Below are 144,179 nucleotides of genomic sequence, written 5' to 3' on the forward strand. Positions count from 1 at the left end.
ATGACTGATATGATTAAATTGATGAAGGGACAAACATCGTTGGGTGTTTGTGTCAGTTTCCATCATTGATCCTGTCAATGAGTTCTGAATTCGAACTTTACAAGTTAGATGGGTAGGTCGTGTACCATGTAGATCATTCCATGTCAAATCAACAAGATCCTCAACCTCACATTTTTCGGATTCATTTGAAATTTGACACTGAAAGGGCCACCTGAGGTAGGAACCTATGCAAAGTTGCAGATCCACAAATTTTACATTTCTGAAATTACAGGTTAGAATTGTATTGGATCAAAAACTCAATATGCTGACCAAGGCAGAATTTATTTTATTATAAAACATGAAACTAAACTAATTTCATTTTTTCATTTGTATTTGGTACATAGTCTGAAGACCTTGCTAGAAGGTTGAAACTTAACGTTTAGTTTTATGATTTATAATAAAATAAAATTCTGCCTTGGTCAGCATACTGAGTTTTTCATTATCATGGAAACAAGGCTTAATGGTGTTATAATTGTATTGGACGTTCAGTAACTGGCAGGAAAATTGACGGAATAAAATACCAGGTTATACAAAGGACACAGCATATCAGAAGAAATTTGCAGGGAATTCAACATCTTTAGTTGATAGCGCAAGAACAACATCCACATCATGATTACTGCAAGGAATTAGTACTGGTCATATTTTAATTTTGGCAATATCTAGTTTTTTAGAAATACTTTTAAATTTATTTTGTATTCCGTGCAGGAATTATAGGTGTATGATATGTATCAGATGAATACTACATGCATCACATAGCGATCATGATATCATTATATCATTTCTATAAATGAATTATCATACAGATATGTATAAAAATAATAGCAGTTAATAAAAACCCTTTCTAAAAATCAAGAAATATTGCACTGTTACCTACATGTTACACACACCAATTGACAAACAAAAACACAATATGTTCAATCATTTTATTGCTATTATATATATTATTCATTCATATTAAATGTCAACATAATTAGCAAAATTGTTGCAGCAAACATCATTTATCAGAATGAGAAGTTTGTATAAGTACAGAAAGCATTATTGGCCAGAAGGCACTGTACATTTGATACAAAGCAAACAGTTAATTGTGGATTAATTCACATAATTATAATCATGTACAAATACTACTACTTATCTTATTTTGTAATATCACAGACAAATTATTTCTATGCCTATTCATTTAATACCCATACCCTAAATATAAGTACCTAAATTAAAAATAAATAAAAAAAGAAAGTGGCACATCACATAACAATCACATGAGCGACAGCACCCTGGTCAGTAAAAATCAAGCTATGATTAACAGCTCATATGTTAGTACAATATACACCATTCTACATATTTACATTATTACATAGTAAAATAACCATGTTCATCAAAATCAGAAATATGTTAAATTCTTACCAATTTCCTGGCCAATTCTGAGATACTAAGATGTTAGTGAACTGCATACTACAAATTAAAATCTGATTGAGCATCATCAAATCATGGAAAGAAGTTACTTTAGATTAATTTGAACATGCTCTTGCATTTCTTTTATTTCAATTCCATTTAAAATCTGTAATATGGATGTAACATCAAAAATCATAGAAAAAAATTAGTAATGGTATACTTGAAATGAAGTACATACAATTAAATATAAAACCAGAAGCAAACTAGAGAAAATGAAAAACCAATTGATGCTGAAGAAAGAAAGATGTCCAAACTCCTCTTTCCGCAACTAATGGCATGAAAAGACCACACAACTCGGTAACAAAAGAAATCTGTACAAGAAATGAATGTTCCTAATCAAAGCTCAAAAACCTAAAAACTATCCCAAAAAATGTAGGAATAAAAATTACTTTATATTAGGGATGGCAATACTGCGATAAAGTACCCACACACAATTGTAAAAAGTTTCTTGAACATGAATAGTTTGTTACTCTCCATAATTAATGTATGTAACCAGATCACTGGGATGGGTTTGGCTTTGAAAAAGAATTACGGGGTATGAATTACATGTTTATAAACACAGAAGTAATAATAAAATGGCAGAATTTTGTACTGAATTACAAGCAATTAGATACATAGGTTCAGTATAATTATTGGTAACTTTAGGTATTTAAATGTATGCCTGACTTTATAGGACTAAAGGCACAAAATGACCACAGCAGAGCAAAAATTCAGTTAAATACCTTGAAAATGATAATAAAAATGCAATATACCCATAATACTGTAAAAATAAGACAAAAATGCAAATTAAAAGGTATTTTGGTTCTAATTGAAGGAAAACCGACTATGTTCAGCACAATTTCCAACCACCAGCCATCCTCCCCCCCCCCCCCCCCCAACAAAAAAATACTGACTTCATATTTTGTATTTTTATACCACATTTCTGCCACTTTCGGCTAATTGCGACAATGAGGAGGAGTGATGATTAGTTGAAATTGATGAAGGTACACTCACAAAGAACACCGACACCCAAGCTGGAATTTGAACCCAGGAACGTGGATGGCATAATCAAAAGTCAACCACTTACCACATTCAGTTAACAAAAATTTTTCATCAACTTACAAGCCCTGGTCATAGTTATGTCTGATAATGCTATGAACTTTGGTAGTATACTTTACTCTGCCTCATGTCATGGATAAACTGTCTTTCATGTCGCTTACAACTACAAGGTTAATATATTATTTTTTTGCTTATCAATTGGAATTTTAAGATGCAAGTTTTGATAATAATTAAGACCTTTCTAATGTGAATGCTTATCTAGCATGACAAGCTGAGGGGATACAAAATACAAAAATATGTATAATAATAACAACAGGTGTTAAACTGCTTGCAATTCCCATTTGATTATTTTCATTGGACCAATAGCATTTCCAATATTAAAAATCATTGCATAAATATATTTAAGAATATTCTACAGCAAAATTTTGCCACATTGGTACAGTAGAGTTGCAATGTAATATATTTCAAGATGCTGATTTGTCCAAAGATAGGGTCAACTCGACACTATTGCAGTTTCTTCAACTTTTCTTCATAAATTGCATTTGTTTGTACTAACACACCTACCTTTGAGGTACAGCATATTAATAAAGTAACAAAACAAAATCTTTTAAATCAATAATGCATTCACGTTTTCTAAAATTCACTGTTGAAACTAAATACATACTATTAGTGACTGCATTGTAAAACTGAATTACATGATTTGTGATACATTTTCTTCGGTACATTTAGATATACTTGTGATACATACACTTCTACCTTTTTCTTGCATGTACATGTTGTATCATCATGAAAGAGACTTTACTAATTACTTGAGGAAAAAAGGTTTTCCATAGGATATCTACTTGCAAAATGCTGTCACAGTGCACGGAATTAAATGTAACTGATGTGTAGAAGGCAATATTTCTGGTTACATCACAGGCAGGAAAATTGGGTCAAGTATTGAGCTGGAAAAATATAAAAAGTAGGTTTCAGCAATATTTCCAGATTCCAGCCCAACTTTTAATTTCAACTTTTCACTTCTAAATAAACAATTTTGACTTTTTAGACATGGAATTTGTTTCAATGGTTTTCTTCTTTCAATTTTTGTGCTTTGTGAATAGGCTAAAACCTTTTATAAATTCTCTCATAGTACTCCTAGACTGATTGATTGAGTTGGTGTTTTAAGTCCATCTTTATGCAAAGATAGGCTATCGGGACTGGACCTACAGTTTAAAGTGAGATCCGAACCACTATGTGCCTCCACCAGGTATCGAACCCAGGACCCTTTGATTACAAGGTGACAATGCTAGATAGTACTCCGATAATATCTGTGCTTTAAGAAAACTGATCCTTTGCTCTTTAGTAATTTTTTTTCTTGCACAAGTGGGTGTTCCCAAAAGAGTGCTTGTCATTTGTGGTAAGCTTATCATCATACAGTGGCATATCACGATCTCCCTATTCTTTGTAGTGTGTATCTTATGACTAGTTTCCAGAGTGAACACAAATTACAAAAATCAACGGTAACTTATCATGTACATCCACACTTCTAAGGCACTTGTACAAAATTCCTTACAAACTACGAATGTCTACAATACATCTCCCACTTCCAGACAATATTAGGGATTTAAATCATATTACATATAGTAGAAACAATTTCAATGCCATGTGGCATTTTAAGATTAAGTATATTCATTGTGGAATTTCATAATGAAATAATTCATCTTAAAGTGTTGCATGGTATTGAACCTCAAAGTATATCTACCAGGGTCTGCAGGAAAAAAATAACTTGTGGGAAATAAGTCAGGTAACAATTTTTGTTGCTTCACTGGGACCAATGGACAATATGGCATGTAAAATTTGGAATTCCACTTCATTTCCACAAATGTGCCAGAACATTCCTGACACAAACACCACATTGAATCTTAATGATTTGTTTTTCACTGGATAAGTTCCCACTTGCATCATCACAGCCAAGAACAAACATTTCTGTGCTGGTACAAACTTTAATACTCCCTCTGTCCCATAATTATTGTCCGGTACATCTTTGTTCGTTGTCTCATAATAATTGCCCGATATTCAAACTGTGACATTGGTGTATACAGAAGAACATGAAACAAGGGAATGAGTCATACAACTTTACTACTCAAGGATCAGTACAAATTGTGCTTTCCATCTGCCTCTTCGTCTGTCATTCCTGTACTACCATTTTGGCATACCGGACTATAATTATGGGACAGAGGGAGTACTAAGTTATTACACAATTAATTAATGAAATTAAGTTACTCTAAGAACTTTCACACATTCCTTCTTGTTCTTTAAGTCTTCTATCTTTGCTCATTTGCTTCATGTTAGGTGTCTAAAAATAGTGATTAACAGTCAAAACAGATACAAAAAAAATTCTTATTTACCAGAGTTTGCACAGGCAACACATTACAACTGTGTTCAGCAAATACGTGCGATTTGAACCAGCAAATGCACTTCATCATCAAATGTGTAGGCACTACACAAAGTTACACAGAAAAGAGACATAATATTGATATAGCATCACTATGCTTGCATTTTTTCCTTTGGGTCCTACATGTTCTATCAAGGTTTCGCAGTCTTTCTAAAATATGATGCACAGTATTTCATAAGTACATACTTCAGTAACAGATACATTGTTAAAAACATATAATACTGAACATCAATAGATTTTACAAAACAGTCAAACAAAATGCATCTGAACAATCCTTGTTCCATTTCATGTTCTGAAGTTATCAGATAAATCTGAACAAGTACAAGTGTTGGTTAATATATATAGCAAAAATATTAGTCAACAAATATGTACAATTCACAAGTAATGTTATTACTTAAGTATTAAATATTAATAGGCACATTGTATATGCACTTCTGGCAACTGAATAAAAGTACTTTATGCACAAAACTTATAAAAAACTATATTATTATTCAAGAAAAACATATCACAAATGTAAGGCATTACTGTTCAAATTCGAAAGTGACAATGCTTCAGGTGTCTGGTTTAGGACTTCTGAAAGAACTCTTCAATGTTTTGAGTATTGGTAGCCTCTCAATGTACAAAATATACATATATATATGTCAATACACAAAACATCATGACCTTCAAAAATTTAATATTATTTTACCCTACAGGACATTTTTCCCTGTGTCCCAGATGAATCACTTTTTAACTTCAAGAAATGCAATAAACTATCACAAATGTAATGCCCTTAATGATATGCTTAACAAATGCAATGTGTAAACTGTATGTGCTCTGTTATACAAGCTAACACAAATTAGATACTTGTTCACTTACTCAGGCCAAAATGGCTATGCAGCAATATAGGGACTAATGAATGAATTTGGTAGATTGTTGTATCAAATATTGACCAATTTCCTTTGAACCATTTTTCCTTCCATTTCCTTTTGGTATTCTAATCAAATCTGAAGCTCATGGTGTTGTTTCATAAATGCAATGAAAATACTGCATAGAAAAAAATATGTTTCTACACCTCACATCTCTATTAATGAAGGCAGTGGAGCTGCAAAATTAATCAAGTCACATGGACAAGAAATGCAATACAGAAACAGAACTTTTTCCACCCAACACTTTTTTTCCACTTCAACATAGTTTGAAGCTATGTGTAGTACGGTAAATGCATCAACAGTGAATCATGTGGAAACCAAAAGTAATTTTGTGTGCAACATGCAATTTCTTTGCTCAATCCACTTTGGCACTGAATGAAGTTAACAACCATCATACATCACATCACACGCATTTCTGCAATCACAATCATCAAATCTTATTAATAATTATTCTTAACTGCATTCTTCTGTAGGCCACCATCAGTGACAGCAAAGCTCGAAGGTAAGGCATAGATGATGGAATCTCCCTCCTTCCTAAAGACTGCCACGTGCACCTCCGGGGTCACCTCAACCTTCAATGTCCTATTCTTGTTACCCAGCATGCAGGAGAATTTGTTGTTCACGTTTACTGCCAACTCGCTGTTGAATATCCTGAACATAAGAAAGCATCAATTAACAATTTTAATGCAGGGTAACATTTTAAGATTGGGTGATCTCTATTTTCTGCAGACGAGTGGTTGTTGATTGACTAATTGATTGATTTGCTTCGTTTTACTTCGCTTTTTGTGCCACTTTTGGCTAACTCACAAACTCCAGTCCGGGATTCGAATCAGTGGTTGTTAAGGAAAGCAGTGATTATATTAAATTTGGCTTTATCTGAAGATGTTTGAGAACCAAGTATACTTATATTTTAATCAGAGCCAAGCTGATATTGATGTACTCGTACAGATACTTTCCAGAGTCTGTGTATTTCACCAGGCAGAAAGCTTCGTGTTAACAGAGGTGGGGGAAGGGGGGGGGGGACACAGGCTGATCGAAATACCCCCCACCCCCCACACACACACAAATAAATACTGAAAAGAAAATGGGAAACACGATGGAAATTACATTTTTTCCGGCTATGGGCTGCATCTTCGGTTGTAGTGATAGATAGATGCTGAAAATGGGAAGTAGGTGTTGACTGGGATTTTGGTTGAAGAGATACTCAGTGGTCTTATTCAGACCACGGAGTGTGGTTGTACTCATGGTTGATATGCAAGCCGTCTCCCAGCATTTTCGTATTGAGGTGTTAGTTAAAATGGGGTGAAAGCTGGATGATCACTGCCCAGAAGCAGTCATTGAAGGGGTACTACGACTGTCAGTGTGAATGGCAACAGGGAAATCCAGTTTTTAGATGGAGCAGTGGTGGTTGTTAATCATTCATAAGATTGGCCTGTGGATGTTTGATACCCAAAATTGAAAGATTTGTGTTAGCCCTTCTGACCCCTCTCTCCTTTCATCCACTATATATAAATATATATAAATTATGCAAGAGGATTAACAGGTGGAAAGGGGTGATATCCCCCACAAAATTCCTAACAAATAATACATTGTATTAAAGGTGAAAAATCTTGGGTAAAAAATTACACATTGTCCTATTTCAAAATACAAGAGGAATGATTTCAAAAACAAAGTTATGCATTACTAATTTTCACAGTGTGTTTGTCATTTAATATCAGTGTGAATTAACATTTGACATTAGCCCTTTACTACAATAGATTAATAATTAAGAATTAAGCATTAGGGACTTACTGCCTGTATCTATTGCACAGAACACCAACCAGCTCTCCAACCCTGTCCTGATTCTCACTTGTTTCCAAGGACACAATTAGGTCATTTCCCTTCTTCGAGTGGACCACAATCAGTTGATCCTTCCCTGGGCTGCAGCTCAATCCTGAAACCTGTAATTTAGAAACCATATATGATACATATTTACCCATAGAACTGCATTAAAGGAATGTTTATACAGGGTAATTATAAATGATTCATTGGGTTTTTCCAAAACTATTAATATAATATGTGTGTGCTAATCATGAAATGAAAGAACACATCTGAAAGTTTAATTTCTCACATTTGTAACTTTGGTGCCTGCCGACAGACGGCAGCATAAACCTAGTTTCCAAAATGGTGTCTATGCAGCAGAAAGCATTGTTGTTTTGGAATATGAGAAGTGTTTTTCCGTTGTTACCGTACAGCTTGCATTCTGGAGACAGTTTGCAACTGCACCAAAGCATTCTGTGATGGCATCAACAGTTTAAGGAAACTTGTTGCCTATGTAAAGGTAAAAGCACAGGACGTCCAAGCGTTTCTGATGAAACAGAGGAGAGTTAGGGCGAGTTTTGTGCATAGCCCACAGAAGTCAACATTTCCTATGGGGGCATGTGAAAGAGACAGTGTATGTGCCACCACTACCAACAACTTTGGTTGAGCTGCAGGATCGCATTACAGCTACATTTACGACCATTAGTAGGGATATGCTAGAGCACATGTGAGGCAAACTAGACTATCGCATAGATGTGTGTCGTGTGACAAAGGAAGCCACATTGAACATTTATGAAAGTATGTCTGAAACTTGGACAGTTTCAGTTTATTTTCATGTATCATTCTTTATTGTATGTGCTATATATTTTTTACTGCAGCCCTTTCAAACCTGATGAATCATTTATAATTACCCTGCATTGTAGGTAATTTCCAGGCATTTGATTTGATCAAAATTAATTTGTGGCTTCATTTTTACTAGTTGCATGACAATGGTGAATATTGAAATATTATTTGAGTTTACCTAAAAAATTGTTAACTATTGAATTTGTGTGCAAAATGAGTAGAAATTGTCCATTGATGTGTTATAAAGAAAAGAGACCTTTTTACTGCTCCTTTTTCTTTCAAATCTTCTTTTAACATAAAAGCCTGGATATATTTGGGTTTATAATTTTAACAAAAAAAATAAAATCCCGAGTATACTAGTTTCTTGTGATTCTCACTAGATATTGCTATAATCACTTTAGTTTTTCAAGAGTTATGAAGATTTTGATAGTGCATTTAGCGAGTCTGAAAGTGCTGAAGACAGTGTTGAGGACAATTCAGAAGAAGAAAGTAACTCCTCAGATTCATCTACTGGTGATATTGCAAGTGCCAGACAGTGGGGTAAAATTGATACTTCTGGACAACTTCACGTGCAGCACCTCATTTTCCTTTCACAAATAATCCTGCAATTCATTTGAAGCAATGAACTGAGGATGCCATGTACTATGTAAGTCAGTATATTGATTATGATTTTGTTGAGATATAAGTTGCTCGAAGAATCAAGATATATATATATATATGTGTGTGAGGAGTGTGAAGTAGCTTTGTGCATTGATCCATGTTTCAAGGCCTATCACACTGCCACTAACATATAAACAGAAGTGTTCATGTACAGTATTTGTGCTACTGTGCCTTTAAGTTAAATGTTGAATGATAATATGCCTTTCCTTTGTGAAATTGATACTTCTGGACAACTCCCACCTGTAGCTTCACATGCGAGATCAGAAAAAAAAAACTGTTTATTTTCGTCATCGAGATTTTAAAATCAGTACTTTTGTGAGGTCAGTATTTCATTGTTGAGTTCATAAAAAATTAAACTAATAGGTGCCATGATTATTGTACCTAAGTGCTTACTACATTTCAGCAATAAAAAAATTACATGAAAATTGAAACATATTTTTTGTAAAAATCTGTATGATAAGAGGTTACTAATAATAAATAAGGAACTAAAGCTTGTTCTTTAAATTCACTGTCATTACATCTTTACGTCTCCCTGCTTGAAAATATAAAATTATAATTTTAGTATGTTTTACACGCTACTCAACACATAGTGAAATCTCACCTCTGCGAAAGGAATGCCTTTCTTCATAGGCTTAAACTTCTTGTTATCCAGTTTGTAGACGTGGCTGTCTGTAACTAAGAGCACCCTGTCGGCATTCTTGTTGTATCTATTGGTCTTCCTGATGAAGGAAGAAAACAACACCTGAAAAAAATATATTCAGAAAATTACCTGCTTCTTATCTTTGAGCAAAGTACATTTCAAAATCAGTACACATCCTTATTATATTCATTGTCCCTTCTTCCCAAAAATGTTTCTTGTATGTATTGCTTGCCAGTCAGGAGGAGATCTGACCACCATGTGGGAGACACGAGTTTGCGATTCCCAGGGTGTGATCACAGATGGGAATTTTTCTGACAATGTCCCTGCACATATTTGAAATGAAATTTATTATGATGAAAGCCTTGATGCAGTATTGTTAATGCTTGCTGCGAGCGCACGTTTGTTGTGCTATTAGGAGCACATGAGTGGTGCAGGGCTCGTTTTGGGAGGCTAATTAAGAAATATCTATTTGTGCCAGAATTCAGCCTGGAAAAATAATTTTGTAGTATCTAATCTGTGCAGGATGCAACACTGTGCACTTTTGGCCATTGTTTGTTTGCTCTTCAAAACTATGCTTTTCTTGCTCTGTGCGTTACTAGTTTTAGCAATAAGTTTAAAGAAGAGGGGATTGACTCGTAATGGAATCAGCTTACTCTTCTGTGCATTGGTTGCTGAACCATGCTTGAGGTGAAAATAAAAAGGGGGAGAGAAAAACAAGTTCGGTGCATGGTTTCAAGAATTTAAAGCACCAAGATCCGCAAAATAGTTTTGCTGCTTGTTTCTTTCAAGCAAAATTGTTATATTCTACATACACACACACACATAATGCGTGAAACATTGAAAGTTTATGGCCGTTGTGTTGGATGTTTATAAAATTTTGTGAGTGATGCTTGTGATTGAGGTAGAGCGCATGAGGAGAAAAAAGGTTCCAGGAATGGAACGGGTTGGGATTGACATTTTTGAGTGGTCGAGAAGAAAGACAAATTTTGCAATTTGAAGGGACTGATGCATGTGTGTGGGTTCTTTACGACACATCGCAGATAGTTAGCAGACAATTTCCCGGTCATTTGATCCTAGATAGATGGGTGATGGTACGGATTCCCAAGAGGAAGGTACGTCATATAAAAGCTTTTGGGGATGGACTGCAGCTACGGTTCCGGAGGTAAGGAGTGTCGATCCATATTAATTGATCTGAATTCAAACTAAATAAGATAGTACCCAGTCTATCATCATGCTGAAATTATAGATGAGAACATTTGCTGAAGGCGGACAACATGTATTATTTACTTTTTCTACAATGCAAACCATTGAAATCAAGTGTATAACTGACCACTATGGTGATTTTCCTCCGCACGTAGCCATTAAGCATGATACGACATAATCATTGACTTGTATTGTTAAACAATACACCTATAGAATCTTATAGTTTGGTGTCTGCTAAAAATGGCAAATTATATTTCTTTAGATGGTCACGTCATGTCAGCATATTACGTGAAATTTGCACATAAACACCACATGCTGCATTTGTGTCACATTTATTTCTTCTAATGGTGTAAGAGGATATTTCTTCGTCAACACGTGAAGAAGTAGAGAATTTATTATTGAAATAAACTTATCTGAGCGTAAAATGCTTCATGATGGATGCGGTAAACGCAGTTTAAGAATCACTCACGTGAAATTTCGTATTTCCGCTGTACCATTAGTGAATGAAGACAGAGTGTCTTCGAAATTAATCAGAAATATCCATTAAAGTGTGCAATGCGGAAATACGAAATTTCACGTGAGTAAAATGCTTGTGAAATATAAGGTAGATGAAGAATATTGCATGTGAACATTGTTCGAATATTTTCTTTAAATTATACATTTGTTAAGCAGTAACAGACTGCTGAAGTTTAAGCCTTTTATGCTAATGAGTATATACACTGCACATGTGAGAATCTCTCTATGCCAATTTGTATCGTTAAATGACAACATTATGGTAAACTCATGTGCGCATAATAAGACCACTGGAGTTTGTCAGGTTGGCTTTCTTTAATTGTTTTACACTGGTGATATTATGAAATAAACCTTTCCTTTTACGACGTTGTTACCTTTCACAACATTTCACTCACAAATATATCAGTGTTGCATGAATTATCCCTTGCACTAATTATGCATTTCCCTTGCAGGTGGGAGGACTTTGCATGCAGGCTGGGTATTGGGGGTAAGGTTGTGAAAAGAATTAAGGGAGAATTTGTTCCTAGGAACCAAAAGTGGTACAACGTTGAAATGTTTCTAATTTGAGGTTCTTCATTAAGGAGTGTGTGGTACAGATCTCTTACCTTCCAGTATTGTATTTGAGGGTCATTTCAAAAATAAGAATCAATCGATCTTTCTGCTTGGACGCATTATTATATTTTGGTTATGGTACATCACTCTACAGAACTGACAAACTAGATGAAGGAACAACACACAAGGAAACAACTACATCTTACTCAGGTGGTGGAGACTCTTTGCACACGGTTTCGGGTCCTAATTAAAACTGTAGGTCCTGGTTAGCTTATCTGGGCATAAAGTGGACACAATAAAATTTTGGCCTTCTCAGCATTCAAAACCAAGTTCCTTGGCTTTGTAGCATACTATAAAAAAATGTTCCCATCAAGAGGACTGGTGAGAGAAAAAAATATCAAACCTTCAGGACAGTTTGAGTACGAGTGCATCTATATCATAGCACAAACAGAATATGAACTTTAAATTTCATATAAATGCAACGAGAAATGTTACATATTATATTTAAGTATAAGTGCTAAAATATTATATTTAAGTATAAGTGCAACTAGGATTGCATGAACATTCATTTCAAGTTGCAACATTAACAAAACAAGCATAATCTTACCTTTTGAAATTTGTCATTTTTCCTCAAGGAATTTACATTGTCTATGAACATTGAAGCCTGGCTATTTTCTTCATTCCTGGCCAAGTAGTTGCCTTCCCACTTTCTTGCTTGGCCCCAGTGTGGTCGCCTACCCTTCAACACGGCAGCTGCAGAGATCTAAAAAGTAGCAAAACCAACCATTAAATTTGCAAGTTTGGAAGAGCCAAGTGAAAATCTATACTTACAAAATAATTTACATGTGCACAACACTACATGTTTCAGAATCAGGGAACCTCTCTCTTCATATATACTCTATGTAAAGGGAAGGAAACAGTAAATACTTACCATACAAAATGGTACATTATATATTTTGCAGAATTTCCATTCTGTTTTAGAGGAACATCATCAACTGTCAATGATAAATCATGCTGTATGCAAAAATAACTATTGTCCTCCCTGCATTACATATGAAATTCACATGGAAGGTAGCAGATTGAAGCTGTTTATTAATGCAAGAGGGTGAAAAACAATAGGTAAAACTGGAATTTCAGTTTTTCTAAATTAATGAGCAATTTTACAGCAATGTCAAGTTAATCATGGGATTCGATGGACAAGATCTCTCTTCAATTAGCATAGATATGACTGGCTGCTAAAAGGGCAACTGGACAATTGTTTTGCACTAATGGTTGCTAGTTTGGTTTAAACAAAAATAAGCACAAGTGATTTGATTGTATACCTTTAGCCTGAGCTGCGGAAGTTCCTCCTTGGGAATTACCCTAAGTATCATCCACGCTCTCCATCGGTCATACATGTACTTCAATGCAGGCACATTTCTCTTCACTGTGTAAGGAGCGTCCGGCCACCGAAGGGACTTTCCATAATCTCTCAGAGAAGCTGCATTCCTGTAACAGAAAGAGCACAGGATATTTACCCTACACTGGAAAATTTCTGAAAAGAAAGAAAACACATCCTCAATGTCTACCTCATTAGAGGCAAATGTCACACAGGTATTGTAGAGGACTTGAATTTTGTCCCGTTTTTAACTGTTAAATACAATATTAGAAAGTATGAACAATGGCTATCCACTGTCTAAGGGGAATGGGGGGGGGGGGATGGATGAATTCTGCATGAACGTATGTTGAAAGCTTTTCCACAATGAAAAAAATGTGTTATACAGATGTATTACTGGTACAGGGTACCCCACTCATTTGGAAAAACAAATTCCCTGACTTTACAAGGTGAATGGCTTTCCAGACAACTCTAGAATGATTTAACAGTTTTATTGGACTGTACCAAGTAGGAAAAGGTTAAATATGCCTCCCCTCAATTAACTGAGCTTTCTTGATAATCTTATAGCACATAGATTTCCAATCAGTACTACTACTCCCTCAGCAGGGAGGCAAAGGACATATTCAATTACATTGTCCTCCATGCATGCTACTCCAAAGATCCAACCTTTTGTTAGCTTCCCAACCAATAGTCAATCACGTACTGAGATCTGCATAGAAATTTGCAAAGTATTTCCTAACTGCTACAAGAAGATGTGAATGACGTGTCAAACTTAATTGAAGTCACCCATTTGTAAAATTTATATAAGTACCTGAAGGTTGTCTGCAGTGTCTGGATGTACTTCCTGGTCTTGTACTTCCTGTAGTACTGCATTATGTGCAGAGCAGCTTTCATCTTCTTGTACCTCATTCTGCAAACAGTCCCTCGCCAAACTTTCTGCAGCAGTACTACTATTCCAGGTATTAATTCACTGCGGGCCTGAGAGAATAAAATTACATTAAAATCATTAGGAAATTATTCTGATAAAGCAAGAACAAAGTACATAATAGGATGTTTCCCAAATCCAAACTGCAGCAGTGGCCAAATGCACTCAACATCTATGTGATAGAACAATAGCATTTTGAACAAATGCTGATTTCAATGCAGATACTTGAAAATTGTACCAGCTCAAAGAAAGTTTACCATTGGAACCATCTATACCATATTAATCTAACAGTTTTTTCTTTAAAATATTTGTATTTTCATCTGAGATAGTCAGCGGTCAGCTGCTCCATTTATAAATGATTGATTTGGTTTATTTTACTTTGCTTTTCTGCTACTTTGGGCTAATCTTAGAGATGAGGATGAGTAAAAATACAATGAGACTGATGAAGGGAGACACACAAAGAATACCGATGCCCAGGCTGGGATTCAAACCTGGAACCCCTGGTGTTGTAGCATGCTGTGCTCTGCCATGGACTGCTGTATGTACCAGCACCATGTGACTGATTAGTAAATTTCACCAAAACACATACGAGATTCCAGTTCGGTCTTTTTCTTTATTCATATACAGTACATATGACAGTAAGCCATACTTGAATTACATAGCAATACGAGTATTGGATATTTGTCAAAAGCAACTTTTTATATTTAGCTGATATGAATTTTGAAGTGTGGACTTCTCAAGTGCAAGAACAATATTTCTAAAAAAATATAGACATGAAGTTAATTTAGGATGGAATGGCTAGAGCTTTCACAGTAAGAACTGTCGACACTAAGTATTTCACTGCAATTGTATACATCAATTTACCCAAGTTTTGCTTTAAAATGTTCAAAGAATTGGATCATAATATTAAAATTATTGTTTTTCATAATAATAATTCTGCAAAGTAAATGAATTTTTTGAATTTTTGCATAATTGCCAGGCTAATTAGTTTCTGCATAGCTGTGTGGTTAGCAGTCTCACCTTTGCTGCATGGCATTTTTTACATTCATCAATAAAAAACAAGCAGAAACCATTTGAAACTCAAGGAATTACCCAAACAGTGGATACCAAAGAATCCAAAACACTTTGTGGATAGTAATCAGCCATTATAGCCATTTTACATTTGTCAGCAAGTTTACTTTGTTAACATTGATGTTTGCAGTACCTGAAAGATAACTGGACTTTCTATATCTCATAATTTAGTGCAAAACTTTTGATATTTTTGAAAAACTCTTATGGATATAAACATATAACTTGCACACCTTAATTTCATTTAAAGTAAATGTCTAAATATGCACCTTCTTTCGGCACTGCAGTCCTCTTATAACTTACATTTATTAAGGAGGTCAATGAACCATCAGGTTCAAAGGCTAATTGGAAATTTATTGGTATTGGAAACGTTTCATATTGGTCTGTTTTTGAGAATAGAAGGGAATCAAAAGATAGAGACAGAGAGGCAGCGAGAGATACTTTACCTGTTCCAGAGCAAATATTGTCCTTGGTGAGCGAATGAAGATCTTTGTGTTCCCATACTTAACATCCTCTGAGAAGCCATGCTCTTCCAGCAATATGCGTGTCCCATCCTTGTCAGTTCCTCCATGAAAATTGGGCCACGTGTATTGTGAAATCATCTTATACCTGTTGGGTAATGTCAAATCTGAGAGAAAAATTTATTACTGGCACTGGGAGTGCTAGCTCCCTCAAAGAATGAATAAGAGCATTCCTTTCACTTGAAAACTGTTTTAGTAGTGGCACATTTGCTATTTCAACTACTATACAGGGTTATTCAAAAAGGGTGGTGCATAATGAATTGCCTTTAGTGAGATTGGTGAAAATAGTAACAGCCCATTCATTAAAGGCAATTAAGATATGCTTCAAGATCTTGTTTGTATATGTACAGTGGAACCTTGATTTCATGTTTCTCAGGGGACAAAGCTCAAAAAAACTTAAAATGCAGGAAAATGTAAAATCGAGGAAAATTTTGTTTTATTCTGTTGGGGGCATGAAGACTGAATGTATAATGCAGGACAATCTAAAACCAGGGAACATAAATTTGGGGTTCCACTGTATTAATAGGTAAGGCTAATTAAAACTATACTTTTTCTTTGTAGTGACTCATAAAAAGTTTAGTCACTACAATGAAAATGCAATTTAATTAGTAGGCTGCAGATTTTTGCCAATCTGCCTTTTTTATTCCTTTGTAGTAAAACATAGGCTTGAATGTTTAAAGTTGGTTTCATGGTGTTTGTAGTCCAAAACCTCATTTTTATAGTGCCTATTAATGTCTATTTTGAGGGTTAGTGCCTATTTTGCTTAATTGTGCCTATTCTGCAATTTTTGCTAACTTCGGCTTATTTTACAAGCCTTTGGCTTTCCCTACATTGAAGAAGGTAAACCTTTGTTTTCGTTGAACTGACTAAAATCTGGTATTCGTCAGATCTGAGGGTCTCTAGGGATGTCAGATCTTTGGAAATATCTAATGTTGCTTAACCAGGGCAAGCAAACTGGATGGCCTGTTTGTGACTCATACTTGGACAAAACGCAGCCAACCCACACTCTTCTTATTTCCACCTGAGAGTCAATCAGTACTCATTTGTTTTGTTGTGTGTGTGAAAGAAAGTAGGTAGTTATCTGTGAGATAACCATGTTCATGTGTTTAAAAATGCCAAAGCACAAGGCGGCCAGAAGTGTATCAATTAAAAAATGGATTGCTGCAGAAGCTTGTTTTAAGAGACGGAAAATTTGACTTTTGTTATTTAGCTTCGCTTTTCTCCACGTTTGGCTACGATGAGGATGAGTGATGATATGATGCAATTGATGAAGGGACACTCACAAAGAACATCCATGCCCAGGTCGGGATTCGAACCCGGAACCCCTGGCATCATAGCGCAATGTGCTAACCAGTCCACCACGTGGGCTGACCCCACACTTTCTTGATTACGGCCAAAGATGGGGGTGATGTGATCAGCACCACACCCCTGGCTGCCTTTACCACCCAGTTTCCTCCAGGTACCCACTTTATACGATGCTAGGTGGGCACCAGAGCTGCTTGAACAAGTGGAAAAAAAAATCCCAGTTCTCCCCTGCCAGGGATTGAACTCTGGTCTCTCGCATGGTAGTCAGAAATGCAATTATCATCATTTGTGTAATAAGAGAAGTAACTGAGTCACTTTCTGGGCATGTAACTTCCTAAATACTGAATCCAACACATGAGGAGTAAACATTAAAATTCAAAATTAGGCTCTGTATCAGAAAATGAACTACTGGACACATTTGAGGAAATTATGGAATACAGCCTATAATGGCCACATTAATCTGTGCCTGAGACCTGAGACTCATGTAATTTGCTTAACTGCATAATCCATTATTCATATTATACTTTGATAAATAAATAAATAAATAAAAAGTGTAAGGCTATGAAAAATAACAATAATAATAATAAACAGGAGTGTGCTTTAGTGGCTGAAGATTAATTTTCTCTACACTTCAAGACACACACATTTCAAGATAAAAATATGAAATGAAATCTGGCTGGTTCTGTGGATAACCTGATATGCTTATCCTACAAAGAGCCAATACTGTGTATTAGGGATGGGACGATATGAAATTTTGGCCGATACCGATAAAGTACCGATATAAAATTTACCGATACCGATAACCGATATTCTACCGATCCGATATAAAATTAGAAATGGTCCTGGAAGAACCTGAAAGGTTCATTGACCTCCTTAAAAATGTGTGTTTCAAAGTGACTGCAGTGCAAGAGAAATTGCATATTTAGACATTTACTTTTTAGAAAATTAGGGCATGGAGAATATCCATAAAAATTACAACAAAAATTGCAGAATTTTGCACAACTATCAGATATTTATCGATATATCGGATCGGTAAAATAATCGGTAATTTTACCGATAAACCGATATGCCTATATTGGCCGATACCGATAGAGTACCGATTAATCGGTCCCATCCCTACTGTGTATTAATATATTTACCTCTTCAGGAACCTGTCATATCTTTGTCTGTACACAAATCCAGCTCTCCTCACTCTCACATTTTCTATCAAACCCAGGTAATTCACTTGATGCCTTATCCTCTCCTCATCAAACGCTGCAGGGGACTTGTGGTCATTCGGTTTGATGCATCGCACGTAATATGGCTCCTTAGAAGTCAGGTTCTTCACCAAAGCTATCATGGAATTTTTGAACAAGGTGCCTGCAGTCAATGGCCTCTTTGTTGTCTGAGGAACAAAAGTAAATCACAGTGAACAAAAAAAGACAAGACAAATAGTGACTAATCAGGGTACAAGGCACTTCCAATTTCCTAAAAAGAATGTTTTTATTCTTGAACATTATTGAAATCAAGTTGGTTCATTGTGAAATTGAATTAACTATAAGAAATTGACCTCTTAGCACAATAATGATACACTGCAAATTAGACAAATATGAAAATGCTTTTAAGAGATATTATGGTAAAACAAAGATGACATTGGAGTGGTCTATAATAATATCAATGACAATGAAGAATAGATGCATTGGTCATACACAGTTATGGTAAAAATAAAAACAGAGGAAAGAAATGAAGTGGTCAAATTTGGAAACATGAATAATTATACATAAATATAATTTTGATTGCAAAATAAAGCAGTGTTTGGGAAGGAAGAATTTCAGGTTCCAACTCATTTTGCAAAACTGAATTCCCGACATTTCCAAGCCATTTTAAATAACTTTCCAAACCATTAGATAAAGATTTAACACACAAAGAAATAAGATTTGTGTCCAGAACTTCACAAGTCAACGCAAATGAATCAATTCATCATTTGACACTTAAGTATTGTGTGGTAGAGTTTAGTATTTCCATGTTGCAATGAATAAAAACAGCTCAATATAGAATTACATAACATTGCCACACAAACACTTGAAGTTAATTCAAAAGTGTTGAAAAAACTTGAAAAATGAAAATATTTTTAGATGAAATATCCCCAGGTCAAAAAAAAAAAAACTAGTTGGGAGAAATAAGTAAAACGTGTATTCAGTTTCTTCCTGGAAGGCAGAAGAAGAAAAAACATTTAATTTCCTGGACTTTTCCTGAATTTCCAGGCGAGTGAAATCCCTGAATTTGAAAGCTGCTTCATAACGAACACATTAGTGTGGAAAGTTCTACCAAAATGAAAGGAAAGATGGGAGTCTCATCCAATGTAGTCAGTGCAGCTGTGCCTTCACTTCAATATACCATATGACAAAAAGGATGGCACGAACCATGCAACAATGTGAAGTAAACCCTGTAGTATTAAGTTTCAGTGTGTTGTGGATGTTCAGTGAGATTTGTCATGCTTAAAGGTGTCAAGATTATGTACAGGGTGGTACAGCATACAGGGAACAAATAGTTATGCAGGTGTATATATGTGTGTAAAATGATTTATGTAGAGTATAGCTTACAAGGTACCACATTGCAATTGATGTTAACAATATTAATGGAGCAAAACTAAGACAAAACTAAAATGTATGACTCAGACCACAAGTTTTAACATAGAAGTGTTAACCTACCTTTGTTACATCCATTGCACCATCTGGCCACATGGTCTTTATAGTATCATTCTTGGAGTTATACAAAAGACGCTTGAAATCCTGAAACAATGTGTCCTTATTTTTGTCCAGAAATCCTACTACGTTGTACACTACATCACCTGCATAATGCCTAGAAAAAGACACACATACTTAGACTGTCGTTGCATGCAAATCTTGAAACAAATCTTCTACAAGTGGGTGCACATTAGAGGAATGGAAAAACACCACATTACCCATTTGACAAATGATTATAGCATTTGTTGGATTTTAATGCAATGTTTCAATATCAAATTTATTTAACAGCTGATCAAAATTTGAGTAGTCTCCCCAGGTGCTGAAAATTTGTCTAACAAAACCTCTATTATTACACTACAACTATTATTTACTGCAGTGTATTTCAGATCTAATTTTTGCTGTTTTACAAGCAAGGTATTTCTCTTGCAGAATTAATGTTTTACTGCAAAGTAATCTAGAGCAGATGCCCACAGGCCCACATTAGTAAAATTTGCTTTGAGGCTCTGTTTTTAATAAGTTAATGTGATGTAGCGAGCTACCAAATGGCCAAGTAGTTATTGCCCAAAAAAAAAATTTAAAAAAATAGTAGTTTGGACGGACTCCCCATTGCAGAACAAAAATGGTTCATCACAGAAAAGAAAGAATCAATTTCCAGATAATCAGAACTGACACAAGTTGTCAACCAGATTTCATCTAAGTGCTCCATCTTATCAGATTTTAAAATTACCATTATGTTGATTTATCTGCATTGAAATATATATTGACGATACTGTGGGAAATATAAATACAACTGAATGACACGGAGTTCATATTGTCAGATATTCAGCTACACGGTTGCTACGATTTTTTGATTATGAAATTCCCTGATATTTCCAGGTTTTCCAGTCCAAAAATGAAATTTTGCCAGACGTGTTTATCACCATGATTTTTGCTTTTGAACCATGTGTAACTAACTAACTAACTCTCTAGCCTTCTTAAACCCGAAGGTTCATGGCTGCAGCAACATAGGACTTCCATCTGTCCCTATCTTGAGCAAGATCTATATACTCTTTTCCATCCCTACAGATTTCCTTTAGGTCTATCTCAACATTGTCCCTCCATCTTCCTCTTGGCCTTCCTACAGGTCTCTTACCATCAGGTTTCCCAACAAGAATCCTGTAAACTCCTCTTTCCTCTCCCATTCATGCCACATGGCCTGCCCACCTAAGTCTTCTTGATTTAATCATTCTAATAATATCTTGACATGAATACAAATTATGTAGGTCTAAATTATGTAACCTTCTCCACTCACCTGTCTCCTCATCCCTTCTAGGTCCAAATATTTTCCTAAGGATCTTATTTTCAAGTACTCTCAATTTTGAACCATGTGTTGTTCCATTAAATATATGATGCGTTAATTATTATGAACATTCACTTTCAGAACATTTTTTTTAGCAAATTTCATTCTACACACACAAGAACAAATGAAAATGTGTAATTACGTAAATTTAAAATATAAAATTACAATTGGTATCAAATGTATTGGTTGATGTTACAATCATGTGCATCAAGCCTTCAGGCTTAGATAACAGAGGTACATTATTTCACCAAAACAGATCTTCACAATATAAAAACAAAAAAAAGTTCATAAACCATACACATTTTCTGGCAGATTTATAGTGTGGTAGAAAATGCTTACATTTACAAGTACACAGCATCTGGAGAAATTTTTGTTGCATGTAGGAACTCTATAGGAAATGTCAACAAGACTAAGATCTATAAAATGATAGACTATAACCTCACCTTTACCAACCTTTAAAATAATTATGAACATATTGTCAATGTACTTTAGTTATCAATCAGATATCTGGACTGCAACGTTTACTTTTGATATTCTTTCTAATATACAGTATTATAAAAGTGAAAATTTATTACGAAACTTTGAAGGAACCATAATTTTGCACACGACTCAATTATAAGAACAAAGGAAACAAGTCTCTAAACTGAATCTTTTGGGAGTAGAATCACAAGAACCGAATCCAGAAGTGGAAGTGAACCGCTTCTACATTTTGCAACTATTTCTCTTGCAGACTACAAAATGCACGTAAATTCCAGATGATCTGCAAATTCCCTGATTTTTCCCTGACAAGCCAAATTTCCTGACATTTCCCTGTTTTCCAGTCATGTAGCAACTCAGAGCTAAAAATGTTGAATTGGAAATTCACTATACCTAACAAGTTATCAAATATTCCACAAACTGAAAATATTCACTTTGAAAACATTTTAAGGGAATGCATATTTTCCATACTCTTTGACCCATTACTTCTCGCTACAGGGTTTAGCACAGGCAGAAACTAGTGCACCAAATGGTTTACAAGATTAACATTTAAACTTTAGGTACCATAACAGAAAATAAGACTGTTAGAATAAAATAAGTAACTTACCTGACTTTGAACTCAACTTTGTGCTTTAATTCTTTGTCAGTTGGGTTTATCTGTCTGCTTGTGAAGTGTTTATGTCCTGCTAACTTCTTGTCCATGGCTTCCAGTAGCAACTACATTCATCGCAAAGGAAGTAATATTAATAAAAAAACTACTACAGGCATATTCATTATTAAAACTACAAGAATAGTGATTGCCTAAGAACTACTTTATCTAAATTGTCAAATTGAATTACATTAACATGTTGGACTTAAAGTACAATAAAAGATAGGAAACAGTGATGCAGGATTCCCACTCATTTTGCAAAAACAAGTTCCAAACTTTTCTAGGTACTTTAAATTACTTTCCAGAATACTTTATAATGCTTTAACATAGTGTTATATCTTCAACTTTACATGTTAATCAAACAGATGAAATTGCTCACAACAAAAATGAAAGAGCACTTTTCACAAAACTTTGGAGGAAAAAAAAAACAGTTGGGTTATTCCACAGTTATGGACATAATATTTCCAAGTAGCTTCTGTATTCCTTAAATGAATCATATGAACCTTTGATTTTAGAGTTAGAACTGACATGTATTTTACATGGTTATATCTTTGAGACTTATGCTGTAATTATCATTTGATAATGAATTAGCCACTTTTTTCGCTGAGTGTAAAACTTCAAAACATGAGCGCCTCATAATGTAAGTGTTCATTAAATTTATATTTTATCAAACTCTTATGAGTTAATGATCCAAGTTGTGGATTCTTACCTCATCTGTGACCTTGCCTACATTCAGACAAGCTTCATCCATGATAGCCAAAATCCCCTTGTGTGATTCTTCCACCAAATCACAGATTATCTGATTGTTGAAGTAGTCAATATTCTGCCACTGTATACCTTCCCTCCTGTACTCTTCTTGCTCCTGCTTCAACACAAGCTCTATAAACAAAACAGAAATTCAGGCTTCTTGAAACATTTAACACAAAAATATAAGATTCCACTACACTGAGCACATATCGAGCAAAAATAACCAGTTTCCTCTGTCAAAAAGCACAAATGTTCATTATGCATTTTCATAAAATATCAAATATACATAAAAAATAATTAATCAGATAGCTACTCTAAGACCAAAATAAAATTCAATTATAATTCCAGGTTTTCATGGCACAATTGCCAAAAATTCAAGGTTGAAAATAATAACAATTCTCATAACAAAAGTTAATTTGAATTGGCATTTTACACTGATGGCTATTTGTATTTCATTACAAATTTTGCTCAAATTGAGTACTTTTAAACATTAAATATAATGTTAGAAATAGTTGAAGAAAAAATAGTATCATTGACAGTATATTTGATGTGTGTTAAAAGATGCAGCACTATTTTCCAATTTGTTTTGCTATATGTGGACGTTCACATAGCAAATTATTTCATACTATTAGATTCTATTTACCAAAAATATACAAAATAATTCCAGTTATGGGAATGTGTACATACACCAGGTGTCTCACATAAAACTACCCCTGTACGCATGATGTTGAACATGTTGCATCATGCAGACCTCGGTGTATCTTGCTTTCAGTCACTTTAAGGACTTACTGTAGACATGGACATGGCTAAAGCCCTGAAAATAATAACTCTAAGTAAAAGTAATTTGTTCCATGCCAATTTGGTATTTATTTACTGAATTTGTTGATATTCACTTGGGAATATTTTTATGTGAGGCACCCTGTACTATGTAGTTATATTTTATAAGCAGAGTTAGGATTTTTAGGGGAAAAATTCATTGGGAAAAAGGAAGGGAAAAGGTGCTAAAATAAGACCCAAAAAGGGGCAAAAAAAGGTGCTGATAATTATACTACTTATTAAAACTTTCCCTCCTATTTTATTAGTGTAAGCTATTCACTCGAAGCTGTGTACACATCACACACATAGGTTGTGTTACAGTTATTCACCAGAGTCTGGTATAAACACAAAGCTGTTGTACCTTACAACATTAAGCATTTCTAAATTTTTAAAAGTGAGTTTGTTTCTTCTCGGAGATAAAATATCTTTATATAAGCTGAAGCTTCTCTCTACATCCACAGAAACAAGTGGGGCAAACTTAGTATTCACTCGGAATGGCAACTCTGTGGAAGTGGCAAATTCCACAACATCTGGAGTCTTGTCAAGACTAGCCTCAAGTTTGTCTCTGGCAAAACAATCTAACTGCCCCCTCACAGTAGTAAAGATATTCCATTGTTTTTCCTTTTTGATGCCTTGTTCTTCTAAGCTTTTGATGGCTGTCGACAGGTACTTGTTGGAATGTACACAAAATAGTTCTTTTTGCAAATCATCTATCTTGTCTGGGAGGAGAAGTTGCTGTGCCTTGGAAATTGCACCTGCGTCGGTTGAAACCAGGGAAAGCACAAACTCCTTAATTTTTTCAAAATTTTCACACAGAAATGCAGCACACTCAATCCATGATCCCCAGCGAGTAATGATGGGAAAATGTGGCAAAGGCAGGCAGGTAGTTTCTCTGTAGGCAAGAATGCGACTCGGGGCCTTAAGGAGTATTTTCTTCAGATCAGATATGAACTCATATACAACGTTGTATTCGTTCCCAATAGATTCAGAAACCCTGTGAAGGGCATGAGCCAAACAGGTTACATGCTTTAACTTAGGGAACAACGGCTTCAATTGGTTAAATGCCGAAAGCATGTAGGGAGCCTGGTCGGTAAGTACAACAACAACTTTTTTCGAACTGAATTCCACCGGGCCACAGTTTTTGACAGAAATCCATAAATGACTGCATCACTGTACTGGCATTGGTTTTCTGCAACTCATACATGTTTAGTAACATGGGCTTAACTTCCTCACCTGTCAGAGGAAAAACCAAAATGTTCAAAACATATCATTGCATTGAGTCTGTCGTCTCATCCAGAATGACACCTATATTGCAATCTGACCTTTCACCTTTATTTTACGAACAGTTTCTTCATACACAGGTTCAATAAAGTTTTTCCTTAACGTACTCTCAGCGGGCACTGACAACCGTGTGTACTTTTCAAGGAACCCTTTCTAGGCCAGATGGTTCACCTTGTTGAGTGGAATCCCCGCCTGTGGAAAAGATGCACACAAGTCAACATTAAATTCCTTTAAATTTTGGTTCTTGGAAGAACACTGCTCAAATGCATTGCGTAAGAGAGGCTGCCGACATTTACTTCCTTGCAGATTCTTGTTCTTTTGATGCTTAGAGCTGGAAATATGTTGCTGGATGCGATCTCTCTGGTGTTTTTCATCTAATGTGATTCCCGTATCACAAACCGTGCATCGAATAACAGTTCCATCACTTTCTATGAACTCGTGCTTAAAGTCTTGAGCCAGACTGAGAAATCGGGATCTGGGCACTTTCGGCATGGTAAAGTACATGCACTAACAGGATCTAACAGAGTGAAAAAGCAGGTAAGGAACTTACATCCACAAACAATATTTGTCCACTGCGCACACATGAAACGTGAAACCCACCACTTCACAAACACATTGTTGCTTCACTGCTTCCAAGACCAAACTGCGTTTCCTTCTTCCTTCTATCTTAAAAAAAAGTAACGGCAATCTGGTGCATATCAGTAGCTGCCTTTCCATTGTTGATTTCAAATAGGCAACAATCAAGCACAGTTTAAATACATTCAATTTCAGTTAACAATGTGAAAACATCTTAAAAGATAAAAGTGTCGCGAAAAAAGAAAATAAAAATTCAATGATTTGCTGAGGAAATATATTTAACATCACCAGTAAAAGGACACAGAAAGGGGAGGAAAAGCAATTAAGAACACAAAAAAGGGGGAAAATAGATAAATGTCCCAGAAAAGGGAGGGAAGGGGAAAGGTTATCAAAAAAAGGGGAAAAAAGGTGCTGGAAAATTAGCTCCATTCTCACGTTGAGGCAACATTTCACACACTGAGTCCTTCCAGAGAGGTCTCACTTTCACTACGAAAAAAGGTGCGCACCTAAAAATCCTAACTCTGTTTATAAGCCTACTGAAATATGAAGATGATAATCTGAAGAAAATAAAATACATTAAAAAAGAGCTGGTTTTCTTGCAACTCAACTGCTTATGTTTAATTACACACCTATTTTTTTTTTAAATTTAGAAATGAGTGTCTTTTTGTATTACAAAGCTAAGTGAAGGCAGTGGAAGAAGAAAAATGCTGCCAACCAATGCATACGAATGCCCAGTTCCAACTCTACACTCAGCACTGAAAATAAAAATGTCTATATTTTATGCCCGACTGCGGGTCCACTGGACAAAAAGATAGCATTGTACGTGTAGCTGGATGATAGCAGATGATAGAAATAGGCACCTTACAAAAAGGTGCTTTCACCAGTGTTTCACCATTTCCAAGATGGTGGAATGAAAAAATGTCAGAAATGTGGCTGTAATTTCAGGGGTGTGTAAGTTAAGGATAGTTACCGAGTGGCTAAGTTACAATACAGAGAAAAGATGTTTTTTCAACATAATAGTACATATATGAATATACAGTACAGATACATTAAGGCTCGGCTGGACCTTTGGCATGCGAATGGGCGAATTTTTTTCAAATTTTCCTCTCCATTTGAAAAACCTCTTGGATAATTCAAAATATGAAAAATTACATACGCTTAGAATTCCTTCTAGAGCATTGACGTGAATTTAATAGACTTACGTAATCACGGAACTATTGATAATATCTAGACAACAGTGAAAGAAAACTGCACGAAAATTCACGTCAATGCTCTAGAAGGAATTCTAAGCGTATGTAATTTTTCATATTTTGAATTATCCAAGAGGTTTTTCAAATGGAGAGGAAAATTTGAAAAAAAATCGCCCATTTGAATGCCAAAGGTCCAGCCGAGAATTAAGGTATCATTTTAATCAACATTTTCATTACACCACTTAGAACACAAAACTCATTCAAGTTGGCAAAATATGACAAATGGTTTTATTTGAAAACTTACCAATAAAAAGTTGTTGAAGTTTTTCATTGCAATAATTGATGCAGAACTGTTCAAAGCTATTTCTGTCAAACACCTCAAATCCATAGATGTCAAGTACACCAATAACTGTGCTTTTGTATGTTCTTTGGTAGTTAGTTTCTTCAATATTTATTGCATCATTTACTTTCTTCACAATCCAAGAAAACATTCGGTCATAAACAGCCTGCAAAGAAGTGAAATATTCAAACATGTCAAAAATGTAATTTTTACTATAGGGCATTTCATAATGTTCTATAGTGTTACAATAATTTATTACAAGAGGAGTACTGAACTTACTGCAATGAAACCATCACCAGTCAAAACTCAAAACAGTTTTTCACTAAACAAACAAAATAACAAATTCAAAATACTTGACTGTCTGATGCCTTTTCTTGACCTTTTATTCCCTCTTTTTAACATTTATTTAATCATCCCCTACTTACGTACATAATTGGAAATTAAGATCTTCATGCATATAAGAATGTAATTATTCTTCTTCCTCCTCTTTCTCCCGCATCCACTCCTTCCATCTCTCCCGTCCTTTTGCCCTCCTCTTCATTTCTTTCATTCCATTGCCTTTATTTTGTCCTATTTCTTCTATTCCTTTTTTGAATGTCTTCCAGGGTCTAGCCTCTTGTTCTCCTTCCCTCTGTTCTAGCTTCCATTAATTGTTTTGCTTTTCTATCTTCATCCATTCTTACCACATGTCCGAACCATTTTAAATGTCATTGTGTCAGTTCTTCTTCTATTGGCTTCCGATTGAATTCTTCTGATTCTTTCATTTTGTACTCTATCTCTTCTTGTTTTACCAACTATTCTATGGAAGCATTTCATCTCTACTGTCGTTGTAATGTAATTCTTAAGAATTAAAGTGAACAAATCTTTATCACAACTGAATACAATTTTAGATTTCCAAATATTCATTTTTATCAAATCCCAGTACAGGCAGGCGCGTAAGCATCCATGTAAGCCGGGCTTACACTTTATTAGTTCTAGTAAAATGTATCTAATTATATGGCAAAATTCGTAAAAACTTCAAAGTTCAACTCGGCCCGATACCAGTCTTCAAGATCCTGTTTGTTAGATTGCAACACTTCAGCACCAGGGGGCACATGGGAACTCCCGCTTTCTGCTTGCGGAAAGTTGTAAGCCGTCTGAATGTTGTCTTACAAATTTCTGACCGCGAAGGAGCAGTGCTTACCGTATCTGGATGGAGAAGAGCAAGGAATATAGGAAGAGCGGGCTAAACCCTAGGTTTGTAAACCTACGGCCACAGGCTTACAGCAGCGTTGCAAACCTCATGTTTAGAAAAAGTGTTGTTCATGGACGTCCACAGTATTTCCTTCCACCAGGGAGGATTAAGCAAAGTATTTTTTTTTTTCAGGGATTGGGGTAAACTAGGTATATTTCCCTTCTCAAAATATCTACAACGCCCTTACAATAATTAACTGAAATGAAATTGTATATGTTGAAATGGTTGACATTCATTTTTCAGGGTGTATCCTTGCCTTGCCCCTTCTGGACATCCATGATGTTGTTTAAACTCCGAAATTTGCTACATACTACTAAATTGTTCTGTGATTTTCATATTATTAATATTAATTTATAACACAAACAAATATAAATTCGAATGGTTCAACCAACGTCATGAGTTCGACGTTATACGTGAAAAGTTTCAGAAAATTCAACTATAAGAAAAAGTGGTCCTCTTGCTTTATTTATATCCCCAACTTAGAAACGACTTTTTAAACTTGTGTGAGATTTAGCACCATTATGCTTGGGTTGGCTTCACTGAATACGCGCCAGTGAGACACAGGTCCTGCAAGAGGAGGGGTTCCAGCATTGTCGGGTATGAATGGTTGACTGCAAAGGAAATTTGAGCCGGTGGTGCTTCAAGGAGGTTTTTTTTCCAGGAACAGGGAATTCTGAAGCAAAAATCTAACAGGAAGGGGAAAAAGGAGAAACCTAAAAATGAGCGGGATACGGGAAAAATAGATACACATATGTGTGTTAAATTCTTGTTTCTGTTTTTAGCTTGTAGGAGCATAAACATCAGAAATATTAAGATCTCTGTTTTCCGTTTATGTATGAACTCAGCTGGTAATAATTGAGCAAAAAAGTGCAAAAATAAATAAAGAAAGAAATGTTAATGAAGGCTGAAGATTGAACCAATTTTACAAATCTCATGTCAAATGTGAACCAAATATTATTAATTAATAGTCCGTGATTCAAACACTCTTCGAACAGCGTTCGAAAAGCCTGTTTATGATCTTTTAGGTGCTAGATTTGCTTTTACAGTATCCTAAGAAAGCACTTACATGTCCTTTGATAGAAAGTTCTGGATATGTCCCTACAATTAGTGAGCATTTCTTTTATAATTAATATTGTATTTTTTTTTATCTATCTAAATATAGGGAATTTTAAGGCAAGAGAAGGAATTTATTTACCGTATTTACGCGTGTATAATGCGCGTGCGTGTATAATATGCACCCTCGTTTTTGATGGGGAAAAGCAACAAAAAAATATATTTCGTATATAATGCGCAGTACAATTCAGGTTCCAGAAATGGCTTTCTTAGCGTCGGACTAACATTTACGTATTTCATTTAAAATTAATCAGTAGATCATAAAAACGATCTTTTCCTTGCTTTCGTAGCTGATGCATTCACCACGCGACCTTGAACTTCCAGATGTTGGGGTTTTCATATGAGAGGCGGGAGCAAAGTTATCAACCACCCGTTCAAGGTCGCAGTGCGTGATGCTTACAACAGATGGATGACATCAAGGCAGCATGAACTCGCAACAAGCGGGAGGGTGAAACGTGCGTCGCTGCCGATTGTTTGTGAATGGGTTCGTGAGGCACGGAACTCCATCTCCCTTGAAATGATGATCAAAAGTTTTAAGGTAACGGGAATATCGAACAAGATGGATGGAAGTGAGGACATTTCAGACTACTTGTATTAGTAACTGGGAGTGAATGACGAAATTAAGTGTAAACGTTATTTATTTATTTACGTGAGTTAAGCCGCAATAGCGCAGTAAATATACAGTAATTATTTCTATTTGGTAAGTGTTGACGTAATTATTTTAACTTCATATTTGTTACAGTCAACACTCGATACAACGACCTTTCATAGTTCCCAGGAAAAAGGTAGTTATTTCGAAGGGGTTGTTATTGGAATTTGCACCAAAAACGATTATTAGGAGATAATCGGGCAGAATGAATGTTGGATTTAATACGGGTCTACTAGAGCATTGTCTGTTACAAGATGAACCGGTAAAATAAGATCTCTCGGAAGATCTCACCTTTCTAGGCACAAAAAAAAGGGGCTGTAAATTTAGTTTTTGTTCGGCTGTGTAAAATACGTCGTAAAAATGTCATTTTCCTTCCTTCGACCAACTTCTAATTCACCCCCTCCCCCATTCCAGGGAGCAGTCCTTCCTCTTCCTCGACTTGCATTGTAAGCCAGCCTGAAAAAGGAAACGGGCAACTTGCGATCTATTTGCACCCAATGCGTATTCTAAGACACATTGAACAGTGTCGCACTCGATAATCATTTTGGTTTGGAATTAGATTTCACTAAAGTGAAACTGTATATTTAGTCCCGATTAGCCCAAAAGCATAAAATGAACTCAAAACAAGCTTTATGAAACCTGCGCATTTTCAGATATCAAATGTGAGATCTTTATTTACTCTCACGTTAATCGACGGTAATCAGTGTCAGCTTATACATTGAGCATTTTTTAAATCGTTCGCAGCTTACACATTGAGGTTCTGAAGATAAAGGTGCAGAACATGAAGTTGTTTTAACTCTACTTTTTCTTTCTGAAGATCGAATTTCATTATCGTCAAATCAAAACAGCTTTGCGAGATACAAAACAATGACTTGCCTTCACGCTGGATGAGTCATTGCTGTTATCCACAACCGACAACTTCGCAGACGCTAGACACTGGCGCCAGTTGCAGCGTAAAAACAATGCGACCGGCTGGAAGTTCGAGCAACAGGTGGTCAGGGAAAATCCTCCGTATTTCAAAGATAACGCAACTGTCGAAGGCGGAACTTTTATCAGCTGTGTGAAGAAGAAAGAATAAACCCTTTCTTTACGTTTTACCTTGCAACAGACAATAATACGGGCAATATTTCAATACAATAGCATTAAAAAAAGAAGAAAATAGGACCTGAATTCTGCAATTATTACATTGCCGTGCAGACCAGTGGCGGAGAAAGCTGGGTAGGGAGGCATTTTTTTTATACTTGTCCTATGGTTTTTGTTCCTTTTCAAGAATGCATGCAGAACTGGTTGACCATTTTAGAAGTCAAAGGAAAGAAAGAGCGGTCCACTTCCACCCTTGCCTGTAATCAGCTTGTGTGTGCACACACGAGCAAGAAGACAATCGGTATTGCCCCCCCCCCCCCCCCTAAACGTTTGCTGAGAAGAAAAGAGGGAGAAGTCACTCTGCCAACGGAACACTTTTGGCAAATATTAGGACATCGGCACAGTCATGAAAATGTAGAAAGTGGTAAACGGGAGTTACGATGCAAGTAAGATCGAAGTGAACTTTTGCGGAAACCTGGATGAAAATGCATTAAGCGTGTTGACGATCTTTAGGTGGTCTATGTGGCTTTGATTATCTATAACAGTTTCACTTCTTTATGAAGTGTTACAGGGAACAAAGAATACGTTTTCAATGAAAGCGATTACCGGAAGTTGTACGCTACAAAGTCGATTTAAAATAACATCCAAGCATATTCGATCTCTTCTCATGTATAAAAGAGCAAACAAGCCTGGCATGTTGCGTAGCAGCCGTCGGCTGCGGGTAACATTGGTACGCTTGGGGGAGGGGAGGGCAGAGGTCAAGTGCTATTGGATATAACTGAAGCGTGGTCTGGTGTTTATTTTTAGATCAGACCCACTTGCGAGCGGTAGAGTGCTTCTGAAGGGAATGAGTGCAAAAAACGTATTTTTCGCCCGATCTCTGATCATGGCCATGTCTAAGGCGAAAACAATTTTTGTGGAAGTTATTTCTCCCGCGAAAAATACCGCTTGATACGTCTCCCGTGTGACGGTAGGCACGTGCTTGAATGCCGCCAGAACGGGTGCTGCTTTTCTCGATGTCGCAAAACTTTCCATTACTAAGTGACAACTCATGGAAAACGGCCATTTCGCATTTAAAAGTTATTTTTTAAAATTATTGTTGCTAAAGAAAGGCAATCTGTAGATATATACATGTTATACGCAGTGACATAGTGGAAAAAAAAAAAATGCGTGATTTCATTTTGGCTGTCCGAATTATTCCGTGCATAATACGCACCACAGTTTTGAAGGGCAAAAATTTTGGAAAAAAGTGCGCATTATACACGCGTAAATACGGTATATTCGAAAGGCATATTCCCCTCACAGTCCGAAAGATCACTGCTTTGAGCAGTGACCAATTTTGGATCTGGTTTCTTTTTGTTTCCCCGTTCTTGTTGTCGAGGTAATGCTTTTGCGAATTCCATCTATTGAAAGCGGACTGTCGGCCCTGTGCTGTGGTGTGATAGTGAAGTGCATTATGGAATAAAATGAGTGTGGGGTGGAGAACTTGTTAAAGACGATGTTATCCAGCAAGGATTTTGCTGCCAAGAAGAAACTTGTGGATGTAGGTAGGCCCACCCCTTCCTTCTCTAGCAGGCATAGTATCAGAAACGAAAAATAAAGTGCGCCAATTTTGTGATTTAGGATACGAAGCTGATACTTAGTTATGCGCTTCTAAAAAGTATTCAGCACTTTTCTGTTTCCTTCTGTTTTTGTTTCTTTATTATTATTCATTTTATCTAACTTTGCATATTTTTTATCGTTACGTTACTCATTGTGATAGGAATAAGACTGACTTAATTATCAGTTGAAATGTAGGAGATACACAGCCTAGCAAAGAAAACACCAATCCCAGGGATTTATCCAGAATTTTTAATTAGGTGAAACATTCCAGGGAAGTGTTCTGAAAAAATGGGGGGGGGTCAAAGTGTGTGGATAAATCACTAACCATGTCAGCCCAAAAATAAGCACAACGGGAAATAACCTTCATCATGATAGGCTTACACTGTTGGAAAGGTCACGCTCCGCCACCGAGTACAGGTATATAACAATGTAAATTCAGTATACTATAGAAAATAAATTCTTGACCACAAGCATAATTTCTTGACATTTTCTTCACTTTCTTGACCTACCTGTTGATTTCTTGCCTTTTTCTTGACATTCTTGACTGGTAGAAGCCCTGTAAAACCATCATGCTAGTTCCATGCCTGCCACTATGCAAAACTAGTTTAGTATATTCACAAAAATGACTGCTACATCTGTCAAAAAATTGTTTTGCATGTTGTTTCTTATGTCTAATGATTTTAAAGAAAACTAAAAAAACAACTCTACTTGTCATGGGTAACCCTTACACAGCATTTTCTGCTCTGCTATTTTTTTATAGTCTAAATCAACACTTCTTGTTTCTTAATTTAATGCACAGTTTAGTTTTGTTTTCTGTACAGCAGGCAAAATTTAAGTTGTTATGATTTTGAGTCCTGAATATCTTGCAAAAATTTCTTGTGCCTACTGATTTTTCATTTGATCACTTTTTTCCTGAAGCTATACCTTGTACAGCACTGTTGCTCTTTTGAATGATATTTCCCCAATTTTAAAGGTTGTAAAATGAACAGATCAATCAAATTATTATTGTTTTTTTTAATTAATTATGCAAGGTCATGACATTCTAAGTTCAAACCCCCCTATATGCCTTCATGGCATGGTGCAAAGCACAGGGGAGCACTTTACTTTTTTTTTAATTTTATTTTTTATCATGACATTAGGTCATAGGTTACGATGCAATTTTGCTTGTTAGCTATGCATGAAAATGCAGACATACCTTGGCAAAAGCATCTCTTCCATATTCAGCCTCACTGACTGTGTGTGTCTTCTCCATGACTTCCCCTCGTGCTGCAATAACCCTCTGGCACAAGGTCTTCTTAAGTTCTTCTTTGGTTACACCCAGAAGGGACGACACATTGTCCAGAATTCCCAAGTTGGTAATAACTGTCTGGTCATTGTCTGAATCAAAATTTACATTCCCCTGCGAAATAAAAACGAAAAAAATAACTGGAGACTTTCAGTATTGGAGGCCAGTTCTATAATTATAAGGACTCGTTAAATAACTGATGCATGATGCAAATGTAGTGTGTGGCCTCCTCAGTGGTGTAGTGCTAATGCTGTCACTTTTAATCAAGGGGTTCTAGGTTTGATCACCAATGAAGCCACAATGCACAGTGTTAAAAATATAGGTCCAGTCCCAATTGGCCTCCCTGAGCATGAAGTGAACTTAAAACAAATTCTGACAAAGTTGGTGTAAAAAGAGAGGTACATAATTTTGGTAATGTTACAAACTTTATCAAAGTGTATTTGTATGTTCTGCCACAAATGAAGTGCACTGAAATGTTGAAAATATATAAAAGTTCAGACACTCTGTGTGTGTGTTTTTTTTTATTGGGGGGGGATATTAAATTAATTGCAAAAAATGACTTACTAAGTGCAAGATAGCAGCAACAATTTTCCACAGTGTTTCCACTTCGTTGTTTGCAAATCCCAGGGTTCTAAATGCTGACATTGTGCTCTTGTAATCTGATCTATCACTGATTGTGTCCACTTTACTTGCTTTTCCTTGCTTCACATAATAGTATTCCTCCGCATCACGCTTCACATGAAGTTTATTTAATTCTCCTTCACCAGCACCAAACAGCAACTAGAAAGAAAAAAGTTTTCACTAATTAGTTATTGGATATAACCGACAAGACATTGAATGTTCAAATAACAACAATTACTTTCAATCATGATGTTGATGACTTTCATTCTTCAAGTCTATTCATTTTAATTGAACCATACAAACCAGCACTATTTATTAGGTAGGTAACCAACAGTTGGAGAAATGATTGAGAACCAGTTTCTTGGAATTGCAGATTTTTAAGCCATATATGATTGTATCCTCTGGAAAATAGTGATTCACAATCATGAGACCCATTCCACCCCTTTCTAACTAACACTCATAAATACGGAGAAACTAGTACTCACTTTATCCACGAAACTGTTTTTTTCTTCTTTGTTCTGAAATAGCCCTGAAACATGGCTACACAGAAGCACAACTTTCCACTTGGTGCAGTAAAGCGGAAATACAGGTCAGGCATCCTACTCAGCTACAATCAACCAAGCCACAATCAACCTTCAATGGCAAATATAAGTGGTTTGCCTTCCCCTACCATCCCACCACATCCAACCGCATATCCAAAGCCCTTCTCCCCTATGACATCAAAGTAGCGCACAAACCCAATGCCAAAATAGATGATAAACTAAACAAACACAAACGGTACTTCCTCTCCCTCCATTGATAACCCAGGTGTATATGATGCAGAGTCCGAGTGCAAGGTACATTACATCAGCAGGTCCATCAGATCTGTCAATGAAAGAATCCAACAACACCTAACAAATGCAAAAAAATCCCAACCCACTACTGGTCTTGCTAAACACATCAAATACAATAGCCATAAAATACAAAAGGTACAAGTCAAGCACACCACCCGCACACTCGTAGACACCAAAATCAAGGAAACACATGCCATAATGCACTTCCCACATGAGCTAAACATCGATAGCGGACAGGCACACCACATACGATTCCCCTACTACAACAGTAGTGCCGGGAAATAGCAGACGACACGGATGCAGACATGCAGTTAACAGTGCACCTAGTGGTGGCCGGAGAACTATGAACAACAGAAGCACGCCAAGCAACAGTACAAGTTCCAACGAGGATAGTGGCAGTGGCCACTGAAATTAATAGAACAAAAAAGAAAACAACAGTTTCATGGATACAGTGAGTACTAGATTCTCCGGATTTATCTACTACTGCATCTCTCTTCTCCTAATTATGAATAAACACTCATAGTTCTTTTAGCTCACCCCCTGTGTCTCTTCATTCATTTCTTCTGACACTATCAGCTTACAGAGGGACGCAAAATTTCTAAAACCATATTATTTTTTTTATGTTTACTGTGAGGTACCAGGTTAATATATATATAAAGCAAAGAAGGAGAAAGGAAACTCACCAGACAGTGGAAAAAATTCGAATTTTCGCAACACTATCGCTGCATCATCAGTGTTAGGAGAAAGATGGAACCGGAAGTGCGAGACCTGCAGAGTTGCCAGATCTTCATTGAAGAAGTAGTAGTGCATAAAACTGAAGAAAAAAAACCTTGTTCTGTCACCAGGCTCGTCGAAAACTATGAGTGGTGGGGCGAGGTGGGATGAGTGAAGATTGGGTGGGGCTGGGATCAGGTGGGGAAGTTACTGGGTGGCCTTGTTTAGGCCAGGTGGAGTGGTTGCACTCATGGCTGATATATAGGCCCTCTCCCATCTTTTGCGAACTGAGGTGTTGGCTGGTTGGGGTAAGAGATGGATGATCGCTACCAGGAAGCAGTCGTTGAAAGGGATATTGTGGTGGTTGGTATGGACGGCGACAGTGAAGTCCAGGTTGTGGGTGGAGAAGCGGTGGTTATTGATGCGAAGGTTGAGGGCAGTTGATGTTTCCTCCAGGTAAAAATCACCACAGATGTTGCAGCTGAGGATGTAGATCAGGTTTGAGGTGTGGCAGGTTCCTTTGGAGTAGAGGGTAATTTGCCAGTTGCCATGTGCACCTCGAGGGTGTGAGAGGTAATGAGAATGGGGCAGGTTTTGCACCTAGGGCAGTTGCATTTATGGGCAGGGGGATGTTGGTTTTGTGATGAAAGTGTGTTGTGGACCAGGATGTTTTGAAGGTTGGGGGGGGGGGGTCATTTGAAAACCAGTCTGGGCTTGTCGGGAAAGATGTTTCTGATTTCACAGGATCACTGTAGAGAATGGGGAGAAGAGAGTGTAGTGTGTGCTTCATTTTGTTGAGGTGGGGATGATATTGAGTGATGAGTGTAGGTGAGTTGGTGGTGACAGGTTTCTTGGTGATAGTGGTGTGTGAGGCAGCTCGCGATATTTGTTTGGTGACCAGGGTGGAGGGAGGTTATAATTCTGGCAGGAGGTGGGTGAAGTGTTAAGGTGCTGTCCCATGAGGGCCAGGGAAAATGGAATGGCTTATTTGATGTGGAACGGGTGGGAGCTGGAGAAGTGTAAGTATTGCATGTGGTTTGGTGGGTTTTATGTGGATAGAGGTTTTCAGATGTCCTTCCTCGATGTGCATGTCCACATCCAAGAAGGTGATCTGCTTGGGGGATGGGTCCAGGTGAACTTTACGGGACGGAAGTGATTAAGTTGGTCCAGAGCATGAAGACGTCGTCGATGAATCGCAGCCAGGGGAGGGGTTTGAGAGGTTAAGTATCCAGGAACTCTTGCTTAAGTTTACCCATGATAAGGTTTGCGTAGGATGGGGCTGGTACCCATGGCTGTACCTTGGACAAGGTAGGCTAGGTGGGTCAGGAAGTTGGTGCTGGGGTTGTGAGGTTTGGGTCTACTATTGAGGTAGAATTCTATGGCATGGCCTGAACAATACCACCCAGTAACTTCCCCACCTCATCCCACCAGCCCCACCCAATTTTCACCCACCCCACCACTCACAGTTTTTGACTAGCCTGGTGACAGAACAGTGTTCTTTCTGTTTTGCACACTACTTCGATGAAGACGTGGCAACTCTGAAGGTCTGTAACTTCCAGTTGTCTTTCTTTCTCCTAACACCGATGATGAAGCGATAGTGTGCGAAAATTTGAATGTTTTCCACTGTCTGGTGAGTGTTTCCTTTCTCCTTCTTTGCTTTTTATATATATATATATATATGTGTATGGTTAATGTATTTTGTATATGAAGTATAAATTAGTTATATGTAGCTACGCTGCACAGTTATTCTATGACCCAAATATGAGAAGTTGAGAAAATATTCATCAGGTTTCATTAGATTTCTTAAAAAGAAAATGACCAATTTGTTATTGTTGCATTCTAGGAAGATTTCTCTCTTGCTTGCTGTTGATTTCAAGCTCCTGTGTTGATTATGATTTTATATATAAAAAAAAACAAGGGTAATTTGCTAACTACCTTATGTAAATTGAATAGTGGTTAACTGCGCAAGAATGCCAGGATGACATCTACAAAAATATTGAAAAAGGATACAGCAGTCAAGGTATCAGATTTGTTCATTTGTGCCCTAAAATTATTAATGTTGGTATTAGAGTGATTTGTCCATGTCAAGGTTCATTTGTGTGCGAGAATGATTCTAATGTAATGGAGGATTCTTGATATTATTGCTGTGGTTGACTGAGCTGTCTGACACATATGGTGAGGCAGCAATCAGCAGGAAGAAGTGACAGTGCAAAAGTTTACCCTCAAGATCACAATGGCTTGGTGATCCCTGCTTTATATTTATAAAACAATAACATGCCAGAATTGTTGCATGATCAATTTACGGAAAATAAGATTAGTAAAATGCAGTAATTTAATATTATTGGACAATACTGATTAAAGTAATAATTAATCTGCTCTACACCAACTTAACAAAAGAGAAGAAAAAACTTTTACATGTATAAAGAGCATACCATGCTTAGAATCCATTACAGTATCAAAAGCAGACAATTACAACCAACCACAATAACCACAGGAGGCCCGAACTAACCTAATGACCAAGTGTGCATGAAGAGAAAATAGAGACTTTTTACAATTTTCATCTGCTTATAATATGTATTATTATTAAGGCCGTGATGATATCACTTTGAACAACTACCCACATCAGATTCCCACTGATACCAATAACGTTACTTGAAAATTGCAACAATTAAAACTCGTTCACAATGTGAACATTATTGTGTAAGTCAATAACATAATAACCCATGACACACAGTCGGCCTCACTCCCAAATGCCTCAGCAGAGGTGAGACATCATCCAACAGGTTATGGGGTGACGTGTGATCAGCACAATGAACCCTCAAGTCGTCGTAGGTTTTCATGACCGGGTGACACCACTCATTCGAAGCTCCCCAATTTCCTCACGATGTGATGTCCCATACACTGGTCAAAATCTCAGGAGAAAAATTATTGCACTTCTCTCCCCCATCTTTGGTTGATTTGATTTGCTTTATTTTACTTCGCCTTTTGTGCCACTTTTGGTTAATTTGCGATGAGTAATGATATGATGAAATTGACGAATAGACATCACAAACGTCCATGCCCAAGCCAGGATTCGAACGCGGGACCCCTGGCGTCACAGCACGATATCCATCTTTGGTTGACTCAAAGTATATATTGAATACTAGATCATTCAGTCCTCTGAGGGTGAATGCCACCACCAGTCTTATATCGAAAATCCTAGACTGAACAGTGGAAAGGTTACAGAGGGTGGATCTGGATGACCTAGTGTGAAGATAAACATCGTATGAGTTTTTGTATTCATTGCACAAACATAACTGTGTTTCTCTTTATGCTGTTATATTTAGCACTTTTCAAAAATGGGGTTGATTTTTATAACAGAAATTCAGACATATTCTGCAATATGGAACAGTGAAAGTGACCATCGCAGCAACAACAAACAGGAGGAGAATGCATAAGAAAAATAAATTACAACCTTTACATCTTACATTCATTTATGTTCCTTTTTCATCAGGAGAAAGAAAAAGCATATTTGCAACTTAACTCCAATTGGGGGTCATTGATCATGTTTCATCACGTGGCATGTTTGTTGATTGTGTGCGGAGTGTAAATTGCTCCACAAACGCAACCCACAGTATATACAGCATCCAACAAAAAATGCATATCTTACTATAGATTCTGAAGTATGTTCACATGATGCACCACAATGTTCCACAAACAATTCACTGAGTGGTGCCATTCAGTGGCCCCATGTGAAGGCACCTTTAACCCTTACAATAGGAGCTGTTTTCAGCAGGAAATATGAAATTCCACTCTGTCCCTAATGAAAATTTAATTCTCTTGGAAACTACAACTATAGCATTACAAGTCATACCTTGTTTTGTTCAGTATAGAGCAGGATATAAAGAAGCCACTAGAGAACAAATCTGAGCTATCAGTAAGAAAAGCCAGACGAACAAATTTGAAAGAATCTATTTCTTTATGAAATTTGAAATCTGGCCACGTTTGGATGGGAGTGTTGAAAACTGCATCATTGTATCATACTGGGTATGATTCAATATTGTATGATTGCATGCTCATTGTTTATACTTATTGAGAAGCAAAATAACTTCCAATGTAAAGCCAACATGCCTTGTAATCTAGAAAAGTAATGGGAAAAAGTAATTCGTAAGAAAAAATTGTATCTCCGAAACTACTGACAGTACAGTTGTAAGTCATACATCCTTTTGTAAAGTAAAGACAGGCTACACACACACACATGCTATTAGGGACACATGACTTTGCCAAAATAAAGTGGCGACAGTGTGTAGGCTGTGCCACCTGACTGCGAAAAGAAGCTGCATTCTTGGTGACTATTTTGATAATAACCAACATGGAACTTCTTACCCCCCTCCCCATTCTGTTCCATTATCACTTCCCTGCTTTGACAAGGAAACTTGCCACATACGTATACAAGCTGGAAAATATAATCTGTCGCTCCAAAACTCATGTTGGGCCATAGAATGGGAAAAAAAAGGTAAAACTTAAAATACTCTGCTTCATCAGTCAGTTGCCATTACAATGTCTGAACACAATATTTGTTTGGGTTTTTAAAAGTCCACTTTATGAACAGATAGTGTAATTGGGACTGGATGTACAATTTAAAATGGGATCTGAACAACACCAGGTACCGAACCTGAGACCTTTGATTCTGAACACAATGTGTTGACCAGTGTGTGTAACAATACAGTATCAACTTATCTTGAAGGAAGTGTGCTTCTGAAATTTTGACCACTTTGAGGATAGTCTGGGAATGAATGTTTATCACAAGCAATGTGTCCTATTGTGTTTAAAAAACAGGCCATGTTTGTGCAGTTGAAACGTGGTAATATCCAACCATGGTCACCATGTTCTTAGAATTCAGGAGTGTTCTACATCTAGATTTTCTAACAAGTCAAAATTTAACTCTTTCAAGCGAAATGTGAAGCCAGCAAAGAAAACGAGAGATTCAGTTTGTTCCATTGCGGGCAATGTTTGTTCTCATAATTCCACTTGAACAATGGCAGCTCAATGCAGGATGTTCTATGATATCTACTATACAGCAAAAACACAATCCAATATCCATTTGTTACCTGTTTGGACCAATAAAGAGGTTAGTTGGAGGTAAAAAATTCTGGGCCACTGACCGACAAAATTTGTTGGAAAACACAAATAACGGAGATATTTGATCCGAAAGTATGGCGCAGATATCTAAAAACCTGCCATTTCGAAGTATTTTCACCACTTTTTATTACTAAAAACTATTTGTATGCACATGCGAATAGCAAAAAAACACGTCGAAAGTAACTTTCAGTTCCAATCCTAAGCCAACGACATAAAATTATAGCTGGTGTTGTGGAATGTCATGTTCGGTGCTGTATTCACTTGCGCTAAACCTTCGGGCTGTTCTGCTCACAGTAAGGAAACACACTACAATTGAAAATGTTCATAAACAACAAATTCTTCATGAACCAAGCAAAACATTTCCCCTTCTCTTGGGAGTGTACCAAAAATTCCACAATAATGACATGCTGCCTGAAGGTGTGCAGAAATCCATTGTGTAATAGGCATAGAGACCAGAAGAAAGAACTGAATATACCAGAGTTTAAAATTATTCTGTACACATATCAAGTGTAAAATGTGGCCTACTTTAAAATATGCATCAACTACTACTTTGTGATATTTTCACATTGCACTGCAATGATCAGAAATAATACGAGAAAGAGAGTTCTAACTGGTGCAACATTCCCAATGTATACCCTATGCAAATGAACCAATAATACTTGTAAAATCATTCAAGTAGTACTCACCAACAACTGTTGCTAGTTTGAATTTCCTTAGGTCTTAACACCGGTACAGAAAAGGGAAATAAGAAAACACATAATGAATTCTAACACAATACAGCGCACACAGCTAACCCACACAATACAAAACAGGTCTGCAACCCTTGCTGATTAAATCATTACACAGTGTTTAAAAAAGCATGCAACACTTAACACCAGGTTTTCCACATTGTGAAGCCTCATCTATTGAGATTATTTAAAATCTTTTTGAATGAGCGTTCATCAAATGCATAAAATCCTACAAATTAATTACTGTACGGATATGGCTCAAGTATGTGATTTCACATATCACAATGACCATGTCAGGGGAGAAGGATCATGGAATTATCAGAGGGTCATAATTCTTAGTTTCATGACTGTCATGCGAGTCTGTAATTTGTGATCAATAGGCATCATGTACAGCACTTGATGGGTTTGAAAATAGTGATTTTATGAAGTGAAAAGTTATATTTTAGTGGCATATAACTTTGCCTAGCAGCCTAGAATCTTGTCTGCAGATGACACACACTACCATTTTGCTCCATCAAATTTGACATTACGGGAGGGGGGGGGATCACTCTAACACGAGCCATTATTAATTAATTTCTAGAATTTTCTATAAGAAATGAACTGGAAATTGTAAGTGTTCATGACCCTTCACAATGCAGAAATCCCAGTCAATATCTCTCTCAGTTATCATGTTGTAAGCAAAAGTTAGGATTGCACGAGTTTTGAAACGCACTGTATAAACATTTTGAAGAATTTCATAAATAATATACCTCATACACTTGAGAATAAAAATGTCACATTACATTATAAGTTACAGCTATATCAAAGTATTAAACCGAAACTACAACACCTTGAATACGTAGAGTGGACAACGGCATTGTTCTGAGCTTTCTGGCGGGTTCCACTCAAATATGATACCGCTAGAGGCACTGGTGTCTGTTTCGCTGCATGGTATTAGTCTGCTTATAATGGAAGTAAATGGGGTATCGCTGCAACATCTGATTCTTTTACATGAATCATTTCTATGAATGTGACAATTGCTATGATATTTGGTACAGTGGTCGCGAAGATATTAACGAACATTCTAGACAGTCAACAACGTTCTGTTATTGTTACTTTCATTAATAATATGGGAGATAATATACGCGTGGAATGCTCTAAGTAACTAAATTTTTGTGTATGAATTAGGTTCATTATTATTATTATTATCATCATTTCTTTTAAAGATATACACTCTGAAGCATTTGTATTTTTGATATTTACCGTCTCTTTTCTTCTGCTTTAAACTCATCGCGGCAATGATGATAATGATTGTATGAAATTACAAGGGGAAACCCACAAAACGTCCTTAACTAAGTGACAAGCGACATGGTGCCTTCAGTCTATTAGCAAACGTTTGCTGCTAATTGTGCAAACAACAGATCTAGGTGACACTATAAACAGCACGTTACAACAGATCTAGGCGATACGATAAGCCACACGTGTAGCTTTGTTGCTTGCGTGTCGCTCAAACTGGGCCATTTCCTCAATAGCTTGCAAGTGTGTTGCCGCAGTTTCTTGTCCGTGCATGCACGATGCAATGAGTGTCTTTCTCTAGGGAGATTATGCACCAAAGTGATACGTGACACTTATCACTTGAGGATTTCACCAACTGAATGCTGGCCTGTGTTGCCAGTCATGCTGCTACAATGTGAAATGTTGATCTTGATTGGCTTGTATCCAAGCAACATTTGTCGCATGTAACTTCAGTATGAAAGTTGCCTTGGACAGAAGGATCCGTGTTGCTTTGGTGTGAAATCCCTGTGTCGTTTGTCGTGTGTCGCTTTGGTCTAAAATCTCCTTGAGGAAACTGTGCAGTCAGAGCTTGTGTCCCTACGGTTTGTCACCTCGGTATGAAATATCTCTCAGGATACTATGTATTTATATTCTAATAACATAGAGAAATAAACTCTAGTACACAATCCAACACCTGACGTCCAGAATCACATTGCAGATGTTTCTTCTTGTGTCATGCATGCTATTTATTTATTAATTTGGTAACATTATCGTATGGGTAAAACGGATTCCTTCAAATTTCCTTCAAATTTACAGGAGAAAGTACTTACGGAAATCATTTTCTTGAGCGTTTTGGAAGTTCCTGAATGTAGATTTGATCCATTTTAATGTGAATGCGTTTTGTTTTCTGCGAAAATCTCTGTCCGACACGCTGTTTCTGCTCCCGCCATTTGCTTTTTGCATGAGAGTGCAATGTTCCGTTTGTTAAGACGATGCAACCCCGTAGCCAGTGTTTCAGCCTCGCCGTGTTTTCACTAGAACCACCTGTCGAGTTCGGAACAAGCAATTTTTCCCGAATGGGTGTCACTTGTCGCACAACATTGTAGCAACATTGTGTTCGGACGTCACAGGAGAGAGCTGTTTTTACAATTTTTCTTTGTATTTATGCTAATGGAACCTAACCTAACAGGCCTAACCTAACCACGTAGGCATTCCTCGTCTGACGTCAATATTGAAGGTTGCAAGATTGTTGTGCGTAAAGGAAGAGAATTAACGAATTACGAAAGAAAGATGGTTCCGACCCGAATGGGTGTCACTTATCGCACAACACTGTAGCAACATTGTGTTCTGACGTCACAGGAAAGATCTTTTTCATGTTAGGCAATACAAGCTAACGCGTCTCTTAGCGAAAATAATAATTTTTCTTTGTATCTATGCTAATGGAACCTAACCCAACAGGCCTAACCTAACCACGTAGGCATTCCTCGTCTGACGTCAATATTCAAGGTTGCAAGAAGGTTGTGCGTAAAGGAAGAGCATTAACAAATTTCGAAAGAAAGATGGTTCCGACCCGAAGTGTCACTTATCGCACAACACTCTAGCAACATTGTGTTCTGACGTCGCAGGAGAGACCTTTTTCATGTTAGGCAATAAAAAGGTAACGCGTCTCTTAGCGAAAATATTATTTTCTCTTTGTATTTATGCTAATGGAACCTAACCTAACAGGCCTAACCTAACCACGTAGGCATTCCTCGTCTGACGTCAATATTGAAGGTTGCAAGAGTGTTGTGCGTAAAGGAAGAGCATTAACGAATTGCGAAAGAAAGATGGTTCCGAATTGCTGTGTATGGACAATGAACGTGGTAAATCGCAAGGTTATTTTACAAGTTCTACACGTAAATGCGACGTATTAGCATAATTTCAAATAGGGGCATGAAAGTAGATATTTTCCGGTGAACGAGGTTGCACCACTGCATAAATCGACAAAACACTCTCAGAACGCCCCCTAAACCTGTATGCTATGACGGCCATAATGTGTTACAGATTCGTAACAGTAAGTACTCGTAAATAGAGAAAATAAACATTATCTTAGTTAGAAATGCATTATTTCGCCTTAAGAAATGTTCCGCAACACGTTAGCAATGTAAAGAAGTCCGAAATATATGATTCGTAGGTGTTTCACCCATACGATAATAGTACCATTAATTTTACTTTACTTCCCAAATTAATGCCATTTTGTGACTCCACAAATATAACTGTTTCCATCAATTTACATACCGTCTTTCAAGACAAACAAATCTACACAATATATTCCAAAAACTAACTAAGCCGCATTACTTTCATAAGAAAATTAGCAGCCGTACTGATCGCACTGACATCTATGTTGTCATCCGTCTCGGGAACCAGTTTCTTGGGTTGTTTTCCACACTACGTGTTCAAGGCGCTGTACCAAAACTAATAAACATGAACAAGCATGATGACCTTTCCTTCAGAAAGTTGATCTTGACTAACTGGCATCTTCCTCGTGCATTTGAAAATTCAGATTTAACTTTCTTCTTCCAGATAGTAGCTACATACCATGTTCTCTCACTGGCAATGTCTAAGACTACTGTGTTTCAAAGGCAACAGATCCCGTTGCGGTAGCACTGGCAGAAATGATTCCCCGCAGGTAAAACAGCGATAGTGAAAAATTAGGTGAGGCCAGGTTGGCTCGGTAGCTTAGTGGTTACAGCAATGGCACAGTATGCCAGAGACCCGGGTTCGAGTCCTGGTCGAGCCTGCATTTTTCGCTGAAAATTTCTACATAGTACATTCCTGTGTGTGCCTAATCTACAATAATTAACATCTCTATGCTGGGAGGAACCAGGCAATGTCAAAGTCTACTGTGTTTCAAAGGCAACAGATCCGGTTGTGGTAGCACTGGCAGAGACGATTCCATGCAGTTAAAACAGCGATAGCGAAAAATAGTGACTAGAGCAATGGCACGGTATGCCAGAGACCCGGGTTCGAGTCCTGGTTGAGCTTGATTTTCTTTCTGAAAATTTCTACCTAAAATAGTATATAACTTACATTTTAAGTACAGATATTTTACAAACATTTTCTGAATTGTTTCTAAGTTTTCCCAGCTGGCTTTAGTACAATTATGATTCCAAATAACACTGGCAAACCCTACAATTGGTATAATCACTGTTAACATACAGTGTGCACATCAAAGGTCAATTATTTGAGTTTCCACATTTACTTAATATAAAGCCAAGATTTATCTTGCTCTAAAAATAATACTGTTACAGTGATCACTAATTAATTTCTCATCATTTCTATGTCCTTAATTGAATGCACCCTAGTTATTTTCTTTCTCTCCATAGAATAGATAGATTGTTCTGATATTACATTTTCATAAAGAAGGTTGTAACAGAAGTTTTGTTTAAGGTGGTTGGCTTTCAGACAAACTAAAAGGTAATAGTCAATGTTACTTTCTAGCACATCATATTTATTGCTATTATTTATTTGAAAGTATTTTCTTAAACTGTCTGCAAAAAGTAAAGATTTTAAGTACTTTAAGCCATTGTTTTTTCCAATATAAATAGCAAATAACAATGGACCAAGAGTTGAGGCTTGTGGCACACCTCTTTAGTCCTATTCCAGATGTTACTATACCATATCAAACTCTAAATTTACAATCAGGAAGATAGCTCTGTTAAGACTGATGTGCTATGTTCCAATGGAAAATTTATGTACCAAAATTTGTAAATATTGTGAATTGCTTTGAATTGTTACAATTTCCAAGTATCAGTATTGGTTTCAGTGAGGAACAGTAAGAGTATTGGTACTACAAATAACACTATTTTCCTGGTCTTTTCCAGGTTCTTGGACAAATTTTCAAAATTCTATGACTTTTTCAATTCCCTGATTTTTCCAGGTTCTCCAGGTCAGTGGAAACCTCTACTTGTCTCTCACAATTATTTGCTATAGTACGTAAATAAGAACTGAACTTACCTGATAGAAAGAATGAAAGTTCCGTTCCCCTGGCTGCTGGTGTATCACCCTGGACTTTTCCAACAAGTAGTTGTTTATGTGGCCTCCAATTGGATCTCCTTTGAAATCGAAGTTTATGTCCATGTACTTTCCAAACCTTGAAGAATTGTCATTTCGATTGGTCTTGGCATTACCAAACGTTTCCAAAATTGCATTTGACTGCAGCAACACATTTTTCACCCTAAAAGAAAATTCAAAAGATCAAAAAACATCTAGTGAAGAGATTGCCACTCTCTCCAAGGTATGGGGCTACTTTCCACATTTCAAAATACATTTATGAGCTACCAAGAGTGGGCTGTATTTTTAAAAATGTCTTGGTTCACACAAAATGTTCAGATGGAATGACATCATTATTTGTTAATAGACAGATGGGGCAATAAAAAATCATCTTGTCGCAAGATCTTTTAACATTAGAAAATTTAAACCTTTGCATTTACTAATTTCCAATATATCATCTCATATTGATCACTGTACCTAATAGCCAGACAGGTCAATCAAATTAATATACAACTGATTCCACATCAAATCACCCAGACAAATTTCAAAATGCAACCCACAGATTCAGGTTTTCATGAAACTTGGTGTATTTGTTAATACTACCAAGGTATAAACACATGCAAAATTTTTCTTCTATACACCTCAAAGTTACCGAGAAACAGGAGGCTCAAGTTTCAGAATTTCGGACGGATCGGTAATTACCGAGGCAAATGACCTGCAGTGCTTAACAGAAAAAGTTATATCTCAGAGTCAAATCGACATATCACTTTGAAATTTTTTCTATTAGTTCATACATATGTGTGTATTCAATTTTAAAACTTGTCACCAAGATTCCTTTGCACTGAGAGCCAGAAAAATTATTGTATTGTAAATAATGTTGATTCTTTTGAGTCAACGTCTGATGTTACTAAAATTGCATTATCCCTAAAAGGTACTGTAGTTATCATGCAATTATTATTTTTTTCAAATTAAAGGTTAAAGTATGTTCTAGAAGACTACAAATTAAAATTAGTGGTTATCTCACTGCTTCTATTAATAAATATTCATGAAAATAAATTTTATGTACATTGTTATGGGTTATTCCATGCCAAATCATCACCAAAAAAAATAACTTTTCAACCCGACCATTTCAGATTTTCATGAAATTTGGTAGGATGGTAGAAGACATGAAGTAACTTACATATGTAAAATGTTAGGCCCCAATGATACACGGTATTCATACAGCAGGGTTGCCTACCTTATAACAAATGTAAAATTTAAGTGCTTGCCAGATCAAATAAAACAATTCATAACTTTGCTTCCAATTATGGTATAACTTTCATCTCGAGCTTGTTTTGAAGCTAAGGGAGCATAGTTTTCATAAAAAAACATCTTTATATGAAAATATTGGAATTTTCACTTCAAGGTCACTAATTTCCTCATTCCAACTATCAAGCTGTCTCTGTACTACTTCTTCCCTGTTTCTCCATATTACCAAGTCATCAGCAAACAACAGGGCTGATCTGTTCATCTGTTCCTCTCCTATGTTCTTCCCCACCTCTTCGTTAATTGCATCCATTGTAATTATGAAGAGCAGTGGGGAAAGAGCACTTCCCTGTTTTAGTCCATTACTTATATTGTATCACTCTATTCTTCCAACTGGTATCTTCACACATCTGATTGGCCTTGTGTGTACTCTGCACTCTACACACTATCTCGTCCTAGACTCCTCTCACTCTCTTAGAGCCTTCCAAATCTTTGTTCTGTCCATGCTATTGTATGCCTTTTCTATATCTAGGAATGCCATAATCAAATCATTTTCATATCTTAGTGCCTTTCCTGCATGTCTTATGGTGAATATCAGATCTACTGTTGATCTGCCTCTTCTAAATCCATACTGTTCCTCTCTCATGCTCAGCTCTGTCACTTCCCTTATTCTTTTCTCTAATATTATCTCATACACCTTTGCTTAGTGGCACATTAGTGTTATTCCTCTGTGGTTTTTACATTCCTTTCTATCACCTTTCTTGAATATGGGAACTGTTAGTCCCTTTGTCCATCTCTTGGCACTTCTCTCTCTTGCCACAATGTATAACCACTGCACACCAATCACTCCAGCTCCTAGTATCATTTCCACTGACACTTCATCTACTCCAGGTGCTTCCTCCACTTCATTCCTTGAGAGATTCATCTTCCCTTTCACTTCTTCATGTTCATTTTCAATCTCCTCACATCTCCTACTAGTAGTATGTGGCCACAGTCTAAGTTCTCACTGGGTATTACTTTAATGTTGTTCATTATCTTCTTTACTTCCTTGTTTAAAAATATATAATCCATTACAGGCTTTTGTTCATTATTACAACTGTATCTTGTAATTTTATGGCTGTCATATTTCCTCTTAAACCAGCTATTACCTACTAACAGTCCACTCTCTTACAAAAGTCCAGTAGCTTCCTTCCCTCTTCATTCCTCTGCTCAAAGTATTTCTGTAAGCATTGAATTGCAGCACCCACCAGCAGTTTTCGCTATTCAATGGACATCGTGTTGCTACGTTCCGAGAACAGCTTTACTCCGCTGAATAAAAATCTGTTTAAAATCGGTTTTGCAATGTGAATTGACAATGATAATGCATTTTAAAAACAGATGCAAAGAGCTTCAAAACAAGAGTAATATTATATTAATAGGACTACCCAATACCACGAAAAAGTTGTTTGGCAAAATTGAAAACAACAGTTTTTTTAGAAATTTTGAAAACTTGAAAATTAATAATTGTGTTTAAAACCTTTCTGCCTGCATCCTACTAAAATTTCATAACGATCGGACAACCCTTTTTTGATTTACAGAATTTCAAAGATAGCAATTGTTTGCAAAACTAAGAAGAAAAAAACTAGCCTTTTTTTGTTCTCACGATGATAAAAAATAGAAGGCATAGCATAGATTAACGCAGAATTGAATGAGCAATGAGCTATATTTTGATGTAACTCGTTTTTATGTAGGTCTACTGGTTTATTTTTAATTGAAGACCAAACTCTAGTATCTATAATCTTAATCCGATAGTAGATGGTAACATGGATAAGGTGTTAATTTGAGACTTCTGAGGGAGAATTTGGGAATTTGGAGATAAGTACAAAGTCAGGCCCACAAAAGAAATTATTTACACATTGAAAAAACAATAGACATCTGAAATAAAAATATAACTGACCATCTGATAAAATTTTGGCCTGATAGTTGTAACTGTGTCCGTAATTCACCTTGCATGGCTGATTTTCCACCCTGATGCCACTTATGTACAGATGTAAACAGAGAGCAGTTTGAAGCAATAAAATAACTGTAGTAAGTATTGTTGTTTACTTTCAACTACCATTATTTCATCATCAGTAATCAAATAGTGTCAGCACACCATGTGATCAAACATTTACCTTTCAGACTCACCTTACATAATTTACCAATAACCCTAACATTAACATGAATTACTTACCTTTCTATTTCTTGTTGTCCTCCAACATTTGTAACAGCAGCAATGTATTTCATGATGATTTTTGATGCTTCTGTCTTGCCACTGCCTGATTCACCACTGATCACAATGCATGTGTCCTTTCCCTGCTGTTTCATTATTTTGTAGGCAGAATCAGCTATGGCAAAAATGTGGGGAGGATTTTCAAATATCTCACGGCCTAGAAATGCAAAGATGAGAAAGATGTGAGCAGTGAAGGCAGTACAGCACATGAAACAAATAGCAATTAGAAATAGTGCATCACACATTGAGGAATCAAATAAGTACATGAAAATTTAATCAGTGCTGCTACTATAAGAACCAGTACTGTCCTAGCCAAAACAGTCTTGATAAGCCATAACCTACACCACATTTCACAAAGTAGCTAAAGTCCAGTTTAGGAATGTACAGTCACGGACACTTTAGGTTTGTGATAACCCCATTGACTTCCAATTAGATTATTACAGCAGAAGTGTCCATTACTGTACATTTCCAGATACTCAAGCTGTTGCCACATTGTGTGGATTCAGGAGTTAGGACAAGAAGAGTCAAAGTTTAAAACATTTGAAGGTAGGTTGGTCTAGAAAAAAAAAGTAAAAGACAGTGTAAAGTGCCTTGTCACTGCTTGCTACTCCAGTCCTACTCCTGAGATGGGAGTAGGAAGCAGTGAGAGGGCACTCTGCATTTTCTGTTACCTTTCCTATCCCAACTTACCTTCAGATGTTTTAAACTTTGACTGTTCTTGTCCTAACTCCTGAAAACTACATGATGTGGTGAACGCTTTAACATGAAAGTAACTACATGCCTGAACTAGACTTCTGCTACTTAGCAAAACATTTTTTTTAATATGTCCAACAAAACTTATTAGTACATCTTAATAATTATGCTCACTTTAAAAAAAATGGGGAGGGGAGAATCAGAAGGGCAGATAAATAAAAATTGAAGGAAACTACATACAAATCACACAAAATGAAAACTTCTATATTTCGCAGCCTGGTCATGTTGTTCACAGGAGAAGGAAAGATGGGGGTATGTTGACCAACAGTACCCCCTCAAGAATTACACTGAATTTACTTTAAATTGACAGATTTCGATGTTTTACGTATATTAAAACTGGTTAAATATAAAATTGGTTCCAGCATATAGAAACACAAATAACGGATATATTTGATCCCAAAGTATGGCCCACGTAAGTAAAATCCTGCCATCTCAGAGTACTTTCTCAGCTTTTGTTAGTAAAAACTGATTGTATGTACACTAAAATAGCGAAAGAACACCTCGGGAATTGCTACCAGCGCCAAACCTAATGATGTAGCTCCTATTGTGGAATGTTGTGTTCGGTGCTATACATTTTCACTTGCGCAAAGCGTTCAGGCTGTTCTCCTTCACAGTAAGGTAACATTCTAAAAAAATAACAGAAGAACTTTATACTTCACAATAACACATCTCTGCAAACTAAAAACAACTGAAACTGTTCATAACATAATCTTGATAAACCATACAAAATATTTCACTTTCTCCCAGGGTACGAAAGATTGCATCATATTGCAGTGCAGCCAGATAACTGAGAAGATAGCAACAGGCATTCAACAAAAGTGTACCCTCACCCCTTTTGTTTGGTACAGGTATAGGTTGGGATAGTTACTGAGCAGCTAGGTTACGTCTGGGGGCTTGTTAGCATGTATAACTGTTATGTAGGTTCTTTCCCAGGACTTCCAAAAGGATGTGCAAGTTGACAGGGGTATTTGATGGATTATGACTCCTCTGAAACAGTCATAAAAGATTGTGTTGTGGCTGTTGGTGAGGGTGGCAACAGTGCAATCAGAGTTTTGAGTGGATGAATGGTGATTATTGATTCTGAGGTTGGGGGGGGGGGGGGGGGGGTAAAAGTCACCATAGATCTGGCAGATGAAAATGTATATCACGTTCAAGGAGTAGCACAGAACTCCAGTCAGCTAATTGTGAAGTGATATCATCTTTTCCCCAGATGGTACAGCCAACGGCAAATTAAATAGGAGGAAAAAGATTTTCACGACGGGAAATAAGTTGGCAATGCTGCGAACAGAAAGACATTCTTGATAAGATGCTTGAGGAGCGTCGAGCAAACTTTCCTGAATAACAGAACTCCAGTATCGAAGGTCATGCTATACGTGGATTGGCAACTTTCAGGAGCATGCATGCTGTCTGTCTACACAGTTCTCCCCAAATGCCTGTGTGAAGATGAATCTTCTGCTAGCTTTTGATTTTTGAAATGTAGTTCTGATATTGTAGTCATTTTACAATTACTTTTATTTGTTCTTATTTTGCTTTGCTTTTATGTCACTTTTATAATTAATTGCAACTATGAACATTGATAATAATCAGATTAAATTGATGAAGGGACACTTAAAAAATAAATTGCCAGACCAGGACTCGAACACGGAATCTAAAGCAGATAGGTTGGGGAAGACCATCAATAACTCCCGGCCATGAACTGGCTTATAACGTTTGTAATTCCTCAGGAGTATTTTTTGTTCTGTTCATGCCTAATACCTGCCTTCGGACAATTAATTTATAAGTGACATTAATGCACACTTCATTCGGTAGGTACAAGCCACTTATTGTTGGAGAGGAGGGACACACCTCATTCATATACCAGATACAATCATGGCCTATACTTGAATTGATTGATTGAATTGCTTTATTTTACTTCGCTTCTTGTGCCACTTTTGGCTAATTTGCTAAGATGAGGGTGAATGAGAGATGATATGATGAAATTGGTGAATGGACACTCACAAACATTCATGCCCAGGCCAGGATTTGAACCCGGGACCCCTGGCGTTGTAGCGTGATGTGCTAACCACTCTGCCATGGTGGCCAGCACATGTGAAACACTACTTTCGAAGATCATTTGGATATGGCAATTTTGATATGCAAGTTGCATTGTCTCTACTTACATTCATTATGTCCAAATTTTATCCTAATAGATAATCTCGCAACAACGCAAAATGTTTTCATTTCAAATTCACAATGACCAGTGGCGGTGATTAGGGGGGCAAGGGGGAGCAGTTGCCCCCCCCCCCCCAACTTGTGACCACTTTCGCCTCCGCACTATGCTAAATCTTATCTACAAAGAAAAATATACTGTCTTTGCCCCCAAGTTTTGGCACCCACAACTCATTTCCATCCAAGGTTGGGGGGGGGGGGCAATGCCCCCTGCGGTTGCGCCACTGTTTACAATTTCACATAATCAGACTTGAAATATCGTATCACGCCACAGACATGAATCGAACCTAGGGCCCGGGCATCATAAATAAATAAGCTAATCATGTTATAAAAAGGGTCCCGCTGAAGCATTGAAAAAGAGCTTCGTAAAAGCTCATCACGACAGCGACCTTCAGTGAAGTTGGAAAAACTCCGCTGACATTGCATTAGAAAATTAAATCAGGAATAAGCATTGCCAAAGGATGCGATCGAGGCAACCGTCGTAACGGCTGATAGTTCGAATTTCATTTAAATAGGCCTCATGAGAAAATATCTTGCTTAGTTGTCTTAATTTTTCCATCAGATGGAGTAGTTACAAAAGAACTCAGTTTCTAGTTGTTTTCAGTTTACGTAGAATCCGGTTGTCGCGAGAGAGCTCCACAGGCATCATAAGTTTAGAAAAAGGAGCGAACGAAAGATTGGGAAGTTCAAGTTATCGTTTAGAATATCGGTCTATGAAAGTACAGAGTTTGTAGCCCAGAGTTGCTCCCTCGTCAGTTTTCTTACAGAGTAGTGCCACATCACAACGAGGACCAGCGGAGAAGAGATCGCCGCAGAAATTTGGGTAACAAACATTCTTTATGTCTTTCCTTCCCCTGCCTGTTCAGTCAAAGGAAGTGTTTTTAAATATATGTCCGTGTGTTCTATTTCACGGGGCTCGTCCCCTTGCAGTTTGAGTGTCGCCTTTGTTCTCCAGAGCTAACCCCCTTTCTCTTACAACGTTCCTCTCGCTTAGCAAGCGAGTGGCTAAAGGATGTCAGAGCCTATCTTCGATCCCCTAATACTTAGACTTTACACGATATAAACACAAATCACAGATGTTACGAGATGTACTGATGTACAAAAAATTGTTAATTGTCAAACTCAAATTTACCTAATCAACATCAAGATATCTTGCAATAATCTTTCATCTGTCAGATTGTTCTGGAAAGGACAGTAAGAAAGTAAACAGATTGAGAGAATTGTTTTATTGAAAAACTTGCTTCAGGGCATGTATAATTTGAATAGGATTTGGATTAATAAAAGTTGTAATTTTTCACGTCTACGGAGAAAAATTAAAGTAGAATTCATGCATAATTCCTGGCGCCAAAAATTCATGCATAATTCCCAGAATTCAAAGAATTCCCAGTGAGTAGCCACCCTGATCAAGCTCAGAAGCCGACACCGAAGGTAAATATTTGTTATTTCACACCATTGTTGTACCAGTCTCAGTTAATTTCGATAATAAAGAGTGATAGGTGGAGATGGGATGAAGACCAGGTTCTAAACCCAGCTTTGAAGTGTGTAACGCTAACCAATTTGCCACAGTTGTTTTACAGAATTGCCTTGGGGATTAAGATCGCCAACTTCCTGGTTCAGCTAGACACTCGAAAGAAGAAGAAAAAAGTAATGTGGTAACATTCACCTTTTCCCATACAATTCCAGGGTTACAATAATTAATTTTCTTTGTTTGTCAAGTCATAAACACAGTGCAAAGGAATTCAAAACTTCTTAAACATGTGAAAAAATAAAATTAAGAAAAACTTATCACAGCAAAAAAAAATATTATCTGTGACAGTGTCACATATCATACCTTTATATTGTGAAACCCAATCATTTCCGTATATATTGACTGTCCTGTATGGATTCACTGAAACACACACCTCCCCAATGTACGAGTATATCTTGCCACCAGTAAACCTGCAAGAAAATTAGCACATTGGACATTTTTCATTCTTCAAAACAAGGTACGTACATGTTTCTCTTGTGTATATGTTCTAAAAGCTCCAAACATTAATTCACACCCATTTGTCTTCATTCTCCTATAAACTTTGTGAGAATCATCCAGTGAACAGAAGTTGAACCTGTCACCACCATACAGTAATGGTTTCGATTGTTTCATTTTTTCAAATTGTCCTAGCAGAAATACTAATTATCGTAGAATTTTGGAAATAATTGTCACACAAAATTTGAATCTTACTTAAAGTAAGTTTGGATTTTTTAAGAAAGTATTTTATATTGAAAAAAAACTCAAAAATTACCTTGTTCAAGCATTTACACTTCCCATGGACAAGGTATTCTCTGTTGCCAGTATATATTGTAGACTAGTGAGAATGAATGTAGAAGTAAATCGGAACCTTAGTAGAATGCATTTAGGGACTTTATTTTAATGCTAAGAGAACGGGCAATCAATGTTGTTACATTGGATGAAAATAAAATAAAAAATCCCAAAGAAAAATGGTTTTGGTATAATTTTTATTAGTCGTGAATAAACTATAAGTGCAGCATATGTAACACCTAAATAAATTAAAACAAACTAGTCATAATTTTTTACAGAAATGTCACATAGAAGCAAATGCAATGTGAATGAAAACCATTTTAACCTTAGACTGCATAGGGGTAGGTCCAGATTGGTTTTCCCGTATAAATTGCAATTTCAAGTGTGAGGTGGTAAGAGAGATGATACTCTGTGTAATTTCAGTCAAGACCGATACTTGGTTGTGTGGCGTATCCTTGGTTCACTGCTCTTCTGTACTCTCGTAATTTCTACACATGAGGTTACTTTGACCCCTTTCCTCCCTCAACATGCATCTTTATTGGATTTTTTCTAGTTTTAATATTTCTTATGCAATTCTCTGTAAAAAAAAAAATGAATTTCATTCTCCATTACAATAAATGCCTTGCTATTTAGTAAACAGTTCTCATCAAACAAAAGAACAAATACAAAAACGATAAATTCGTGTGGGGTCCAAGAGGCTGTCCAAAGCGGCCCAAGTTCCTTTTGTTTCATTGTGGATACGAATGTAATTTTTACATGGTTCGATTTAGATTTACTTCTGTTAACACATACTGCAGAGTTTTAGCACTTACTTATGATTTTGTTCAATATATGCTTTTGTAGTTAGGTTAGGCAGGCCAGTTTTGGTTCTCTTAGAATTAAAATAAAGTCCCTAAGTGCATTCTACTACGGTTCAGATTTACATCTACATTCATTCCCACTAGTCTACGATACTTACAGTCGACTCAACAGAAAATACACATGTTGCCATTCGTCACCGGACACCCCTCAAAAAGTAATTGGGATCGTCTGTACATGTCATACAACCTATAAAAGGCCTTGCCGGTTGAGAATACACTCATAACAGCTACAGCTGTCAATATGGACAGACGACGCAAGCTGAGTGAGGCAGAATGAGGGATGATCATTGGAGTCCACAGGTTTGGGCATTCGACCCGTGATATTTCAGACAAATTTCAGATACCCCGGTCAACAGTAAGTGATGTTATCGTGAAGTGGAAGCAAGAGGGGGTCATGACATGCCGACCCAGACCCAGTAAACCGAAAATATTAGCAGATTGTGACCGTCAATGCTTGAAACGTGTGGTGAAGTCAAACCGGAAGGCATCGTTACAGAATGTGGCACAGGAGTTTTGATCGGCTTCCATTAGTGCTGCAAGTAATCGTACTGTCCGCTTGGAGATCGTCGCACTTGGTTTTCATGGTCGCGCAGCAGTTCACAGGCCGCATATCACAGCCCGCAATGCGACCCGTCGGTTACAGTGGTGCAAGGAACGCCGCCATTGGACTTTCGAACAATGGAAATCCATCCTATGGAGTGATGAATCACGCTTACAGATGTGGCGGTTCGATGGATGTGGCGTATGCCCGGTGAACACTGTTTACAGGACTGTATCGTACCCACAGTGAAATTCGGCAGAGGTGGCATCATGGTGTGGTCCTGCTTTTCGTGGTATGGTCTTGGTTCTGTTGTTTTAGTTCGAGGAAACATAAATGCCGATGTAATAAAAAGTTCTGGACAATTCTGCCCGACCGACATTGTGGGAACAATTCGGTATTGGCCCATACCTGTTTCAGCACGACAATGCTCCAGGTCATACGGCAGGCATTATCAACACGTGGTTCGAGGACATGGGTGTGCAAAACCTTGATTGGCCAGCCCAAAGTCCAGATATCAACCCCATTGAACACCTTTGGGACGAGTTGGAGCGCCCCTTGAGAGCCAGACCATGCTGCCCAATAAAACACCACTGAGCTATTTGCCGCATTGCAGGAGGAATGGGGCAAGATTCCCGTCGACACGTAACGCAAATTGGTGTAAAGTCTTCCTCGAAAGGTTGCCCTACACGATACTGAAGTGGTGCTGCGACCGGATTAACGTACTGGTATGTGGTGTCCGGTGACGAAGGGCAACTTAGTGTACATTGTGCATGGAAAGCACGGATGCTTGCGTAAGGTAATTTATAAGTTGTTTTTTCAACAAATAACTTTTTCGAAATACAGTATCCATTACTTTAAGGAAGGTTTAAATTTCGTGTGATATTTTACGATAATTAGTCTTCCTGTTAGGAGAATTTGAAAAAAAAAATCATAAAACAATCAGAACTGTTAACTCTAAAACATTTAAGATGGTCGATTTCACCAGGATTAAAAGAATAATAGGTTGTAATTCACACATCCTTCAGGTGCGTATGTCAAGATTCCATTCCAACTAAAATGAAACAAATTATTACCCTTGTCTTTCATTTTTGTATCACGTTTCTTTTGTTTTTTTTACAATTTAGAAGAAATTTATCAAATATAATGAAGTCATTCTTGTCTATTTTCATTGAAGACGTACATGTTGGATCATTTTTGTAGGTTCTCGCAGTTTGGAATTTCATACAGGGTGTCTACCAAAATTCTTGACTTTTTCATGACCTTTCTTTCCTTTTCTTGACCTTCTTTCCCTTTTTCTTAGCATGTATTTAATCGCCTCTTACTTAGGTAGCCTATAGTTGGAAATTAAGAAAATATATATTTTCATTCAATGGAAACGCCTACCACAAGGCTGGTTAACATGAAAACTGAAGCTGTACTTCAACAAGAGATTTAGACTTGCTTTAATTATTAATGCATGTAAAAAATAATGCTTCAGATTTCATCCTGGATGGAAAATGGCCACTTTACTTTAATATTTTTAAAAAACTTCACGCACATGAGAATTTAATTCTTAAGAAACAAAGCGAAAAATATCTCAACCGCAACACAACACAATTTTAGATTTCCAAATATTCTATTTTATCAAGTCCCAGTACAGGTATATAACAATGTAAATTCACTATAGTGTAAAAAAAATATCAAACATTCTTGACCACAAGCATTTTTCTTGACCTACCTGTTGATTTCTCGACTTTCTCTTGACATTCTTGACTGGCCCTGTCATATTATACATTTGAGATTTTGTTACATATACAAACACTATCTACACTGCTTAAATTTCTTCAAGTTTCTACTTTATCTTTAGCGCCATCCCTAAAGGCTTACTGTGTTTTGCCAACTAATAAATTTCTTGTTCATGCTTCTAATTGTATTCGTGTTTTGAATTGAGGGTAATTCAAATTCGCATGGCAGTTTTCAAAGCCACGCCCTCATCCACCTGTTGATAACATAAAATTCACAAACTAAAAAAAAGGTCTATCTAAATTCTGTCACAATAACAGCATGTCAGTAACTGTGAAATTCTTTATGTGGTTCTGCTTTCATTGAACATGCTTGTTTCTTCTTGTCAGTATTGACAGAGTAAAATAAACGGAATAATACACACCCAAAGGTAACAGATTTCGTGTCCTCATTCAAATACAACCCTCAAAAGTTTTACATCACAATGGAGCAAATTTTATTTTAAATTGGTATAATAAAAAAAACTGAAATGTACGTACCTTACTCGCAAGTTCCCTACAAAATTATCAAGGTTTACTTCATCCAAAAGTACAAAATCCCCAATTCCCACATCATCTTGCCCCGCCATTGTCCCCGTGAGTCATACCAGAAACAAAGTGAAGTGAGTCAGTCAGACAGCTTTCTGAAAGGGGTCTCTTTTATTGCACAACGCGTAACCAACTTCGTGTTCTGACGTCAGAACTGAAATACGTATGTTATTAGGTTAGGCGTGTTAGGTTTAGTTCCCTCAGCATAACAACACAGCAAAAGTATTATTGTTTCTAAAGGAACTAAACCTAAAAAGCCTAACCTAGCCATTTAGCGTAACAATGAAATATTTCTAAGATGACGTCAGAACGCAATGTTACTCTCGCGTTGTGCGATAAAGGAGACCCTCCCGAAAGATATTAAAAGATATTCTACGTAATGGCTATTATATACAGCACTTTAATCCAGCCAAGAGAGATGCAGCTTCTAGACGGTACTCGCAGTCTTGTGTGTTCAAAAGGGAATTCCTCCCCAAACTCAACCTGCCCACAACCTTGGGCGAAAGTCAATTCTAAGGGGACAATGGGGGAGGCGCAAACATTGCCAGACGGACAAAAGGATACTCAGAAATGATGGAATTAGTTTTCATATATTTCTTGCATTTTTCTTCCAGACGGCCAAGGGCAACTGCAGGGAGGGGCAATTGCTCCCCTCGATTTCAAGTTTTGTGCAAGTAAAAATACATTTCGTAAAATTTTCTCCAGTGACGCCGTCAGCCTAAAATACAGATTTCGGAGTCAAATTCTTGGGGGCCTAACTAATGTCAGCTAAAAGGTAATTACGTAATACTTTACTACGGTATCATTTTACCAGTGACCAGGCCCGTACCCAAGGGGGCCATGGCCTTATTTTAGTTTTATAACCAGGCACGTAGCCAGAAATTTCTTTGGGGGGGGGAGCTAAACACCATCTTTTAAAGTGGTATAGATAGAACCTCACAGTTGTATGTTTAAGGCCAATGGTAGCGATTGGGTTCCAAAACGGGAGGAGCTGCAAGGAAAGTTTACTTCCTCTTGGTAGACAAGGCTTAGCATAAGAGGCCATAGGCCATAGTATGGAGGCAAAAAATGGGAAGCAACTATCCCCTAAGTCATTGCCACTGTTTAAAGCTGCCATTTTAATGAGGACGTGAAATTGGAACTGCCTTTACCACTCAACTCCCCTGTTTTCATGCATTAAAATTGTGTGCCGGAACCATCTGAGTATGTGTGTTTGTCCATTTCTTCTCATCAGGCATCAAAACATCTATGGTGTCTTTGAGTGTTTTTACGAAGCTGTTCCACATGCACGGAAAGGACAATCCACTCGACAACACGAGATTTTCAAACTGTGGGCTGCGAAGTAAACGCAGACAGTTCTCTAATATTTCTCTGATTCGAGCCTGAACACCAATAATGTGTCTTGTCTTCCCATGTTTCCAGTTCTTATAAAAGCAGAATTGTTCATATTCAGACCTAAGCTGTCGCAAGTGTATCAAAATTGTTTGTCACAGCTTCCGCAGTCTTGTCATATATCGGCACGAAACAAAGGAAGTCTTCTCGAATACAGCTGGATCGCGAAACAATTAATGCACGCGAAAACCCTTCCGTTCCCAACACATGTAATGTTCGTCTCCCAATATGATCAAATGCGTAACTCATTTATCTCCAGTGACGTGCCCGAGGGAGAGTTGGTGGGGTCATAACCCAATTTGACACAAGTATTCCTTAAGAGGGCGGTGGAGTTGGCGAAGGTCGCCATGGAAAGCGCTTAAATTTAACATGGGCTTTTTTGCATTTTGTTGAATATAACGTTTTAGGACAAAAATTGGCCGGAAAACACGAAGTAGATGTGAACTTACTTTATGAAACTTTGAGTACATGACACATTTATGCAATTTCAGTTTGATAAATGTGCACAAATTGCATTGTTTTTTTTTAAATTTCCCATAAGAAAAATACGTAAATAAGCAAAGAATGGTTTTGCGATTTGCGGGTAGCACAAACGAAAATGGCCATTATGATGCATACTAACGTAATGCTCAATTCTTTTATGACCAATCTAGAATGGGCTTTTCTTTCAAAAGACACTTGCACAGCCAAAAATGATTGTTTAAAAAAGTCATGTATTATCAACGGCGAAAGATACGTCCGCCAACATGTTCTGAAATCGCAAGCGGTTCGCCACTTGGCCACTCGATGCCTCTGTTGCAAAATTACCCCAGGCTGACGGGGAGGGCTAGTTCGCGCGGGTGTTTGAATCCTCTGCACAGCTGGGTGCCGTCCCCTCGTCGACAAAGGTCTCTTAGCTGTCACTGCTTGAATTATTGCCCAGGCAAGAAACCAAGAAAGCAGGAAGACCATCCGTTTGCCGGATGTTAGGTGTAGAGAAGCAGAGCATATTTACCGTGAATTGGAATCAGCGACACTTTATATCGAACCCTACCGCCAAGGACGTATTTTGAAAGACTTAAATAATGAAAATAACTAAATAATATAATAACTACAATTAAATAATGAAAATATACTTATTTAATAGATGGTTACTTATTTCCGCAAAACTTATTGGAAGGCAAGGATTATATTGGGATCATACGCTTTGAACGATAGTACCAAAGAAGATTTATTAATACGTATAATAATATGCATAAAATATTACCAGGGATTTTACTTTTCGTCAATTGAATCTAATATCCTTTTTTGATATTCAATAATTATTCAACTCTTTATCTACTTCACATTGATTTCCTTGCCAGGACACTTCCTTTATTTATTTTTATTACAAATTTTACCGACCCTAACTACACGTAAGCTAGATAATGAATACATGATGTTATATCACTATCGATATACCGCCTTTTTGCCTATTCATATAATAAAAATATATTAATTAATTTGAATATGTCAATTAATACTACTTTAATTAATTTAATGTAACCGTACTTATTTTAACTTAACTTATACACACACATGCATACATAATTGATGACTCGCAAGGAAACTTCGTTAAATTCCCATGCTTGTTCCGCTCGCAAATCCCATCCTCTCCAAGTTATAATAATATTGTCGTTGCTTACATATACATGTGTGTGTGTATATATGTGTGTGTGTGTGTCATAGAACATCACTACTTCCAAGCATAAACTTGATGTGGCTCTTACAGAAACATCTGTTTTTGGAGTGGAACGATCACGAAAAGGTTTACACTGGCCTCCCCGATGGTTCAGTGGTAGCGTCGTCGCCTTGTAATCAAGGGGTCCCGGGTTCGATACCCGGTGAAGGCACACAGTGGTTTGGATTCAACTTTAAACTGTAGGTCCAGTCCCGATTATCCTTACTGTGCATAAAGTGGACTTAAAACACTAAATCAACCAACCAACGAAAAGGTTTACTGTTTCTTTGCAAATCTTCAATTAATGTAAAATTTAGTATAGAAACATAATTTTGGCTGACTTGCTAACTTGAGATTTAAAGACAAATTATTACTTCGAATTCTTTATTAACGATAACAAAAGTGATGTAAAATATTGGATAAAATTCTTGCCTTCGCTGAGAATCAAATTAGAGATTTACAGGTAAGGAAAGGGGAGGGAGAATTTCCTGGCTTCTTCCCCTTCAGTGCAAACGGTGCCTGCTACGTTCTACATTGCATTCAAAATTTCTTCTTAGTTTCAGATATATATATTTTGCATCTCCTATAGCATAATGGTAAAGGTGACCCTTGTAATTTGAAATGTCCAGAGTTTGGTATCCGGTGGACGCCTAATAGTTAGTTCAACCCCACTATAAATGTAGATCCAGTCCCGATTAGTCTATCTGTATATAAAGTAACAGAAACTCAAACTCAAGATACTCAAACGATTAGCATAGGGTTGGTGGCGGCTGGTGCAGTGAGAGAGCCCCTCTGCTCAATCAAAATTGGAAGACAAGAACTTTTCAGTCAGTAAAAAACATCGTGGTACGTACATTAAAATTTTGGTTTTAATTACATATTCGACGTCGATCTTGTTCACCAGATTACCAATTGTGATAACTTTTCTCTTCTTTAAAAACTACACACGGAAACAAGTTGAAAACGTGAATTGGACAAGGTTTCTTCTCTAGAACTGATTTTTAAAAGACCATGTCTTAGAGATGCGCTGAAGGGAATTCTATTCTTAAAACGCCAATCAGAATAAGGGATCAGCACTTTTTTATATTTTTCCCCCGAAGGCACGTATAGTGCTGATCTTGAAGATCATACTATAATTAGTTGGATTGAAATTTCACTTGGGAAGCAATCAATTAACATTGGGAAAAATCACAATGGGAGAGAGCAACTAATGTGATGCAGGAACTTGTTAAATGCAACTGGTCATATCATATGTTTCCACAGGGGATTCACATCACCACTGATAGTTTGTCCCCACCCTTGCCGGCACCCGTGGCGGAGTGGTTATCTCATTTCGCTACGACGCCAGTAGTCCCGAGTCGAATCCGGTCCGTGTCCTTTGTGAGCGTCTCTTCATCAATTTCATCGTATCATCATTATCCAAGAGTGGCAGAAAGGCGAAGTAAAATAAACAAAATCAATCAACCTTGGCCGATTAAAGCTGCAGTGAACTCCAACGATGAGAACTCTGTGCAAAGGGACTTAATTCAGATCATAACAAAGAAAACTACTTCATCAAAGTGTAAGTTCAATATTAAACTATTGTTTCCTGACATCTTTGTTACTACTGTACATTTTGTTACATTCTTTTGTTCGTCTTTCTCCTTTTCAGTTTTTCCATATGTTATTACGCATGTCCACGTTTCCTCTTTTTAAATTCCAGGTAGTTTCGCTCCTGCCCTTCTCTAATTACACAATGTAACAAAAAAATATTTTTTTCTGTTCCTGGGTAATAATTGTTATTTCCTAATTCCTTGTGTTCCAAAAGTATAGAAAATGGCTATTATTCCTCATAAACTTTGTTTTTGTAGCCAGGACAATGATGTTTTGAGATTTACCCTTTTCCAGTACACGTTTTGTCTCATAACGAATAAAGAAGATAAATAACGTGTCATATTGTGCGCTGTAGCAATAGACAGGTCTTGGCATTCTGCCAGCAACAATAGTGCAAATCATGCAGTTTGAAGCGGTTCATTGTCGTCCTAGCTGCCTAATTAGATACACGTTTACAATGGCATCAAGAGGCTGCAAGTATATGGCAGACGAATTTTGTTATGTCTGTGGCCATTTTATCAAGAAAAGAGGATATAATTACTCTGTGAAAGCATCTGCTAAAATGTGTGAAGCATACAGAGCATATTTCGGCATGTGTGTAGGGGAACAAGACAAAACCTGGGCACCTCATTTCACCTGCGAGAACTGCAAAAAAAACTCTGGAAGGTAAGACGGAAAATTAAAATGTAAAATTTTAATAATTTCAATTATATATTAAATATTTAGGGTTTTCTTGAAGAGGCCTAGAATTTTTTGTTTATTTCAAATGTATTTTGAAAAATTACTTTTACTAACACCTTACATGTTTAACATTTAATAAACTAATATATACTTTATTTTTACCCACATTAATGTTGAATTGTACATCCTGTTTTGTAAGTTGCTTGTGCACCTGATTGACAAAGTTAATAAAAGTATATAATTTTGTGCATATTAAATATATATCTACATATCTCATGTGAAATATGTTGTGAAAATACACATTAGTTTATTTTTGTCTTTTGTCTTTTGCAGGATGGTTCAGAGGAGAAAAGAGAGCCATGAAGTTCGCTATCCCAAGATTTTATTAGATGAAAGTGTGCAAATAACAGATCAGAGGAAGCGTCATCAAAGTTTTTCCAGCTTTTTCATAAGTCAAGATGGACTATGCTTCTGCCACAATGTCACCGGTCTGTTTGAAGCAATTGGAATTGACTTCAGTCCAAATGACAGTTCGTCCAGAAGTCTTAAAGCCGTGCTTCTTCATAATGTAAATACATACCCGTCTCTTCCACTAGCTCACTCAGTCCACTTCAAAGAGGATTACAACAGCATAAAGCGATTGCTAGATACGTTGAAATATGATGAGTTTGGATGGGAAGTCATCGGAGACTTCAAAATCATAGGATTTCTAATGGGTCTCCAAGGCGGTTTTACCAAGTTTCCTTATTATCTTTGCCTATGGGACAGCAGACACACCAAAGCGCACTACAACACGAGGTACTGGCCACAGAGGACCGAGTTCTCTGTGGGAAGAAACAACGTCAAGTGGGAGCCACTGGTAGACCCCCACAAGGTGCTAATGCCTCCACTCCATATTAAATTGGGCCTGATCAAACAATTTGTCAAAGCTTTAGATAAGGAGTCAGCAGCTTTCAAGTACCTTCAAGACTTCTTTCCTAAGCTGTCTGATGCAAAGATCAAAGCTGGTGTCTTCGTTGGCCCACAGATAAAGAAGCTTTTGGCATGCGAAGAATTTCCCAAGAAGCTCAGTGAGAATGAAAAAGCAGCTTGGGACAGCTTTGTCTTAGTGGTTAAGGGCTTTTTGGGCAATCATAAGTCCAAGAGCTATGTGGAACTGGTTGAGACTCTGGTGAAGAACTACGGCAAAATGGGCTGCAGGATGTCCCTGAAAGTTCATGTCCTTGATGCTCACCTTCATACATTTAAGGATAACATGGGAGCGTACTCGGAGGAGCAAGGCGAGCGTTTCCATCAAGATTTATTGGACTTCGAACGTCGCTACCAAGGCCAGTATAACGAGAACATGATGGGAGACTATATTTGGGGGCTGATTCGTGAAAGTAATGTACAGTATAATCGTAAATCCCGGAAAACTACTCATTTTTAAATCTTTTGCAATAATTTTGTTCACAAGTAGAGTGCAAATATATGTCACTTTTGATGTATATGTGTTTGTTTTTTTCTTTATGTAAATGAAAAACACGAATTTGTATATTTCCTCATTGAAAACAGGTAAAATTAAAAAATAACACTGTCCTGGTCACAAAAACAAAGTTTGAGAGGAATAAAAGGCATTTTCTATGGTTTCCAGTCAGAAGCCTTTAGGAAATAAAACTCACTACACAGGAACAAAAATCGTGTTACAGGGTGTTATTAAAGGGACTCTATTCGTTAATAGTTGAAATAATAATTGTTACTAATTTTTACCTTATTATTATTATTATATATCGATTTTGTATAAAAAAAACACCCCCTTCAAAAAAATTACTTTCTTTCAACTGATATTCTCTACCTCCTTCTTTACTCTCAATTGATAATTCCAACCTCAACAAGAAAATTCAACATAATTATAGTAGCCACTGTAATCAACCAAATTTATTCAATCAAAACTTCAGTGATGAAGGTTCTGTCTCGGGAGCCTGGCACTCTTCTCGCTCCATGCAAGAGTCAGCCATCATGCAGTGAAATGCGAATTGCTTTGCCAGTGGAGAAATTTTAGCCTCCGAAACCAGAATGAAAAGAAACAGGTGGGTATCCTTTTCCTGTAAACCTCACTGCGGGAGTCACGGAGGAGGGGAGGGGGTGGTGAAGGGAGGAAGGTTCTCTGGCCTCTGGTTTAGGACAGCGGAAAAGAATTCCTAGTCCCCTGATATGTCGCTAGGCGTCTCTGTATCGCATCGGGCCAGGAAACTACTTTCATGCCAACCTCCAGCCTATTCTTAAGAAAAGAACGCCAAATACAGGAAAAGATGGCAAAATAAGGACTGACCACCAAAAATAGTATGTGGAACCCCTCTCCCTTCCGAAAATCCTGGGCACCCCATTCATTATCTAGGACACAATTTTTAAAATCAACTCACCAGAAGTTTTTATCATTTCGTACTGGAGACTGAAGTAAGATGCGTTCTTCCTGCAGATTTGGATATATTTATGGATATATATTGGACACCTTGCACCTGTCAAATTATCTAAGGCGGTACAATCGGATTTAGGGGGTACAGTACCCCCTTAAAAAAATTGAGGGTACAATGTACCCCTGTACCCCCCGTTCCTGCGCCACTGGACAGACATACTCAGACAGAACTTTTACCTAGCACATCTTACCTTCACACTAGAGATGGCCAAAAATATCAGGATTCCGAAAAATTTAAAATCTCGATTCGGAAATTTTACTACCTACCCGGATTTCGGAAGCAATCCGAATTTCGGAGAGAGAGGTTTAACATTTTTTTTTCTATTTTTCAAGTAGAATTTATTGTCAAAGTCTCGACTTCCTTATTTTACGATCATTTACTCCGCAGAAAAAATCCGGATTTGGCCATTCCTACTTCACATGTCATTAATCATGATAGGGGCTTCCCCGATGGCGCAGTGGTAGCGTCGTCGCCTTGTAAGGAAAGGGTCCCGGGTTCGATACCCGGTGGAAGCGCATACTGGTTCGGATCCCACTTTAAACTGTATGTCCAGTCCCTATTAGCCTTTCTGCGCATAAAGTGGACTTAAAACAACAAATCAATCAATTAATCATTATAAATGTACGTATGGCGCCTTTCATCACTCTCTTCTTTGGTGTAATTCCTAGTAATTCGAATTTTAAATCAAGTTTGCAATATTATAGTAAAACATGTTAGCAACCTGAAATTTTGTATTTTCGATAGATATTCTTTCCCAATTTTCCGAACTTCTCATCGGACAATGTGTCGTTGGTGAACAATCTCAGAATTTTTAGTTTTCTTGAGATAGTGTGGACATGCGCTTACAGCACCGTGAGATATTATTATCACTCAGATTATAAATCACATAACATATCGCATGACCTTGGCGTTTACCGTGGAGAAATATGGCCCCCCTTCCCCTGGTTGAAAGATTTAACATGACGTTTGGTAAGTATTGCGATGATTATGTAGCTAAAAGTGTCAGCTTCGCCACTGGTTATTTTCGTTACTTTTTTATTCTACATCCTTTGTTGTTTTAAAGAAGAAAATTATGTTGTTGGTCCTCATCTGATTGACATTTTTATTTCAATTCATTGTCATCACATTGTGTAAAACAGGCCGAATGAAAATGCCAAAATGGTGATAAGCAATTCGCCTACTGTCTCTTTTGATGTTGGGTGTACGAGCCAGGACGACCTGTCCGATGATCTACTTTGTCAGATTGGTATAGTAGGGGTACAAAGACCAGAATTTTGTTCTCTCCCGCAGCATGAATTCATAAAGCATCTCCTGATAAAGGAAGTCATTGTTGAAAGACTCCATTTACATGAACACTGTATGCCAAGTCAACAGGGGTGCTCACAGGGGGGTTTCATGACGAGCCCGCGCCTGTGTCATGGGAATTTTTTTTGGGTGGACAAAATTTTATACCAATTCTATATATCTTCACACAAAAATGAGTGGATCGTATCGTTTGATTGATTTGTTATTGATTTTTAGTTTTGGTTCTTATGTATAGTTTTTATACCTACCTGTGGGTGATCGCGGCGATAGGGTTGAAATGAAACGCCACCTTATGCCTTTTGAATCGGTTTGGATGGAAGGGGGTATTCGCATTAATACAAGGTTAGTCGAGCAGGCAAACTGTGTAGAATAAAGGTTAACTAACAATGGCAGTGAGCCTAAAGTATCTAAAGTAAACATATATTGCTTAAATATATCTGTATTATACAGTAACGCACCCACAGGGGTGGCAGGGGGTCATTGGTCCCCCCCCCCCAACCTTCGAGTGAATTCTAGGGTAGCAAAGGGGGACAAACATTGTCGGCCAAGGGCAACTGCCGGGGAGCAGAGAGGAGCAATTACCCTTTCGATTTCAAATTTTATGCAAATAAAAATACATTTTGTAAATTTTTCTTGCTTGCTTCGCTCGCATTATCTGCTTTTCTCGTTTTCGTCAAGTTCAGAGCTGTAGCTAGGGGCGGTGGGAGTCGGCCAGGGGCGCCGAATGATCTAAATGAAAGAAAAGTTGTGAAGAAGAAAATGCCTTGGCGCACCGTGATATTATTTGCACTTTAATAGGAGCAAATAGAGGGCAAACATTAACGGCCTAAGGCACCTGCAAGCGGCACAGAGGAGCAATTACCCCTTCGTTTTAAATTTGATGCAAATAAAAATACATTATGTAAAATTTTCTTGCTTGCTTCGCTCGCATTGTCTGCTTTTCTCGTTTTCCTCAAGTTCAGAGCTTTAGCTAGGGGCGGCGGGAGTCGACCATGGGAGCGGAGTGATCTTAAAAATGTAAATGAGAGAATGCCATGGCGTCCAGTGAAATTATTTGCGACCTATTAAATCAATATTGTTTTCAATTGCAAAAATTGGATCTAAAAATTTTCTTGCTCGCTTCGCTCGTATTCTACTTCTTTTTGTAATGTAATGTATTTAAATAATATGTGTTGTATATTTGTATTGAATACATACACAATTTAGTGTTCGCTTGTTGAATATGTATTTTCTATTTTATGTCGCTACATGTTGCATGTGTAGTATGAAACATATGTTGTACATGAAAGTTACACATGTATCTTCAGAATGCATTTATCATTCATTTTCTGCCATTCGAAAATACAGTTCGTCTGCTTGGATTCAATTATTAGCTAATGTGAAATTGACGGCTTTGAAAAATGTTTCATAGAGTTTGTTCCAAACAAATACTTTAGCACAGACTTCTACCCCCTCTTTGCGTAATTTATCCTGGTCCAGACAAAATTCGTGGTTGCACCTCTGGTATTATATTTTTCCGCGAATTTAGTCTGACAAAAATAATTTGAGGAATTCATTCGGCATAAACGGGGGGTGGAATGTTCTACCTTTTTTGGGAGGAATGTTCTACCATTTTGGGGGGAGTGCTTCATGGGCCTTGGGGGGGATGGGCACCTCTGCAAGTCACTAATGTTTGAATGCAACAACCATGGACGTCCGGAATGGGAAGAAAGAGGGCCACGCCCCCCTGAAAAATGAAAATTTATAAAAAAAATACATATTTCACACATGTAATTTCATTTCAGCCACAATGATATATGTTAATTATTGCATGAATATGAAAACTTCAAATTGAAGCAATGTTTTTTGAGGATAGAACACTATTATGGGACAAAATTTGCCTTGTTTGCCCCCCTGGAAAAAAAATACCTAACTTGCCCCTCCCTGGAAAAAATCCTGCAGACGTCCATGGCAACAACATTGTTTACCATGAGCTCCAAGGTGGAATATCAAGAGAAGGTAATATATTCTCTTTGAAATCTTGTCTGTACGTTTCAGTTGGTGTTTTAAGTCCACTTTATGCACAGTAAAGCTAATCGGGACTGGACCTACAGTTTAAAGTGGGATCCGAACCACTGTGTCATGTGCCTCCACCGGATATCGAACCTGGAACCCCTTCATTACAAGGCGACGACGCGACCACTGCGCCATCCGGGAGGACCTGTCCGTACGTGTCAAAGGATTTAAGCGTGGTGTAACCGTCTCTCACTCTGGTGTTTTTTTTTTATCCTGTGTTGCATGTCAGTGGCGTAGTGCAGTTTTCTGTGGCCCTTGCATGTAAACTATTCCAGCCCTTAGTGAACAGCAATACCGAGAGAATGAAAACGTAACACGCATTAATGATGCCAGAAAGGTGGGTACTGGCTAGACATATGATAGTTCGCTATTCTTCCTCTCCCTCCTCTTCTCGCCGCTGCTACAACAAACAAGATACTAACTTTACACCAAAAATATGATCCAAGGCACGACAGTAGTTTTCATGTAGACAGGGCGCCTGCCTTACAAAACGACAGTAAATATTGTATTTTACAGTGGCGGACCAGGAAGTTACAGTTGGGCAGTGGGATAGGATACTCTCCATGTTATCACGCAGTGGCAGCGATTGGGTTCCAAAACCAGGGGGGAAGGTGCCAAAACTGGGGGGGGGGGCAAAGACAATATATTTCACGTTGTATATAAGGTTTAGCATAGTGCAGGGGAAAAGGTGGCGAAAAGTGGGGGCAACTGCCCCCCTAATCGCCGCCACTGTTATCACGTTTAAAGCCAATAAACCAACATTTTTCTTGTATTTTTAAACATGTAGTTTTAATATATGCAGGGACGTAGCTAGGTTGATCAGTTTGGGGGGGCCCAAAACTAAAGATTTTTTCTATCAAACCATTAAAAACTAACAAACTATTAATATACCATATAGGCCTACATTTATGTACAGTATGTGTGTGTGTGCTTTATATATATTATATATATACATAAAAAAATACGAATATAGACTCGCCATTATTTGGAAATCTAAATGCAGAATGAACTCATTAACTTAATGGCATCTAGACAGTCTTTAGAAATCCATGTATTTTCTCTTCTGTTAGATTTGAGACACCAAGAACAATGCCATTAGTCCTTACTCCTTAGATATGTAAATTTGATCGAAGGGAATTGAGAAGTAGAGAACACTGTGGCTTTTGTTTATAGCAGAATCGAATCCAGCGCCGTTTAGTGCAAGGCGACACCGTTAACCACTATTCTATGGGACATGCCCGAGTCTTTGTTGCGGCGTACTGTACACATTGGAGAATGATGACGATATATAAGAAATTTTATGCACACATCTAATTTCTTAAAAGTAATCTTCTTTGTACCTGGAAACCTGAATATATGATGGCAATAGAAATAACAAAATTCCCGCGTGCTAAAAATATTGCGCTCTCGTCTTTGGTACGACAGATTCAAGGTTCTATCCCTTTTAGGAACTCCAAAATTTCTGTGATGGCTCAACATCGTGAGAACAATTGGGAAGCTACTTAAAATCAATATGTAAGCATTCAATCTCATCGTCGCATTTAACCCAAGATGTAGAAAAGCGGCGTAAAATAACGAAATCAGGCACGTATCCAGAGGGGGGCTCAGGGGGCTCGAGCCCCCTCCGAAATTTTTCGATTTACACTAGATAAAATGAGGTTTTTGGCTTGTGTGTGTGAAATAAAATATTGTGATTATAATTTAAGGAGAAATATAATTATCGAGGAAAGGCAGAGAATGTTCTAGAACACTGAGTGATAACCCTGTTATTGATGATATTGTATGTAAACTTTTCTTGCTCTTTCGGTGTTGTCGCAACGAACTTGACCATTGTTTAAAGATTTGTCAGCATTTGGAAGTTGTACAACAAAGCACTGTTGAAAGTAGCGCCATGAGTCGGACGATTCATTGAATTACTACAAAAAAAAGTGCGGAACATTCCAGAATATAATATGGACATAAATACGCGGATTCAATTTCACCGTTGGTCTGTACAACAGAATAATTCAATAAGACTTCACAAGTAAGTGTGACGGTCGATTAGTGATCAGTCAGTGTCCATTGACAGTTTTATAAGATGTAGAGATTCGGGGGGAGGAGAGGGGGAAGAGGACTAGTGAAACATTTTCCTGGAAAGTGCTGAAGTCTACCACTAGTACAAGTTCGGGTCCAAAGCTGAAGACATTCCCGACAGTGTAGTGCTAGTTTCGGGTCATGAGCCGAAGAGATCGAAGGTCTCTAAAGTAAATATTTCAGCAGTAATGGGCATTGGAGCATCATTTTTTTAAAAAAAAAAAAAAAAAAAAGGAAAGAAGCTTCGCAGATCGACTGAAAATCTAAGGTTTGAGTGACGATTTATTAGTGACCGGACCAAGTTTCGTGTATTCAGTCCGAGAGTTTCGTGGGTTTAAAAAGGACTTTTAAGTCAACTGTTTTGGAAAAACACTCAACACGAAGATGGAAAATTTTATGAATGTCGAAAAGAGAAAGCAAGAAGATGTTGCATATATGGAAATTTTAGCGGAAAAAGCAAGCTCGACCAAGACTCCAAAATCAGGTCTCTGGCATATATCGTGCCATTCCTTGTTCTACCAAGTGAGCTACCGAGTCACCCTTGGCTTCGGTTGATCTTTTGCTGTCGCTGTAGAGCAATGGCACGGTATGCCTGGTGGGGTCAGCATTTTCCGCTAAAATTTCTGCATAGCACATCTCTTGTGTATGCCCAACCGTAAGATGTTGCCCGTTTAATTAACAAGCACAGAAAAAGGAGATAGAATAAAACTAAGGGGCATTCCCACCTGTTGACAAGATATTTTTCTTCTGTGGTCAACACGAGCTGCCGTTCAAGGTGACAATGAGATTGACCCAACAGGTTTCACACCGAAGCTACAAGCTATACGTGTCGCTTGAAGATTTCACAAATCGGACACAGGCTTGTACAGCTTGTCGTGCCGCAACGGTGTGAAAAGTTTCTGTTGATTGGATCACTCATTGAAAACAACGTGTGTGTCTGAATTCTTACGAAATCTTGAAGATCCAAGTCACAAGGATGGAAAATTAGGATTTTTGTTGAGGTTACTTTTCGAAGGCAGGCGACAACACCATAAAGGATCATATCAAAACCTGGGAGAACACATTCGAATGGGCCGGACCCTGTGGCTGAGTGGTTAGCACATCGTGCTGCGATGCCAAGGGTCCCGGGTTCGAATCCCGCTCGGGCATGGTTGTTTGTGAATGTCCATTCATCAATTTCATCGCTCATCCCCATCTTCGCAAGAGGCACAAACCGCGAAGTAAAATAAAATTAATCAAATCAAATCAAAACATTCGAATGGATTGTCCATTGCATAACAGCTTTGTGAAAACATACACATACTGAGATCGTTTCGGCAGAAACACAACGTTCGTACATTGCAACAGAGGAGTCGAGTGATAAAAAATGTCCTGATATCATGTTCTTAAAGAAAAGAAAAGAAGAAAAACACAGCAGCTTAAACAGTGGCAGATTTAGGAGACAGTTGCTCTCCATTTTTGGCCCCGCGCTATGGCTTTTTAATACTAATCTTTGTCTTCCAAGAGCAATTAAACTTTTCTTGCCCCCCTCCCCCCCCCCCATCGTTTTGGAACTGAATCGCCACCATCGACCTTAAACCTTGCGAGGTTCTATCTATACCCCTGTAAAAAATGATGTTTAGCCCCCCCCGAAAAGAATTTCTGGATACGTGCCTGAACGAAATAGAAATGATTGATTGACTTGGTTCATTTTTACTTCACTTCTCTGACACTTTTTGGCTAATCGTGAAGATGAGAATGAGTTAAGATTAAATTGATGAAAGGACCATCACAAAGAAGACGCATGCCCAGGCCGAGATTCAAACCCGGGACACACTGCTTCCTAGCGTAACCTGCTAACCACTCCACCACGGAGTTGACGGCGCAAATAGAAATGAAAATTAGAAAATGCCATCTTGAATTTGCAGGAACCGAGTTCATCACCAAGGGCAAAAGATTTTTCGCTCTCACTAGGATAGGTAAATAACAGAATATGCTTGATAAGTAATTTGACTCTCCATATTTCATGATATTATTATGTAAGTAACTATTATTCGTTACATAACTTCGGATTAATTCTATTTGTATGTGTAGTCAACTTTCCCGCCTAAGAAGCAGCCACAACGTCTGCATTTGCGGGTGGAGGCCAGAGTTGTTAAAGGTCCAGGAATTGTAAATAAATTCAATTCCCATCCAGGAGAGAAAATCAGCAAGCGTAAATGGGTTCTGGACCGTAAGGAACCTTTTCATCTGTAATTTTCAATTCGGTCTAGGAATATTTTTTCCAGATGAATTTAAATTCGGTCCAGGAACCTTATTTCCTGATGATTTTAAATACGGTCAACGAACATTTTTTTTCTGGATCAGTTTAAATAGGGTCCAAGTTCAGTATTGAAATGAAACAATTCGCAACTTCATACGAATTTCAATTGTGCGAGAGAAAAGGTTCCGGTCCTGTTACGGGACCCTGTAGAAACAAATTAGAATGTATGCGTTTCTTGATCTTTAACAATGCCAGGGTTGTTAGAGTTCCAGGAATTGTAAATAAATTCATTTCCCATCCGGGAGAGAAAATCAGCAAGTGTAAATGGGTTCTAGGCCTCAATTCGGTCCAGGAACCTTTTTTCCGTATGAATTTATATACTGTGCTGGAACTATTTTTCCGGTTGAATTTCAATACAGTCCGGGAATCTTGTTTGAACACTGTCCAGGAACCTTTTTTCACGGATCAATTTAAATTCGGTGCATGAATCTTTTTCCAGATCAATTTAAATGCGATCCAGTAACCTTTTTTTAATGAAACAATACACTACTTGGACCAAATTTATATTGTGCGAGAAAAAAGCTTCTGGACCTGCAACGGAACCCAATAAAACCCATTAGAACTTATTGATTCCTGGACCTTTGACAACACTGGTGGACGCTAAATGAAGAAAAATCAGAAAAAGTCATAAAAATATGCAGAATTTTGAAACGTAATATTTCTAGAGCATGCTCAATACTATAAAAAGTTGACTACTTACGTCGTTTCCTTCCATGAATAAAACGTGACTTATTCTTCATCACATGTGAGATCAAACATGTGGTTGATCAGTCGACCCTACTTCAATTTTTTCGAGAGGAAGACAAGCTGGCAGCTTCGCCGTCTCCCGTGGCGGAGTGGTTAGTACATCGTGCTACGATACCAGGTGTCCCGGGTTCGAATCCCGGACTGGGCATGGGTGTTTGTAGTGTCCATTGATAAATTTCATCATATCGTCATAAATCCCCATCTTCACAATTAGCCAAATGTGGCAGAAAAGCGACGTAAAATGAACCAAATCAATCGAAATTTCACTCGCAATGCATGAAAATGAGATCTCAAGCACTCCGTGATCCTGCCGGAATCTCGCGTTTACACAAGCTAACTATGAAACCACTTCTCTGATCAAGCTGTTCTTCGAACTAGCTGACAGTCATCAATTGTCGACCAATCAACACAGTAGGGCAAAGTGAAGCAGATGTTTCTTGAAAATGAGTGGAAAGTTACCAAGGAAGGATATATAAAGTCGGTATATTACAAAGGCTTATTATGGCCTTTCCCTTCATTGCAGGTTATGAGCACAAGGGTTGAGTGTGGGAACCTGAAGGAACCGCGACATCTTTGTCATTCATCTCCCGCCAGAAAAGGGGCAAACAGTAGAATTTTGTCTCTAGCAATTTCAAAAGCATATGTCCATGCTGAACCATAAAGTAATTAACCCAGAAAGTCCTAGCTACCTGCAGTGCGTTTCGGCGCGGCCGATAACCAGAGCCAGATGAAGAGAAGATTTTGTGGGAAGGGGTGACCTGGCACCTGGCTTAGGCCCCCTGGTGTGCATGAAGGGAAAGTGTGTTTTCAAAAGGTCCCCGACTTCCTAGAAAGGGACGGCCCATAAAAGCACTGCATTTCCTACCAATGCATCTGTTTGTGTTCAACCAAAGTGTATGTCACCGTAGGATCCGAGTTCTGTCGGTTGCGGGACTTCTTGAGTCTTTTGTCAACATGGTGCCAATCAGAGTTTCTTTCTGCCAAGCACCTATGAATCGGTTCTTCAGCTTGAGTGGCAAAATACATGTTGTACGGAGGAAAGTAGCACCGGAAAAATTACCTTCTTAAATACGATGAAACCTGTAAAACATCCACAGATATTTATTCGGGAAAATACCAAAATTCTCAAAATTCTTCGAACGGACTGTGTAAAACATTGCAATACTCCAAAACTAAACCTGCTCTGCAAGACAAGGAAAATGCCTCATTAAGCAAACAATGTGGCTTTGTTAAGTTGGTATGTTCAGTATGGCACTATATTTTAATTAATGCTGATGGAATAAATCAATAAAGTTTGTTAAATGACAACGACTCCTTACCACAAGAATATAATTATTCTTTACGGATATCCCCTATAACGGTTGGGGGTTCGACGTGCTGACCCCACGTCACCCCGTTACTGGTTAAAGATCTCCACACCTCTAGGTAGGATTGTGAGAGGGAGACTAGTAGTCGGGAGATAGGCCAAGGCCCTTTCAGGGCTGTCGAACAACGGGTTATTATTTATTTATAGATGCTTAAATATATGTGCAACCACACATGTCTTTCCAGTGACTTATTGCAAGGGTTGGTTATTGTACTTGACTCAATAAAATAAACTTACTGTGTGAGGCAGATTCATACGAACTAAAAATAACCAAAATAATAATAATAATTTATTTGAAAATGATGGCCGCGATGGCTCAGTCGGTAACGCGTCTGACTACCATGCTCAAGGTCCCGGGTTCGATCCCCCGCCGGTTCAAATCCGGGAACTTTTCTAACGTAGGAAGCGGCCCCGGCGCCCACCCAGCGTCGAATGACATGGGTACCTGGGGGAAACCCTGGGGGGGTAAAGGCGGTCAGGGGCGTGATGCTGATCACATCACCCTCACTCATGAACGGATCAAGAAAGTGTGGGGCGTTACCCCCACACCCCCTATACGCCTTCATGACGTGGTGCTAAGCACAGGGGAGCACTTTACCTTTTTTTAAAATGACGATAATGTATTTACTTGTTGAAATTTTCGATTCTTCGAAACGTCTGTTAAGGAGTTGAGTTGGTGTTTTAAGTCCACTTTATGCACAGTAAGGCTAATCAGGACTGGACATACATTTTAAAGTAAGATCCAGACCACTATGTGCCTCCACCCATGCATCGAACCCAGGACCCCTCGATTACAAAGAAACGACGCTATCACTGCGCCATCGGGGAGGCATCGTTTGTTAAGGATGATTCTCAAAATCGGTCTTCACGAAATCGAAAAAAATATGCGACTCATGAAATCGTACAGTTTGTGAAGATAATTACTTTTAACATGTTACGTGTTTTAGACTGTTTCCATAGTAGAATAGTTATTTGATGCGAGTAATACTACTTGCACTGAGATATGATAATATACATAGGCATCCTGTAACCATTACACTTATTTTATCGTGTATTGCGCTCTGATTCGGGACCACTTGTAACTGTTTGCGTATATGTGGTTTACCGCTGCCAAGCGGTCGTTCTTCAATCTGGTCACAAACTACTCAAGCTCGAAACATTATTTGGACGCAACGGTAACACCCAACGCCCAACCCTGCCTGTTGTTGACCTGCGACTGCGAGGGGTGGAAAGACCGCTCCCTCAAAATTCCGAGAAACATCGAAGTGCTAGGTTCCTACACTGACATCCACTATAGCTAGAACCAGGAAAACGAGAAAAAATGTATTGTTTGGGGTTCGTGCCACTCACATTGAAGAGCAGTGTTTCAAACTGAAAGAAAATTTACTGAAACACTATTTTGCAATATTTGTCATGAAAGTAAACTTTTCAGCAAGTGTAGAACAGTTTGCCGGGGCCACGTGAACGTTTCGGGGGGCCAGTGCCCCCCCTAACGACGTCCCTGAATATATGAGTAATTGCTCGTTATATATTATGCAAACAATCAAGCTTCTAAACCAGAATTTAAGTAAATTATTTAAAGAACTTAAAGACTGGTTTATGTACGCAACTGATCGTTCTCCATCGCACCCTTCTGACGACAGAGTTATCTCCCCGAATGGACACGGGGAGGGAGTCGAAGAGAAAGTGGGAGAGTGGTTATTTTTTAAAAAAAACTAGTCCTGTCGAGGGGGATGATGCGCGATGCTTTAAAGATTATCCATAATCAGTTGCTACCCCAAGCGCTGAGATCACAAGTCACTGAAACCTACGAAAACATTAGTGTAGTTAAAGTTATTTTCTTTATTGCTGTAGCTACTAGCTATGTTTTTCTACCGACAACAGGTACTATTACAATCTGATCTACAGAGGCGTCCGGTCATCGGGAGATGAGGCGATGACAAATCCAAATACTCCCTCTGTCCCATAATTATTGTCCGGTACACTTTTGTATGTTGTCTCATAATAATTGCCCGATATTCAAACTGTGACATTGGTGTATACAGAAGAAGAACATGAAACACGGGAATGAGTCATACAACTTTATTACTCAAGGATCAGTACAAATTGTGCTTTCCATCTGCCTCTTCGTCTGTCATTCCTGTACTACCATTTTGGCATACCGGACTATAATTGTGGGACAGAGGGAGTAATACAAATATTGCTTTTTGAATTTTTTAGAGATGAAGTAAAAAATAAGTCAGAATATTCGCATATTTGAGCGAAATTAGTCGAGTAACACCATGAAACAGCTACAAATACACAAGAGATTCGCTAAGTTTAGCGCATCCTGCGGTTCGGAAATGTTCTTGCTTTACAAAACACGAAGTACTTCATGTAGTTTTGTGTTTACTATGCTTACAAATGACAAGACTGTTCAAAATTTTTGTTCTCGAGGTGAGAGACATACTTATTCAGACAGATCCTTTTTCCTAACACATCTTACTTTCACACCAGGGATGACCAAAAATATCAGGATTTCGGAAAATTTAAAATCTCGATTCGGAAATTTTACTACCCGGATTTCAGAGCCAATCCGAATTTCGGAGAGAGAGAGGTTTAACAATTTTTCCATTTTTCAGGTATAATTTATTAAGAAAGTTTTGTCTTCCTTATTTTACAATCATATGGTACTCCATAGAAAAAAATGGATTTAGCCATCTCTACTTCACACGTCATGTACGAACACTGTTATCATCATTATCAATGTAGGATTCCCCCACGTTGAAAGATTAACCCTGACGTTTGGCAAGTCTTGCGATGACTACGTAAAAATGTCACGCCTCGCCACTGTCTACGTAGAAGAATTGTTGTCCACCAGCAAATGTGATTACCTGATTCATAAAGTTAAGATAGAATAATTCGTTTTGGCATACGTCTCCCTTGTTACCTGTCAGAATTATTGAGCCGAGCGCGTCCCCTCTGCCCCCCCCCCCAAACGACGCCCGTGATTCAGTGGAGACTCGTGACTTTTTCGGAGTGTAGGAAGAATTTATGGTAAACCGAGGAAGGTTTGAAAAATGCGTTCAATTACATTCACCCGCATCGCTTGTAATATCCTTTCCATTTAGAATGTTAGCTGCAAGCCTTATGCTAAAGTTAGGGCAAGGGGGCCCTTGCTCCTCACTTTGAACTATGAAATATTTAAATGTGAACCTATAAAAACCGACGAAAATATCATTAACGATATTTCAGATTTTTCAAGAATTTCGATTTTCTTCTCCTCCCTGTCGTCGAGTGGATTAACGATAACAAAAAGTGCTGCTTAAACTTCGAAATTATGCTAAATGTTTCTAAATTGTGCTAGGATTTATTATTTTTTTTCCGGATAATTGTAATTACGCATCTCCTTTTCTAGAGTTTTGAACTTGCGTTACTTATTCCTAACAGTGTGTGATAATATAAATTTCCCTCCAAAATTGTTTAAAATTGTGCAACAAACAACATGGGTTCAATGTAGAACTTGAAAATGTTTTACCTCCAAATTTCCACCGATTTCCTACCACAAAATCTCCTGACAAACTAAATCGGGCAGGATGAAGAAAATATAGAAGACGGATCATGGCATGTTTGTAAAAAAGCTTGCCGCTGGATCGGCATACTCCCTTTCGTTTGAAACATGTCCGCTGGTGAAGTAGAAATAAGATTTGGACATAATATTATTACTATTTCCTGAAAACATATTCCATTTAATTTGATTTTTCTCTCCCAGGGACTGGCGTTTGCAGATTTTACCATTATGTCAAAAGCAGGGTGCTAAGTGCCAACAAATATCAAACTGTGCTTGCTTTAGTACCATTTTGCTGGGATTGGCAACGCTGATTGAGGAACAACTTGCTGGTTCCTCATTCCTCGCAGATCTTCACAACCTCGACGTCCCTCCCTTTACTGCTTCTTCCACCCCTCGCCCATCTGTTTGTAGGATGACCGCCATGGTTCCTTAGCAAGTGGCAGAAAGCCTGTGGCCATCATCTTTCGGCTGCTGCTGGTGTGTGCGAAAGCAGTCAACTCTTGACAGTAGTTAATCTAGTCAATTGTACGTACATTGCGCTCATAATTTTATAACGTATTAAACTCCTAAAAAGTAGAGAACTTGAAATAAGTACAAATGAACTGTAGGAAGTTCCTCACTTCCTACATGAGTAATTGATCCCTGCCATGATGTCATATGTTAAAGGCTCTTAGGCTGGTCGATACGTTTTACAAATCAAGATAAGAGGAACAGATTAGATTATATTTAATTTTCATGTCATGGTGTGTGTGTGTATGTATTTTACGCTGCCTCATTATACAAAAAATGTGAGGATAAAAATGCAGAAGAAATAGGATTATGAAATTGAACAAGAATGTACTATTCTCATGGGTGTCCAAAAGAGGAGGGTGCCATGTATTCCCGGAAAATGAAAGTTAACCTAAAATTATATATTTCACATTTATATATATATATTTAACTTTATTTCAGTCACAGTAATTTATGTTAATTATTATAAGGATGTTGCAGGAAGATGATACCTTCAAACTGATTTTTTTTGAGGGGGCAACACTATTATGGGGAAAATATATGCTCTCCCCGGACAAAAATACCTCGCTTTCCCTCTGTGCGAAAACTCCTGCAGACAGTTATAAATTTTCTGAAGTTATTATAAAAATATACAATAGTTTTGAGTATAGCGTTTTAATATAAATACATTTTCGATTTGCTTACATGTATGCTAAGCAAAGACAACTTGCACTGAATTCTTTCTTTTTTACAGTACACACTTATCTAATCTCCAAAGTGATTGATAACATGAATAATCTACTTCATAAACAAGTGCATTCTTGCATGTCTGCTATAATCTCGAAATACAAGGACAGATAATTGCACTGCTTCTTGTTCAAATAATCAGTGCTCTACATCTGACATACGAGGTTTGTTCAAAAAGTATCCGACTTTTAGTAATAAAAAAAATTGTGTAATCAGATACCACAATCTTACATTAATCTCCTTCAAAGTAGTCCCCTTGGGCAGCCACACACTTCTCCCAACGGTTCTGCCACTCTTGGAAGCAGCACTGGAACGCCTCTTTTGGGATTGCGTGCAGATGGTCCATCGCATTTTGCATGATGTCTTCTCTGGACTGGAATCTGGTTCCTTTCAGGGGCATTTTCAGCTTGGGGAAAACCCAGAAATCCCATGGAGCCATGTCAGGACAGTAGGGAGCCTGATGAAGCACAGGTGTGCTGTGTTTGGCCAGGAAAGTCTGTATCAAATGTGAAGAATGGGCAGGTGCGTTATTGTGATGGAGGTGCCAATAGCCCATTGCCCACAGTCATTAGTCAAAATGGAATGAACGGATTTAATGCTGATGCCCACCTCGTCTCAAAGTTCTCTGATCGTAACTCAATGATCCTGTATCACCAGGGTCCTCACTTGGTCAATGACGATCTCATTTCTGGATGTTGAGGGCCTACCAGAACATGCTTCACTCTTCACTGACGTGTAGCCATCTTTGAAGCGGTTGTACCACTCCTTTATCTGTGTGGTGACCAGAGATGGCCATTTGACTTCGACCTCTGAGTTGAAGGTCGGCCTCAGACTTCACACGGCCTCAGCCTCCGATCTCTATCCTGGCATATGGCTTCAGCCTCTGAGTTCCAACTTGGCCTCCGATCTCCATCCCCGCGTACGGCCTCAGCCTCCGAGTTCCAACTTGACCTCCGGCCTCACATGGCCTCAGCCTTGCAAGGCTTCTGGAGGCTGAGGCTTAGGCTGGGCCTCATGCTGGACATCTCTGGTCTGAGCTGACAAGAAGTTGGCCAATTTCTTCTACAGTTCATGGGAATTCCTGTGTGTGTTAAGAGAAGGGGCTAATGATTACACAATATTAATAATCATGTTAGATTTAACATAGAATTTTACAAGGTATGGAACGTGTCTATATTTTAACTTTCTTCAGAACATAAGCACCTCAGTTGTAGTCTGCTGTGCCCATGTTTCCTAAAGGAGGTGGTGAACAGGAGCATACTTTCCTTTCCAGGAGGCACGCAACAACGACTGTACAATTTCTGGATGTGGTTTCTAGATAGTCCAGAAGTTACGGACTTTCTTTCCAGAATACAGTCGAAATAACATCTGACAAAAGTAAAGCAGAGAAAAGGAACAGACTACACCCTACGCCACAGATAGTCAAGCGAGATGCCAAATAAAGGAATGCAACCATCCCTCGAGGCCTAAAATCACCTCTGGCATGGCTCATATGAACAACTGAAGGTGGGCTTCCTTTCTGAAGGACAAAGACAGTTTCACAAAGTCCAAACTTCTTAAAAACTTCCGTAGTACAATCCATTGGAAGCAAGATGCAAATCGGATTCTGTTATCGTGTAGTGAGAGCTGTTTATTTGATTTGCTTTGCGAGACCCAACCTCTGGCCTCACATGGCCTCAGCCTCAGGGCTGCATTTTCGTGCAGCCTATGGGCCCGCACCACAAAATAAAAATAATAAAAAACTGTTTAAAAATGTTACTTTTACATAGACTAAAATAAAAAATGTCTTTGTTTTAATACTGTGGTGTGGGCCCTCTTATAATCATAAAAGACGTCGACACAGTTATTTTGTGTGGGCTAATTTGTCTGAACTCTAGAGTGGAGTGCTGTAAGCTTTTTTTACTTTTTGGAAGCACTTTATGTATATTTTACAGCTTCAACTAACAGATATAAAGTTCTAACCAATTGCCTGAAAAAAGCAAAAACTGACAAACCCATTCTCGTGCCAAAAAGGACAACAACAACACATTGGTCATGCTGAGCAGATGCTACAAAAGCCCTCTTGCGAGTCTATAAAGAAATAAAAAATGCACTTTTTGAAATTTGAGAGGACAAAGAATATTCAGGACAATCACGTGTTACTGTTCTAAGTTTGCATAACAAAATGTCCAAGATGAAAAAGGAGCTCTACATAGCATTTTGGGATGATATCTTGGGACAAGTAAACAAAGCTAGTGAAACTCTGCAGAACCCTAGATTGGACATGAACACAGCCGCCTCAGCACTGGCATCTCTAACAAGCTTCATAGGAACAAAACGGAATAGCTTTGAAGAATATGAGGTGAAAGCTGCTGAGTTGGCCGATTGCACTGAGTATGAGAGTGAAAGTGAAACACAGCGCAACCACAAAATAAAACGTCCGTTTGGCACCTCTTGACTGTGTCCAAGCACCAGAAGTTGAAAAAATCGAACCCAGAGTTTCCTTCCTGTTATAGATGAATCTTCATTGCGGCAGAGGCTTGAGGCATACAAACTAGTTGATACCCATTTTGGGTTTCTCAACAAGTTGGATACACTTACTAATGAAGAGATAATTGCAGCAGCTCAAAACTTAGTAGAAACATATAACAATGACTTAGACGACCAATTGGGAAATGAACTGATTCAGTTCAAGGCTTTTTACCATGAGTTTCAAAAAGATGATGAGGAAAAGTAAAAAGTCATTAGTCAGGAGAGGTGGATGTATAAACTCCTAGAAAAAGACGTCAAAGATTGTTTTCCTAATATCGAGGTCACTCTAATAATGTACCTCTCATTTATGGTCACACACAGCAGTGGAGAAAGGTCATTTTCAAAATTGAAGTTTATCAAAAACATGCTTCGAACCTCCATGTTAGAAGACAGGCTCAATGTTTTGGTTTTGCTCAGCGTTGAAAGTGATATTTTAAGACAACTAAGTTATGAAGATGTTATAAGTAGCTTCATTAGTATGAAGTGTAGGCAAACCAATTAGCCACTAAGATTATTTGACACTTTAATTTTAAGTCTGATTGTTTGGGTAAGTACTGTATTTGAATTAAATATAAATAAAATGTGCTTGTTTGTTACATTCCTCTTTTTTTAGCTTGCATTTGCCTAACATGTTTACTTAAAATTACAATATGTTATTTTTAAAATTAAAATATTATTTACAATTCAAATATTATTTTCCAAAAATTTCCCCCCGGCAGGGCCTGCACCACAGGTTCAGCCTAGGTGTCTACAGATCCTAAATACGGCCCTGCTCAGCCTCCGAACTCCATCTCGGCCTCCACCTCCGAATTTCATATCGGCCTCAGCCTCCGAATTTCATATCAGGCTCCAGCCTCCAAGCTGAAAGTCAGCCTCCGGCCTCAGCCTCAGAACTCCATCTTGGTCTCCGGCCTCAGCCTCCATGCTCAAGGTCGGCATCTGGCCTCACACGGCCTCAGCCTCCAAGCTCAAGGCCAGCCTCTGGCCTCACACAGCTTCAGCCTCCAAACTCCAACTCTGCCTCACAAGGCTCCTGGAGGCCGAGGCTGAGGCTGGGTCTCAGCCTCCGGAGGCTGGATATCTCTGGTGGTGACCATTGCTTCGTCCCCGAAGGCCTATCGAATCTAACAGATCGTTTCCACTTGGGATTCTCCAATCTTGACACACAATTTAATGATGTAGTGTTATTCAAGTTTTTCAGTCATTTTGTCAAAAACGAAATTCCAATGCCGCTCAGTTACACCTCCTCACTCATCATCGGTCTGCCAGCGACTGACTGCTTCTGCAGGCTGAAAAAAACAAAACAATGCATAGTAGGATCACCTACATACGTGCATCAAACCACGCCTCTCTAACTACATTTGTTTACGCCAAGAAAATTAAGGTCTGATACTTTTTGAACAAACCTCGTATATATAAAAATGGATGTACTGTTTGACCAGCGATCCGAGAGCTCCAGTTGGCAAAGTGCCAAGAAAAAGGGGAAGTTGGCGATAGGAAGGCAGGCGCGAGAATGCCGCTCGTGGTTGCACGTTGAACAGTGTTACAAATCTGCGAGGATGCTTATCCACCAGAACATAAGTAACGAAAACCGAGGGACATGCACAACCATGTCGTTTGCCAATTTTAGGTTCACTGTTGGTATTGAAGAGTTGAATCTCGATTAGTGTTATTGTGCTGTGCTATTTTTTTATATATAATATAAAGACCTTGGGAGTACAACGTCGCAGTGAATGAATGGATGTCTAAACACTGCAGGCAAAAGTGACAACATCGCTTTACAGAAAAACAGGTGGTGGGCATGGACATCCGCAGGATTTTTTCCAGGGAGGGGCAAGGAAGGTTTTTTTTCCAGGGGGGGCAAACAAGGCACATTTTCTCCAAAAATAGTGCTGTTCCCTAAAAATGCATTGCTTAAATTTGAATTTATGGTGATCATGCAATAATTAACACATATTATTGTGGCTAAAATGAAATTATATGTGCGAAATACATAATTTTTGGATGACTTTCATTTTTCAGGGGGAAAACCCCCCTTGCCCCCTTCTGGATGCCCATAGTGGTGGCTCGAAACCAGATAAGGGTCCAGTCGGCTTACTCTGGGGTTGGGTCAAAGATGCCGAACTGGTGCTACGTTCAAGACTTCAGCTTTTGCAGAGACGCCTCTCCACGGCCAGAGCACTTCCAATATCTTGTGACAATATTCTCCGGTTGGCAACATTGCTCTCTTTCCCCAAATAACACTCGCGCTGCTCGCGTTTCAGAGAAGCGGTTCCGCAAACTCCCCCAATTTACGACTGGACTCTTCTACTTTGGGCATGCGCAGAAAACTCGAGAGCTCTCGGATCGCTGGTCAAACACTATGTGTGTATGTTTGTTCTGGCACAACTCTCGAACACCTGGAGCAATTTCAACCAAACTTGGTACACATATAAATTGCAATCTGGAAAGAAATACTGGCACTCCTAGGGGTGGGGGTGGGAAGTGGGTGACATGTAAAAATAATCGAAAACGACCGATATTAGTGTGGAATCCATAGTTTTCGGAGTCGCTAAGATGAATAGTTCAATTTATTTATTCTTGCTCCAGGAGGTGAGACTAAAAATGTTGTTTATAATAAAGTTTTGAGTTCAACTAATATTATAGTGAATTTGTAACAGATTTTACTTTATAATTTGTATACTGTACTTATACTTTTAAATACCTGCAAAAAAAAGTTAGAATTCATTATTTTCCTGGCTAATAGAAGATTGGGATAAATAAATACCCGGGCAATGCCAGGTAATCAGCTAGTCTGACACATAGAAACAGTAGCTAAGCCAAAAAAAAAAATAGAAGGGAAGGGGGTCAAGGGAGGGCTAGTGTAACAGATGGAGCTAGTGGGAAACTCAGAAAAGTTTCATATTTATATGTTATTAAATTTTATTATATTGAATTACAGTATTAAAAAAATGCATATTGAGAAAACATTGTGTGGTCCCAACGTGCCCTTATCATTACTCAATTCCTGCACGAGTACAGAATCCATCCCATGCAATGGCCAGCTTATTCCACAATCTCAACTGTATAAAAAATGCATGAATACTTCTGAAAAGACTATCGTCAATCACCCCAACCCACCACCAAACCTCTGATAGCTCACCGAGGCCGTATTCCTCGGAATTCACTGTGGAGCACCTGGTGTGAAGCACACCACATCGTGTAGAGAGGTGCATACATGCTCGGGGAGGCCCATTGAATGGTTACTGAAGACCAGGCCCTTTGGACAACTGACACTCATTATACACCTCAATTGTTTTGGTTCGTTTTGCAACAGTGCTACTGTGTACTTTTTCCCACTTGTTTAACGACAACACTTCACCTATACTGTCAAATAATTATTGCGCTATCTACTTCATTTCCTTCTGTAAATATCACACACATTATGCAACATTTTTTTTAGCACTAAATAAATTGAACTCATTTTATAAATTGTTTTTACGGCACCCCTAACGAATCCTCACAGCCAGAAATGCTCTGAGACAAGACCCAGACCTGTCTTGGATTTTTAAGATCAGACTGAAAACAAGACTTCTGTAAAATCGAGATGAGATCAACACTTCTAAAATTCTTTGTTTCTTTCTATTTTGGTTGTTTTACATTGCATTCCCACTACTTGGCTTAATGACGACAATTAGGATTATTATTATTATTATTATTATTATCATCATCATCTCAGTAGCGTCACAAGCCATACATCATTTCTTTTGAATGATATTATTACAAATGAATGGTTTGCTGATGAAATGCATGATGGCACAAACGCAATTGTACATCCATGTCTTCAAAAGATTTCGAATCAGGGGCCTCTGGCTTTGTAGCACATTGCACTGATCACCTTGCGTATCATTTGCCTTCCGAATCTTGTTAAATGGTTGCACATGTATAAGCTTTTTAGTGTGGCTTTTATCAAAAATAGGTGAACACTCCAAAGGTCAAGGTACAGTGGAACTACAACTGTTTCCACTCAGTCTTCCCTCGACCAGCCCTGAAGATGACTCCGTGAAGGAGTCGAAAGCTTGGAAGAACAGTGTTTTTCATCGTGCTGTTTGTGTGTTATTTTAGTGTTTCAACAAATATGTTGCCGGCACGTGACGAAAGAAGTTTTCTGCTGTCATTGTACAGTTGTGCGTTGTGCATTGCACTGTACCATAAAGGGAGATCCAAGATGTTGAGGTTGTGTAGTGACCTACACATTCTCTTTCTTGGCCAGAGTGGAGATGGTATGAGTAGTACCAAACTCCAGCGACCTCTACCTTCAATAGCTGCTCCCAGGTACCCATTTTGTTCGCTCCAGATAAACTTACGCAGGGACATTGACAGAAAAATTCATACACGAGATAAACCACCCTGTGTGGAAGTCAGGTGTCCTTTTATATAGAACCTAAAATTTTGTGAGAGGTTTTACGAAAAATTGAAAAATATTGGTAATGGATAATATTAAAAGAAAATTGATGATAAACAGTGTAAAATAACACTGAAACACATATGCATAATATATTATAAGATCTTGCCTAACAAATAAATACAGAGGGTTGATCTGAACGACTTTGCAATGTCACTGCCATCTGTGGGATTAGCTGGCATTACGGGGCAGCTGTTATCAGTTGTGTATCGCAGCTTGAAGGTACCATAGTGTCGTGCACGTAGCTGTGCAAAAGACGAGCAGTTATTTGGAAGCGTATGTTGCCCTTTTCCATGGACATTTTTCTTATGACTGAATAGTAAAACACATGTCAGGAGAATAGTTTGACCGTCAGGAAAACCACTGTGAAAGAGAAAAGTTCCGGTACAATCAACAGGAGTCCGTTGGTAAACTTTCATCCCGTAAGAGGACACCAGTGAAAGTATCGAGTGTTGTGCTAGAAGAGTTTCGGTGAAAGGTATGACAGGAAAATTTGCCAACCCAACGTGAGATGGCTAGGAGGGTGCATATGGCTCCTTCCACTGTGAACATGACCATCCATAAATGTCTCGTGCTGAGGTGCATTCGTAAGGCCAACGTGCATCACCACCTTTCGTGCCACATTGGCGAACACAGGATGAAAAAAAAACAAAAACAACTCTATTGCTTTTACAAATATACAGAAGGTTGTTTCACGTTGATGGTAACGATTTTGATCACCAAGGAGCAGCACGTCAGCATAGCAGAGAGCAGCCAGAGCCAGTAGGACGAAAGTACTGTGTGTTGACTTGCAAAAATTATGGTTGGTGTGTGAGTGAGTGTTTATATGGCACCAAAAATTCCAATCTTTTTGGAGGGGGTACATCTGTGCCCTTTCCGACGTTGGTTATAGTTATAGCCAGATAATTAAACAGTGCCACATGAAAGCATTCCATGTGTCAAAGAAGGGCATCAATGCAGTGTTGAATCGCCATAGAGCTTGCACTGTACTTGTTGCTGGAACCAGTCAAAGTAGGCCTCGGACATATCGGAAGCCCAAGCGTTCCTCCGATGTTGTGCGGAAAGTGAGATCCTTGGTGCGATGTGAAAACCCTGCAACGCAAAGAGTGATTGCACAGGCAGTGCAATGTTTCCCTGCAACTGTAAATCGCATCATAGCCCAAGATTTACAACTTGTGCGGAAGCACAAGGCTCAAGTTCGTAAGTTGCGTGCCTCACATGTCCAAGAGAGGAAGACCAACAGTCGGAAGCTCTATGAACGACATCTGGCAGGGGACCGCTGGAAGTATATGGTGTCCCTGGATGAAGCATGGGTGTATCTGTCGGGATGTGGTAAAAAAAAAGGGCCATCTACTATCGTCCACGTGATGCAAGAGGTCGATCTGAGTGGGTACGTGAATGTGCTGAAAGTTTTCCACACGGGTTCATGGTTGTTGGTGGTTACTGCCATAACGGCAAACTTCCACTGCGCAGACTGGTAAAAAAGGCTAAAATAAATGCAGCCTATTACCAGACGAATACTTTGGAGCCACTTTACAGACATGATATTTTTTCTCTCTATGGCAGCGACACATCTCGTGTTGTCATCCACCAGGACAAGGCTTCTAGTCATACGGCAAAGTCCATGCAGGCATACATGGATCGGATGGCACGTGAAACGGGCATTCATGCAATCCCCTTTACAGACATCCCTGTGAAATCCCCCGATGCCACTTCCATGGATTTTTGTGGGTTTCCGTTGTTGAAACGAGCCTTGCGAAGCAGACGACCCCTCACAATTGAGGGTCTTTGGAAAGCTTGTCAGGAGGAATATGATCGTTTGGACCAATGTGTTCTTCAACGCAGTCTCCTCCAATGGAAACTCCGCTGCAGAGCGACAGGGGTATCACGTGAGCACCACCGCACGTGGCGTCATGGTTTTTCTTAGGGTCAGGTGGGTTTTAACTTGTTACCATGGAAATGAAACGACCTTCTGTATTGACAAACCAAGGTGTGCAGAATTTGCTAATTTAAGTCAAGTGTCCCCTATCATATTTGGTGAGATTTAAGTTCACTGCAGTACCAAATGAGTTTCACATAAAAGAGCTTCTTGGGAAATTAAGGTAAGGAACAATGAACAACCAAAAAATTCATCAGGTCTTCTTTTATTAAGGGTTGTGAAATTTAAGTACAAGAGCAATAAATAAATACTAAAAATCCATCTCTTGAATGTGATAACAATCACCAATACCTATACTTTTTGACACAATCATTTCCTAAGTCTACAACAATGGCTGCAAAACCAGTTACAACTGCTACTCCACTTGGACGTTTCAATTTTGAATTGTTGGAATCAATTGTTGACAACACACTATTTTGTGACATGTTTATAATCTGTATGTAATTCCTACACTTTTCAGATCGAGATGCTATGATGTGGTCATGCTTATCCATAATTATTCCTCCATATCTTCCTCGTCCTGAAATTAAGAGAACTTACTTGCAGATAAGACATTGCAAAACACACAAATCTGAAACTTCATGAAAATAAGTCATTTATGGTGTTAGCAAATTAGCAAACTGTTGCATTCATACAATGTGATACTGATATACAAATTACCATGCTTTGTACAACATTAGAAAAATGTTCATTTTCACTAAGACTGAAAGAGTGATAGCACCATGGAATGAAAGCAAGACAAACATAATTGAATATTGTAGGTTAAATTTCATCTTTTGCACATATTCTGTATAAAGAAATGAAGTGAGGCTAGTATACAGATTAATAAAAGTAATGAGTTGAAACATTTTATTTTATGAACAATAAATGACAAATGCATAATTTCTTTCATTTTCTTATTCTTAGAATGACAGAAGTTTTAGACAAGTTTTATGTAAGTCTATTTTATGGGTAATTCCGATTACGCCTATATTTAATTCTGAAATCCTAACCAAATATAAAAACTTGCAGCACCAATGAAAATTATACAGGGTGATTTTTTTAAAACTCATGGTTTTCTTTGTTGTGTAAAATTTGTAAATGAAGTATTATTTCCATGCGGTTTGTGGCAAATTAATAAGGAAGGATGGGAGATTTATTGGAGTATGTTTACCAGTTTATATGCATCCCGGGTAATATCGCCCAAGGCTCAACAAAACAGCAAATATTCACCAGTGTACCCTACAATAACATTGAAGTATTGGATTTTTGCTAAACTGAATTAATGAAAATGAAAATGAGTTATTTTTTTTTGTATTCACTCAAACATAAATAAAACATAAAAATTATGGCACAGACATAGGACATAACATCTCACCTTGAAAGAAGGTGCTGAAAGTGTCCACATCCTTCCTGTAAACAAAGTCGAACACGCCGTTCCATGTTAAGGGCTGTCTGACATAGTGTTTCTGCGCTAATGTTCGCAATTTCAGTGATAATGTTCTGCTTCAACATTTCCAGGGATGTAGGGTTCTTTGTGTACACACGTCCCTTTAGGAAGCCCCACAAAAAGAAGTCAAGTGAAGTTAAGTCTGGAGACCTCGGAGGCCACAATCCCTTTGAAATAACCCTATTCGCAAAGAAACTTTCAATCAGTGCCACTGTCATGCGATGTATGGCATGTAGCACCATCCTGTTGAAAATAACCCTGTGTGAGTTCAACTTTCAACAAATTCCATGAATATTGCCCTGTACCGCTCTGTGTTCACTGTTTCATTGAAGATAATTGGACCCACTATATGTGATGCTGAGACAGCGCACCATACCCCAACTTTCTGTGAGTGCAACGGAATTTCGATTACACTATGTGGATTTTCAGCTGCCCATATCCGTGTATTCTGAGAATTAACATACCCAGAGAGATGAAACCAGGCTTCATCAGTAAACCACGTTATTTTCGGAATATCAGGATTACGCACAATAAACATTAAAACCAATTACAGTAATCTACACGTTTAACTTTATCTGGATCTTTCAATTCTTGACTAACTAACTAACTAACTCTCTAGCCTTCTTAAACCCGAAGGTTCATGGCTGCAGCGACACAGGACTTCCATCTGTCCCTATCTTGAGCAAGATCTATATACTCTTTTCCATCCCTACCGATTTCCCTTAGGTCCATCTCGACGTTGTCCCTCCATCTTCGTCTTGGCCTTCCTACTGGTCTCTTACCATCAGGTTTCCCAACAAGAATCCTGTAAACTCCTCTTTCCTCTCCCATTCGTGCCACATGGCCTGCCCACCTGTCTTCTTGATTTAATTATTCTAATAATATCTGGACATGAATACAAATTATGTACTTCTAAATTACGTAACCTTCTCCACTCACCTGTCTCCTCATCCCTTTTAGGTCCAAAGATTTTCCTAAGGATCCTATTTTCAAATACTCTCAATTTAAGTTCCTCTTTCAATGTAAGGGACCAAGTTTCACACCCATATAATACTACAGGCAAAATTACGGTTTTGTATATTTTAACTTTTAGTTTCTTAGATATTAAACGAGAAGACAAAAGTTTATGAAGAGAGAAGTAACATGCATTTCCTGAATTAAGCCTACTTTTTATTTCCTCTTTAATATAATTTTCATTTGTTAATATTACTCCTAAGTATTTGAATTTGGAAACTGGTTCAAACGAGTTGTTATCAATAATTAGATTTTGACTATTACCTAACACTTGGTTTCGGCCAGTAAGCATATATTTAGTTTTCTCTTTGTTAACTTCCAAACCTATCTCTTTAGCAGTTTTGAAAAATATTTTAGCATTATTCTTAATTGTATTCACATCATCCCCCAGTAAGTCTACATCATCTGCATATGCTAACAACTGAGTCGCACCATTTAATTTTAGTCCTTCTTTAGTTTCGTTTACCTTCCTAAGAGCATATTCTAAGGCAAAATTAAAGAGCAATGGAGATAATGCATCTCCTTGTTTTAACCCATCATGAATTGTAAATTTGTCAGACATATTAATACCCACACGAATTTTACTTTCTGTTTCTGTTTCACACATATTTTTATCATAGTAACAAGCTTCTTAGGTATTCCAAACTCTACTAATATATTATATAATTTATCTCTTTTGACCGAATCATATGCTTTTTTGAAATCAATGAATAGCTGATGGACATTTTGATTATATTCCCACTTTTTTTCAAGTGTCTGTCTGATGTGAAAAATTTGATCTGTAGTTGACCTGTTGCGTTTAAATCCACATTGATAATCACCTATAATTTCATTAGCATATGGGGTTAGTCTTGTTAAAAGAATGTTAGATAATATTTTATATGTTGTTGAGAGTAGAGAAATTCCACGGTAATTATTGCAATTCTTGAACAGCTGTAATTTTGTATGCCCTTAGTTTCGCAGCTTTCGCTGCCTTTTGACATGTTGAATAGCTATAGCCGGTTTCTTGAGACAAACAACAGAGAGATTTCTTGGGCGACCTCAAGAGTCGAGCACTGACATCTTCCACAACACCTGCCCGTGGGGTACGATGCTTCCCTGTCTCACTCAGAAGCGATCCTGTTTCTTCCAATTTCTTCAGTAGCGACAATATTGTGTTCCTGTCTGAGGCAGAACGTGAGGCAAATTTGTTTCTAAATGCCCTTTGCATAGCAACAACAGAATTAGTTTTCCAAAAACTTTTCACGATAAACACACGTTCCTGCAAGGAGTACACCATTCTTACTGTGTGTCCTGATCACAATAACGCAACTTTTCAGCACAACAATTACGCAAAAGCACACAACTTTCCAGCACAACAATATAACAGCTCAGTTTCCTGGTTATTGTTGACAATGACAACGGTGCTATCTACAGGAGCAAACTTAAACCTCCGCACTGCATCCAAACCCCCAGACCATATAGATGCGAAAGGTACACTGGTAAATATTTGCTGTTTTTGTTGAGGCGTGGGCGATATTACCCGGGATGCATATAAACCGGTAAACATACTCAAATAAATCTCCCATCCTTCCTTATTAATTTGCCACAAACCGCATGGAAATAATACTTCATTTACAAATTTTACACAACAAAGAAAACCATGAGTTTTAAAAAAAATCACCCTGTACTTCTAGTATAAGGCATTCTGTACATAAATCTAGAAAAAGGCATCTGAAATTGTTCAAAATACTAAGTAATAAAAAGGTTTACAAAAAGTTTAGCTGGCTCAGTGGCCAGGTGCATAAAGTGGTCACCTTTCGATCTCAGCACCAAAGTTCCCAGTTTCTAGTCCCAGCCTGCGCATGGATGTTCTTTATGAGTGTTCCTTCAACAACTTCATCCAATTATATCTCATTCTCAAGAGGCAAAACAACACTAAATAACAGAAATACAAATAAAAACTTAGTCACTACTAGAAAAAAGGTAGTTTCAATTAATGCTACCACAAATGGGATTATATGAACAATCTGCAAACATTTAGGCAGCATCTTGTACTATTCCATGAATGTTTGTGAAAACTGCTCTTCAGGGTTACCACTCATTTTGGAAAAACAAATCCACTGACTTTTCCAGGTAACTTTGAAGAAATTTCCAGTTCATTCTGTGGTGTTTAACCCAGTTTCAAGTGCTAAACTGCACTTGTAATTCAAGAGAATATAGCTATTCAACAGTAGTGAAAGAAAAATAAACTACAAAAACAATTTTAAATCTGCACTTGTAATTCAAGAGAATATAGCTATTCAACAGTAGTGAAAGAAAAATAAACTACAAAAACAATTTTAAATAGAGTATTCTACCATTTAGAAAATAGTTTAAGAAAAAAAGTGGAATTTATTTTCAAAATTCCATGACTGTCACTCCATGAAAAGAAATTAATCAAGAATGTCCTCAATAGTGGAGAAGAAATGAAGTGCAGTTACTTGTACTGCGGCTCATCTCCTTTCTCCTCAGTTTTCAATTTGAATTTCAGACTTTGACCAGCTTCAACTGTAATATTGATTGTTTAATAGTGAACTATGTGGAAGATGAAGAGTTTGAACCCCTCATTTGGTAGGAACTAAAGCTGCTTCTTTACAATGTGAATACACCTGCTGTTAATCTCTATTTGCACAATTAGAGAGAGCATTATGTTAATACTTACTGCATGTCAACTTACCTTTTCCCTCAGAATATAATTCCTTTTGAAAAACCCCCTTGGATGAGAACACTTGGATTCTAGAGTCTGCTACTATTATTTCATCATTAGGTCCTATGGTAACAGATGAGATCAGATTGAACTGTCCTTTTGTTCCAATTTGAAAGAGCAGCTTCCCAACTGAATCAAAAACAAATATGCAACTAGTTCCATTATCTGCAACCAAAATATGATTCATACTGTCGATTGCAATATCTATTGGTTCTTGAAATGCAGTGTGAGAAAATTGGTGTATAGTGTCACCTTCAAGTGTCATCTCCGTAACTTTTTTTGTGCGCCAATTCACGACCAGCAACCCATTCTTAGAAACTGCTATACCTGTACAGCTTCTTCCACCTAACCCCTCATTCTCGATGTGCCTTAGGAACTCCAGATCGGTATTAAGTACTTTAATCCGAGAATTTCCTGTATCTACAACATATACGTGGTCTTCACTGTCTACAGCAACAGCTACTGGTTGCAAAAATTCATCTTTGCCTGAACCTCTCCCACCGTACACGACCAGTGGGTTATTATGCTCGGAAACATCAAAAAACAACGGACAATCCTTGATCACTCTCTCAAATACAGAAATCTTCAAAACGTACTTTCCTGGGGCACGAGGCCGAAACTTAATTTGGTACGATCCATCATCACCATCACAGATATCCGTTCTCAAAGTTTCACCTGATTCACTATGTACTTCGGCCACAACTGGATCACCACCCGTAGTTCTAGGATTGCCATGGTAATCAAATGTCGACAGACGTGCTGCAGTTTCCAGGTGAATCACAGCGTTATCCACATCTGCACTGCAAAGACTAGGAAATGTAGTGCTTGTTCGCACTCTGCCAAATTCTTCTATGGCTTGCTGAATACTAGATAAACTATTATTGTGATGAAAATCACAGGTCAAAAATGCATTTTCTCTGGGTTCACTCAACATTTGAACCATATCTAATTTCTCACTAAGGCTACTGATTTTTTGTGTTATATTCCTTACTTCCACTTGATATTGCAAGCCTTCGCATTCACCTTCAACCTAAAATATAAAAAATAGAACATTTTGAGTCATTTGCTAAAAAAAAAAGGAAATTATTTCAATTTTATAATAAACAAAAACTTTCAAGAAGCACAAACATCCTCACATTGCGGTCCCAAATCTGCTTACGTAATTGACATGTTTTTAGATGCTGATCCCATATCTTCTTTACTTATTGTACACAGTTATTATTATTATATTTTATGTATCCAGTGTATCTGTGTGCTGTCCTTCATTCTCCCTGCATAATATTATGCGACGCCATGTTCTGCGAGACATTTTTCGCAACATAGCAGGGGTTATTGTTCCAAATGCCGCTGTAACAGCTGTCCTCAACAAATCATTGAAATTATAATGTTGTTTCGACACAATTGATAGGTTGTGGTTCTGAAATATCCCCAGCGCTTATCTCAGCATATGCTATGTTGCGGAAAATGTCTCACAGAACATGGCATAGCATAATAATAATAGCACACAGAAAACTCTATACACTACTATCCGTGACAAAAATATTGAGCCCTCGGTTTACCTGCTTGTAAAATTGTACTCCGTGGGAGGAAAAGAGTCAAATATACCTCATTGGAAAGCGTCAAGTATCTACTTTTTAACAAGCATTATCTGAAAATTAATCTTAACTTTGTTTTCTTACTATAATAAAAAATTCACTGGAAAGTGTAGTTTACCTTCCAATTTTCACGAACGGGAAACTTAACACCACACAGTTCATAATCAACTGTACATATAATTTTGAGATTTTGTATATTTAAAGTTTGATTATATTTGCACCTCTGTAGAAAAAAAACCAAATGCATATTTTTACTAGATACTTCAAAAATTGGCATTTTAGGGAAACGTGCAAACTTGAAATGCATATTACAAATTCAATGAAATTGCAAAAAACTCTTGATATAACGCATTTGATCAAATTCCAGAAGTTTGGCATTTGTACCTCAAATATGGTTCCAGATATTAATTATTTTTTCGCACTCCTAATATGGTAAACGGGTGAACGACATATGACCGGGTGCGGCCAATCTCAGATTCCGAATTAAGTCGAGAGTTCCAGTTTTCTCTGTATACAATAATAACGCACCTGCAATTTCATAAGAAAGGAAAACAGAGCGAGGAGCATACATGCGATAGCAACGCATAAAAATTATATTTAAAAAGATATACATTTGAAGCCTTCATGCCAAATAACATTTTAAAATATATTTCGAGCAAAAACGCATGTAAATTGTGTTTATCTCGTAAAATTCACTTAATCATCATGTTGAGTATTGGTTTCAGCATTTAACGTGTTGCTATACATTCCACCTGAAAAATTGCTTTTATATTTTGGCCTGTTTCACAGCTGCAACTCTTGTAATAAGCAAGGAGTTGTGAGTTCATTAAGAGACAGAAGGACTAAAGCTAATAAATTTTCAATAAATATAATGAGTGAAACGTAAAAGTATAAAATGCTGTTCATAATGGATTCTGTTGAACTGGATAATTAAAATAAAAGTCGTGTATCTTTCCTCTCACCACATGTTGCAAAAACTCGCCCAATAAAATATTGGGTCGATGCAAATTTTTGTTGTTCCCTTTATCTTTACATACCTTTTTCACTTTGCTGACGTAACCCCCAAACTCTCCACCGTGCACTTGACACCTTGGTTTATGTCGTGAGATGTGCCCATTCGTTTCTCCTGGTCAGAATATCTATTGTCACTGACTCATTTCTTGTGCACGACTATGATATTACCATGTTGCCATTATCATGCACCAAAAAAAAAAAACTTCACAGAAGCGCCATCACTCAACTGTGCGTACGAACAAACATGTGAACTTGTGAGAGACCGACTGCCTGGATAGAATGCACGTCAGAATTATTATGGCTATGTGGGAGTTCAGGCAATAATTCATGGCAGAAATGTAAACACACAAGTGACAAAAGAAAATTTCGGCATCTCTACAATGCTTTCCTTTGCGCAACACATTGTTTCGGCTCATTTCCCATGTCAAAGCTGCTTGGACGCGGAGTTTAAAGAGCAACCAGCAACGCTTGACAACAATGCTCACTTGGTATGTGCATTCTTAGCAACGATGTGAATTGCATGGGAACCGGTTGCCAAGAAAAACAATTCTCTCTGTTGTTTTCAATTCGCACATTGTGCAAGAATGAGACATGGAAATTTGATTTTTATTCCATGGCCATCATTTTGATATGCATTTCATGACCATTGGACTACCATTTCCGAGATTGCAACATCATATTTAATCATTAATTGTGGCTGTTCCACAGCTGATAGTACCATTATATTTGGCTGAGATATTTCCACATAGACAAGCTTCAATCACAAAAAAAAAATCATATTTTTACGACGGTTTTACACGAAGCTACACACAATCGTATAAAAATACACGAAAAACTACACTTTTACAAACATTTTTGTCTGAATAGAAAACAGACAGAGTTAAAATACAATACCAATGAGGTATATTTGACATTTTTCCTCCCATGGACTACAATTTTACAAGCACACAAACCGAGGGCTCAATATTTTTGTCACGGATGGTACATACATAAGTATATGAATGGGTCACCCTGTAGAATTCTTAAATAGTAAAATTTGCAAACTGTCAAAGTCAAAGAGATACTAAGAAGGTAAATGATTGATTGATTTGCTTTACTTTACTTTGCTTTTTGTGTCACTTTTGGCTAAGATGGGAATGAGGGATGATATAATGAAATTGATGAATGGACACTCACAAACATCCATGCCCAGGCAAGGATTCGAAGCCAAGACTCCTGGTGTCGTAGCGTGATGCTCTAACCACTCTGCCACGGGGGCCGGCAAGAAGGTAAATGAGGTTAAGATACTGCTCTATATTTTGAATGCAAATTTTCCTCCCTTCTAGATCTAGCAAGACTGAGAATCAAATTTTATTTTTAAGCGCATCTTTAATCTTTTAATGGCACTTTAAACTTTAAAGTGGAATCCAAACTACTGCACTGCACACCCCCGCTCACAAACCTTCTCCAAATCAGAAATTAAAGGGAGAGAGTTTGGCACTTTTCTATTGGGGAGAATAAGAAACAAGTTTTATTTTTCATTTTGAAGTACATTACTTGAAATTTGTTATGTTCTGAACCTGGGCATAATGCCAGCCTCTGTGGCCAAGTGGCCAGTGTAAGGTGTTATGAAGTTACAAATCCCAAGCTCAATCCCTGGGCAAAGAATGTGTATCATTGTGTTTGTTCCATTAAAATCCACCATCAACCACTTGGGGGAATCACCTGATTAGAATTTTCACATTATAATTAAAAACCAGTATTCTCTGTCTGTCGCAATATAGCCGCTTCAGCTGATAATAGATTAGTATTTGTATAATTACTTCCTATGTAAACGCTCCACATGGATATCTTCCTTAAGAGCTACAAAATCACTGCAAAGAAGCAATATTTAAAAACACACCCACAATTATTGTTTCAGAAGTACTAGTTAGCTAATATTTTAAATATTGTTCAAGTGCATTGAGTGTGTAGCCCCTGAGAAAAATTCCTATGTTTGACCTTTATTTCATTCCTCATAGATCAGATGACCTTTTAAAGGAAGTTTTCATTCAACTGACGATTCAGTTATTACATATAATGTTTACTCTCTGTGCCTATGAATTTATTTTTAGATTAGAGTATGTAGGAATCATAAAAAAGGAAAACCAAAAAGCATTATGAAATTTCTGTACAATTCACTTTACTTGAAGACAGAGGAGATAGTCCATTAAGGTTTTAAAAATCTCATTATAACTTATATGTGATAACTAAGATCAGAGTGTTATGACCTAAAAATCACCAAAATTTGCAAAATAAAAATGCACTTATGGCTTGCATTTCCATATGTGTACGCATGTGAGTGGAATTGTGTAAAATTTGATTCATTTTTGTTCCACATTACTTTTATAAGTAATTTTTTACATTTGAAAATGTGTATAAATATTTTTTTTATACAAATCCCCAAATGTAACACATTTACTGTGCACTGTAAAAGTTCAGATGCCTGTTGTGAGCAGCATAATAAATAAATAACATAAATATGCCTTTAAAAAAAGCCCCTAACCACAATACAACTTTTTAATTAATAAATTGTGTTTTCTCATAGCATTCTCTATGGTGCGACTATTTATGTAAGAACGAAAAAGCAGAAGAGAAACAAGTATAAAAGCCCTATTTATTCTCTCATAATTTTCTTTATTTCACTTTATGAGCTCTGAGTTGCTATGATCTACAGAACATGAACAGCAGATATTACTATTACACTCGCTCATCTTGTTTATGAGCTGAAGTCTAAGAAGCTGCAAGTACTTAGAAGATTATCTACACTTTGTACGTTTTTTCATGCCTGAGCATCTTTATCTGTACCTTCACTGCCTCTGTTGCGGCCTCCATTTAGACAGAAATCTGTGACTTTGATCTCATCATGGAAATTTCCTTCGCATCTGCATCGAAGTACAACAGCTCCCAAGTTTTGGGAACAAAGGGGAGTTTCATTGCTTCGGCCGAAGGTGGAATGTACTGTAGGCACTGTGATTCAATATTGTGCATATTTTTGTGTGACATAAATATCTGTATCACCTAAAGCAGTATGGAGTGTGTACAGGATGATTTCAGTACCAGTCAATTAAAACTTCAAGAGATATTTTAAAAGATGTAGAAAAATGTAGTATTTGTGTGATATTTATTTTCATTTAATACTGTTAATTTTTTTAAAAATGGAATTGGTTTACAAAGCCTCCCCCTGATAACCCGTGAGCCCCCCCCCCTGGAGATCAATTCTAGCTATGGGCCTGATCTGGGTTGAAATTATCCAACTGACTTATAGTGGAACCATTACAACTTAGGACTGTACTTTGATTGACACACGAGGAGCAAACTTCATCCATTTCGGAAATAGCAAAGTGTAAAAAAAAGTTTTACATTCACTACAAAAATATGCTGAATATAAGTAAAAAATTATTAACATAGCACTCTTATCAAATTCAAAGTCACGAAAATGTAGTCCTAGTGGTAACAAAAATATATATATAAAAATAAAGTCCTTATGAACATGAAATAAATAAACACAGATAAAGTTATATACACAATTTAAAATATGGCAAAAAATTAAGGACCAATGGTAAGCAAAATACTATGAACTTACTTTTAACTTCTCACTAGCTATAAGAGCCAACTGTTCCTCTAGAATATGACGTTTTCCTAGACGAGTTTGTTGCACTTCACTGATCACAGCTTGGCGCCTCTCTTCTGCTAAAGCCATTAGTTCTTGGAAAGTTCTATTAACATGATCCAAGCATCGTTCTGTGGTAACATCAAGGCGGTGTAATTCTTTGGTAACAGCATCATGGGCCTGAGCTAACTAAAATATTAATAATTTTGATTAGTATAAAAAAGTAATATGTACCAACTAAAAGTGTCATAACCTGATAATATTTATTTAATATGTGTATGCTATCATACTTGAGTGTTACTAGTTGCATCATTTTCTAACAGTAAAATCAGAAGTAACGATTATTTTCCTGTAGTTTACAGTTATTACAAGCACAAGAAAACAGTTTTTCGTTGTGACGTTTCAGGAGACATTTATTTTCATTTTGACTAAAGATACAGTTATAACAACGGTTAGCAATTTTTTAAACAAAAATAATCAGTTATATAATGGATGTTGTCAATGTTACATTGTTTTTCACTGGTGTAGATATTATGAGTTCTAACTTTCCACTTCAAAAAATTTGGCTCTACATTGTTTAACTTGCATCTTCTCAAAAATCTGATTCTCTGAAGTGTTGTTTGAATCTTGATTTGATATTTCTGGAATGTACGTACCTCTCTCCCCCGTAATAGATGAATAATAGTTTTTCTTGTATGTACGGATTGCTTGCATTGTAAAATAATTCTACAATGCAAGCAATGTGTAAGCAATGTGTACATACATACAAGAAAAACTATTAGAAGTAATGATTGCCAAGAAAGACAATATTCCTTGTAGGGGTAGAGTGACTTGGGATGTAGTCAGTGAATTTGAACCAATAACATTTGCATATCTAAATTATTGGCAACTGATGAAGGTTTTGCGAAACTAAAGTTCGTTTGCTTCATGACTAGGGTAAGTTTTACACTTAGGCCCAGGCTCAAGGTACCACCAATCAGAGGCAACAAAATCACTCCACCGTAATGTGATTTGGGCATGCATGAGTGGAACTTAGTACAAAAAAGTAAACTTAAAAAAACAGAAAAGAAAAATATGTCAATTAAATACCTAAAATGAAGATGTTTTTCTCAAAATTAACAGCAGAAAATTCATCATCCAATGCTGATCAAGAGAGAAGGAACAAAAAGAGTAGAAACTGGCAGGGACACTAGCTAAGGAGGAAATGTTTGTTACAAGATGCACTGGAAGGAATGGTTAATGGGCAAAGAATCCACAGAAGAGGAAAAGAGATGATTGATAATATTATATTAAGTGGATCCTACACTGACATGATGAGTAAGGTGCAAGATCGCAAAGCCTGGAGGTTGCAGTGAAAAACAGTCTTCTAAAGGAAGAGAACTAAGAATGAATGATCATTTCAGTTGTTCTTTTTTTTAAATATGTTTTAAATCTACTTTGTGCACAGATAGGCAAATCAGGACAATGCCTCAGATCACACTTAGTGGCTTGGTATTCTAAAACTGTGTTTCCATGAATATTGTTTTAGCTTTCTAGCAATTGTTCAAGCAGCCTAATAAGGAACATAACTGCACTATATTTAATTTTTTATTATGTCAGTGCATTGTATTTTGAATGAAAAAACATAAATAAAATGGCAATTTGTTCAGTAAAAAATTACTTCATGTTCTCCATATACACAAAACACACACACTATGATGTCTACTCTATTCTTGTTCTCAACATGTACTGTTAGTGCAGTGTGTCATTTCCAGAACTTAAAATGTGTATGTTTGATGGTAGTTCACTGTGTACGAGAAGTCGTTGGACAGAACCCGTGGCATAGCGGCCGCCCCCACAACCCCTGAAATATTCTCTGCGCTCCTGAAATGTTATATAATTTGAGAAATTCAGCACACACTGTCAGTTATTTAAAAAAAAGATTTACGAAATAGACAAATTGGGTCAACAATGAAAAAATTTTAACTCAAAATTCACTGAGGTGAGCACCAAATAGAAACATCCGACATTTTTCTTGTCAGTGAACATAGAATACGTATGAACAGAGTTACTGTATTGTACGAGTCAAATGGCACCACAAATAACTCAGGACTGTATCATTACTTTCTTTATGTGGAAGGAGGTCTAAAAAAGGTAAAGTGCTCCCCTGTGCTTAGCACCACGCCATGAAGGTGTATAGGGGGTGTGGGGTAATGCCCCACACTTTCTTGATCCGGTCGTGAGTGGGGGTGATGCGATCAGCATCATGCACCTGACTGCCTTTACCCCCCAGGGTTTCCCTCAGGTACCCATGTTATTCGACGCTGGGTGGGCACCGGGGCTGCTTCCAACGTTAGAAAAGTTCCCGGATTTGAACCGAACGGGGATCGAACCCGGGACCTTTAGCATGGTAGTCAGGTGCATTACCAACTGAGCCACCGCAGCCCAGTTGCGGAGGTCGACAATCAAGCAAAAAATACGAAATATTATGCACCTCATATTTGGCTGCATGAAGAACTCCCCTCCTCTAGAAAGAATCCGCTGAAGTAAAAAAAAATATATATATTCCAAATTTTTCTTTCAGTTGTTTATCAGAGATTGAGACTATCCTGGTTTAGTTTCCAGAAACTACTACAAAAATGGAAAGGCAGAGGTATTTGTGGTAAAGTTATTTTTTTGTACAACTGGGGGGAAGGGGAGGTAGCTAACTGTTGTACGCCCGTTACCCTGATATGTATGGAATAGTATTTTCGATATTTTTTACTAAGGTGCTCCCAATGTTTTAGTTGAAGGGGGCCCCAGGAAACTGTGCTACGCCACTGGACAGAACGTAAAGAAAATTCATGAAAGAAGCCTGAATGCAGTTTTAATGCAGATATAATAGCTGCACCACTTACATTATACATGATTTTAACCTCATTAGTATAAACTGGGACGGTGAGATTAATTGGTTAAAAATTGTTTAAATATAAAAGAAATTATCACACAATAAACGCTACTCTACATTAAAGCAACATTCATACATTGTAAGGGTGAGAGATTAGCTGGTAATTACTCAGTATCAACTGACATAGTTTATCCATAAACTTACTGAAGGAGTCTGAACAGTATATAATTGAATTTAAAATCATGACAAGTATAATTCAAATACCCTGATTTTCTAGTTAATTTCTAACAGATCAACTGTCTTTTCAATGTCATTGCAGTCACCGAGTTACACATCATGAATTATAGAAGTGAATGACTCATTTGGGGTCTTAATGAAATAGAATTATATATTAGAATAGCTTTCAGGTACAGAGGCATAATTGTGACTTATTGAAAAATAAGTAAACATTTTTTTGAGGCTCAACCAGAGATTAGCCCCAGGTTGTTGACATTCCCTGCCAACCACTAAGTTAACAAGCCAATCTGTGGCTTCACTACAAATTTTACTATCATAGGTCTTTCTGTGTATATTATGTATAATGTCTAATTGTAGCCACAGATATAATGTTGTAGACTACCTGGAATCAGCATAGCATGCATGTACATGCACATACATGAGAGTGAGGGGATGAGATTTTCAAGTTTTCATGAATTATTTTTATTTTTATATCAGATAAGTATAATATCAGTCAGTTAACATTGTTGGTAAGTTTTATATTGCTACATTATCAGTGTTGACTTAATTTACTTAAAAGAAATAAAATTCTTACCTTGGATATGCATTCATTTGCTTTGTATAATAAAATTTCTGACATCCTTTTAATGGCTATAGAAAATGGTATAATAGTGTGTTCACTGTTTGTAGATGGACTACTGTGAACACCACCAGTACACAAAGTACAAAATACAGTATCACATGTTTCGCAAAACAGAAGTTCCTGAAAGTAAAAAAGAAAGAAAGAAAACCACGTTACATTATTTGTTATGCACTCAGCTTAAATTCAATACGTGTATGGCAGAACAACTCAGCCCATGGAATTGTTTCATGCACTACTACACATAAGTATGTATAGGATCAACATAATGATTTCCCTTTCACCCCCTTACATGCCTTGCTCAAGCATACACATTGAAAGAGGATTATATTCAACATTTTTACCCCAAAATGCCATTTATAAACTACTTCTCACCCCAAAATGTGTCCAGTTTTTGTGCTGAAATCTTGATCTTTTATTCACCATAAATGTGCAGCTTTATTGATTACCCTCAATACCAAGTAATAATAAATTGTTCATTAAGGAAAGAGTAAACAGTGACCTTTGCCTCTCCCCACTCTTTTTTTGTTGTTGTCTAGACTACATCTGAAAATAACAACAACTTAATCCCAAAAAAGTGCATTTTGAAATAAAATCGTTAATTTTCATGTCTGGGAAGAAAATTCACACAGAATTCCTAGTGTCAAAAATTCAAGCAAAAATCCTGGAATTCAAGGACTTCCTGGTTGATAGACAACCTGAATAAACATTTCACAAAAATGCAGGCACAAATCTGACTTGATAAACTATTTTAAAGTATAAATTGGAGATTACTTTTTTCACAATGAAGAGCTTTTATCAAGATATCAACCAGGTAAGCTTTGAAGATGAGAGACATATTAGCTCTAGAAAACTAGATAATTTCCAGAGCTCCCCTGGTTGATATCCCAATAAAAACTTTACATCATGAAGGAAAAAAAAAAGGAGGAGGAGGGGAAAAAATGTGTATTTAAGTACATTATAAATATACATACCTGATTTATGTGAATAGAACATTTTGGAATAACTTCTCTTCTTTGCCGAGACATAAGGTCCAATAATTGGTTTACAAGAAAAGAGGGAGGCAGGGCACTGACCCCTCCTCGAGGAATTGAAATCAATTCTCTGCATATGGGACACCTGAATGAGCTCGTGTCTCGTGTTTGCGAAGCAGCAATTCGAGTTAAGCAGTGCAGGCAGACTGTGTGAGAACATGGCAACAATTTTGGTGTATGCTCACTTCCATCATACATACCTGCCACGGGAACAAAAAAGAAATAAATTTCCAACAATGAACAGACACTATATGTAATACAACCATATCAACAGTTGATAAAATCTCTCACTGGCAGTAACCATAAGAATGGATGACAAATGTAACATGAAAACAATGTTCAGAATTTTCGATATAAAAGCACGTAAGTTCTCTTACAACTGTTAGTGTTATTGCAGTAAACAAAAATGCATAATGTATGTATTTTCTTATAACAGTGGTTACTTGATGAAAACATTACATAAAATACTGCTTTATTAGCATGATTATAACAAAAATAATAAATTACTTGCATATAAAGGGTGTCTCAGAAATATTTTCTTTTTGAATCCACCCTCTGGGGCAATTCGCACAATACGGAGAAATGAGATAGATTGCAAATGCTTGGCAACATTGTTAATATTTAGTTGCTATGGAGCACTTTACGGGGCAGCAACATGAATTTTGTGTCCAAGCGTTTTATAAAAATAATGATTTTTACGTTCTTGTGCGTCGTTTGTAACGGCATCATTATAACCTGGCAGGAATGAGAGACATCCCAAGTGCAAATTTAATTAAATATTGGGTGAGAAAGTTTGAAAACACTGGAAGCACTAAGACAAGTAAACCACCAGAATGTCCAAGGTCATCAAGATCAAACAGAAATGTTGACCATGTGTGCCAGTCTGTTAGTGAGGATCCTCGCCAATCGTTAAGACTGTGTGCAGCTTCTTTAAATTTGCATAAGTGGACAGTTCATCGCATTATTCGTGAGGATACGTATTTCCACCCATACAAAATTGTTATTACACAATATTACAGTTCTCACATCACCAATGAATCACTGAATGCTCTTCATCAGTTATTCCCAGAAAGGGTCATCAGTCGCAGAGGGGACATTAACTGGCCACTGAGAAGTCCCGATTTGACACGAGGATATTTTTTTCTTATGGAATTTACCTTAAGAGTAGATATACACCCCAATGCCACAAAATTGGAGAGAATTGAAGCAAAGAAATACAGATCAAATCAATGCTATTCCTCGTGCAATGCTTCGGCGAGCGATCAAAAACTTTAGCCCAAGAATAATTGAATGTGAAAACATGAACGGTCACCATTTGTCCAATACTCTTTTCCACAAATAAAAATTTAATGTTTAAGCTTTCTTTTGGTAATAAATTTATCTTTATACAAAAAATTTAAGTATTTATTTTAATAGTTTTAAAAACAAAAATATTTCCGAGACACCGCTTATTATTCACAAACTCTGTTCAATTCTATTGCTGATTGTAAATTGTTTGAGTTCATTTTTAAGTCCACTTTATGCACAGAAAAACTACTCTGTACTGGGCCTGCACTTTAAAGTGGAATTTAAACCACTATGTGTCGTCACCGGGTATCAAACACAGGACCCCTTAATTATATGGCAACAATGTTACTATTATGCTATCGGGGAGCACTGATTGTAAAGTATCCAATTGTACATTGTGTCTAGGCTAAAAAAATTTTAAAAAATAACAAAACACAAGATGCACTTGCTGTATATTCTTAATTTAATCTCAGTTAAGGTTTGTTTTGTCACACTTTTGACGTCATTGGTGTAACATTTCACCAGAAGTTGAATATTAATCAATTTTATAAACTTTGAAACTGCTGAGTTACATGTGTTCATTTTTGGATACTTTTAGCCCAGACACCCTGTATAATGATCTGCATATATACTATTTACATTAAAACTATCTCATCATAATATGACAAACCAAATCCACTTACATAAGCATGTTCCACATGTTAGAAAACTTTCATTGAAATCCTCGTAGTTAATAGAGACAGTTTCCACAAGGGTTGAGTTCATGCTAACCATCCTCTCACCAACACGAGTTCTGCAAGAAAGATAATAAATTTCAATATGAATTAACGCAAACACACACACAATACAGAGATCCTGAACAAGCACACAGAGTAGGTGGCAAGGTAAACATACCACTCAGCACCCACCAGCCCAAATGGAACAGTTGCTTCTTCACAGCCAGGCTGCATTATCATTGAAAATCAAAATATGGTGACAAACTGTAATTTAGCCAAAAAAAAGAGCACCGACAGAGAACAGGTGTTGGACAAAACAATTTTTATCTAACCCTGACTACATATAAAATAAAACCTTCTGGTATCAATTCCATCAGCAAATATTTAAACTTCACATTCAAGTTTATCTGCTTGTCGATATTTATTACCATAAAGTGAATTGCAGCTAATTCCAGGGAAATTCTTCACTGTACCACACAGAACTGCTTACATATTGACTTAAGTCTTGAAGCTTTCCTAGAGATGAATGATCAATAAATGCTCTTGGGATATCGACCTAGTGAGTTCTGGAAAGGTTTCAAAGCATTAGATTGTTTGATTTAGTTTATTTTACTTCGCGTTTTGTGCCTCTTGGCTAATTTGCGAAGATGGGGATGAGTGATGAAATTGATGAATGGACATTCACAAACAACCAAACCCGAGCGGGATTCGAACCAGGGACCCTTGGCATCGCAGCACGATGTGCTAACCACTCGGCCACAGGGACCGGCTCTAAGCAGAGCTAACCCCACTCTCATATTCAGGGTAACAGTTTGCCTGTTAACATGAACAGCAAAACAAAATGACAAAATATCCATCTACATGAAATGTACAGTACTTGCCAAACATGTCTCCTAAGCTTGCTCCTACATTAAAAAAAAAAAAATCCAAACTGTAACCTTCACTTCACCACTACCATGCTCACCTAACCAAAGTTGGAGACCCATACTCTTCACATCACAGTGATCCTGATGCCAATGGCATCTTCTCACACCAACAGAATGTAAAAAAGGAAAGTTAAAAATTGTACTTATGTATGTGAGTATAGTGCTCTTATTGTAGAACGACGTTTCAGAGATTGACTATCTCTTTCCTCAGGTTCGTATAAAAAAAAAACTAAGTACTTGGCATAGTACTGCGTCAAAAATGTAAAATGAGGATTGTGGTTAAGGGTTGGTTAGGGTACATTTAAAATATTAAGTTTTTGCTATTAGAAGTACGTAAAAACCAAGTCGTTCCCTAAAAAAACTTGTACAGTAGGCCTATTCACAGGTAAAAAAGTTAAAAATCTAAAAAACCTGCATAAATCACAATGCAACCTGCAGGTTTGGCCTTTCCTACCAACTGTGCTTATCTATCCACATGAAGGTCAATTCTCCACGAATGTTTACCCTCCCCTTAATTTTCTCGTTTCCCCTTATTACGTCACAAATCCAACGTGAATTCGCGTTCCTCTCTTGAAGCTTGCATAACTTCCGGAGTGACGTGGAAACCGATATTGGGTTCAATCTTCCAGGCTTTATCCCATTTTTTGAGGAAATTGATCCACCCTTCTTCCAAATTTCCTTCGTCCCTATTAAGATTGTTCTTCCCCCCCTACAAATACTCGCTGTTTCATACACGTTTCTTCCTAATTTCCTCCCCTCTTTTCTGATTATCTCTTTTTTTGCGATTCTATGCCCACTTTCCAAAATGTGTTCTGAGAGACCCGTTTTGGGTACTTTCTCCCTTATGTCCTTTTCATGCTCGCTCCATCTTTTACCCATATTTCGGCCCGTCTGTCCTATGTACTCCTTCCCGCATTGGCATTCTATTCGATAAACCCCCTTCTGTTTTTCCGGTATTTCCCTAGTTGTCTTTCCTTTCTTATAATCGGTGAAGTATTTTTCTACATTCTTTGGTGCTTTCATCCCGCAAACGATTCCAAAATCTCTCGTTATTTTTCCGATTTTTTCCGATACTGATTGATGGTAAGGGATGCCAACGTACTTTACCCTCCTATTTTCGATTTTTTCCCCTTCTTTTTGATCCCCTTCTTTCCTAATAATTTTCCGTGCTCTCTCCGCTATCTTATCCATTTCTCTATTTGTATATCCGTTTTTTAATCCTGTTTTTCTTATCCACCGAATTTCGTTGTCTCTTTCTTTTCCATTATTGCATAGTCTACCGGCCCTAATAAAAAAGTTAAGGAATACGTTTTTTTTTGTTATTTCGGGGTGTGCCGATTCCTTGTTAATATATAAGTTCCCCGATAGGGGTTTATGATGTACTCCTGTTCTAATCCTATTCCCTTCTTTCAAGATACTAAGATCCAGGAAATTGATTTTTCCATCGCTTAAGTTTTCCCTAGTGAAGTTTATTCTTTCGTCTTGTTTTTCTAATTCTTCAAAAACCTTGTTCAGTGCTACCCCCTTTCCTATAATCAAGATATCATCAACGTATCTCCCATAGCGATGGGATTTTTTATACGAACCTGAGGAAAGAGATAGTCAATCTCTGAAACGTCGTTCTACAATAAGAGCACTATACTCACATACGTAAGTACAATTTTTAACTTTCCTTTTTTATATTCTGGATTTGTGAGTAACACGCGACAAACCTATAAAATATAACCAACAGAATGGCTTTCAAGAGCATCCTTGGGTACCCTTGATCCTCAGTATTCATCCTCTGTATTCCCTCGAAAAAGTGAAATATTTTACATGGTTTGGAGAATGTTTACACTTGTTTTTAGCTTGAGAAAATGTGTTGAAGTAAAGTATGTGTGTTACCTAAGCCTTAAACAGAGCAGCCCAAAGGCTTCGCCCAAGTGAATATAGCACTCAACATAACATTACACAACACCAGCAGATGGGACATTGCCTACCGTTTCATAAATGTATTATAAAATAAAGTATATGAAATATGAAGTACTGAAAAATTTATGAAACCAAAATAGAAGTGAAATTATTGTTAGTAGTGTTACATTTATTGGTGTTTATAATTTTACCTCGTTAGTTTAGGACTATTAGGTTTGGTTCCGATAGCAATTTTCAATGTTTTTGTTAAGCTAGGAGTGCTAGGTTTGGGGATGTGAACTTTTGCACATGTTCTCTAGCTATTTGAGTGTGGTTACAACTGGGTTTTACTAATAAAAGTGGCAAAAGTACTCCAAGATGGCAGGCTTTTACTTACGTGGACCATACTTTGGGATCAAGGGTCCAAGTTCCATTTGTTTTTTGCGATTTTACCATGCTACGAATGCAATTTTTACATGGTTCGATTTACTTCCGTTAACACATACTGCGGAGTTTTAGCATTTACTTAAGATTTTGTTCAATATACGCTTTTGTGGTTAGGTAAGGCAGGTCAGGTTTGGTTCTCTCAGCAAAATGGAGTCTACTAAGGTTCCGATTTACTTATACATTAATTCACACTAGTACGATACTTAGTCAATTGTCAACGGAAAATACATTGTCCATGGGAAGCACGCACATGCTAGCGTAAGGTAATTTTTAAGAGGTATTTTTTTTTTTTTCAAAATCCAAACACTGCTCATTACTTTAAGGAAGGTTAAAATTTTGTGTGACAATGATTGCCAAAATTAGACTTCCTGGTAGCAGAATTTGAAAAAAATTATAAAACAATCAGAACCGATACCGGATCAAGTATCTACGTTATTTGTTCTTTCTGCATGCTGGAATCAATTTTATATTGCATAAAACACCGAAATCTGCAGATTTAAAAAAAATCAACATGATTCTTGAGAAGGGCACAGTGGGTCAACAGCTCCTACCCTGGTTTAGTATACACAACCCCCCCCCCCCCTGCCTTGAATTTCCAGAAAATCTCCCCTCCCACACATACACGGGGATTAACGGTTTTCAAGATTAAAAAATACAAATCTTGTTCAGTCCCATTTATAGAAGAGAGCATGTTCCTTTCAAGGGTGGTATCCATAGGACTATGTCAGAAAATGTAGTCAATACTAGAATTAAATGAATAATTAACAAAACAGGAAATAGTAAAGCAATGAACAGTGGGTCCATTTGGAAATCCACCACCCTCGATTTCGGTAGTGATTTTTTTTTACTAGCAAGATTGTGTGTTACATATTGTTAAGGAAAAAATTCTGTAGCACGGAAGGAAATATTTACGAGTGTAAAGCCGTTTAAAGTTGCGAGGTGGAAGTCTAGTCGCGGCCATGTCAGTTTCGTAGCAGCCACCTGCACCCGTACCGATGGACACATAACAGTCGGTTTTTCAGGCCTAAACCATAATTATTTTCCTGTAGTTCACGGTTATTACAAGCATAAGAAAACAGTTTTTCTTTGTGACGTTTCTTCGGTATAATTTAACAATACAGGGAATTTCTCCAATTTGTTTGAAACTTCGGTTACTTACTAATTTGGGTCTCCTAATCACGAATCTGCACTTAAAATTTGGCGCTCACATATAGAAATTCTTGGCGCTCACATATAGAAATTCCTGAATTATGGCTAGCCCCACGAACCATTGGCATGTGGTTAGGTTAGGCTAGGTTAGGAAACATAGTTAAATTTTAGGGTTGTAGTAATATCAGGAATATATATATTTCGTTCGTTAAGTATTCGAAACAGAAAATCTTGCGATAAACAATGAGCAATTGTGCATTGTCGGTTGCGATGACTGACCCTCTTATTTTGCAAGTTTGACACGTGAGCGCCAAATTTTAACTTCAGATTCGTGATTAGGAGCCCTAATTTAGTGAGTATGCCGAATTTCAAACAAAATGGAGAAATTCCCGGTATTGTAAAATCGCTCCGTTTCTTCTAAGAAAGCAATGCGTACATACAAGAAAAACTAAACCATAAATATTGCCCACCGATTCCGGGCTCCGCCCCTGGGGTAATTGAACTACCACTATCCGGCCTTTTTCTATAAAGTCCCTTTAAAGGCATGTTAGAACCTGCCCAACACTATATTTCATACAAGTAACATATCGCAAATTATCCCATTCCACAAGTCATCCATAAGAAGAAAAAGTGTAGACGTGTGCCTATGACATGAATCCATGATGGAAGCCCTGAAAAACCGTAATGTTACGTACGTAGGTAAGGAATTTTAATATTAAAAAATGTAAGTTTTGTAGCACGTACATCTCTAAAAATTTCTTTCCGCTCTAGTTAAAAACACCCTTTCTTAGAAGAAACTTCATTTTGGACGAAAAGATTTGAAATGTGGTACGAAATCGAGGGTGTAAGAATTCCGGATGGAGACTGAACAGTTCTCGATATAATACTCTTTCAAGCAGAGCTCATTTTCTGGGAAAAGCCTAGCTATCCAGCAAACTGTGTTTGTGTAAAAATGAGACAATAAGAGTATTTCAATCTTTCTAAAAAGAGGTAAACAGCCGAGGGGTTTTAGCACTTGAAAGAACATATCGGTTACCTATGTCTCTCACTGGTCAGCCATTGTATGCAAAGATCACTATAGGAGTAGCAGCATAACAAAGGCCAAATGTCCCTTTTTCTTCAAGCTCCACTATTAATAGCTTCAACTTAGTTTAACAATTTCTAGGCTCTTTGTTGAATGGTACTAATGAATTGAAGCGGCCCTTTCTCTTGTTATAAATACTGTTCTAAAAATATACATACTTCGATATTCACGCAAGTTCCTATTAAACAGGGAAATTTATTTCATATGCATGTATATTTACGAGGAAGACACACCTCCCATAATACACTATTTTAGTGAAAATTTCGCTCCCTTTTTGCATCTAATTTCACGATGACAGATCTTCTGTCAACCAGGTCGTTGACTTCGTATTCAGAACAATCACCCATGAATTTTCACTACATCTAGCGCTCTTTAAAAAATGGAGAATTCCCTTAAATATATTTAAGATAACCTGCAATTTATATTACCATGTATTTCTTTATGTATGAGTACTATATCGACAGGCACTGTTTACATTTTGATGTGCGACTTCGAGCAAAGACCTATGTAATTACTATGCAGTGCAGCAGTGATGATACATTTTAAAATACCTTACATTCTCCTGAAAAGTAGTTCAGAGCATATATTTGACATTAAACTCACTTTATACTCAGGCATGTAACCATTATAAAAGTATTTCACAAACACACCACTGCAAAGACTTCATATTGACGTGCATCGGCTTCTTTCACACCGACCCCCTACAAAGTATCTTATCTTTTAATACATACAACATGATTACAGCAAAACGTAGTGTTGCCAAATCTGGTCAGTTCACCAGCTGTTGTGCTACGTTCGCTCTATCAGTGTTGCCACTAATTTCCCCCACATGCACTCCCCCGTCCTTCTATTTATACACTCTGCATGTGCATGACGTAAGCGTGCTGAGCCAGTCCATTCCATATTATGCATGATTCCTTAGGAATGCTTCATGGTGCCAAAAGTGGCATATAAAATAGACTTTATAAAGGCCGAGAGGATGTTACAAGTCTTAAGAACAGATGAAGACGATAAAAATGCAAGTTCATGATTAGTGGGAATGAATGTACAGGTAATTTAGAACTTTTTTCTTTAGAAAGCATTTAGCTATATTATTTTAATACTAACAGAAACTAACCTAACTACGAGAGCATTTAGGTTTATTATTAGAAGAATGCTAAGGGACTTAATCTTAAAACATTTTTGTGAAAGTAATCGCTACAACTTCACAGTATGTGTTACAGACGTAATTGCATACATAGCATGATGAAATCACGATAAAACAAAGACCGAGTCTACTGCCACGCGCATCTTTTTTGAGATTCCAGCAGAAAAAGAACGTGGGCAGACACTGCCGAATTTTTTGGGTCCGGACGGGAAATTTTTTAAATCCCGAGTTTCAGGAAGGGAAAAATTCGCAATTTCCCGACAAAGTGAGAATTGCCGACTTTTTAAAATTACCATTCGGCACTTCCCGAAGTCGGGATCGGGACGGGACTTTTCGGGATCCCGCACACCCCTATAAATCACATACAATTAGAAAAGAAGCTGTTCTGAGGGCGACCCAAAGAGAGAATTTTAATCAGAACATTGGGTGGACGGATTACCAGTGCACGCAGATGTGTCTTTTAAAACACAGAGAGAGGGGGCACGTGGGTAATACAAGCAGAGAAAAATAGTGGAAGGGAAAAATAAGACGTACAGTGGGATCCATGAGTATTACCCTGCAAATTGTCCATGACTATTTTTATTAATTTTTTTCTTACATCCTATGTGTTTTTAAGCGATGAATTTTTATGTATGCTGGTGCAGAAGTTGTAAACAGCTTGTTTTGAGTTTTCTTTTAATTCTTGAAGCTCTTATTGGGTCAAATAAAGTGCACGAACATGGTGATGGACAATTTGCACGGTAATACTCATGGATCCCACTGTACAATAGCAGTGAGAAAAGGTGAAAAAATTCGGGAGACAAACTTTATATCTGTCAACCCTAATTTATCAGCACTTGACTCCTGCCCAGCCGGTCAAAATTTTCTGGCGCCGCGCATAAAAGTAGCCGACTGCGTAGATTTCCCTTCTTTTATGAAATGATTGCACTACTTTAGTTTTTCATTTTTGACCATAAAATATTTGGTACAGGTTGACAAAAAGTTGGTACATGAGATCAGTTCCGCAACAATCAGATGTAATCTGAATATTTTTTTGTACGTATGATACGAGAGCAGCGGCGGCGCCAGTATTAATCATGTAGGTGTGCTGAGGGAGCGTGGAATTAAACTTTCGGGGTGTGATGTTGAAAATAAAGAAAACATGCATTCTTTACCCATTACATCAAATACCAATGAACATTTAAGTGGCTTTTATGAAAATATGCCAATGAAACTGAAGACAACTAGTGACTTGTTTCAGTTTTGTTTGTTTTGGCCACTACAAGCGCATGTTTTGTAATTTTAAAAGAACAAAGCTTGTTTATGCAGGCCAATGACAATATACTGTTTAAAAAAAAGGAACTTTTAACAAAAATATAGTAAAGGTCGAAGAAAAGCAACAGCCTCTAATAATTGTAGAGACAATAGCCCCAATAGTGGAAAGCAAATGCGGGTTCACTTTCAGATTACGATCAATGTCTGTTGTCTACAATGACAGCGGTGTTACTCCAATGTGACGACAAAGTTTTAGTAAGTCATACATAACGTAACATGGCAGATGCGGACGAAAATTGAGGGGTGTTGAAAAACTCCTTCGCACCTTCTTCCCAGTGCCACCTATGCATGAGAGCAAGAAAAGTTTGGTCGAAAGCAGAAAGAAATACATACGACATTATGTGTTGTATATGATTTCATTGTTTGAGCTCCGAAGCATGTAATCTCAGGAAGCAGATGCAAATGATTAAATTCTTTCGGCGCCAGAAAGTGCTTGCGCATTAAACTGAAGCGCGAACTTGTCCAAACTATCAAAGGGTGCGTTCCGAAAGTCTTAACGAAACGAACGCATTCAACGAAAATAACTGGGCTCGTGAATCTGGTGAAACCAGTTATTTTACGGACTTATGGGACACACTAGGCGAAAGCGTAGGCGCAGCGTTTTGTTTAGAGAAAGTTTCCGCATGGCGTCAGCGGAAGGAATGTCCTTATGGCAAAAATAAACTCTATTATGGCCACTGTTACTCATTTTAATCACATCCTAAGAACGGTCAAGGCATACTTATCTTGTGCATGTTGCTTCATATCGCTATCTGTTAAAATTATAATACATTTTCCTAACTAGTGCAGTTTGAATCCATCAGCACGCGCTTTGTCTGCAAGGAGCAGACGATTTTCAAGGAACAAACCAGCATCCTGGCCCGTGCGTTTGGTGAATCTCGTTCTTGCACGAAACGCACGGAATGCGACTTTTGGGACAGCATAATGAAACTCACGAAACGCACGGAAGCACTTATGGAACGGTCAGTTACCATAACTCGTTTAACGCGTTAAACTCGTGCGACTTTCGAAACGGGCCCAAAATATCGCTCTCGTGCAACTGCTACGACAGATAAGGAGCCATCGAGCAATGTGGGCTTGTTTGGCCGAAACAAAGAACTGTTGTACGTACCCAACGGCGAAAGAAACAGTAGGCGAATTGAGGACTAAAAGTGGTAAACGTTGTAAGTGCCAAAAGTGAAAGTGTTGGGAAATCGCATCGTTCCGCACATCAGCCCGTAAGAACGTTCACACTAGTGACCTCTTTACACGCCCTTTGAACTACTTAGAGGGCTACCAGCCACTTTTTCACGTTTACCACATTATAAACATGGCACATTTCACAGTTTAACGTGGAAAACTGTGTTTGAATTATTGTGGCACTTACAGCGTTTACCAATTTTAGTCTTCAATTGTCCACTACCATTTTAATTCGGCCTGAATTACACGATATGATAACAACGAATTGAAATAATGACTTCAATAAGCAAAGAACAATGCCTGCTTCGAACCAACATAGTTTCTTTTCCTAAAACAACACAGGATGTACAACAAAAAAGTAATGAAAATAGCGGTGGACAATTTGCCTACCATTATTTTTGTCGTTGACTGTACAATACTACTGCAACAACACTGATCAAAAATGCCTTCCGATATCCGGATTCCCTCCGAAATCCGGAGTCCCTCCAAAATCCGGATTCCCTCTGATATCCGGATTCCCTCCGAAATCCGGATTCCCTCCATGTAGTAAAACCCTGTGAGCAGTTGAAATCAGAAAATTGTTTTTTGGGACACCGCATGACAGAACGCAGCGAAAGTTAAAAAAATAAAATAGTCCTCTATAACTAGAACCAGCAGTGGCGTAGCGTTATAGTACGCCCGTACGCCCGGCGTTCCCAGATTTAACATTTCAAAAATGAGTAAATGCTGTAAATATAAAGTAAAACGTGACTAATTTCATATATGTTTGACCTTCATGGCATTATAATAGCTATTTTTCGCGATCCGCTTGCAACGCTTCACTAACAACACTCGTTCTAGCATTTTTTTTTTGCAATGCCTTTACTGGCCGCACGCCGAGCAGGTTCGGCGTAAAGAACTCTATATTCCTTGCTGCCTTTCTTGAGGGAAAGCTTGGATCTCTACAGTACGGGCGTAAATGCTCTCTCATACGCCAGCGTACGGAGCAGAGGGCTACGCTACGTGATTGGTTCATGTGACCCTTCCTGGCTTCTGCAGACGACAGCGGTAGAATTCCTACCCGGTTCTTCGCGCTCATGCCACTCGTGCTATGTGATGTTACAATATGCAATATTGACTGACGTAACTTTACCAAACTCAAATATACCACTTCTTAATGGCCACTCCATTGTATAATTTATCGCACGAAGAGCGATGTGCATTAAAAACTAAAAGATCAACACAGTTTTTGTCAAATAAGTTGGTGAAGTCCTCGTGGTGAAAGTCCAGCCTGTGGCTGCTCTACCACTTAACCCGCAAAACTATTCTTTTTTTAAATTATTATTATTATTATATCGTTAGTATCTAACTGATTAATATTGTGTCAATGGAAGTGTTTAGCATTCATTTGAAAACTCTTTATATCGAATGATCTCTGGACAAAATTATTTTAAAATGTTTATCAACATTCTCAAGATGTAATAAACAGTGGTCTGAATTACTAATCGGCGCTGTTACGTCAGTTGAGTGTACGATAGTTGGATCATTGAGCCACCTCCGTGTCAGAGTGTTTTGCACAGCGACCCAAGACGACAGAGGCCCCTGATTCGAATCCCGGCGTCAGAACGGGTGTTCTTTGTGAGTGTCCCTTCTTCAATATCATCACACATATTCGTATTCGCGATTAACCAAAAGTGGTAGAAAAGCGAAGTAAAATAAACCAAATCAATCAGTAGTTGGATTTCCACAACAATGACGTCTACTGTTGTGCAGAGGAGCTTGTGATTCAGGTAGGTTTTTAATGACTTGCGTCAAGCAGAAAAGTATAAAAAAGATATACAACACCAGAGTTCAAAACATTTGTGGCATAGTGAGGCATCTAATTTTCTAGCTAAAACATGCATGGATGATGTTTTATTGAAAACCCAGCTGACTTCAGGCAAATGAACAATACCTGTGGCGATAATACCATAAGTAAATTATTAAGCAAGAAAGGGCCGACACTTCCTTTGGACTTGGCGTTCCCACCCGAAATGCCCATGCTACGCCACTGAGAACCAGAAAGAAAATCCGCCACAGTCAGCCTTGAATCCTGTGTCTTTGGGCCCAGGATAGATTAATATCGTGGAATTCCTACAACACACACACACACACACACACACACACACACACACACGTTTTTTTGTTTTGTTTTTTTAAAAAAAGTATTCGAGTTAGTGTTTGTAGTGATATTTTTATGTACTATTTTTATATTGGGTGTAATCATAACCGTGCCCACGGGAGGGGGAAGAGGGGGCAGTTGCCCCCGCTAATACTCTCACTTAGAAATGTAGTGTAGAGCAATATTATCAGCGTTATTAAACAATATTGTGCTCTTAATGAAAAATTTACTATTTTCAAGCATTTCCAAGCAACTAGTGAAGGAGGTGCATTATTTCCTATGTAATTGGGTTATCTAACTTCGTTCTCTAGCAATTTTTTTGTTATTAAGACTCCCACACACATTATTCGTTAGAATACGGTCAAGTTATAAACCGGCGCGGGAAGCGCATTTATGGCTATTGCCGCGTTTACCTACGAAGAAACTACCGTTGTCCCCCTGTTTGGGCAACAAGCGGCAACATTAGAATCTTTCCTTCCCGAAGCGGCCAGTAGGAAAATAGGATTTTGTGAAAATAACATTTCTTCGCTGTGAATAGGCGCTCTACACGTTTGATGAATACGTTGCCCAAACATGGAAATCAGCAGCGACGACTGGGTGCCAAAACTGGGGCGCAAGTACAGTTTACTTTTTCTAGTGCGGGCGTAAAAAGTGACATTTCTACTGCCACTGTTGGAAATGAATTGTGTGTGGTAGTCTTGAATCTGCTGTACGAAACAATATTCATTTGTAAATTTGTCTCTGAACCACAGAGAGGGCAAATAAGTGAGGGGCAGAGAAAATAGGTGAAGAGATGTTGGAATTATTCTAATAGTAATTTTCGGTGGGTCTGGACACACACTATATACGCCCCTGTTTCGTACCCATCAATACAATAAAACAATGAGCTGGAATGAGGTTTTTCTTTCCCCGACTGAACTTTCGTCGAGGCTTTGCCTCCCCCCTAATCAGATGGTCTGAGCACGCCTGTGTGTAATAATATTTAATAAGTTATAAGCATAATTTAAATGACACTGCATAAGAAAACTATTTTCTAGAAATCTGTTATAGTAGAATTATTAGTTTTAAATTCCTTGGAATAATATAAAAAAGCTACATAAACAAAACTGAAATGAACTGCATGATTATCTTAGTCTTTTAAGTGTTTTTTTTTTAAATGTTAATAATATAGTGTGTAAAATAAAACAAACTTCGTCCACCAAATTTGCAATGAGCATAACATAATAGATTATAAGAAATATATGAGGCCCAGGTTTGGAGGGGGCTTGGGAGGCTACAGTTCGAGTCTTCCATCTCGAAAGGGATCTACATGGGTGAAAATTGCTTTTTTAAAGTGCCACAAACTGTGAAGAAATGAGATATTTGGAATCGTCTGACATAACATAGCCTAAAAGCCAAAGTTTTGTCCAAAATCTTCCATTGGTGGGGGGGGGGGGGGTAAGTACAAATTTAGTGGGTGTAAGGTAAATTTCGAGCCAAAATGACCATAAATTATGCCTTTGTGAATTATATAAGGGGGTGTTGAGGAAATTTTGGGGAGTGTTAGGGGGTGTTGATGCTGTGTGCTAAAAGCTATAACTGAAATTGAAGAAGGGCATCCATATATATATAAACCCGGATCTGGGTTCATGTATTGGTACATGAAACATGAGCAACTATGAGGTGGAACTATTCAACCGCATGTAACTGAAGAAGGGTAACTAGATAAAGCTGAAAAAAATGAAAAAAAGAGAAACTAGCAGAAAGCTGCTAATCTCCTCAGAAGACGTATTCCATTATCATATCAAAAAATACTGAAAATGTAGGAAGTAAAAGTTTGTATAGAAAGTGAGGCAAAAGGCGACCTTCTATTCCCATGACAGTTACACTTCCTTGCTAGAACAACCTCACAGGGAACAAGCAGAATTAATGTTGCATGTGCAGTAGATAATTCTATTTCAAGGTCAAAGCGACAAAAATAAAATAAGCGAGAGCAGTCTCATGGAATAGGTATTATTGGAATGTTATTTGCGATGTGGTACTTACAGAATAGAACAGCAGTTCATTTAGAATATGAAAAAAATCCATAGAAACGGGTGCCGATTGACGGACGATAAAAATGAAAGGTAAATGTGAAAAATACCGCCCAATCTTCCAGCACGTAACACATCATGTTTCCGAGGGAAATCAATACCCAGCGCCTTGGCGACTGTCGCTTGTTTCACGGAATCCAGTGCAATGACATGGACGCAGCGCAAAAGCTCTAGCTTACAACTCATGCGCGCTATTAGCCCCCCCCCCCCCCCCCACTCCACCAGCGACACCAAAGGAACATCAGAACTTCTTTAAGTTTTTCAGTTGCACTTTCCCCATAACGGGATTAAATTTCAAAATGCCGTTTTGAAATCTTTCTAACTGAAAATTACCAAGCCTTTTTGAAACATTACCGTAATAATATTCTTTAATATATATTTTTTAAGTGTAATATGTTCAGTGGAGTAGTCGTAAAATAAATAGTACCGTGGCGCTTTACAAACTGCAACACAATGACATACCAGTAAGTAGTAAATACGTTAAGCTACGCAATATGGTGTCATAGTTCTTTATATAGCGTTTGTTATTTTTATTATTCATAACTAGTTACACATAGAGAAAACAAATAACCGTACGCTTTGTTCTTTCCATTAATAAATAAACCATGTTATTTTTCTTCTTGGCACATCGTATCTTGATTATTTTCTGCTCTGTGTTGACAAGCCGAAAGGAGTGCATTTCTATAGTTAGCTTCAAGATTCTCCAAATAAAACAATTATTATATTGTTCAGTGGTCCAAAACAATCCTAGCTTCTACGGTTCAACATGGAGACAATGATTTTAAAATAAATCATATCAATGATTGCTATGATTTATTTTACTTCGCTTTTATACCACTTTTGGCTAATCGTGAAGGGAGGATGAATGGTGATGACTGATGAGGATGAGCAGGGACTTATCCAGAATTTTCCATTTTGGGGGTGTAAGTCCAAATTTAGGCGGTGCAAGAGTAAATTTCGAGCCATAGTGACCATAGCTAAATTGGGCCGTTGTGAAAAAAAATTAGGGGGTGTTGATGAAATTTTTGGGGGAGTGTTGGTAAATCACTGGCGATAAGATGAGATGGATGAAAGGTATGGACGGCACAACACGAGACGAGCTCCACAGAGGATTACAGTAGGCTATAGCTTTAGTTGTTGATCGTAGTCTATGACAGTAGTAATATTACATTAATAGATTGAGGAAATTTATAACACCCATATTTGTTTTTGTTGGGTTCATTTCTTTCATATTGTTTTAGTTAAGCGGCTTATCCGCATATTGCGTGAAGGGCACAAATAGCCTATCTATGTGCTAACGTACCTATAATTTTAAAATCTATGTCCCTCTATGTCGAATCTGTATGGGAGCTTTCAGACCGAAGCAACAGGCGACAATGGACACGAAACTTTTAGACCGAAGCGGCGAGTGAACAGCGGCGGCGCCGGGATTAATCATGTAGGAGTGCGGAATGAAATTTATGGGGTGCGATGTTGAAAACAAAGAAATTATGAAACTTTCATGCATGCTTTAACCATTAAATAAAATACCAATCAACTTTTGGTCAAGGAAAATAGAGATAATAGGTAGAACCATCCGAAGATTGCCGATTTTTCACGAACGCGTGACGTCACTATAGAGGCACTGAGCCATACTGAGCCATACTGAGCTCGGCTGAAACAGACTGCCCGTAGCATTTATATGAGAGATTCAGAGAGCGAAGGAATTTTTTTACTTTGAGGAGAGGGAAAATATGAATTGTTATCCTCCGAGATGGTATTGAGGCATCCTTTTAATGATTAGTAACATAATTGAAAACGCGCTACTTTTAAAAGGGAGCAAAGTACACGTGCAAATGTATTTTGCGACATTTTTTTCTCAGTGAATTCATAATTTCTTGGAATTCATACGACCTTCATCCCAAGAACCTGTGCTTCTGGTTTTAGACGGTCACTACTCCCACGTAAGAAATATAGCAGTGATTGAAAAAGCGAAAGAACACAATGTTTCTAATCTGTTTACCGCCACACTCGACGCATAAAATGCAGCCTCTAGACGTAGGTTTCATGTTTCCCTTCAAAACGTTTTACGCGCAAGAAGTTGAAACATGGTTGTGTCAGAATCCAGGAAAACCACTAAAAATAATTAAAATTGCCAGAATATTGTCAGGTTCATACAATAGAGCTGCTACTATGGAAACATCCGTTAATGCATTTCGAAAGACTGGTTTATTCCCTTGTAATAGATACATTTTTCGTGATGAAGATTTTGCAATACACTCTATCAGCTCTATAAAAGAAAAGCGGAATGTGACAGGTCAGTCAGTTGAACTACCCAAAAGTGCCGTGGATTTCCAACCAAGCTACAGCAGGTTAGGCCAACTTGAACAGGAACAGGAGCGTGAAAGCCACCCCTGATGACGATGCCATTGTAATGCCAGAAGACATTGAGCCACTGCCCACACTAGACTGCCCATCTCTTACCAACTCCGGGAAATCTCGCGTAGTGAATCAACCAGTAGTTATAACAACACCACCATACAAAAAAAGACTTGCAGACAATTCGAAGAAATGTAAGAAGGAAGTGAAGAAGAACGTGTTTGGTAGGGATGTTACAGGCACTCACAGTAGGAAGCCTACTGAGGTCCAGAAAAAGCAGCAATCAGATTACTCGCGTTCTACTTCACATAAGAAGAGGAAGGTTGTATCAAAGAAGTGTGAAGAATCCAATTTTGGTGACAACAGGACAGCTACTAGGATAGCATATTAGGAACATTTTGTTTTGTATTTTTAGCATGGTAAAAATAGTCAGTTTCTTTCTTAGAATAGCCTAATCTTTTCAAACATGGTGTAAAAATAATTTAGTTTCACTTATAGTTGGGTAAGAAAATAATTTAGTTCAAAAATAATTTAGTTCAAAGATTCAAATGATTTTACCTAGGTATATAACCCAAACGGTCGGGGTCTCTTATTCGGTACCCCTTATAAAAATAGCTCAGTAGCACTTGTATTCATTTTTTTGTTTATAATTTATGATTGTTACTTTCTTTATATTCCAATACCTTGTATCATAAAATAGACTTCCTACAAAATATATTTAAAAAAAACATACATGGTTTATGCTTTAATTAACAAGTAAATCGATTTCTACCAAAAGGGTCTCATATTCGGGGTCTTTACCCTATACCTGGGAACGCGAGGCCCTTTCAGGCGCGAGGCCCCGGGCGGTCGCCCGCTTCGCCCACCCCTTGCTACGCCTCTGATGGTATGTATGTAATGCACACTGAAGGAACTGAATAACAGCAAAAACTTTGACATTTAGTTTCATAAGTACGTGTGTTATACAGAGGGTAATATTTTGCAGAAGGACCCAAAATTTGCTAACTTTGCCAAAGCACCCATGGAAGGTGATGAGGTGATTTGAGATTAGGCTTATTCCTGAAACTTTTAACTCGATCAGTAAATTCGGAGATAAATCATATTCGTACTCTTTACGGAAGTCAATCGCTACTCTATAAAGTTCCTCATCTGAAGCTGTAGAACTACAGTTCGGAACAACACATGTGAGAAAACAACTATTAATATTACATATATGTTTATAAATTGAGTAATGCCTTTGTCCAAACAATCATCAAATACTGCTGTTCTAAGATAAGTTTCGGAACTTACTATAGGTCTTGTCTACTCTTACGGCGGGCGCTCTACATGCTGGCAAAGGAAGTGGGGAGCGGGAATACGCATCAGACCAACCAGACAACAGTGGTGGCGCCGAGAGTTACGACGTGGCGGGAGGAAGCACTACGCGCACCTCGTTCTACAGGCTGCTGTGTTTTTTATCGTGCTGGATTCGTCACTTCCACGCTCCCCACTTCCCTTGCCAGTAATATAGTATCCTTGCCAGCATGTAGAGCGCCCGCCGTAAGACAGGACAAGAGCTATAATCTTTCATTCTGACGCAGTTCATCGAAATGACTTTTTAGGTGTCGAACTCTTTTATTTTCAAATTTTGGTTGAACTCTCTATGTTTTAGATAGCGACTTAGCCGACGAGAATGCTTTCTGAAAATTCTGGCCCCATTAGGATAATGGGGTAAAAGGAGGTACAGGGTAAGGAGAAAGAAAAGAGAAAAGTGCTTTTCGTTCAATACAAGATTAAATGGGTAAAAATGTCGAAGCATGTTATCGTGAAAATTTGCGTAAATGTTTACATGAGAAATATGAAAATAATGTTAGTGGCGAAGCGTGGCATTTTTACGTATTTACGTAGTCATCGCAAGACTTGCCAAACGCCAGGCCCAATCTTTCAACCGGGGGAGGGGGGGATAGTATCCCTACATCGATAATGATGATAACAGTGTTCGTACATGACGTGTGAAGTAGAGATGTCCAAATCCATTTTTTTTCTACGAGTATATGATCGTAAAATAAGGAAGACAAAACTTTCTTAATAAATTATACCCAAAAAAATGTAAAAATTGTTATACCTCTCTCTCCGATATCCAGGTAGTACAATTTCGGAATCGAGATTTTAAATTTTCCGGAAAATTTGTTAGGAAAAAGATTCTGTCTTCTGTCTGAGTAAGTATGTGTCACCACGAGAACAAAAATCTTGATAAGTCTTATCATATGTAAGCATAGTAAACACAAAACAACAGGAAGTACTTCGTGTTTTGTAAAGCAAGAATATTTTTTTCCGAAATCGATGTTTGAACCGCAGGATCCAAAAAAATTAAAAAGAGAAACAATACCATGAAGGAAATACAATGGATCCAGAACTGCTTTTTTTTTCAGTTCTTTCTAGCATTAACCGTGGGGAAATTCTTGCCTTTGCTTACTTATATTTTTTCTCTCTATGCACCATTACTTTCATGTATTTTGTTTAAGTTGCGTTGCGATGCTTTTCAATAAGTGTTTTTTTTTTTTTTAAATTTTTAATAACAAGAGAGTAGCATGCCTTATAGTGCTGAGCATTCTGAGAAGTTTCATCTTGATGACGTCACAGATACCCTGCCGTTTTTGTAAAGAAGGGGGCTGAAAAAGTTCTCTTATGACCAGACCTTCAAGAGCGGGGGAAACTAGCTGTCGAAGGACCTTGGATTCGCAGACCTGCGGGTCTTCCTCTCCGCACAACAGTTTTGCAACCTTGTGTTCTGAAGTCAGACGCGGAATGCCTACGAGGTTAGGTTAGGCCTGTTAGGTTCCATTAGCATAAACAGGTCCGTAGCCAGGCAGGGGCCAGGGGGCTGCCCCCCTGGCACCGCCTTCAACCCCCTGGATATTAGGCAAAATTATTTTCTGTAATTTGTTTGCAGTGAAGAGTAAAAATGTAGACAGCAGATATTATTTTGCTCACAACTTTCGTGAAGGATAAATTCACAGAACATGAACAACAGCTAGTACATTTGTTCATCTTATTTATAAGAAGAAGTACGTAGCGGCAAGTATTTTGAAGATTGTCTTCTCTAGACTCTAGAAGGTTCTTACACAGGGCAGCTTCTTTATCTGTACGTTCGCTGCCCCTGTTGCGACCTCCCGTTTAAACAGAAATCTGTGACTTTGATGTCATCATGTGCCCGACCCTGTGGCCGAGCGGTTAGCACATCGCGCTGCGACGCCAAGGGTCCCGGGTTCGAATCCCGGTCGGGCTTGGTTGTTTGTGAATGTCCATTCATCAATTTCATCCTTTCATCACTCATCCTCATCTTCGCAAATTAGCCAAGAGGCACAAAACGCGAAGTAAAATAAACTAAATCAATCAATCAATCAAGATGTCATCATGCAAAATCCTTCCGCATCTGCGTCAAAGGTCAACAGCTCCTATGTTTTGGAAACGAAGGAGAGTTTCATTGCTTCCGCCGGGGGTGGAATGTATTATAGGCACTATGATTGAATATTGTGCATTTTTCTTGTGTGATATAAATATCTGTATCATCAGATTTCCCCCACCAACAATCTTGGCCTCAAAAATCCCCCCCACCAAAAATTTACGGGGGCAGAGTTTTTTGTTACAACAATCAAAAAATCAGGAATTACTTTTAATTCCAAATATACTTTATAGTGTTGCCCACGAGACGAGGCTTTGGCCTGTCTCGTCTCGTGGAAATGCTGTGAAATGCTGTCTCGTCTCGAAAATATTCGTTTGTCTCGGGACACATGATCAATCTCGTCTCGTCTCGAATTTTTAAAAGCCTGTCCCGTCTCGTCCCGTGGGCAACACTAATACTTTACTAGGAATAGTATCGAAAACCCACACAAATTAGTGTGGTTGTGAGTGTTCAATGCTTCTCTCTCTCAAGAAGAGATCATTAACAAATCTATATCAATATGCACAATAAAAGTAAAACAAGAATGCAAGACAATAATAACTATGAAATCTAATTGATTTACATTAACATAAAGCAAAAACTTAATAAAAACTTACATAAAATAAAACCACTTCAACTATTTCATAATTTATTAACATCTTTAACCAGTTTGTAAAAAAATTAGTTTGTCAGTTTGTATTATATATATTCTATAGTTTGTATATAAAAGTAACAAATTAATTAATTTATTTGTAATTAATAATAATAACAATATTTTTTAATTAACTAATTTCTGAATTTTAATAACATTACAAATATGTATATCGTATAATTAATACATATGTTTGTGTGGAGGGGGTTTGTTGATTAAGATCTTTTTCCCCCACCAGTCTTCAATGATTTCGCACCCTGTCGAAGTCTAATGTATAGAGTATATCAGTATGCACCGCGGTTATTGAAGTATTGTAAATCTCACACACACACAATATTTGCTCGGAAACTCCTATTCTTTCAGCAGATATTAGCAGCATGCGATTTTGACTTTGAGGGGAAGGGAGAAAGGGGAAAACTTGGACAGTGGCGTAGCAACATATCGCGAGGCCTTGGGCGAGATTAGAACGCAAGGCCCCCATTTGTTTGTTTTTTAATTTGAAATCTCAATGTGAATCGAACAAAATCTTCAGAGATACGTCAGCAAACTATTACATTTAAATAATAATAAGCTAATAGTAAATTACTGACGAAAATGATATTTCATATTTTTTTTACCTTAAAAATGTCTTTCTCTGTTTTCCGGGAGCTGAAATCTGAAGCTGTAAGAAGTAAGGAGAAACTACTAATATTATCCTTGAGTTGAAAACAACGCAAGCATTTACATGCCTCACACTTGCTACCTAGCAGTTGGAAAGTGCTTTGTTGTTAACATATTAAAATCGGGAGTGCAAGGCGAAGAGAAAGAAGAAAAGACAAGACAAAGTGTTTTTTATTCAATAAAAGAATAAATGGGTAAAAATGTCCAAGCAAGTTATCGTGAATTTTTGCGTAAGTGATTCACATGAGGAATACAATAAAGTTTACTTTTTCGGGCCCTTAGGATTAGGGCCCACCCACCTGCATGTTACACCCCTGATTTGAAGCATTCATTCAAATTATAACGTTTAACTAGAATTTAAAAATATAAGGTTCTAATATTATTGCCCACGAAAATTAGCCTTTTCCATCATTTTTTTATTTCTATTATTGCATTTTTTGTATCAATCTCATGGAACGTGAGGTCCCTTCAGGTGCGAGGCTCCGGGCAGTCGCCCACTACGCCCACTCCTTGCTACGCCACCGCACTTGGAGACTTTTGTGAAAATGCAAACCCTAATGGGATCTGAACGTCAGCGAAAATTCAGCTTTCACCTAATCATGAGTCAATGCCTATTTTTTATGGGCTAAAATTGAGTATTAAAAGTAATTTGTTATGGATCAGGCCTTCTTTGACCTGATTGGATGGCATATATTTCCTCTTTATTCTTATTTGAAAGAATTAGGCGAATCCAGAAAATTATTCAGGGGAGTGGGATGCCAGGGTCGACTCAAGATAAATTTTTCAACCGGGCGAGGTGGATTTTTGCCACCTTTTCCCACACTGCTTCCATCTTTTTCTTTAAAAACAAAAAGATCATGATCGTGTTATACATTTACGACTCTAACGACGAGAAATAATAGTCGTATTTACAAAATACTTTAAGTGTCACTGTTAAAGAACACGTGTATAGGTGTATAGTAGGCATGTGTTCATTTAATTAGGTATTAATTACATCAAAATTATAATGCCATCAGAATAACATAAATATCTTGTCTTAAATTGCTACGTATCTTATTTTGCATATATACTTATTATCTTATACAGCAGTAACTTCAGGAGGCACAAGTGGTTCGGATCCCACTTTAAACTGTAGGTCCAGTCCCGATTAGCCTTACTGTGCATAAAGTAGACTTAAAAATAAACTCAAACATACAATAGCCACACTTATGTAATCAGAAATAAGGTTTTTGCGCTAATCAAGGGGGGACGTCCCGGCTTGGCACCTCCCGCAAGGACGGCGTCCGGGGCGCGAGATTTTTTTTTGCAAACAGCTATGCCATTTCTTAGAGTTTCGACCAATAGCAAGCCAGTAAACTAGCTTCAGGGAAATAACGCTTGGTGGCGCAGCATTCGTTCGTCGTCTTTTCGGCTGCATGCCTATGGTACATACGAAAAAAATATTGTTACTCACTTAATATAGCATCGAAGAAGAATCCTTCAATGGAAGAGAAATATACATGTGGAATGAACACACGTCACTTTGGTTGTCATAGCTTATGAAATGGAAAAGTAAATATGATAAGTTCGATTTCGGTGATTGTTTTCAAAATATTTGTGGAAGATCGTTTTCACTTTTTGGTATGCACTTAAGAAATAACTGTAAATGTTATGCAGGTGGTATGAGATAAAACCAGTGGCGGCGATTAGGGTGCGTGAGGGGGCAGTTGCCCCCTAATTTTTGCTACTTTATCTGCTGCCCTATGCTAAACATTATGCATAAAGGGGAAAGTAAACTGTCCTTGCCCCCTCTTCCAGTTTTGATACCTTGCTCCCGTAGTTTTAGAACCAAATCGGACCACTGGATAAAACTAATAGATATGGTGTGTAAATATATAAATGGGCTAACGAAAGAAAATGAACTTGTTCTGTTAGATTGTATGAAATTGGTAAACAACTTTATTTTCCCGTGTGTGAGATAGAGAACGAAGGCAAGAACTTTTAATCATTTTTTGTACTACTTGCGTACGCATATCAGAAATTCATTTATCTGCAAACCAAGGCTGGATTAACTACGACTAAGATTGATTAGGTAATAGATGACTATGGCAGGATAGTTACTTGGCGTGATTCGTGATTTGGACAAATCTTATATAATCAAATATAAGTTGGTTACCATATCGCTGTAGTAAGGGCAAGGACATGCTGTCCCAAAATGTAGGACACAAAACATTCTCAATAAATAATACATATTTCTATAGAACACGTTAGAAAATAGCTGAAAAATGACACTTTTCAGTTTTTTTAAAAAAGAAATTCTTAATGAATTTTTAAATGCAAAAATTCAAAACTTGCAATCATACTAATCATACTCTTACTACATGATTTAAGTGGTAGCCTACTTCTTAGAGGAGACAATTTTTATCAAAATTTCAGGTTTAGTCAAACTCAATTTATGTTAGAGTGGACAGTCAAACTCCTTGAAATTATAGGCTCAGTGATCCCCTGTGCTATGCACCACGCCAGGAATGCGTATAGGCTGATGTGGGATTAGGGTTCCACATTTTCTTGATCACGACCGAAGGTGGGGGTGATGTGATCAGCACCACGCCCCTGTCCGCCTTTACCTCCCAGAGTTTCCTCCAGGTACCCACTTTATCCGGAGCCGCTTGAACAGGTGGAATAAATACAGGTTCTCCCCCGCCGGGAATCGAACCCGGGTCTCTCGTATGGTAGTCAGACGCCCAAACGACTTTTTTTTTTATTTTTTTTATAAAAGGAAAGCCCCTATGCGGAAGCTTCCCCCATCACACTTCATTCACTCATATCGTTTCATTCATATTTCAATTTCAGGATTTTTCAGGACAGACAATCACAAACATCCATGTCCGAGCCAGGATTCGAACCCGGGACCCCCGGCGTCGTAGCGCGATGTGCTAACCACTCCGCCACTAGTGTTGCCCACGAGACGAGACGAGACGAGACTTTGGTCTGTCCCGTCCCGTCTCGTGAAAATGCTGTCTCGTCTCGTGTCTCGTCTCGAAAATATTCGTTTGTCCCGTCTCGTGTCCCGTCTCGAAGGGTTCTGTCTCGTCTCGTCTCGTCCCGTCTCGTTTTGTCCCGTCTCGTCTCGTAAAAGTGATCCGGGATATCATGCCAACAAAAGTCAAAAGTAGCAGAAACACGAAATATTTTTCCGGAAAGTGGGATAAATCTCCAAATATTTTACCCATTGCGTGGTGAGAATAAATAAGGTTCGTTAATCATGAGGACATTAATATTAAAAATGCAGTTTGTTGGTTACTGATTGCTAGGTATCTTATGAAATCTACTTTGTGGTTTTTCTCGCTTCATACAACTGTCTATCCATCGTACATTTATACCAAGTTTGTTAGAACCTGTCCCGTTTCCCGCGCTAGCGATCGCTCGACAGATTTGGTGCCAATGAGAAACGAGAAAAAAAGTCGTCTGCTGGGCAGCGAGGAGCGAATGGAAGCCAGAAGAGAGGAGCTTACGTAGACGTTGTTGCCACGTTGCGTATTTTAATTTGCTGTCTGGCTATGGCTTTCCCCAGCACGGAGTTCAGGCGGTCTTCAGCAGCAACACCGCTTGGTTTATGCTAGAAAAGCCAGCGATCAGCTATCGCGGGAAGCCGGACAGGTTGTAACAAACACGGTAGAAGTGAGTGCTCTTTTTCATTACTGCTATACCTTTTGGAAGTCTTGAAATGTTTTCCAATAGACCTTCTTTCTTTCTGAATGTCGAACTTCCGTGCACTATGAAAATGTACATTTTTTCTTTAAATTCTAAGCTTGGCGCTGGGGAGCAACAAAAAAGTTTTTAAATGTGTAGTACGAACACAAAAGACTATTTAAAATTTCAATATTTAGTATATTACAAATAGAAAGCATTTTTTGTTCTTAATATTGTTAAACATCTTCTATGACATAAGTTTCAAAAAGTGTTTCTTTGTGATATTGTGCTGTTTCTTATGCCCAGCTTATGACGCACATACTTCTTTGTTTACCCTTTAGCCTCTAAGTCCGGTACCACCACCGCTTGATCTAATTTATCCTTCGGCAGGCACGCATCTAGAAATATATGTCGGGGGAGGGTGTCTGAGCCAAGTGTTTCAGAAAAAATGATAATAATAACATTAACGACAACAATTGAGCAAATGTTTAAATTAATGCATTAATATAATTCATAGGTCTATTCACTTGAATATGTAAATTAATCAATTCTATTATTGTTATTGCATGACATGTTACAAAGATGGTAGAAGAATCGTAATATAACAGCACGAATATTAGCTAATATCTAGCTTACGTGTAGTTAAGATCGTCAAAATCTGCATAAAAACAGCTGTCCTGGCAAGAAAATTAATGTCAAAAAAGGTGATGAATTGAATATTTGCTGAATAACAAAAAAAGATGTTACATCCAGTTGACGAAAAATAAAATTCCTGATTAATATTTTATGCTCATTATTATAAGTAGTAGTGTACATAAAACTTCATTGATACTGTCATTCAAAGCAGTATGATCCCAATAGAATCCTTGTTTTCTAGTAAGTTCGGCAGGAATATGTAACCCTCGATTATGCTAAACAAATATATTTTTTGTTTAGCTAGAGCAAGGCCCCAGGAGGATGCAAGAAGCCTTTCCTGCAAAAGTGTATGTTTTACGAAGCGAAGTAACGTGACAAAACCACCACGTATGGAAGGCAAACCTGCATTAAGTTTATATCGCACGTTTACAGAGCCGTGCCTCCTGAAGTTATAAAAATCCCAACTTCAATGATTCTTTTAGACATGCTATAGTTGAAAAAAATATGTTTAGATGCACCCAAAGTGCATCATTATCAGATTATGCATATAACGTGTTACTGGAATCAACATATTTGTGTAAATTGGGTGCCTCCCCGATGGCGTAGTAATAACGTCGAGGTCTTGTAATGAAGGGTCCTCGCGTCGATACTCAATGGAGGCACAAAGTGGATCGGATCGCACTTTAAACTGTAGGTCGGTTCGCGATTTAGCCTATTTGCGAATCAAGTGGACTTAAAAACAATATCAACCTTAAGAATATTAGAACAAACTAATTCACCCGCAGGTAAGTCAAATTTCACATATCCTTCTTCATCCTCGTTCATAGACTTCCTGCAATACTCTTGTGTTGCATCCCACCAGGTGCGAAAAATGTGAAGTTATTATTTCCCCGTACTGCGTTATTTCTTTTCATAACAGTAAGGCTAAATTCTCGTTTTATCTGAACTTTTAAAAAATGTGCAAAATACGTCTCTATCTTTAAACAACCACCCTTTCCCTTGTATGTGTAAAATAATCCCACTCTGTCTCAGAAAACCTCTTCCTAAGATCAAATGAAGGAACCAACTCTCAAGTCTCAACAATTATAATTTTTTGCTTAAATTTCCTATCATTTATACAAACAGTAAGTAGCACATATCACGTCCTTTGGTGCAACACTGTCAACAGCTAATGTTACTTTCCTCGTCCTAATAAATTTACTTCCAACCAGTGACGGCGCAAGGGAAATTTGACTGGGGGGGGGGAAGCCTGGCAACAAAATATTGTAAGGGGGCAGTCAGATTGAAACGCCCGAAAACACTACACATATATATACTTATATAATAATTATAATAATAATAATTATTATTATTATAATTATTATTATATTCATGTATGGTGTTTTGTGTGTGTCTTATTTAGAGTGGACGTTTACTGCCTAAATTTACTTCTTGATTACGAGTTTATCTCCACATGATTCATTTTAATAAAGACATTAATTCTTTTTATTGGTAAGTTGCGTTGTCTCTAGTGGCCTATTTCAGTATTGAAAGACATTCATAATTTTAGAATTCATCGTCTTTCTTGAGATGAAACTATTCATATAAATATTTAAGTTATAAGATAATAATATAAATGATGAAAATAATGCTTCTAAGAGTTTAATTTTCTTGCAAAATAAACGTGACGTTGGAAGAAATGAATCTTCTTAAGTATTAGAAACAATGTGAGGCACTTAGTGAAGTGCAATTCTCCTGTAGGAGAATTCTGCTCTATGTGCTTTGGAGAACACATTGCCCACCTTTGGTACGTCCAGGACTTGACATTTCTTCTCAATGGCAAGAACAGCCAAATGAGGCAGTTTGCATCCAGCATCCTGTTTCGAGCAAGCCTTTTCAAAGATTTTAAGGACAACCATCTTCGTAACGCTGGAGAGTTTTGGGCAAAATTTGTGTTTCACCTTTCAGGGAAATGTTATCACAGGATAAAAAATCAGACAAAGGTTACAGTTATCTCATAATTCAAGAAATATTCTGACCATGGCATTACTTACTCTCACTCTACCACTCCAACGTATGTCTGTGCTACACAATTACAGGCACCTATGGAGTTCGTGGGAAGAAGTTCTTCGATTTTGATATGTACGAGAAAGAGCGAACTTGCATCTAATGATTGAAGAGTGGCAAATCCTAATAAGCGTTCTTTTACCTGCCCGCGATATGTTTTGAATCGAATGTTAAGTGTAATTTGCATTTTAAGGTTCACTTTCAATACATTTCCAAATAATATCCCCTCATTAGCTTCAAGAGTATCGAAGAAATCCCCTTTGTTAAAGTTTCCTCAGACTCATCATCTCGAAATTCAAGTCCCTGAATAGTAAGAAACCGCGATGAATCCACAACAACTGACATGTAGTGTCGGTTTTTCTCCGATCACTTTTGGTCCTGGGTTCGATACCCAGTGGAGCACTTTAAACTATAAGTCCAATCCCAATTAGCCTTATTGAGCATAAAGTGGACTTAAAACACCAAATCAACCAACCAACCAAATCTTGAATCAACTTTCAATGTCTTTTAATAATTAGCGTTGTCACTAACGACCACGATTAGAATAATTTGCCCGTACTACAGATGATGTCTTGTGGTCCTGAAAATATTCGTGATGTTTTAAAATCATCCACATTCAACACTTTTTCCCAGTTCTTAAGAATGGGTAAAACTTAGGTTAATCTCGGCTATTACAGGACATAAATGAATGAGAAATCACCTATTCCCGGGTCGGCGCTCGAATCACACATACACATAGCTCTATATATATACACTAAACAAATTAATATTTGTTAATCAAGTTGGTATTATAAGCAGAAAAGTGATATCATGCAGAATACACCACTTTGAAAAGGTGAAAATCGTGATACTCTTATAAATGAACTCTCTTATTATTCGATATTTAATTAACTTCAGTTGGAGGGCCCGGGTGGAAGGGGGGCGAAGTGTCCCGACATGGGGCGTCCTCCTGCCTCCTCTGGCGTCGTCACTGCTTCCAACCCTCTAATAACTTCGCTGCTGATAGCCTCACCTTCGAAATGGAAGCTTGTGTGTCGGCGAATAATGCAAAGAACTTGTGTTCACTGTCCCTCTTTCATTCAAACTCTGCCGTTTTCCTTTTCAGATTTTCCTGCAAAACTTCCTGTCAGCAAGCAAAGCAAATTACAGAATTTTTATTGCCCCTCCCTTGCATCAACCTTCATTCCTAGGCCTGGATTTATGGCACTTACCCGCTACTGCAGGTCAACCTCGCCCCTATGTTTGGTGTTTGTCCCCTGAAGCAACGGTGTTCATTGTTCAAAGCGAAACTTCTGTCAGTGGGGAACGGCGAAAAATAGTCTCGGAATACACCCTGGCCGTAAACAGGCTCCCGCCACCCTGACATTGGTGTCAGCTTCCCTCTGAAGTTTGATAAAACTACTTTGTGAAATTTGTTTAGTAATGAATGAAAATGTAGACAGTAGATACTATATGTATTTTGCTCATAAACTTGAAGGCTAAATTCACAGAATAAAAAGAACAGCTACAACATTCCTTCATCTAATTCACAGAAAGGCTAATCGGGACTGGACCCACACTTTAAAGTGGGATTCAAATCACTATGTTCCTTCACCGGGTATCGAACCCGGCACCCCTTGCTTACAAGGTGACGACGCTACCACTGTACCATTGGGGAGTCCCCATAGAACAAAGTTTCCTTCTACGACGATTATACGGAACTTAGTGCACTTCCTTCATTTGAAATCTATTCTATATCAGGCTCAGTATTTCGTTATTACAATCCAAGGAATAGTATTCTCCTTAAATAAGAAATACATAAATAAAAAAAGCATTGGAAATAATCTTCAAACGGACGTAAATAAATCGAATCCAACCACCTGCAGAATGCCTGAGGGAAACAACAAGAATTTTCTCAACAAAGACATATCCGAAATTTCCATAACATTCTAATAATTTCGCAACCCGTGCAAATAATCATGTGGTAAAATCTTGTCGTGGTTCCCTGTAAACACTAAAATCACCAAATTACTTATTTCCATATTTCCCATATTTTCTCCTCTTTAGCTCTCAGCTGTTCGGAGTGGGATAATGCAAGGTTATTTGTCCCTAATTATCTCCTTCTCTTAATCTTGCTAATATCTTGGACTCCTTAATAACTTTCCCAACAACTCCTTATCAATTTGTACTGCCATGTTTCCCACAATGTTTTTCCTACTTCCTAATAACATTCACTTCTGTACACCCTTTGATGTAAAAATGAAATAATAATAATAATCCCAATCCGTCGGTCCGTTTATCTTTCCAACCTATAGAGCTGAGACTATTTTTACAAGATAAACCTCGGACGCAGACACTCCACGATCTTTTGCCCCCTCCTTCCACCTTCTCTACCTGCCCTTTTACTTGATGTTATTCAGAATTGTATTAGTATCTGGAGTACTATCGTTACATAAAGTTATTAACCTGGAATAAATTGAAAAACAAAAATGGCGAGTAATGCTATGTTTCGAAAGAGTATTGAAAATAAGTTTAAGTAGAGTCCAGCACAGCTATTTCTGCCGTGCGATGCGCGAAACAACTAAAGAAGCAGTGTTGCTAATGGAGCAGATAGAAAAATCGCTGCAGTGCTCCGATGCACAGCTGTTACGTACAACAATAAAATTAGAGAATTCAGGTCTATCTAACGTTGAGTTTTAAACGTCATGCATTATACCAGGACTAGGATTAATATGTACTAACAAGTGGCTTTGTATGTAGCTACATACATATGGACTAAAAATTCGCAAAATATGAACTAACACATAAGTACAATTACCAAAAATGCTGCAAAGAAGACTTCTTCATACGATTCCTTATTTGAGTGATTTCAAACAAAATAAAAAAAATATATACGTATATATTATTTTTCATTGCATTAATGCACTGGTGGCGTTCTAACTTTTCACTCCCAAAACCCGTATACACTGGTATGGAACTGCAACGGCAGATAATAACATGCCAACGTGTTAAACCGCTACAATTGCACCATAACACTCCTCCTCAAACAGTATTATTATTTCCTCTCTGAGATCTGCGACAGTCGGTTGCCTTTGTTGTACATTTACAAAGGATGCCGGCTTCGACAACGATAACAAGTACATATACTGCCACTAGACGATAAGCTGCGCGGCTTTTTCTTTTGTTATGAACCAGGGCCGGCGCTAGTCATTTTGCCTCCCTGGGAGGTGGCGGCAGATGCCGCTCTATTTCGACCCCCCCCCCGGTCATTACGCAGCAACGGAAAATTGAAAATCAATATATTCCTAACTAAAACATCAAAATATAAAATAAATAATGAGACTTCTTATGCTATTTCAATACTATTCAGCGCAAAAGAATATCTCGCTCGATCACAGTTTTCAATAGGCTTATTTTTTTCTTCTCTTCAAATTTTGCCGCTCGGTTCGCCCTCCCCTTCCGCCGGCCCTGCTATGAACTTGGTCACCCATCAAAGCATGGCAATTTTAACACAGAAAACAATATGTATCGCATTAAGCAGCAAAACTGACAGCCTCCTCTATGCAATTTCTACAAGAACACCTGCCGGAGCCAGAGTTGAATTGCTTAGAATTTCCCGAGCTTGGCTATGCAAGGTTTTTGATTTCAACTTCGACAGAACTGGAGGCATTATGGAATTTAACGTTCATTAGCAAACACACACTTTTACATACACACACGCAATACACGCACACAACGTCAAACCGGTCAAATACTTAGTATAAAATAAAAATATGGTGCTTCCAATCCAACAAAACTCACCGCCACTAAAGCTGCTTTCCCCTTCCGTGACAGAAATAGTGCTTCATTATTACAGTTGGCAACACTAGTTACTAGCTAGCCAATGAACATGCACTGCATAAAAGAAGCAACGACTACGCCGTGCTATATTGCCACATTGCCGTCCCTGCTGACCGGTGGGAACCGCGAGCTGGAGAGCTGTTCAATTGTTTTCAATGAAGTTTGCGCGAGTGTGTCCAGGAATGGAATGACAATATGGCAACAATAGCGAAGGTTTTCGAGCAGGGTAGAACACGTGATGCTAAGAGAGAGGGAGACGAAACGAAAATACGTTTCTACGCATCGGCAAATTTACGTGTGTGGCACTCTATTCATTCATTCCTCTCCTTTGATTTAATACACGTTTATCAACGTTTCTAATTGAAATACTTTATTCCAAGCAAACAAGTATTTACAACTGATTAAATATTTTGCTTTTATTTTTTCGAGACATTCGAGACGAGACGAGACTTTTCAAAAGCCGTCCCGTCCCGTCTCGTGTCTCGTCTCGAAAATGAGATGAGACGGGACATGTCACGTGCCGTGAGCAACACTATCCGCCACGGGGGCCGACAACGACTGAGCTACCGCCGCTGTTATCCAGTACCAAACATTTTACAGACTTTATGAAAAAATAATTTCTCTCGTGAGTGTGTTGTGCTGATGGTAATGAAAGTACTCTCTCAACGTTTGAATTATGACCTGTAATGGCAAACAAATATTCAGCAATTACCGTAATTTAAAATGGTTCCAGAAGTTTCATCTTGGGTAGTTTTTAGTTCAATAACAGGGTGTCTACCAAATAACACATCCAGAATTCTTGACTTTTTCTGGACTTTTCTAGACTTTTTTTTTTCGTTTTTGTTAACGTTTATTTATTACTAAGTTGGAAATTAGTAATTAAGAAAATAAATATTTATTTAACGAAAACCCCTACCAAATGGCCAGTTATCGAAATAAATTTAACTATTGAGTTTGGAAGCGCAGCCCATATAATTGTAACTTGCATGATTTTTTTCTGTTACCTATTTTCCTAATTAATATTATGTGACGCTCAAAATGTAGGACATTTTTGATATTTTTCAAATTCAAATTTTGTTCCACATGATGCACCTGCTTTAAATTAAGCAGTATATCAACACTAAGCTAAGCATTATATTTTAAGAAGTGGTGTTATTAATGAATATCGAGAATGTCTTGTAATGCAGCTATAGTATAAAACTTCACATTCACCTCAGTAAAGCGCCAAACACGGATCCTCGAAATACATTGCGAGGGAAGCAAGCAAGAACTTTTTTAAATCCATTTCTTTGCAGGTTTTCAAGAATATTAATTTAATGAGGTGTCAATACTTTCTTAGGGTCCCGAGATATTAATCTTTTCCAGCATCTCTTTTGGCACGTTCGGGGTAGAAAACGTGTGGATACGATATCGCTAAATACAGTCTCTAAAGTTTAATGTTCGAACTGACTCTCCACTACAGAAATCCCTTGACAGTCTAAGATTTAAACTTTATCAAGAGCTTCCTATCTCCCCCTTTAAATTTAATACTCAATCCTACCACAAAAATTACCATGACAATTTTAGACTTACTGTTGATATTGAAGATTGGATATTCCCCCTCCAATACATTAATTCTCAGTCTCTGCACCAGAATTTCCACAACAGTCTTGACAATAGTAATGCACAAGAATTGGATACCCCCTCAATTTAATGCTCAATCCCCCTCTAACTAACATACCCGCCGTAATCGAAGACCTAGATTTGAATACTGCCCCCCAATGTTTAATTCAGAATCCCCCCAGAATCCACGTGTCATATAAGGCCTAATATGTAAGAGTTGGATATTTCTCTCCCCCCTCTCCTTCGATAATACCCTTAAACTCTTTGTTTTCTTCATCTAATGGATTAAATAAAAGTTAAGGTGTAAAATATTTACATATATTTTGGAAAAAATATATAAATGTTATATTTTTATATTATTTGAAGGGAAACCTTCACACCCAAATCGCGATGGCGAAGCTTGCGCCATAATTCCCCACTATGGGCATCCCTGACGGTCATTAGGGAGCATCATTGTTTTATTTATTTATTTATTTATTTCGTCCTGTTTTACATTGCGAAGTTAAGGCTGTGGATGGAGTCTTTTCTTCCTCTTGACCAGGTTTACACAATTTTTGAATATGGAAGTTAGTTGTCTACATTCCAGTATTAAAAAAAGAAGAAAAAGCAATATATATATATATTACATAGGAAAAAAAATAAAATAAAGAATTACATATAGGAATTTAACCTGTACACGAGCACACACAGACACACACACACACACACACACACACACACACACACACACATCCCCAGTTTCGGCATCCAATCGCCACTATTAATTTCCAATGTATGGGCAATTTATTCTGCAAACACTTAGAGGTAACACAAGTAACGAATAAAGTATGTGTGAGTGTTAATAACAAAACAAAAAAATTGCTAGAGAACGAAGTTGAGTAGTTCAATTACGTAGGAACAATTAATGCGTCCCTTCCGTAGTTGCTTGGAAGTTTCGACGGCTTGAAAATACTTATTTTTTTAAGAGCATAATATTATTTGACTACGGTGATTAGATTCCTCTACACAAAATTTCTAAGTAAGAGTATTATGGGGGCAACTGCTCCCTCTTGCACCCCCGTGCGCACAGCTATGGTTCGTTGCCATGCCGATATCACTTGCAAAAGTTACAACAAACTCTTCAACCATCCATCGTAAGTTGGCAGACGACAGCTACGCGGGAATGGGCGGCAGGTGCAGACGACAGAAACGAGCGGGAAACAAATCCTTGTATCTGATTGGATAATTCCCTAGATGTGGCATAGCTAATCGTAAAAAAAAAAAAAAAATTCGCGTCCGGGGCGCAAGAATGCCCGCGTAGTTCTGTCGTCTGCCATCCAACTTACAATGGATGGTTGGTGAAGGGTTTGTTTTAACTTTTGCAAGTGATATGGGCAATGGCAACGAACCATAGGCGCAGGGACGGCGACAGGGGTGGGCAAGGGCCCACCCAAAAATTCCTGTGCCCACCCGATTGCCCACCCAATCAAATTCAATAAGTACATATACTTGGGGATATATGAATGATTCAATAAATGAGTGTATTCTGGTGTTCATAACATGTATATTTTACCTGTGAATATTATCTATGCTGAAATGTTCACATATTATCAACCCGTAAAAAGTAAATTTTGTCATTAGAAAGTGAAAGTAATTACTAGAGCTATTGAAACAAAATCTGTGATCAAATGAATACTTCCATGATTAAAAGCAGTTAGTAGGCTTAGGAGGCTCAAAATTATGCAGGGTATGATCAAGATTAGATCAGAATTTAGGGTGAACTTGAGGACTGCAGCTCCGGGCCTCCACATACGTATATAAATCCCGTATATAATGGTTAATAAATCTCCAAATAAACAAATAAAAACATCATCTTAGCGTCACTTCCTCCGGAACACAATAAATTATTTCGACTTTTTAGTTATTATTAGAATAATTTAATCAAGAAGACTTAGATGGGCAGGTCATGTGACGTGAATGACAGAGGAAAAAATAGTTTACAGGATTCTTGTTGGGAAACCTGATGGTAAGAGACCAGTAGGAAGGCCAAGACGAGGATGGAAGGATAACGTTGAGATGAACCTAAAAGAAACCGGTAAGGATGGGAAAGATTAGATTGATGTTGCCCCGGATAGGGACAGATGGAAGGTTTGTGTTGCTGCAGCCATAAACCTTCTGGTTTAAGTATGCTAGAGAGTATAATAAAAAAAGTAATGTAAAGTGCTCCCCTGTGCTTTGCACCACGCCATGAAGGCGTAAGGGGGTGTGGAGTTAGGGCCCATACTTTCTTGATCTCGGCCGAAGCTGGAGGTGATGTG

At 37.8% G+C, this 144,179-nt stretch overlaps 2 protein-coding genes across 4 annotated transcripts; both read right to left on the reverse strand.

The window, feature by feature from the left end:
* Positions 1 to 2,358: 2,358 nt before the first annotated feature.
* Positions 2,359 to 60,233, reverse strand: Myo31DF (Unconventional myosin ID). The gene is made up of 18 exons (XM_083120783.1): positions 60,099 to 60,233; positions 55,972 to 56,078; positions 51,141 to 51,336; positions 47,648 to 47,867; positions 34,945 to 35,160; positions 34,291 to 34,494; positions 27,379 to 27,580; positions 23,174 to 23,343; positions 22,423 to 22,532; positions 19,964 to 20,114; positions 18,413 to 18,657; positions 15,894 to 16,056; positions 14,266 to 14,432; positions 13,402 to 13,567; positions 12,687 to 12,842; positions 9,773 to 9,913; positions 7,660 to 7,808; positions 2,359 to 6,519 (listed from the first exon to the last, which is right to left on the reverse strand). Exons 1-18 carry the CDS (start codon positions 60,185 to 60,187, stop codon positions 6,309 to 6,311), a joined length of 3,063 nt encoding a protein of 1,020 aa, XP_082976909.1. The 5' UTR covers positions 60,188 to 60,233; the 3' UTR covers positions 2,359 to 6,308.
* A 31,460-nt stretch (positions 60,234 to 91,693) lies between these two features.
* LOC145986594 (tripartite motif-containing protein 2-like) lies at positions 91,694 to 123,112 on the reverse strand. Of its 3 annotated transcripts, none has more exons than XM_083120786.1 (7): positions 122,967 to 123,112; positions 109,633 to 109,742; positions 107,603 to 107,862; positions 106,584 to 106,751; positions 102,880 to 103,095; positions 96,637 to 97,696; positions 91,694 to 92,015 (listed from the first exon to the last, which is right to left on the reverse strand). In XM_083120786.1, the coding sequence occupies exons 1-7, from the start codon at positions 122,984 to 122,986 to the stop codon at positions 91,777 to 91,779; spliced, it is 2,073 nt and encodes a 690-aa protein (XP_082976912.1). In that variant the 5' UTR covers positions 122,987 to 123,112; the 3' UTR covers positions 91,694 to 91,776. The 3 variants fall into 3 exon arrangements, with proteins under 3 accessions (XP_082976912.1, XP_082976910.1, XP_082976913.1); XM_083120784.1 differs by lacking the exon at positions 122,967 to 123,112 and adding an exon at positions 115,765 to 115,879; XM_083120787.1 differs by lacking the exon at positions 122,967 to 123,112 and adding an exon at positions 115,812 to 115,858.
* Positions 123,113 to 144,179: the final 21,067 nt, after the last annotated feature.

This window comes from Lepisma saccharinum, chromosome 4 (assembly GCF_977018435.1).
Source record: "Lepisma saccharinum chromosome 4, izLepSacc3.1, whole genome shotgun sequence".
NCBI classification, from domain to species: Eukaryota; Metazoa; Arthropoda; class Insecta; order Zygentoma; family Lepismatidae; genus Lepisma; species Lepisma saccharinum.

Bases quoted from the DNA above. Each gene is read 5' to 3' on its own strand.
- Myo31DF (XM_083120783.1), bottom strand. From the start codon at position 60,187: ATGGCGGGGCAAGATGATGTGGGAATTGGGGATTTTGTACTTTTGGAT. The intron at 13,568-14,265 runs GTACTTATATAA...TTTCTGTTACAG, and splicing joins ACACTGCAGACAACCTTCAG to GAATGCAGCTTCTCTGAGAG. The intron at 7,809-9,772 runs GTGAGATTTCAC...TCTAAATTACAG, and splicing joins AAGGCATTCCTTTCGCAGAG to GTTTCAGGATTGAGCTGCAG.
- LOC145986594 (XM_083120784.1), bottom strand. From the start codon at position 115,787: ATGGTTACATGCCTGAGTATAAA. The intron at 106,752-107,602 runs GTATGTATATTT...TTTTACTTTCAG, and splicing joins GTTCTATTCACATAAATCAG to GAACTTCTGTTTTGCGAAAC. The intron at 92,016-96,636 runs GTAAGTTGACAT...TCTTAATTTCAG, and splicing joins ATTATATTCTGAGGGAAAAG to GACGAGGAAGATATGGAGGA.